Genomic DNA, 141,231 nt, shown 5'->3' on the forward strand with positions numbered 1-141,231 from the left:
ATGCCATTTTCTTTAGTAAGCAAATAAAAATCTTTAATTTCCTGCTTATTATTGTCATTTGACAATCAACATTATTCCATAATATCATGCAATTGTTGCACCGAGTTAATAGGAAACTCAATAACGTGCATTTAGGGCAAGAAAATAGTCCAAAAAGTTATACAATTATTGCACTTTAGTCAATTCAGTCATAAACCTTTCAATTCTATCAATTGAGTCATAAATCTTATGATTCAATTGACAACTAAGTTCACCATACCAGTTTTAACCAGAAATCATTGACATGAACCTCGGACATCCTACGTAATATGGCCGGCGCCGACATGGATAATTTTATATTTTTTTCAAAATTTTTTTATTTTTTTTATTTTTTGTCTTCTTTGTTCTTTTATTTTTGGTATTTCTTTCTTTTCCCTTTTTCTTGCCAAGCCTGACAAGGGCCAGCCAAGCCTTGCCGAACTTGATAGGAAATAAAAAGGAAACGGACGAAAGAAAACGGAAAAAGAAAAATATTCAAATTTTTTCTAAATATATCGTCCACATTAGCGTGGACAGTCCTACGTGACACCATTGCCGTCCAAGCTAGCAATTTTCAATTTAAATTAGCTAGATGGACTCAATTGATAAAGTATCAAAAGTCTTAGGACTTAATTAGCAAAATTAAAAAGTTTATGACTGAATTAATCAAAATGTAATAAGTTTAGAATTTTTTGGAAAATTTTCCCGTGTAGGGTCACAAGGCCCACAACACAACATTAGTAAAATATTCATGAACAGCAATAAAATTTACCATAAGAATTAGCAAATGATTTTCTAACCAATAAGAATGACCAATTTATGAAAAATATTATAGTATTGACTACAAATCTCGTTACTATGGTTTTAACAGAAGATGGCATTTTCTTTCGACCAACAAGAAGATGACATCAATCGCCATAACTTACTGGCACTGAATAAGTATGTCGATCCAAAAAAAAAAAAGAGAAAAAAAAAGGTATTTCGATCTGATACTCACACATGCAAGTAAATCCTAACTCCAGAGGTTTGAAAACCCTTACCAATTATGCATCTCTTATGAGGTTACCAATGTGTTCCCTGTCTTAAATTAAGTTGTCTATCTGACCAAAAAAAAAATTAAGTTGTCTATAATTGCATACTATACTAACTAATAACATATGGGAGGCGAAGCTTTCGACCAAAAAAAAAAAAAAACATATGGAAGGCGAAGCTGGAAAGTTTCAAAAAAGTTATAAACTTATCGTACAATAGCCAATTTAGTCTTAAATTTTTCAAGTTTGCCAATTTAGCCCTAAACCCTTTGATGATTTCCTAATGTAGTCATTCCGATCAATTTTAGCCAAAAATCGCAAATGCAGTTGCCGGTCGTCCTACATGATATGATCAACGTTAACATGGGCGATTTTTACAAAATTTACAAATTTCTTTTTTTATTTTCTTTTTTCTTATTTGTTGCATTGGATTTTGGCCAGCAAGGTTGGCAGGAAATAGAAGAAAAGAAAAAGGAAAGGAAAAAAAGAAATATATATATATATATATATATATATATATAGAATAGAAAAACATTGTAAAAATCGTATACGTCAATGATTTTTTCCAGCTAAAATTGTTCGGAAAGACTATTGGCATCCACCCAATAGATTTAGAACTTTTTGATAATTAATTAAGTAAGAAGTGTACTTCATTTTTAGTTTATCATGTTTGTTAGGAATGAGCGGTTCTAGGTTCCGTACATGTTCCATTTGAAATCTAGAATTTACCCATCTATACGGGTTTCACATATTTTGGAACCCGAAACTTACCCCGCGTACCTTAGAATCTAGAACCTATCCTATCATAGGTTCTAACGTCGATTCTAGGTTCCACCCAGGTTCCACGTGTATTCTTAGTTGAACGATTACAGTGAATAATCACATTTAATGACCACCACCTGTTGCTAAAATCTATCGATCATGACTCATATTTAGATGCACGAAAAATATGAAACGTTAACAAAATAAAAGTCTTAATGATAAAGTGATTCGAATATCCCATTCCTTTTTCTTTCCTTTACAATGAACGGAGTTGAAAAGTTGATCACACACTCATCATCGGACATCATACTGTGGGATAACGTAAAAACAAATACCAAGAAAAAAATATAAAATCTTGCTCCAGATTCCAGGTTCCGGCTTCCGGTTCCACCAATATGGAACCTGGAGCTTATCCGCGAGAACATATTATCTAATTTTTGGAACCCGAAACCTATCATTCATACCTCGAAACCTGGAACCGATTATTCTCTAGGTTCCAGATTCTACTTTGGAATTATGCACACCTCTAAATTGTTTGTTTGTTGTGCTTTTCATTCTTGAGTTCTTGGGTGCATCCGGGAGATACTTTCCTTTGCTTTATTACCCCAACCATTCTGATGCATCTAATCATGTGATTTTGTCAAGTTTTTACGATAATGCTTTCGCGCAAGGCGCGGGTACATGTCTTCAGTTACTGATATATATAAAAAAAAAAGGAAAAATTATACGAAGACAGTCTGAAGAAGAAGGAGAGATGATGACGAGTGCTAGACCGGTTTGATAGGAAAGCCATTTGAGGTTGCACTTAGGTTTCAGGGTAAGATCGTGGGCCGAGTTCTACGGGCTTAAAGCCCAAATGATGGAGCTAATTTCCTTAAAAAACCCGTAATTTCAGGTCCAACTTTAATTTTACCATGAAATTTTTATTTTGTCTCCTGAAAGATCATCAACTATTACTCTAGTTTCAAATCTGCTCGCAGGTTTAAAAATCACTGCTAGTGTTTTCAATACTATCAATATCAGGAGTTTGCTATTTGTTTCGTACAAGGTGAGAGCGTTGATGAAAACGCATCTTCTAATAATGAACTTCTATTTGATTCTGATGTCAATAATTTTGAGTAAAATAGTGGTGATTTTTAGACATGTGTGAATATTAGAGACATATTTGGGACTATAAAGAAGGTTGAGAACTCTTTATAAGACAAAAAAAGTTCGGGGAAGAGCTGAGATTGGACATAAAGTTTGGGATTTCTTAGGGAATTAAGCCCAAATGATGAGGCCAAAGAACCTATACTCCTCGAACTTCAAATTGATAGCATCATTTAGAGCAAATGTAAAATTGCCATTTCTTAGCACATGTCAAGTGTAAAGGGTGGCAACCCCCGACAACAACGACGTGAATTTACCGACGATTGTTCGATCTTTCACGACGCGACGAGGCCTAATTCGAAATTGACATGTTACTACCACCATTTTCGATAAGGAAGCGGATTACAATCCCGTGAAAATTAATTTAGGCGTCGACACGAATAGTTTGACACGAACCGTGAACGCCTTGTCTAGAAGTGCCGTGTGTGATTGCGGGGCGGCCTGAAAGGTGATGCAGGCAAGATAATCCAATTCAAGCTTTACTCATTCGCCCTACCGGCCTAGACACTGGATAGGCCCGGCCCGAACGGGCTGTTGGTGATGACCGACCCGGGAATATTGACCGACCCGAAAACAACGTCCTTGGGGGAAGAAAAACAAAAAACCCAGTTAAAACCAACACGCATGAAGTTTTGGGCGTTCGTATGTTGGTTCCGAACGGTGGTCACCTGATTTTGGTGTGATGCTCCGACGTCCGATCCCGTCCTCTACTCAGATCTGAGACTCTGTGCTGACAACCAGAAGATTTCTCCGAAGGAGGAGGAGGAGGAGGAGGAGCTCTGGCGAAAACGGTGATCGGTAAAAAATGGTGCTGGTCTCGGCCGTGCGAGATTACGTCAACAGGATGCTGCAGGATATATCTGGCATGAAGGTTCTCGTCCTCGATTCTCAAACCGTAAGCTCCTCTTTCACTCGATAACTTCCCCCGCGGGAAATCTCACGATTTCACCAGCTTCGTTTCGCGCGTTGTCTCTTGGATCGTTGCTGTTTGCTGCGGAATTGCTTGATCGAGCAATTGGTAAGGGATGCGATGTTGATGGAGTTTGCGCTTTTGTGTTGCGGTGATTATTGTGATTCGCAGGTCAGTGTCGTTAGTGTTGCGTATTCACAGTCCGAGCTTCTTAAGAAGGAGGTGTTCTTGGTGGAGATGGTGGACTCCATTTCCAAGTCTAGAGAATCGATGTCGCATCTCAAGGCAGTTTGCTTTCTCCGCCCTACGTCGGAGAATGTTCAGCATTTGCGGCGGCAGCTCGCCAGCCCTAGATTCGGAGAGTATCACCTCTGTGAGTTTCTCTAATCTCTCTGTTGAAGGTGAAATTGGATGTTAGCTTGAGATGATTGTGGATGGGGACGAGTGATGATGATAATTGATGCCGAATTTTTTTGTAGTTTTTTCAAACATACTGAAGGATACGCAGATACATGTTTTGGCTGATTCGGATGAGCAGGAGATCGTTCAGCAAGTTCAGGTACTAGCCTTTTTTTGGAAAACGTGAATTGCAAATCGCACTTGACTAGTTTTACAATTCACTTCTATGACAAAATATGCACATGAAGACCCATTTTCACTCACTTTTCTTATTTATTTGTTATTAATATTAGCTCAAAGTTCAGTTGGTCATGGCTGTGTGGTATCAGCTTGTAGTGCCATAATCTTATCTGTTGTTAGATCCAACCACCAATTTGATATTGCAGGAGTTTTATGCAGATTTTGTAGCTACAGACCCTTTCCATTTCACATTGAATATTCCGACAAATCACATGTATATGCTGCCAGCAGTTGTTGACCCCCCTAGATTGCAGCAATTCTGTGATCGAGTCGTTGATGGTGTTACTGCAGTATTCTTGGCCATGAAGCGGAGACCTGTGATCCGTTACCAAAGGACCTCCGACATTGCAAAAAGGATAGCACAAGAAGCATCGGTAAGCAGGATTTGATTGCAATAGATTTTTGGAAATATTTTCTAGGACATGTATTTTGATGTTTTTCTTAGTTTGGGCTGGGGAGTTCTACTCAAATACATTAGACTATAGACATAGATCTATATTCAATATGCAATCAAAGGATTTCCAGGGGATGTGGCGGCGGGAGAAGGAAAACGCTTTTGGAGATTGAGATTGTTTTTTTTTCATTTTTTTCATTGAAAACCTGAGAAGTAGTGTAGGCGGCGGTGGTGATAGGGATTTCTCTTTCTTTCCCAACGATTTTGGAATGAGGAAGCAATGTGCTTTTGTAAGATATTGACCTTGGGATGCATAGAATTCTACCTTTTTTCTCCTCTAGACCTGTAGATGTCTTCCCAAGGGCCAAGCTTTTCTCCATCATTGTACTTAGCTTCTGCTGAGTTGATTTTTCTCCTGTGTTCAGTGGAGTTATCGGGCTTTCTCTTCTGGGAGTAAATTTGGCAACTCCACTAAATGTTGAAGTTTGCCTTTCGCTTTTGTGTTCATCTTATATGCTTCCATGCCTGGCCTCATTGATAGTAAAATTCTTCCTTTTTCATCTAACATGTCAAATTGCATGTTCCTAATTTGCATCCAGTAATAGTATGGTTTACTTCATTTTCTCAGTACATCCGTCTTAAAGCACTCAAACCACTTGCCTGTTAACATAGATGGGTAAATATCACTTCAAAGATCTGTTTTGATGAGGCAACTAATAAATTGCCTTCCAAAATAGTGTGTACTTTTGACTTTTGTCCGCGTTAGTGGGTTACATGTTTAATTTCTTTTGCTTGGCGGGTTACTGTGCTTTAGATGAAATATAGAGAAGGGAGAATCTGATCTTCGTTGTTTTTGCTTTAATGGTAAATGTTGGCAGAAGTTGATGTACCAACAGGAAAGTGGGCTTTTTGATTTCAGACGAACAGAAGTTGCTCCATTGTTGCTGATAATTGATAGGAGGGACGATCCTGTGACTCCATTGCTGAATCAATGGACTTATCAGGTATGCAATTACTATCAATATGACTAAACTAGTACCTTGTTCTTGCATAAAAATGCCTTATTATTTACTTTAAGAGCAACTCATTGGTTTCATGAATTGTTTCTAGGCAATGGTGCACGAGCTGATTGGCATTGAAGACAACAAAGTTGACTTAAGAAGCATAGATAAGCTGCCTAAAGATCAGCAGGTTGTTTTCTTTCTTCCTTTCTCTATCTTGATTTCCATACTGAAGTATGCATGTTTCTGATTTTATAGTTGTTTTTCTGCCATGTTCTCTTCACAGGAGGTTGTACTTTCATCTGAACAAGATGCTTTTTTCAAAGCTAACATGTATGAGAATTTTGGTGACATTGGAATGAATATCAAACGGATGGTTGACGAATTTCAGCAACTTGCCAAAAGTAACCAAAACATCCAGACAATAGGTTTGTATAGAGCAGCATGAAAGCTTTGTATATTGTGACTTTGCATTATCATGATCTCTTAGTACAGCCACTCTGTGGAAGCATAATACGTACAGATATTTACACAATGGTCTGATGTTCTGCAGAGGATATGGCCAAATTCGTTGATAACTACCCTGAGTATAGGAAAATGCATGGGAATGTTTCAAAGCATGTGACATTGGTTACAGAGATGAGCAAGATAGTTGAAGAGCGAAAGCTAATGGTAGTTTCGGAGACAGAGCAGGAATTGGCTTGCAATGGTGGCCAGGTGGCAGCTTTTGAGGTACTGTCAGCAGTTATTCTATACAACATGGAGGGTTCATCTGCTGTGCTTAATTTGATGTGTTACTCTGTGGGTGTTTGGTTGCTTTGAGGACTCAAGAGTCTGCAATCATATAACTGAGAAAGATAGTTCTAGATATGTTACCACATGTTTCTTTGTATTGGAAATGAATGACAGATGTCCAATTAATAATGCTTACAATTTAGAGGAAGGGATTGTTCATGGACAAGAGTTGTGTTTGTTTCAGAGGCTGTTATTTTAGAAGTTCTACTTGCAAATGTAAATGGCTTGATAGGCAATGCCCTTGGTCATGCCCACTGATTAAAGGGGTGCTGCAGCTTCTGCAAGGTATTTGTTGAACACATCAAGTTGCAGCTCCTTCGCAGCTGCGGCATCTTAACCTGCTTTTAAAAAACTCCACTTAACAACCTGGTGGTTCAGAAAGCTCAACTCATTCAAATGTTCCTGGGGTGAAATTCTCCTGGTTTTGACCTCTATAAGCTTCTGCATGTTCTTTAATATTCTTTGTAATTGTCTCTAGCTTTTTATATGTATATGGAATTCTCTGACTGGTGAGTGTAATTTTTTTTTCTCCTTAGTCAATTGAGAATGTTGGCATTTGGTTGTAATAACCACTTTTAAATGTTTGATTTAGGCAGTGACGAATCTTCTGAAGAATGAAAATGTGTCCGATATCGACCGTCTGCGCTTAGTGATGTTGTATGCTCTTCGATATGAAAAGGAGAGCCCTGTTCAGTTGATGCAACTTTTTAACAAGCTAGCTGGTCGATCTGCCAAGTACAAGCCCGGGGTAAGAGAGAGACTATCCTCTTGGCATACTTCGAATAATGTTTAGACCCAAAAGGGTAGCTGATACTAATAGTATTATCCTCCTTTTGAAGAATGATTATACTGTCTACCTTTATTTTCTCTTCCTCGTGATGCACTTTTTTTAATAGATGGATGTTTAGGGCAGTTGCGCTGTTATCAGATACCAATGTGCTGTGTCATGTGATGACCACTTATTGAGAAAAAAGAAAAAGGGAAAGAGAACACATGTTGATCAAGGATATTTTCCTTGTGCTCTATATTGTTTGAGGAAACACATAAACCTACACATTCAATATGATGGGCTTTTTCTCTTATGATTTCTGTCAAAAACATTAATTTCAGGTGTCCATCTTCGTGAGTTCATATTGTGGTACAAATGACTTTGAGTAGTCTTATACATGTAACCCTTTCTAGTCAATTAATATGGAAATAACTGCTTAAATCATGAATTCCAGCTAGTTCAATTCTTACTGAAGCAAGCTGGTGTGGATAAACGGACTGGAGATCTTTACGGGAATCGAGATTTTCTCAATATTGCTCGCAACATGGCACGTGGATTGAAGGTCTGTTAAGTAAAGTGGGGTTCTCGTGACACGGATATGCTGTCGAAACTGATAGTGTCTTTGTGTTTCAGGGGGTGGAGAATGTATATACGCAGCACCAACCTCTTTTGTTCCAAACCATGGAGAGCATCATAAAGGGCCGCCTGCGAGATGTGGATTATCCATTTGTTGGAAACCACTTCCAGCAGGGCAGGTGTGTTTGTGCTTCTCTCTGTAATGATGCCGCGTTGCACCTCTGTTTTTGATCTCAAAGTTTGTCATTTCTTGAAATCAATCACTTTGTGTGTGTTTTGAGTGAAGGCTTCTGCTTGGATCGTTGTGGAAATTTTCTGATTCTTATCTCAAGTTTGATCTCTTCTTAGAATTTATCGCACTTGTTGTCATGAAGTAAGTTATGTTGGTTTTACTATTGCAAATTTTAGCAGAAATGTGCTTTCTGGACATGAAATTAGATGCTCAATTTGATGGGATTTACTAAGACATAAATATATAAAAAACATAATGCATTCTTGCCTTTGGCAAAGATCGTAGTATATGTTTCAAACTGTCACCTAGTGGTCTTAGGTGATTACCAGTCTCTTGTGAAGCGGTATGGATGAATATCTGAACTGGTAAAGCTAGACTGTGGTTTGAATTGGTAATTACAGAGAATTTTACCTCTGTATGTGCGTGTGAAGGTTTTTTTTTTCTTCTTCTTTTATTATTATTATTATTATTATTATTATTATTATTATTATTATTATTATTATATTTTATTTTATTTTTTGGGGGGTGGGTGGAATTGGTTGTGATTCAGAAAGAGTGTTCCTGTGAATGTGTAAAGATAAATTTGTCAAGAAGGTTGCATTTGACTTTGAGATAACTGCTAAGCTGCTTTAAGCTCATGGACAACTGACGTACATGATGTGACATGCAGCTTTTTTTTTAAAACTCCCGGTTTTTGTTTGCAGGCCACAAGAGGTAGTTATTTTCATTGTCGGCGGGACAACTTATGAGGAATCACGGTCTGTTGCTCTTCAAAATGCTAGCAATGTGGGAGTTCGTTTTATACTTGGTGGTTCTGTAATACTCAACTCTAGAAGGTAATGTGCAGCTCCCGATAGTCATATATGGTAGGGCATATCTAGGAAGGAGTTCATTGATGCAGAGGTCACTACGCTGTAGTACGTCAGCTGTCCATGAGCTTAAAGTAGCTTAGCAGTTATCTTTTGCTTGATGCTCTGGCCTCGTCTTTCTTGAGGCTGTTGGCATCTTGAGTGGGGATTTTCACATTATCTTTCTGTCAAGTCCATCCCGAGGGGTGTTTTCTATAGCTTTCTTCCATAGCCTGGGATTTTAAAATCAGGGAAGGGCTTATGTGGGACTTGTCAATTTTCATCATATATCATCTTTTTTAGCAACAATACAGTTTCGCTATTCTTTTCTCATGGATAACCTCATCTCGAAAAGAATCTGCTCCGCAATGTAGGTTTTTAAAAGACCTGGAAGAAGCTCAGAGAATTGCTCGTTCCAGCACCACCATGGTGTGAAGATCAGATCCTTGTCTCGGCGATTGCCAATTATGCTGTTTATGTTCAATTCTCATCCACAGAATCTGCTATCTGGAGCAGCTTCTTAATATCATTAGAAGAAAGCTTGCTCCTTTGGTGTCAAGCCATGCAGGAGAACATCCACCCAGTTCTCCACGACTAACTGGGATATTTTCCGTCTCCGGTCATACAAATTTTGCTTCAGGATAGAGAAAAGAGATCGTATTAGCATGGTCCTATGGTGTTTTGTAAAAACCACAATTGAGGATACAAATTTTGTGCTCTTGGGGAAAATGATAGTGACGAGGGAGATCGGACTTTTCTATTTGACAGAATGCACTTAACGTGAAGTTGTATGGACTAGTAGCAAAGCTTTGATTATCTTTAGAGTGGTTTAGTTAAGAGGAACCTGTTATTGATTTTACAGGGCATTGTCTATAATCTTCGATGAACCGGGGTTCACCAATTGTTCTTTTGGCCTTTTGGGTTTTGTAATGGTTTTTTGCTATGAAAGACTTGTATCATATGATCGGAAACACCACGATGCCCCTTTTTGTCAACAGTTCATCTTGTTCGTCCTCACAATCCGAAGCACTTATCGCTTTCAATTTTCCTTTCAATGGACTCTGTCATGCTGCCCACCGAATATATTCTGCTTTTGTTCTCTTATACCGCAAATGAGGATGGCAAACTATGGAAGTGCACACCATCAATTTCGTCATGCACGTGGTAATTGTTCGCGCCCACTCACTGAGCCTACTTGATTATCCTCGAAACCGAGCCTATTTGTTTAAGACAATAGTCGCTCTAATCAGAGACCATGTAATGAGAAGAAATGTCACTAATGGTCAATGTTGGTGAGTGTTTGAGGAGGCATACGAAAATAGCAGAGACTGTTTTATGATTTTTTTTTTCTTTTTTTTGGTTGACAATTTTGAGATAACAAGCTCCCAATTAAGATTACTCTTACGCCTTTCGCATTTTAACTTACATTAATTTTTCAACAAGTGAAACGTTTCAAAATATGCAGAAATCGACCCCGATTGAGACCCAAATCTTCTTTTATTTGAATTTTGAAGGTTAATCCTTAACCGGAGATAAATTAAGTGGGATTTTTCTCCCTTCCAGGCTGGACAGTTATAATTGGAAAGTTGTAGCAGTGTAAGTTAAACTAGACCGACTAATGAAACTTGGGAGTTGCGGTAAACCCTCTTTCCCGCCACAAATGGACATGACTCGGTTCTTAATCAGAGTTAAATAGAATTAGGTTTTCCTCAGTTCTTCACACCTGCGCCTTGCCCTAAAATGATTTCGTCGATCGCCCAAATGTCAATTTCCCTTCTGAGAAACCAATGAAAGCAAAAGAATGGGCATGCCCCTCGGAGGAAGCGCACCACCGTCGAGGCGCGGACCAGAGAGCGTCAACTCCGTCGGCTCGTTGCTTTGAGCAACAACGTGAAGATTTGATTCCGGCACCGCCGAGACGTGTTCGTCGCGTTCCGCGAGACCTGCGGTATGTGCAAGGAGAAGGGTGAGAAGTGGGTTTTGGGGAAGCTATGCGACCGCTTTGCGGATCATCACGATTTGATTGTGGAGTACGCGGGACTTCGATCGGATGGCTCTGCTATGATCGGTGGCGGCGAAGGACGGTTGGGAGGCGAGCTCGCGGTCCTGAACACCTGCGAGAAGCCCGAATTAAATGAAGGAGAGCCGAGGATCTCCTTCTCAGTGCCGGTAAAGAACGCACACGAGCGCGTGCTGTTCGACTGCGAGGACGACATGTGCGACCTGGACGTGACGATCGGCCTTGTTCAGTTGGCGATGTCCCGCATCGGGAGCCATCTGGCGGCCGGGTGCTGCGTTGGCTGTCGCCTGACGGCCGGAGAGCTTAGGTGCATCAGGAGGATGTACGGCGACAAGGGGCCGACATGGAGGAGCTCTTGACGGATGACCCAGCGCGCATGCTCCCCGCTTGTGCTGAGCCGGTTGCAGCATGACCAGTGGATTGCCTACCGATCGGATGCTTGCGCTGTCTGGAAGAAGGCCTTCGCGGAGCACCACCAGCCTTCGCTGGGCCATGGAGACACCAGCACCAGCACCAGCACCAGCACCAGCACCATCACTGTCGAGGCTCCGGTGGACACCGGCGGAACCGAGGCTGGAAGCACCAGAAAAAGCCAGCACCAGCACCATCACTATATTTTTCGGTTTACAGCCAATTCGCATATTACAATAATAAAACCGAGTAAAATATATATGCCCAAAAACGGGCTAAAAAACCTAAATCTCTTAATTCCACCATACGGGCCAGCTTAAATAAAAGCCCAAACCAGTAGAGGTTTGGGGCGCCGCCCCCGAACCCCCGCCCGCTCACCGGCGAGCGGGGCAGCCGTCCGCTGACCGGCAAGCGAAACCCCCGTCGGGAGGCGCTGCCCCCGAACCCCCGCCCGCCGACCGGACAGCAGGACATCCGTGTCGGGGGCGCTGCCCTCGAACCCCCGCATCCCGCGCGTAGGGGTCATATGTCGTTGGGTAACACTTCGGTTTCCCTAAGCTCACGTGGGCGTACTCGGTGTGAGAAACAAGAGTCCCCGAAGTATTCGCCAACTCCAACAGAAACCACTGTCAGCAGGGCAGGTGCGTTGTTGCTTCTCTATGTAATGATGCTTCATTGCACCTCTGTTTTTTTTTTTTTTAAATCTTTTCAGTCATTCCTTAAAATCACTCACTTTATGTGTGTTTGGAGCAAAGGCCTCTGCTTGGATTGTTGTGGACATTTTCTGGTCCTTATTCTCAAGTTTGATCACTTCTTAGAATTCATCCCACTTGTTGTCATGAAGTAAGAGTCACCATAGGTTCTTTAGTATGGTAAAATCTAACATAAATGTATTCTTTTTGACAAGAAATTAGATGCTATAACGTAAATATACAGATTATAAATGGTCTCAGGTCATTGATACAGTCTCTTCCGAGCAATCAGGTTTTGTTGCTCTTCAAAATGCCAGCAGCATTTTCCTTTGTCGAGATCCAATACATGAATGAAAGAAGCATCTGGGGACTCCCCTTTCGAAATGGGAAGCATTAGCGGGAGTTCGTTTCGTACGTGGTGGTTCTGTAATAATCAACTCCAGAAGGTAATGCGCAGCTCGCAATAGTCATTTGGTTGGGGATATTTAGGGAGGAGATCATAGATGCACAGGTCATAATGCTATGCCGTCAACTGTCCAAGGAGCTTAAAGCAGCTTCGCAGTTAGCTCTGAGCACCTTTTGCTTGATGCTAGATTCATCTTTCTTGTGGCTGTTGGCAGCTTGAGTGGGGATTTTCACATCATCTTCTTGTCGACTCCATCGCTATGGGATCCCTCCACAGACTCTGGGATTTTATGATCAGGTTCTACATGATTAACTCGGACATTTTGCCTGCTCTGGCACTATATGGCGACCAGCGAGATCAAACTTTTCCTCATCTATACTTTGGCATGACACGGCACTTGCAGCGAAGCTGTATGGAATTTTTAGCAAAGCTGCGAATGTCTTAGAGCAGTTGAGTTTAGTTAGGAGGAAATCCGAGATTGATTTTGCAGGGCATCGTCTACAATCTGTGATGAACTTGCGTTTACTCACTATGGGATTTGCAATGGTTTTTGCAGTGAAAGACTTTGAATCATTCTCTGTCAATAGTCGATCTTGTTCTCATATGCCTACCATTGAATCATGTCGCGCCTTTCAAATTTTAACTTTTATTTAGTTTTTCAACGCACGAAACCCTTTACAATACCCGGGATTTGATATACAAAGAGATAAATTATTTTTTTTTCCTGAATTTCGAAGTGAAAAATATATCCTATTTTATTTTGAATTTTGTTCGAAAATTCGTGACCGGAGATATTTTAAGTAGATAAGAGTTATTATAGGGAAGTTTTAGCAGTTAAAATGTCGAACTTGGTCGCACCAAACCCTCTTCCCGCCACAAACCAACAAGACCAGTTCTGAATTTGGAGTTTTAAATCTAGACCTTTCCTAAATTGCCTGATTTCGATCCATCCTCAAATTTTGATCATTGCGTTCCCTTCTGAGAAACCCGAAATGAGCAGTCCTTCGCAGATCCCTCCGAGAAAGGGCACCGCCCTCAAGGAGTGGAGCCCGTCGCCGGCCTGAGAACCTCGACTACTTCGGCTCGTAGATTTCAGCGACAAAGTGAAACCCGATTCCCGCGCCGTGAAGATGTGTTCGCAGCGTTCTGCAGGACCTACAGTCTGTGCGAGGACGGCGGGGAGTGGGTCTTCGGGAAGCCGTGTGAACTTTTGATCGGAAGGCTTTGCTTTGGTCGACGGTGACAAATGCGGATTGGGGAACGAACTCGCTATTCTAAACACCCGTGAAAACTCTTTTAATGAAAGCCAATGTAGACCGATGCTCGTAATGTCGTGTCCCTAAATTTTGTTACTTTCGAATTTCGAAAGCTATATCTTTTCTAGGCATTGACATTGGTGGTTGAACTTTAGTTGTTTCGACGAACGATCGAAGAAAATAGGTTCTTATTGCGATCAAGATTTGCAGTCATCCCAACATGAAATTCCGATTGATTCAACAAACCATCATTGTTGATCAATTGCGACAGATATGTGATATGATTCGATTAGAATGGTTTTGATCTCAAATTGACTCTATATCTTTTAATTTTTACGTAGTAATCCTTTTTGCTGTATTCGTAAGGACTCTAATGTGTTATGGCTTTCATTTATTAAGAAGTATGTGAAAAATCTTTCAAACATATAAAATTTCAGAATACTTTCAAGTGTTGATTAGAAAAGGGTAAAGCCAGAGTATTACACTGTTACTCTCCTAATATTAAAAGTTGATCCAGCTCAATCTCCAAAGTAAGGCTCTGGGGAACCTATCTAATGCCAGAGCATCATCAACATCATGAGATTGGAAAACCTAATTCGCTAACCAATATGCACAGCATGTACAATTTCGACTCAAGAAGGAAAGTGTGACCAAAATTGAGAGAGAGAGAGAGTTGATTTCTGAAAAATTGAATGGTCACTTGCAAGAGCCTACCTTCCCTTCCCCAACAAGTTTGGGAATGCCCAAATATACTTCAAAGTTCTGATTCAAGCAAAGAACACACCCTTACGGTTTGCGGGAACCCCATGTTCATTGCCCGATGCATTACGAAAAAGCCCGCACAGGTGAAATTTAGACCCCGAGTTGCCTTTAGAAATTCGGTCGAATTTTTCTTTTTGGTGAAACGGTCAAAATTGACTTTGACCCAATAAGAAAAGGGACGGTCCAACGTATAAACGCATCGTGGATACTGTTCAAGAGAATGTTAGGAATACGGGCTACACATAACTCGTCGATTCTGTCCCATTTGCTCAACCACCGCCGGACTAACTAGGAATTAAGAGTGGGTTTGGTTCAGCATTTCCAAGGGACTTTCAAGCCCCAAAGCCCATTGGGAGAATGCCGAAGCATTTGGTTCGACTTTAAACCAGTATTTGACTAAATGCTGGCTTTGAGAAATCTAAAAGCCCAATCTTGGTAAGAACCAGTATTTGATTTTCAGCATTTGGTCAAATGCTAAGAGGTTTTTTCTTCCAAAACTAACCTCAGCAATCTTTTATATTTTCAATTTTGCTCCCCTTTTTTTGACTGTTTATCTTCTTCGTCGATTTGGAAATAGGTAATTTTTTAATTAAAAATTAAAAAATTACATTCAAAGCCCCTTATGAATGTTGTTTTTACCAAATATCATTCATCCCAAAATCCATTTTCAAATGAGATTTTACTAACCGTAAATTAACATTTTCATAGACTCTTTTGGATTGAACGCATTTGCATTTCCTTAAACCTAAATCTACCCTAATCCTGATCCAAAACGACTGACGTGGATTCCACCCATTGAGCAAACAGGACACGCTTGCGCTTGCATGTCTCAAATAGTCACATATATATATATTTTTTTATCGAATAGTCAAATCCAAAAACGAAAAATTCGAGTAACGAATCGGCCTGCTTACCGTCATCAACCGTCCATGTGATTTGTCATTGGGCCCCGCAAAATCGACGGTGATTGCCCCGCCTGTGATCCCATTCATACTTGACGCTGTCACTTTATCTAATATTGCGCCCCTGACATCTGATTAATAGGGTAAAGAAAAACTAAGTCCCCGCCGCCCCGGTGACAGTGTCTCTTTCCCAACCGCCGAAGCAAAATCAGTTTACTTTTCTTACGTATTTTTTTTTGTGTGTTTTTTTTTTCCCACTTTAGTATTCTTATTTTCATTATCTCCTCTTCGTTGCGTAATCTTCCACTGGAACTAGAGCTTCGATCGCTTCGATCGCCACTGCACCAGGTTCGATTTTCGGAATCTGAATCTCTGTTTTTGTTTTCCCGTTTCGTGTCGAATAGCTTTAGAACGAGTTTGGATTGCTGCTTGATCGGAGGTTTTCTGACTCTCGGATGCGATCATGCATTTGATTCGCGATTCCTAGGGTTTCGATTTCCGCTTTCTTCTTTTTTTTTGTTTTGTTATAATTTGGTTTGGGTCGATTTTGTTGCACTCCGATCGCGGTTCACGGTCTCGCTGGACGTGGCTCTGCAGCTTCTGCGACGCTTGATTATGACTTGAAACCGTTTTTTCGCTTGCAGGATTTGTGGTGTTCGATCTTTTACGTCGGAAGCTTTGATTCCTCAATTTGTGTTTCGTTGGTGGAAAAGTTTAGGAATTGGTTTTCAAGGGCTGTACAAGTTTAAGAACGAGTGATCCCTCCATGCGTGAATAAGGGCCGAGGGAATTGTCTCGCTAATAGCAATTTAGGGTTTCTTGGTTTTGGTGCTCTGATGGGGCAGAGTTATATAGTTTGATTTTGCCAATCTAGCGGTGCATTGGGTTTTGTCCTTGCCGCTCGATGGGACGGAGGGAGCTTTTCTATTGTTTAGTGCTTCTCCTCCCTTTAGCTGAATCCTCGAGCCGAATGGGTAATGGGTGGTTATTGAATCTTGGAGCCGAAACATCCTTCGAACTCAGCTGGACATCCTTCAGCGCGAGCATATTTGTGCTAGTGGCTCTCGTGCTGTCCACATATCTCATCTTTGAGCACCTTGCTGCTTATAACCAGCCAGAGGTACATATGACAATCCTTCCACTTTGGATTTTGGATTTATATGTCATGCTGCTACCTCCTCTTTCTTTTTCTCAGTCCAGTGTTTTGTAATAGTTCTGTTTTATATGAGAAATTCCAAAATTTTGAACTCCCACCCTTTCTTTCCTTTTTTGTTCTTCTAGTTTGTTTAGAGTGATATAGTCTACTGTTTTGGTAATTCTTTGGATGTTGAAGCAGCGACTCTTTATTTCATCTCAGGAGCAGAAATTTCTTATCGGACTCATTATGATGGTTCCTGTCTACGCAGTGGAATCGGTATCATTAAACTACTTACCTTTTTCCTTGCATTTGCTGCATTATTGTTATTTATCGTTCTTTCTCGGTTTTAACGATATATTCTTTCCTACATCTTGCTTACTTATGTTAATTAATTTCTTTCCTTTTGTTTTGCTTGAGTTAACTAATCTCTCTTTGGGATAGCCTTCTGAGGCTACTTGTCAGTTGTCGAATTATGTTTCTTCCTGTGGCTGTGGTATTAGCTTGAGCTTCATGCTGGTTCTTGTGTAGTTTTTATCACTGGTGGATTCAAGTTCTGCGTTCAACTGCGAAGTGATTCGGGACTGTTATGAAGCATTTGCCCTGTATTGCTTTGAGAGATATCTTATTGCTTGCTTAGGTAAGATTATAGAAGTTTGACATATATTCTCTTTCCTGATGTGGTAACAATGCTAATTTGTTAGCTCTGTTAGGAAGCATTTTATCCATACAATCACAAGTTACTCCTTGTATTTCCCTGGGGTTGTCCTCCTAGTGTGTTCTCCTGCTGTTCATCAACATGGGGTCAGCAATTCAGTATTTACTTTTTTATTTGAATTTTGAATAGTTATGTTTTTCTAATTAGGTGGTGAAGAAAATACCATCAAATATATGGAAAGTCGGAGTGTAATTGATGCTGGCACACCTCTTCTGGAAGAAGCCTATGCTTATGGAGTTGTAGAGCATCCTTTCCCACTAAATTGCTTTATACGGGAGTGGTATCTTGGTCCTGACTTCTACCATGCTGTGAAAATTGGCATTGTGCAATATGTTCGTATTCATTTTTATATTGCAAATAACTTGGGCTGTTTATGTCTTATGGATTTTTAACACGGAAGAATTTTGCACTTTGCAGATGATTGTAAAAATGATCTGTGCTTTGCTAGCTATGCTTCTTGAGACTTGTGGGGTATATGGAGAAGGGAAGTTTGAATGGAACTATGGGTAAGTACATGGTCATTTACATTTGAGTCTCCTTTGATCTTACATGCCCATGAATAGACACAATTCAACTGGAAAAATTTGCCATCTAGCTTGGGTTACTATTAATGTCTTAGGTGCATTGTGCCTTTCTTGCATTGACTGGATTTCTCTTACTCTTCCAGCTATCCTTACTTGGCAGTGGTTCTGAATTTTAGTCAGACATGGGCCTTGTATTGCTTGGTACAGTTTTATACTGTAACTAAAGAAAAACTTAAGCCAATCAAACCATTGCCAAAGTTCCTGGTTTTCAAGTCAATTGTTTTCCTGACGTGGTGGCAAGGCGTCGCTGTTGCATTTCTTTTCTCGGTTGGAGTCTTGAGAGGGTCTTTGGCTCAGGAGCTGAAAACACGTATACAAGACTATATCATCTGCATTGAGGTGGGTACAATAAGAAAATCGTGAATCGCTGGGTTCTTCTTTCTGTTATTAACCTTCAGTCCAACCTCTCGAGTAGAATTTTTAGGACAAGGAAATCATGCATATTGGGGTTTTTGTTTTTACTTATTAACTGTCAATCCAAACTCTTGAGCAGATGGGCGTCGCTGCTGTAGTGCATCTCTATGTCTTCCCAGCTGTCCCATACAAGCGTGGGGAGAGGTGTGTGCGTAATGTGGCCGTGATGACCAACTATGCATCTCTTGGATCACCTCCTGATCCCGAGGAGGTTCGAGATTGTGAAAGGACAACTAGAATACGCATTGCACGGCATGACGAGAGAGAAAAACGGATGAATTTTCCCCAGAGTGTTCGTGATGTGGTTGTTGGAAGCGGTGAAATAGTAAGAGAGACCATTTTCTATAATTCAAGTTAACTGGCTGTTATCCATCCAACGAAATTGGTGGTGACTCTCTGTTTGTGCTTGCAGATTGTTGATGACATGAAGTACACGGTTTCTCATGTGGTAGAACCAGTTGAAAGGGGTTTTGCAAAGATAAATAGAACCTTTCATCAAATATCAGAAAATGTGAAACGATTCGAAGAGATGAGGAAGGGCTCTAACTCTAAGGATGATAGTTATTTGATCCCCCTCAATTCTTGGTCTGGAGAGTTTTCTGAAGTTCATGAAAATCTTATTGACGGGAGCACCAGCGATAGTGGATTACCCAAGGGCAAGAGACAACATGGCCAGTCCAAACCCGTACCATCTCAGATGAAAGGCAGATAACATGTGCAGCTGCACTTGGGCATAGGAGGCAGTGTGGATGTTCACATGCTTTAAACTGCTGAAGTGACTGGGTAATCTCAGATTAGTGAGTGACTTTCTTGTTGATGATCGCATATTCTTTCGACAGTGAAAAACTGTATATAGGAGACTGGAAGACATCGCCGTTGCGGTGCAATCCATTAGGCAAACAAATTGCATCCTAGTGCTGGAGTTGTGTCACAGAATACCCTTTTCCGCCTAGTGCTGATGCTGAATGTTGATTTATGAAGTCAATTGAAGGAAGCGAGATCATTGTAAGGACTGTACATAATGAAATAGGTACCTCATTTTTGGTTAACATGCCAAAGCAAGACCGTCTTGCGTCTGTGACCCATGTATTGCTGAGAACAGCCTGAGATGACTACATAGAACTATGTGCACCTGTCCACCAACAGTAATAATTCAGTCCGGGATAGAGTGGATTTTTGGTTCCTAAAGCCAGATTTGTTAAGAAACGACCCGCCCAATCTATACTCGAAATTCGCCCCCCCCAAAAAAAAAAGAAAAGAAGAGAAAAATCTATCCTCGAACTATCGTTTTCACGCCCCTCTCTTTTCTATTGGTGGGTGTGCAGCCGGTGACTGACCAGAACGCCGGTGAAATCAAACCGAGTGATAGCTTTGTTGTTGACTAAAACTAAACCGTTGTCCTCTCATTTATGTTACGTGCGATAAGTAGTCCATAGTCCATAATCTCGCCGTCCGTTGGCACTGCCATTTACATCGTACGTCTCTCAGTGAATTAAAAGGTGGGACGGATTCGCTGCACGTCACCATATATACGAGTTCCATTAGCCAGGGTTGAAATATTCTGATTATACTAGTCCCCCATGACTGTTACTCAATGCGACCCAGCACGGCTACGAGCCAGAGCAAAGCCGAACCTCTATTGGACAAGAGCGAGGTTCCAAAGGACCGTTTGGTTCGGATTTGGAGAAATATCTTTAAAAGATGCAAAAAATTTTGGGTTAAAGGGATTTTTTGGGATGTGTTTTAAAAATACATTGTGATACAACTTTAGCGTGCGGCCCATGTAGACTCTGGTTAATGTTAATAAGTGTTTGAAAATATATTAATATTATTTGACAGCAAAGCAATAAATTTACAACTTTTTTTTGACACTTTTTCCCGTTAAAAAAAGTGTGTGCCCGGTTTCAGTTCAGCTCGCGTCGATACTCGGGGTATATTCGTAATTTGATGTTGCTGCTAGGGTTTTTGGAGATCTTTTCCCATAGCTTTATTATATAAAGGGGCTTACAGCATCCTCTCTCGTCACATCTTCTTCTTTAGCTTCAACGGAGCCCCCGCCATGAGCCTGCTCGCTAGGGTTTATTTCCTTCTTTAGTTTCATCATTTTGGGGGATGATAAGGTAGGTTGGGGGGAAACGTGGAGAGGCAGTGATGATCAACTTGAGAAAAGTCATGCACCACTCTGATCTTAATCTGTGCTGATAAGTTTCTCAACACCCATTTGTTTTCCATCTGAGCCTCTCCCCCTTCCCCCCGAAAAGACCCCATCTTTTCGCTCCTCTTGATTTGCTTTTTATTACCACTTCAAATTCTGTAGTAGATAAGATATGCTTTGCCCCCTTTTGCCTTTCGATTTGGCAGACTGTTTTGGTTGGATCGAAGAATTTTTGCCGATGGGGAAAGGAAGGAAGGAGGAGGAACCAAGTGATGCGGTCTTTCGATTGGGAAAGGCCGAACCATGATGCGGACCGTACAACAACTAGTGCTGTTGCTGGGGATTCACTTTGGTCGCTGATGGTTCCCTCCTCTTCCGTCCACCCCATTCCTTCCACTGATTTTTTCTCTCTTTTTTGACGGATTCCCTGGCTTCCTGCACTTGATTTCTGTTGAATGCATAATGGTTGAAATTTCCGAGAAAGAATAATAATATTAATAATAATAATAATAATAATAATAAGTGAAAGTAGAGACCGTAATTAGAAGAAAATTGTCTCGAAAATGGGCCGGAATTAGGTTTGAAATGGGCCTCGAAAGGAATTGCACTAAAGTCACTGGATCTCTGACTTTGAGGCAGTGGTGTTCATGGGCTGAAATAGGGGTGGCTAATGGGCCGGGCAAGGCGACCCATTTGTTAGAGAGTCAGGTCCTTGGGCTTGATGGGCCGGCTCATGAACTCAAATGTTTGGGTTCATGGTTTTGGGCCAGAAAACTAACCTGGTCCAAGAGGTAAGAGGGTAGGAGGATCGAAATCATGCAGTTGGGCTTGGACAGTTTGGTCCTTGCCTGATTTTGTAGGGTTTTGGTTTTTTTTTTTTGTTTGACCTATTCAAGAAAACATTAGATGTACAATATTTCTGATCATGGCATCCGCAGAAACATTGGTGAACTCCTATGAGTGTGAAAAATATAACCGATTAGTGATTCAATCAATTTAGTCGATAATCCGTGAATAAAAGATAGGTGGATGAAATCGACTCGGAGATATAGGTTAAAAAGACCAAATTGGAGAACTAATACCAGGAGAGGTGCTGCTGCTTGTGGGCGAATCCTGGGGTAAATTGCTGCACGTGGGATTTGCATTTGGACCACCAGGAGTGCTACAAAATCAAGAGATTAAGCCGTTTTTCCATGGAAGACGGCATGAGAATTGCGAGAACCGGTTGTCTATATGTATTGGGATCGCTTTCAATCGTCGATCTTGTGAGTTGTACATGAGGAGGCCCCCATGAGTCTCATAACAAACAGAATGCCTATGATTTGCTGTGGTTCCTTGAAGACTCGGAAACATTCAAAGAGCGAGGAACACAAAGTGCAATTGGCTTAGTGAAGAAGAAGACAGGGCATGTCGACAGCTCTATGCAAATGAGTCCAAACGCTAGCCTCCATAATAGCTGAATGGCAAATTGAAGTTTGCATCGAACAGCTCCAGGGCGACTAGTGGAATACTAGTCATCAGACATTTTCCATGAACAGGTAGGAGAAGAGAGAGACAGAGAGACAGAGGTTTTCGATTATGACAAGTAATGATGTTATGTTAGACCCGTCGAAAATTGTTGGGTGAAAAGTGATTGCTCACCGGTTCGCTTTCTTTATTTACATCTGACTCTGTCTTGCCTTGATCAACTATTAAGGGAAAATGAATATTCACCCAAGCGGTGACTTTGTCTCTCTGATGGCCACAGACAGTAATCTAAGTCTCTGAGATTACTTTTAAAGCATATGCATGTGAAACCTTAAAAAAATAAGTTTGACTTCAAGTCATTGGCAGGCCAAATTTCATTTGTATTCTCGACCTTTTTTTTTTTTTTTCCCTCTTTTTCCTTCTGTCGTCTGTCCTCAGGTACTTGTGTTTCCCATAAATAAGGAGGTCCATTTGCTAGCGATCTCCTTGTGAAACGGATTGGGATGGAGGGTTCGGGTTCCGGGGGAGACAAGTACCGGTCTTTCCTGACCGGCGAAGGAGAGAAGAACACCAGGTGGAAATTCGGCGGCCCCCCGAACTTCGACGTCGTCAACAAGCTGTTCGAAGAAGGCCGGACTAAGGTTTGTACCTGCACCTGCACGCACGTATCGCCTATCCTCATGTTAGGCAACCGGTTCCTATATATACAGCTCATTAGCATAAGAACCATTATGATTATGATGTGCAACTGATTTGGATTTGGCTCAATTTGAAAGCTTTGCGATTCCTTTTGTTTCGTTTTTGCTTGAAGATATGGCCACCAGGTTCCTTAGAAGAAAAAGTGCAGAACCTCGTGAAGACTTGGGAAATGGAGATGTTCCACAAAGCAAGCCCAGATGACTACAAAACAGTTGACCCCCAAAACCTCACTTTGAGCCTAAATGGTACCCAAAACATTCAAATTCAAGTTCCACGGAATTATCGAAGTCCACCAAATTCTTAAACATTCGAGTGTAGATATTCACAGCTTCAGTTGAAAGTTTCCAATTTGTCGATTTCAGGAAGGAAAGCCCAGAGCTTGGCAGATGTGGGCAAGATTGGAGGGGGCTACAACTTCTTCCTGCAGTCTGCTCTACCGAAGAACCTGCGGTTCTACAATCCGGAGGACGAGACCTCAAACTCGGCCCTTGCAGCCTTCACGACTACGTTCCCACGTGGCTTTGCAGTGGAAGTCCTCCAGGTTTATTCAGGACCGCCCGTGATCGTTTACAAGTTCAGGCACTGGGGTTACATGGAAGGCCCCTTCAAAGGCCATGCCCCAACGGGTGAAATGGTTGAATTTTTCGGGATCGGGATAATCGAGGTGAATTTTCGTTTTCTCATATAACGTTCTCTGTCATTGGTACAGATACACCAGCTCCGTGAAGACTAATACAAGTGCAGCATCCATATTGGATGATGCAGGATGAAGATTAGAGCCACTTTGAATCGAATAAACCTCGTTTCGGGGATTTCAAAGACTTTCTGTAGCGTTATATATATTCAGTTGTGATCTGCTCTGAGCTGAGATCGATTATGTCACCTTTTGTTTTAAATCGCAGCTCGACGAGAATGAGAAGATTGTGAAGGCGGAGTTCTTCTTCGACCGTGGCGAACTCCTCGGAGGTCTAATGAGAGGAGCCATATCGGGAAGTTCTGGTGAAGAAGCTTCAGCCACAAGCTGCCCTTTCATGAGGAACACTGGTTGACCAAAACATGAAAACAGGGGAAAATGTCATGTGTCGTCCCTGTCGTTGCTTCCTGAGAAGCACAGTCTGTTTCCTCCTCGATGTATTGTTCATCTATTTCGAACGTTTATCATCATCTATGTCTCTAATGTTCCAACAGAATACAATGTCTGAGTTTTTCTCACCACCTCTTATCATTCTCTGAGAAGTCATCTTGCCTATGTATACCAACAATCTGACCCTCTCCTGCTCAGACACCATTCTCTGACTTTTTTTCCTTTTTTATTTTTCCTAATTTTGTAGTAATGCGCTTTAACTTATTAAGCAATCGAAACTCGCACTATATATAACTATTGTCTTACAAATTCACATATAGCTTTCCATTGTTTTTGCAAAGTTCAAGCAAGAACGAAAATTCTAGCGGAGAAAAAGAAGCGGTTTCTCACGTACTTTGGAAAGTCGAAACAGAGGCGCCCTGTTCCAATTTTCTCGCCATCCTTAAACACTACAAGGCAAACGAGTAGCATCAGAGCTAAGCACCCCATCAATGACAGAGCTCCAATCATCACAGTCCAACTCGACTGCTCGGGTCTTCGAGAAGAAAGTCACGTAGGATGACGGATCGCCCGGAATTTGTCTCGTCCCCACGTGCCACTAGCAGATTATCTTTCTTAGTGGGAGTCCCATTCAGGCACGAAACCACCTTAGGAATTTCTTGTCCACTCGTGGTGGGACATAGAAATGAAAGGACAAAGGGGAAATTTTCCTTCTTCCTGGCGATTGTTTGTTTAAGGTTCACATGCAACTGCAACTGAGGGAACAAACTACGTAGGTGGGTCGAGATGTTTTTGAAGACTGTGTGGCTACTCGTTTGACTGGGTTTATGAATATCTAGATTGCCTACATCGGCTGCTGGGAAAAGTACATTAGAGGTGCCGTAACTTTTGTACGACGTTCACTTGAATGTCATAATTTTCAAAACGTTCACTTAAGTGTCATTGCTATATCGGAACAAAATCGTTTACTTGAATGCTACAGTAACTTTTCCGACGTGCCACGTCAACTTTCCGGCGTCTACAGTAACTTTTTCGACGTGCTACAATAACTTTTCCGACGTGCCAAGTCAGTGTGCCGACTGTCACATCAGCTTTTCCGATCGCCACGTCAATATGGCACTTAAGTCAACGATTTTTAAAAGTTATGGCACTTAAGTGAACGTTTTGAAAGTTATCGTACTTAAGTGAATGCCGTATAAAAGTTATGACACTTCTAGTGTACTTTTCCCTCGGATGATAGGAAGATAGACGATTTGAAGGCTTCTAAGAAAAGTCTCACCTTACGGCAGGGGCGGCCGAGTCATACTAAAAGACTGAAAAGATCATATGAAGATAAAGGTTAAGATCATATTCAAAGTTGTTGACTTGAGACTGTTGATCAAGTGATGAATTTTTGCCTATTTATATGTTCTCTCTCGTGCTTCAAAACGTGTACCCATGTACGAGCAGAGCGAAAGACGGCGAGCTCGGAAACTTGTGAGGACAAGTATCGTTCCTACTTGAGTGGAGAAGGAGAAGAGCACACTCACTGGAGATATGGTGCCCCTCCCAACTACGATGCTGTCAACACTCTCTTTGAACAAGGCCAGACCAAGGTCTGTTATCTTCGATAAAGAGCCGTCGTGATTCCATAAGAGCTAAACTCTCTCGATTTCGCCTCTTTTAACACAGTTAGTGTACTCATTCATGTAAAGGTGTGGCCACCGGGGTCTCTTGAGGAGAAAGTGCAGAACCTGGTGAAGACATGGGAGATGGAGATGTTCCATAAGACCAGATTTCTGGACTACAAGTCTGTCGATCCGCTTCATTACACCATCAGCCTCAATGGTGTGCTACTTTGTAATTGCATAAACAATTATCTTGCGATAAATGGACTAATTGAAACAAGTTGAAGGATTAACTCCAGAAAAACATTTGGTATTTTAGGAAGAAAGGCTCTGACTCTAGAAGAGAAGAGGAAGCTTGGGGGGAGCTACAACTCCCTCCTCCAGACCTCGCTGCCCGAGAAGTACAGGTGCTACAACCCGGCCGAGGAGACTGTGGACTCGGCCCACCACGCCTTCACGACGGCGTTCCCGCGTGGGTTCGCCCTGGAGGTCCTCCAGGTCTACTCAGGGCCGCCGGTGATCGTGTACAAGTTCCGGCACTGGGGCTTCATGGAGGGCCCCTTCAAGGGGCATGCCCCAACCGGGGACATGGTGGAGTTGTACGGAATGGCTGTTTTTCAGGTACCCCTAGATATTTGCATCTTTTACCAATTGCGTTGTTAATACTTCATGAGCCGAATTCTTCATTCACACACATATTTATTTTGCTATTTTTCTTTTCCATGTAAAACAGTTGGACGACCAGGAGAAAGTTGTGAAGGTGGAGTTCTTCTATGACCGTGGAGAGCTGCTCGGAGGTCTGCTGAAGGGCGGGGCAATAACAAATAGTAATGCTGTTGAAGAGGCTGGTTCAAGCTGCCCTTTCCTGACGAAAAACTAGTAGAATGATACAATTAAGCGGAAAGTTGTTGTTTCTGATGGTTTTGCTTTTAGTTTCAGACAATGTACTATTGTCTTTGTCATTGTCATCATATCAATAATGCTTGGAGTAAAACAATTCCCGTGCACTTCGTTACTTATACATAGGATCCAAAAACCAACCAATGGAAGGCTCATATGCACCAGATGCATGCATAAGTGATTAAAATTGGTGATCCAGTATTTAGGATAAGTGATTGATTTCTGACTCAATCCAAGAACTCTCTCAGCCAATTTGGTTCCAGGGTTTGGAGTTGAAGCTGGGACAGTTCCAAGGCCAGAGCTGGGAACTAACTGTGCCCAATGAATTCCATGTTCCTGAATATCGGCCAAACAGATTTATCAGAGGATCAACCTAGAGCAAGAACGGCTAGGCCTACTAGAAGCGGTCATAGGCCCAACCAGATGCTCATTCATTTGGAGTTAGCCAGGTTTTAGCAGAAAGATTCATACCGTTCCATTTTGAGTGACATCCAAAGTGACAAATCTTGGCATGGTATCTATCGCCCACAATCAAGGACCATAGTACCACTTCTAATTCCTATACTGTAGCCTGCTATTCAATGTCATTTCCCATGCATATTTTGTATGTATTCTTGTTTGCTTGCTTACAGCTGACAATTAACATCGATTTCCGATAGCCATGGATGGAAGTTCGAAAGGGACAGATCTAGTAGTTGCAACCAAAGGGAAGCTGTCTTCTTTCTGCAAGGCCGTTTGTGACAAGGCCGGCAGAGACAAAGTGTGCAATTTCCTTCCTTGGAGTCATCGATTCACTACTCCTGATTGGCTCTCTAAAGAGAATCATCTTGGAATATGTCCAAGTGACAAATTCCTCTTGAACGTTTGATCTGTTGTCTAGTTCTTTGGACCCTTCCACTTCACCTCTTGGCCGCAATACCATGCAAAATAAGCTTCCTCAGGATGCTGAAGAAACAAGAGCACAACAAATGCGTGATATGGAAGTATAGGTGATCACAAGAAAGAGATGTTTCACTCTTAACAAATCAGCCAGCAGGATTTTCATGCACAAAATCTGTAATTTGCTCTTTTTAAAAGAAATTCTCATCTTAAAGCACAGTCCTCTTCCTTCCTCATATCAAGAAGCATACTCTCAGACCTCGATCTTTTTAACTATGGCCAGGTCGGACCACTCCATTGGTTCGCCTTCACATAATTCTGCAGTGGATGCAGACGTTAGTTCTGTAAGGTTTGTTCACACATCGGCAGGGCGGATTCTGCCATCTGATAGCCGGTGGAATTCCATAGAACTCAGCTTCAACCTCTTTCCTCAGTCACAAACCAATGGTTATGAATCTATCCCCTCCAAATTCTCAAAGTCCTATGACTATGATCTCATTATCACCGATAAGAAACACTTTAAGCGTGTTCTCTACATCGCCACCTCAATAGTACTCGTTGTTCTTGCACTTGTTCTGCTGGTTCTCTTTCTCCCGCGGAAGCATAAGCATCATGGGCCCTCGAACAATCTCACTCTTGCAGTGAACCAGGCACTTGCATTCTTTGATGCTCAAAAGTGTAATGATTCTCATTGGGCCAGTTTACATATTGTTTCTCATCCTTTTTACATTTTTAATATAAACCGATGTGATTCTTTCTTCTTCCTGAATCACATTAAAGTTTCGTCTTTTGCAGCTGGGTATTACCCAAAGAACAGTCCGGTGAAATTTCGAGGAGATTCTGGATTGCAAGACGGGAACGCCACGCAGGCTGGCCTTTTAGGTGGTTTTTACGACTCCGGGAACAACATAAAGTTCAGCTTCCCAACTGCATACACCGTCACCTTATTGAGTTGGAGCGTGCTAGAATATCACGAAAAGTATGCTGGTATTGGCGAGCTAGATCATGCGAGAGACATTATCAGATGGGGCAGTAATTACTTGTTGAAGCTCTTTATTCCTCCAAATGTGACTTCGGATCCCATCTTGTATTCTCAGGCAAGATTTGACCACTTTCCCTCCATAATCCTTACTCTCATCTGTGGAACTCAGTCGAAATGCTGTTCATCTTTCTTTATAGGTTGGAGGTGCTCAGAATGATACCGAGGGTGGGGATAATGACACAAGTTGCTGGCAAAGACCCGAAGACATGAGCTATGTAAGACCCGTTTCATCTTGTGATATTGTGGCGTCGGACTTAGCAGGGGAAGTAGTTGCAGGATTATCAGCGGCATCTTTAGTGTTCAAGGATGAAAAAAACTATGCAATACAATTAACAGCAGCGGCAGAAACTTTGTTTGATCTTGCAATCAAAGAAGATCCAACAAAACAAGGGACCTACAGCGCGGTTGATGAGTGCAGAGGGGACGCCAGAGCGTTTTACAATTCAACAAGCTTCAAAGATGATTTGGTGTGGGGAGGGACTTGGTTGTTCCTTGCTACCGGGAATGCGTCCTATCTCGAATACGCTACTCGCAATTTCAGTTCGGCCCTGCAAGAGGAAAGGGCTGGCGAGAGAGGGGTGTTCTATTGGAACAACAAGCTCCTCGGCAGCGCGGTGAGTCTAGGAAAACAAACAACGCTTTTTTATGCAAAGATTGATTGGTGCTCATGTAATTGTGGATGAAAATTAGGAAGTAAGTTCCAGACGTGTTCTTATAGGTATTGCTTGCGCGAATTCTCTATTTCCGCGATCTTGGCTACCCTTACGAAGATTCTTTTGCATCATCAGCGAACGTGACCGAGTCAGCCCTCTGCTCATATCTATCGGATCAAAGCTTCAATAAGACACAGGGTAAAAGTTCTTGAGTTTGCTGTTAATGATGCTCTAGGCAAATTGTCATGTCTATCTGTCTATCTATTCACATTAAAGTGAGCGTACGTGGATAAAAAGTCCGCAAAGTTCTCCAGTTTATGGTCCTGAATTTTTCTAATTTCTCTCAGTCTCTTAAACAGGTGGATTGATACTCTTGAAACCTGATTCCAGGTCGCCACTGCAATATGCAGCGACTGCGGCATTTCTCAGTAAGCTGTATAGCGACTACCTCAATCTTCTCCGGAGGACGGGCGGGGTGTGCCGTGACCAGGTATTCTCAGTCCAGATGTTGCAGAGCTTCTCTTCTTCTCAGGTCAGCTTACCCATCAAATAAATTAAGAATGCACTGAGCCCACCATGCGAAGTGGAAAATTCACTAGCTGAAAAGTTAAAGGAAAACAACGGAGTCAGGGGAATCTTGATGCAATGGCTTCTCGCGCTCATGAATTCGTGCTTTCATCTAAATTGGCCACAATAATTTCCTCCTTGAAGGTTAAACAATCATCACCAAGCCTATTTCTGATAATATATTGTTATTTTTGCTAGATTGATTATATACTGGGAGATAATCCAATGAAAATGAGCTACATAGTTGGCTTCGGAGGCCAGTACCCGTTGCATGTTCATCACAGGAGCGCATCGATCCCGTGGGATGGTCGGAAGTACTCGTGCAGCGAGGGAGACAGGTGGCTGCACTCCCAGGACCCCAACCCGAATATTCTTTTGGGAGCCATGGTGGGTGGACCGGACCGGTTTGATCACTTCATAGATAAGAGGGACAAACCGTGGTTCACTGAGCCGAGCATTGCGAGCAACGCAGGTCTGGTCGCGGCACTTATTGCACATCACAATCCTCCTCGCCATCCCGCGGACTCAAGCGGCATCAACTTGGGAATAGATCAGACGGGGATTTTCGAAAAAATCCATCCGCCTAGTTGACTTCGTTGGGAATGATACAGAATAGCACTAACTTTCAAGAGAAGTCAAAGATGAAAGATGGGACTCATAAACTGGTTCTGACTGATTGCTGAGATCATGCGAATGTGGTTTGCATAAATAATGAGCTTCATGTAAGTTAGGTCTTTCAATCCACCATGTTAACTTTTGAACTTGGCCCCAAATGTTATGGAGAAATGCCTCTGGAAACTCTGCTGTGTTTCACCATTTTACAGTTGCCAAATGGAGCAAAAATGAAGCATCATCTATGAGGAGTGGAATAGTTCTAGCTTCAACTGGTTTGATACAGGTGGTCATGCGACGCATACACGAAACTTGTGCAGTAGATAGATAACATTATCATTCAGAGTCGATTAAATTGGACATGACAGTCGAAATATTGACGGAAAATGCACTCTGTATATCTGTAACTTTTGGAGCAAGTAACAGGACTGTACACAAAGTTTCTTGTTCCTTTCACAAGTTCAGCTCTCTCAGAGTCCAAGCGAACTCTGCTCAAGAAGCTACCGACCCATGGATGTAATTACAAGAGCAGGTGACGATGCCAGGAGGGGAAAATGAAAAGCACGAAAAAGAAAGTCCAAAACTTCATGACTAGCAACAACTGTACAAGTCTGGAGGTCCTTCGTCCGATCTCCTTAAATAGATTTTAACCTATCCAAGCCATAAAGTTTCTGCAATATGTCAAAGAGATTTAAAAAAAAATAAGTAATTTTTTTTAAAAGAGTTAAAATCAAGTTGGAAATATGATGAGATGAGATTACCAGGATACTGTGGATCTCTTCCAGGACAGGAGAGATTAACGAAATTAAGGTCTGTGCATCCTCTTTGAAGTTTTCGTAGCTTTCATCTTTTGTCTTGAGGAGGTTGATGAATGTTTTTGTTTCGGGCACCAGTTGAAGGGCAACCTGTAGATACTTTTATCAATACTGATAATCTGATAAGGATTTGGTAGAAATTACTTCATTAAGCACATAGCGTAAATCGCTAAAACATTTATTTAACAACGACCGACTTGATCAATCCTGTCCAAACGTACTATGTAACACGATCAAGATTCAAAGGCTGCACGAACTCAGGAACCATGACTGATTAACCAAGAATAATAAAAAAAGTGAAACAACAGATGATCAGGGGATCGATATTACTTTGAAGGCGGCCGAGGAAATCCATCCATGCCACGGTTTTAAGGTGACATTATAGGACTCCTCCACTGCTTGTTCCATCTTCTGTCCAGGATCCTTAGCTAACCTTTGTAATAAGGCCGCCATCAAGTCCATGGATCTAGTGGAAAACAACCCCGGGTTACTTGGAAGTTGAGAATCTTCAACACATCAAGGGATCAGTGCTTACCATGGCAATACCATTGCAAATCAATAGATATTGTGTAAATGAACAAATTTCAATAGGGAGTAACTGCTTCTTAGTTATAACAAAATCATCCTATCAAATGCGAGTTACGATATTGGGACTGCTACATGCTGTTAGTGTTGAGCATATCTACTGATACAGATCGAGTTGGAACATCACTTGGGCTATGTTCAGTCCTCTTGACGGCCTAAGTGATCTGAGTAACCAAAGAGTAGGGCAAGATCGGATTTACTTACCTAGTAAGCCAAACTATTGCTCTGCTGCAGCTGTCACTCTTTCTTGCATTGCCTTCACCTGCCTCTTTCTTTATCATCTCAACCAAATTCGAATACTTCAATGGGTCGGATTCTTTGAACAGTTCCACTCGCTACAAACCGAAATGGACAACCGAATTAGGTGAATCTTACGTTCATCTTCATTTGTTTGTGGAAGTGAACATAGAATAGTGAGAGATGGAGAAGTTTCCTGGCCTCACCCCCATGAAGGCATGAACCAAACCAGCGTTGAGATCAGAAAACTGATAAATATTCTCAGATAGACAATGTCACCCTTGTGTTTGAGTGGACAAAATGACAAAAGAGGACACATCATGGAGCCACAGACCATTTGAAATATGCACACGGGGGGGGTACTTTTGTCCATGGCGAAAAATCAAAAAGTCAAAGCATGAGGCCTCCACGTTCTGGACAGTACTTTGTCCAATAAGGAAGAGATTTACAAGGCACAACGAACAAGAAAGCCAAAAACAAGAAGGAAGACAAAAACAAAAAAAAAAAAAAACAAAACAAAACTTTCTATGCGTTCGCTGTTCATTTACCTGAACATTTTGATGGATGTCTAATCTCAGAACCGCCATTGTTGGGCCAACCTTATCTGCAAAATCACAGAGCAACCGGAAAAGACCGAGTTGACTGATGATTTGCCAAAAGCCTATCAAGGCAAAAGAAAATAAGAAATTCGGCTTACCAAGAACTTCAAGGACTAAGGAGCAGAGAGAAAGAAAGGGCCCTGTTGGTACATGGAAGGCATCATCACGCGGCTCGCCTTCTCCATCGCCATTTCTAGCTCTGGTCACGACTGGTTTGAGCTTGACCATCATAGAGACCTCTTCAATGGCGGACTTAATCTCTGACCATCTCTCCATCTTTCTCCTTCTCTTGATACCAACCTCTGCTTCCTCTTCTTCTTCTTCTTCTTCTCGTTCTTTTCTCACTTGCATCTCGAGACGGAGTATCTTCGGCTAGCGAGAGCGAGAGAGCTGAGAAAGATGTGTTTAGACTTTTATGCACATAATGACGGCCTGGGTTATCGAAGGCTTGCATTAGCAAAATAATTATCTGGGGTCCCGGCAAGTTTCCGTTTTTCTAATCCCATCATTGATAACGACGTTAAATCTGACCTTGGAGCAATCACCACTCTCTGACGTTTAGTTTCTGCGAGAGGAGAGAGCCTGCTATTATATATAGTTCGTGCCTATCCTCATCAAGTGATTGCTTGTTCCTGGCAAGAAAGAATCAACCCAGAGCAGAACTCTGTTTAGGGTATTGGATTCCGAAATCGAATGATATGAAGGAAGCTCAACCATAATAGTATCTGGGTAATTGTTGGATGTTGTAATCTCAATATGGGCCTTTTGTTTGCCACCATATAATATAGACTTGATGGAGTGAGAAATCAATTTGCCGAGTTCCAAAAAATTATTAAAAAAAAGTCTTTAATCTATTGTAATTGGACCGATTGAGCTATAAATTTCTTTTTCTGTCAACAAAGTCATGCACATTTTTATATTTGTGTCAATTCAATCAATTTTGATTGAAAATCGCCGAAATGGGGTGATCGGTACTGACGCGACCCGTCGCGGCTAGAAGAAGATGGGCCGGGTTGATGAGGGTGAAAAATAAAAGTAAATTCAGATGGGTCCAGATTGCATTCAAGAGTAATAATTGAGAAGGGAACAAATGATTATGATAATGTTGGATTCATGGTGCGAAGAAAGAAGAGAGGGGAAAAAAAAAAGGGGGCGTGGACAATCGCGCCTGTTGCAGATTTGAAAGCGTAATGATCTCCCTCTCTCTCTCCCGATCTCGAGATCGAGGGTCCTACTGAGGACTGCGATTCGGAACGAAGGATGAAGGATAAAAAGACTCTTTCAGAAAGGAAAAGAGAAAAGGTGTGGGCAAGGATTGATACTCTTTTTTTGAGCAAAGGCCTCCAATGGCTTGAACTTATCGAGAAAGGGTCAAATTATTTTCCATGGTGTTTTTTTTTGTTGTTGTTGTTGCTGCCTTCCTTTTTTTGGACGTGGACATGTATTTTTCAGACATTCACGAAAAGCAACGTCAATTCAGGGACGAAGAAAGAAGAATAATGTCGGAAAGCCTTAGTGGGCGTGTGGCAGCCTGGCGGGGAGAGGACCATCGAGTCCCCCATACGAGAGAGGATCATATCTTTTTGGCCCCCCGTTTTGAAGTGAAGACCTGATCATGGATCACATCAGGCTACATGATCAGGACTTGTCGAAAAGAACATGTCTTTGCTGGGTCGAACTTAGGTCCGTTGAGGTTCCATATCATTTGACACGAGCATATGCTCTCGATATCGTCATGCATTGAATTTTAGATCACGAGCCCGATCCGTTCCGAGCCCATCTAGTATTATCTTTGGTAAAGGTGAGCAAAAAGAATCGATCGTGCAGCGAACTGCCCGGATTAAGATCAAACTGGCCGGTTCAATCCAGTTCCCATGATGCCGGTCCGGATCCCGGTTCCATTAATATTGAAGCCGGTGATTTTTGAACATAAATTCGTGGCCGCAGCGGGATCTCTGTCTGTACATGAAGCACACCGAACAATGTTTATGTCTTTCATTGAGACGAACTTAGCATTAGCAACACGTGTTAACCAAAAGAGAAAGAGAGAGAAGAGTTTCTTTTAGGGGAATCACTAACAAGCTTCTGCTTCTTCTTCTGGAGTTTTTATTAGCCTAAACATATACAAAAAAGTTGTGTCTTTTAAAAGTTTGGGAAGAGACATAGAGCGCAAAAAGTTTTGTTTAATGAGCGTTGTTAGTTAAATAAAAATCGATGATTGGGGTTAAGTTTGTTTCGATGTCTCCCCTAAATCGCTGTTACATCACTTTCAAATTACTTATCAGCCTAAATATATTCTCCAAGTTATTGCTTTGAACTTTATAAAAAGGAAATTACTTTTTTCCCGTGCATAACACTAATCTCGATGCTAAAAAAAAAAAAAATAGAAGAATAGGGTTAAAAAAAGTTAATATTTATAATAAATTTATCCCAAATTATTTTTTTTTATAAAAAATCCCAGACCGATACACTTGCGATAAATTTACCTAAATCTATTTTTTTACTACCAAAAATCGTATATCGGTATACCTACGATAAATTTACCCCAAACTTGTACACTTGCAATAGATTTACACTCCGTTAGTTTTCTTTTGAAATTTTATCATCGGATTATTGAATTTGATGACACGTACCAATAGCTAGGTGTATCGATTTGGATTTTTACTTTGTCATAGATGTATCGGTTTGAGATTTTTTGTGATATTAACCCGATTTAACAGAAACTAACAAAGGGTAAATTTATCACATGTGTACCAATTTGAGATTTTTTATGGCAAAAAAATTTAGTTTGGGGTAAATTTTATCACGGGAGTACCGGTTTGGAGTTTTTAGTGGTTAAAAAAATAGTTTAGGGTAAATTTGTTATACGTGGACCGGTTTGCAATTTATTGTGGTCGAAAAAAATAATTTGGAGATAAATTTATCATAAGTGTACCGGTTTCGTTTTTTTTCTGTGATATTAATCCTTAAAAAACAATAAATGATTTTTTTTAACGTTATTCTTGACTATGTTACCTTCTTTGTTAAGTTTTATAAATGGATCTGAAGCTTAAATAATCGGTTTCACTTGCTTCAAATCCGTCACGCCAAAAATCAAAATCGAGTCTTGTGTCAAATTGAACCGAAATGGAGAAAAACAAAATTTCATATGTTTTTGTTTTTTTGGCCTTTCCCTAATTTTGCACTTCCGTCCTACGAAGTACGAAAATTATTTTCGGCGAGAAATTCCTAAATTCTAACTCCTAAATCCTTCTCTTCTTACCAAAACATACTGTAAGAAGAGGGACATTTCGTTTCATCGTCTTTCTGCCCTGTTCGATCGATTCCTTGCGTGTTGGAGAAAAGACAGAATTTTCCATGGCCACTGCAGCAACCGTCCCTTTAACAAGCGCGCGCCTTCCTCGTCTGCCTCGCGAATTATCATTGCCCACCGCGACTTCGTCAGCGTCTCTCTCCTCTCTCGCTCCTTCTGCTCCGTCCAAGATGGGTGTGTTCCAGAGCAGAAGCTCCGTGGCCGTGCCCCCAAGAAAGCTCGCTGTCAGGGCCGCGAGAACCGAGTCCGAGAGAGTCTCTCTCGGCTTCAGAGCTCCGCAATTCCAGGTTCTCCTCATCGCGCTGCTGCTGCTACTATCATCACCTACTCGCTTTTCCTCATAGTTGGCACATTCAATCGGGTTCGCTTGTTGTTGATTTTCTTGGGGGTGTGAAAACAGCTTCCCGAGCCGCTCACTGGGAGAATGTGGAGCCTTGAAGATTTCGAGTCTTACCCTGCTCTGCTGGTACTCTTTCATTTGCCTTATGAGCTCAAGGTTTTGGCTTTCGTTCTTGGGTCCTCGTGCTTGAATGGATTTTTGTCATTTTTATGGTGCGGCATCGTGTTGTTGTGTTTTTCTTGTGTTCCTCTTGCAGTGGGCTCTTGTTGTGTTTTTCTTGTGTTCTTCAGTCTTTTAGTTGCGCGACCGCCAAAGCAGAAAAACAGTCCCTCAAAGCCGCCTTTTTATTAGAAAAAATTTGTCATTGAAAGACATTTTGCAGCTAGCATAACCTCCTTATGTGATTTGTTTTTCCCTTTAGTAAATTATTGAGTGAATAAGGTTGCTCACAATAACTCTAATCGTCAATAGATGTGGCTGCATAATGGGGATTTACTGGTTCTAAGTTGTCTCATCTTTTTAGGAACTTTGTAAGGTGATAATTAAGAAGGTTCAACAATTGCATTTTCTTGGTAATCTTCTGTAGCTTATGCCTTGGTTTACTCTGCTTTGAAAATGAAAGAGCTTTATGGGAGGGAAAAAGTGGTTAAAAATGGATTAGTACATATGCAAAGTGTTGATTTGTAAAGCGTAGCATCAAATTCATTGTGGATTGTTGTTGTATGAATAAGATGAGGCTGCTCATCGAATTCATAGTTGCAGGGCTTTCATATTGGTATACAACAACACTCTAGGTTGTCTTAATGCATGTCTGGCTCTGAAGCACCTGGCACTGTAGAAAAGGCGTTTCCACACTTCTGAAAAGTGAAACTAAAAATTGGTCCCCCCCCAAAAAAAAAAAAACCAAGACCATGCTGCTTCTTGGACAAAATGGCGAAGCTCATCCCTTGATAATGAACAAGATGCAAGGATATGGCTTACTAACTCAGTAACTGACTTTGACAGTTATTTTTAGCTGCCTCTCTACCAAGGATGGGTAATGCTGACAATGCGCTTATTTTCTTTATATCTCTGTCGTTCAGGTTATGTTTATATGCAACCACTGCCCGTTTGTTAAACACTTGAAGAAAGATATTGTAAAGCTCACAAATTTCCACATGAAGGTATCTAGACACTACCAATTGACAAGAATGCTTCGTTTCCAGTTCTGAGAGGATATATTGAGTTGACCATATGTGCGCTATTTTTGCATGCTGCAGAAAGGACTGGCAGTCATTGCGATATCTTCGAACTCTGTAGCTACTCACCCACAGGTTTGTTGCATATTGTTATAGTCATTTTAGAGCTGCATGAGTGCTCTTTGTGATTTGACTACGATGCATTTTGTTTTCACAGGATGGCCCGGAGTTCATGGCAGAAGAAGCTAAAGCATTCAATTATCCCTTTCCTTATCTATATGATGAGGTACGCAACGTGGAACTATACCTTTTTTTTTACTCTACCTGTTTTCGGAAATTTGTCCATGCCTATTGCTCCATATGTCTAAGTAAATCATACGTAATTGTCCACTAATAGAAGCCTAGATGTTGTTGTGGATCTTTGATTCATTTGATGAGACTTTGATATATACATGCACATTAACGAAGTAGTTTATTTAGATGGTTAGGCATGCGCAGAGCCGTGTCAAATTTAATGTAAAATTTAAGTATTTGTAATCATGTGTTTCTTCTATGCTAATCTGTCCTGTTACTCTAGATACCAGCATCTTTTTGCAGTGGAGACTTTATATGATAAGCACTCTATAAAAATTTGGGAAAATTGTCCAAAAAGTCCTAATCTATTGCACTTTTGCCAATTCGGTCTTAGAGTTTTTAATTTTGTCAATTGCAGTCCTAAATCTTTTCATGTTTTGTCAATTGAGTCAATCCGGCTAATTTTGGCTAAAAAACAACGACGTGGATGCCGGTTGTCCTACGTGGTACGGCCAGCATCGACGTGGAAATTTTTAATAGTATTCTAATATTTATTTATTTTTCTTTCTAAATTAAAAAAATATTATAATACTATAAAAAAATTGTCCACGTTAGCACTAGCCGTGCCACGTAAGATGGCCGGCGTCCACGTTAGTATCTTTTGGGAAAAATTGGCCGGATAGACTTAATTGGCAAAACGTGATAAGATTTAGGACTCAATTGGCAAAATTAAAATATTTAGGACTGAATTGGCAAAAATTCAATAGGTTTAGGACTTTTTGGACAATTTTTCTATCAAAATTACTACCTGGGTGGGCTCGGGGATCGTTTCACATGAGTCGAACTTGTCTTTGTCTGTTTAGGCTTTTCTTCTATGGTACATGGATATCCACAAGGTGTACATGTTGGTTCCTCGTGTGCGTCCTTGGATAGGATGGACTCAAAGTTTGAGGGATCTTTTTAAGTGGCTAAATATAATCAATGCTTATTCAGCTTCTTTGTTTGTTATGATACTTTTGTTCCTCGTGCTTTGAGATACTTTAGCTGTTGAACTTCTGTTTCTGTGCTTTAACACAAATTTACGGTCATATAATCTTGACCTCAAATATTGTACAATCAGATTTTGCATATGACTAAAATTTTGCAAGCACTTACATCTGACTGATCAAATTGCAGAGCCAGGACGTGGCACGTGATTTTGGAGCTGTTTGCACACCAGATTTCTATTTATTCAAAAAGGTGACCTGTCCAGTGTGTCCTTCTAGTTGGGCATTATTTTGAGCAAAATTAAGCAAAAGTCTGCTATGTGACTTAGTTTTTATTGTCATGTAACAGGATGGGCGGAGGCCATTTGAGCTAGTATACCATGGCCAGTTTGATGACTCTCGACCAAGTAACAATGTGCCTGTTACTGGAAGGTGTGTTGCGGTTTGCTGGTTTCTTGATAAGCTAAACTTCTCACCACTCCTTTTCTATTCTGTCGGTTTAATATGTATTATCTTTCTCTGCCTAGGGATTTAAGCCTGGCCGTAGACTGCGTTCTCAGTGGACAACCTTTATCATTGGCACAAAAACCTAGGTAAAACCACAAGATCACATACCCCTGATCAGCATGCACACACACATTCCTAAATCCACTCACCATTTGATTTGACTTGCTTATTGCTATTTGTTCTGTCGAAAGTGTTGGATGCAGTATAAAGTGGCATCCAGAGGTGAAAGTGTAATCCACACTCGTTCACTTCCACTCAAGTTATTGTAGTGGACTGTGAAGTCACTATACCTGTAAGTATATTAACAGCGTATGATAGACATGAACTCCTAAAGTAGATGTTTATCTGTTGCAATTCCATCTTGTCTTGATTATATATTCTGACTTATTGCAGGTTCCTTAAGGTTCATTGAGAAATTGAAAACCAAAATTCAAGTTCGAGGTCTTACTGTGTTGGCATGTATATTTGGGCTCACGTGTATCCTGTTACTTGCCTTATATTATCTCTGTACAGATAGTGGAGAAACTGTTAAGAGTGGATTGTCACAATGTACGGTTCTTAGTTTCTCAGCAATAAATTGCCTGTTTCAACGTTTTTGTCCTAGGAAAATGGAATGATGCTATGTGAGGGGCATTGAGGGCATCAATATAGAAAAGTTTAGCTTTTAAAGTAAGTCACTTCCCTTGAAGTTATCTGAAAAGAGACTGTCATCCCATGACAAATGCCATTGCACTTGGGAAAAGAGACCTAGATAGGTTTCCTATTGCTGTCCAAGATAGCTTTACGCTGGCTTATGTCTTCTATGAAGCTGCTAGTCAGTTTGTGTACCTGTACTCTCAGAAAGAAGTCATTCCTGCGAGACTTCTGAGAGAGCTAAACATACTCGGAAAGAGTCAAGCTTCATTAGAAAGGCCATACATTGGTTCAGAGCGTTTTCAGGTATTGCTCGAGTAATCTAATGTTATCATTGGGGCGAAATATCAGGAAGCTGCTTAATATCAGGAAGTGAGCAGCATCGTTGCAAGGGATGTACTGGGTGAACTTAGACACCGATGATGATGGGCAAAAATCTTCTGTTGGAAAGCTGTGAAGCATGATGTGACTCTGTAGTGTGCTGGTTTCATGTCATTTATATATTTTGATATTAAAACTGTGGTGGATGTGCTTTGTGACCACAAGAAATATCTGATTGTGAGTAGTTCATGCTGCAAGTTGGCAAACATGGTCAAATCTCACAATTTCTTTTGCAGAACGATCACACTAGCGATAAGAATGGAAAGCTTAAGCAATTTGCCCTCCATGCTTCCGGAAGTTCGATGATGCTTCGTCTCTAGTCACATATCTCATTCACGGTTGTTTCCAATCATTCACTATTTCAATAAAATCTCTCCAACTTTATTGAAATAGACAGTGGTAAGCTTGTAAGGATGGGGTACCTTTTGGGTCTCCATTTTGTCATGCTTTTGGTTCTCTTCGTGCAACTAGCATCTTGTCATCTTGTAATTGTGGGACTGATTGAATTTTTTCTATGATGTTTGGCAATTTGCAAAATGAGCGTAATAAATTTCAAATATAATAATGAGTTGTATTATCTCACTTTTTTAATCATGAGATGCGATAGCTGCTTATACTTTGAGTGCTAAGGTGGAAAAGGAAAGAATTTTCAGCTTGATAGGATGGTTAGTTTCACAGTAGGGCTCCCAGAAAAATGGCATGTAATTAACTAACTAGACATCTGAATAGAAAGGATTTTCTACTTCTGACAGTAGATAAGCTTTGACAAGCAGATTTTCGGGTGAGAAACTTAGTTTCTGAAACTATGCATTTAGTAGATGAAAACGGAAGCATTTTGAATCCCGATTCATCTTTATTTCTACAGAGTTAACACCAAGTGCTCTTAGACAGAAAGTTTGGAATTCAGAGTTCTTGGCTTTAACAGTAGTGTGGTTAGAATTTCAAAGGTCTACTTACTAGTATTGCACTTCATTCTTCACATTTTCTTCGACTCTGCCCTCTGTATTATTTTCTTAATCTAATTTTATATGTGCGAGAAGATTCCTGAATAGAATCGGTCCATGATACCTTGTATCGATGAAGCTGACGTTTTGCAGGAACCAGAGCTCATTTCATATGATCGTTCCAGCATCGCTTCAACTGGTGTCATGATCATATAGTTTGGTGGAAAGCATACATATCCTGTCTCAGAAACCGTTTACTTTGATCACTTGGTATAACATAGATGGTCAATTCAGTTGCTCAACGTCAAATAACTCAAGTACAAGAAGCTACAGATGAGCACGTGCAGTGTGCTTACCTTAAGAGGAAGCCAAATGAATTTTGGTTTGTGTTATACACATCAATCTATACAATGAATAGGTCATTTTTTTTAAGGGAACAAGAACCTCAGATCTGAAACTTGAGGTCCTCCTATGCCTAGGAAGTTGATCCGATGAGAGGTTCAGATGATCTAGCGAAACTGGAACAGCGAACAGCTCCTTTCGGGTTGCTACCGAAAGCTTTGCTCGGCTTCTCATGATCCTCATTTTCGTGCTTGATCTCCTTGAGCATGGCCACTACATCTTTCATGGTGGGCCGATCCTCCGGATGCGGGTTCACGCACAGGAGCGATACCCCAAGAACCTGTGCCATCTCCTGAACTTGTGTACCTGAACTCAATACCAGTTGCGGGTCGAGGATGGACGTGAACTCGCTTTTCCTTTCTCGGAGTTCTCTGTTCACCCACGCAGCAATGTGCATATTTTCGGGTATCCCTTTGTCAATTGGTTGCTTCGCGGTCAGAATTTCTAGGAGAACTATGCCAAAGCTGTACACATCACTCTTCACTGTGATCTTCAAGCTGTAACCGTATTCTGCAATATGTCACCCACTACTATAAGCTACAAAGGCATAAGTGCAGTCTCTTGACTACAGTCAGCATTTCTAAAATATGCAACATTTGGAAGGATTTCTACATTGAAGTTGCTAATTGCTATAACCATGACCTTAACTAGTGGAAAACAATCACGACCGAAGTCAGACAGACTAGTGTAGAACGTGTGTGACATGGTCCAACTTACCAGGAGCCATGTACCCATACGAGCCAGCAATGGTGTTGGCGGTCATTGAACAATCTGAAGAACTAACTAGCTTTGCCAGGCCGAAATCCGAGAGATATGCTTCGAACTGCGGTCCCACCAGAATGTTGTTTGACTTGATGTCTCGATGAACTATGGGAGGGATGCAATCATGGTGAAGATAGGCCAAACCGTGCGCCGCTCCTAATATGATCTTGTATCTCGCGTCCCAGTCCAAGAACTGCCTCTTCTCGTGAAGCAGCTCGCCTAAGTTTCCGTTGCTGATGTAATCGAACAAGAGCAACCTAGTCTTCCCGTTGTCACAGCAACCCAAGAGCCTCAGTATGTTCTTGTGCCTTATTGATCCTAGGGCCCGTACTTCTGCGGAAAACAAGTCTCTTTCAGGAATCTCCTCATTTTTCAATGGCCAGAGCCTCTTTACAGCGATGACCTGGTCCGCTGGAGTTTCTACTCGGTAAACCATTCCCGAACAACCCTTCCCTATGATGTTAGAATCCGACAGTTGTGTGAGGATATCATTCACGGAGAAGTTGAGCTTCTGGAAGGGGGTAAAAGTCCATTGCAGATCGCTCTCGACATCATTTCCCCTGAACGTGCCGCCATAAATTTTGATGAATAGAATTGTCCCAACAGTGATGATTGCGACCGTCATTATGATGCTTAGAAGAACGCAAATGACGAGGTTTCTTGTGGATTTTGATGAATGAATGCTCCGGCGCAGGCGGCAGTTATCTTTGTAAACGCAGAGCTCTGGGTTGCCAGCATAAGCAGTTGGAGGCAGATCTCGAAATAACTTGGTATCGGGAAGAAGGCCGGAAAAATTGTTGTACGAGACGTCCAGAGACACCAGATTGTTAAGATTGCCGAGCACTCCTAGACTTCCTGTCAACGCATTGTGCGAGATATCCAAATTGGCAAGCTTGGATAGATTTGCAAAGCTTTCTGGGATTGGTCCTGATAGAGAATTCCAACTCAAGTTCAGCAAAATATCCAATCCTTGCAAATGACCAATCTCGGATGGAATTGACCCCGTTATCCTATTGCAGCTTAAATCGAATAGCTGAAGATCCATGCATTGTCCCAATGACCGTGGAATGAGACCTGTGATCTTGTTACTGCTCAATATTAGCTTATTCAGAGATTTGAGCTTGCCCAAGTTCTCAGGGATTGTCCCTTGTATGTTATTCACAGAAATATCTAGCACATTGAGGCCTGTGAGGGCCTCGAAAGTTGTTGGGATCATGCCTTCGAGCTTGTTTCCATGCAAATCAACCATTTCCAGCTGAGTGCAGTTGCCGATTTCTGGGGGGATCCACCCACTGAAATGATTCCCGGAGAGTTCAAGAAAGGTCAGATTGGAGAGGAGCCCAATCTCCAGGGGGATTTTACCACTGAGCCGATTTGATCCGAGACGCAAGCGAGCCAAGCTAGCACAGTCTCCTATGTTAGGCGGGATCTCACCATCCAAGGCATTCGAGATTAGCAACAATTGGAATAAGTTGTTGAGACTGAACAGAGACTCCGGGATTGACCCAGTGAGGAGATTATGGGAAAGGTCCAATGCTTGAAGTTTCTCGCAGTTGGCGAGCTCGCCTGGTATTCTGCCATGGAGATTATTCTGCCAAGCAAAAAAGAGAGTGAGCTTCTTCAGTTGCCCAACAGTAGCTGGAATCTCGCCAGAAAACCTGTTGTTATCCAATTCTAGTTGCTTCAGGTTCGACAATCTGCCAATGAGTGGCGATATTTCCCCCGAAATGTTATTTTGGGATAGTAGGAGTTCCTCGAGTGTGACTAAGTTCGCCATCGATGGAGGAATCTCGCCGCTAAGAGAATTCACTGAGAAATCGATGACGAGTAACTGAGAACAGTTCCCGAGAGTGTCGGGAATCCTGCCGCGTAAGTTGTTCTGCCACAGCATCACTCTCCTGAGGTTCTTGAGCCGGCCCAATTCATCAGGAATGGTGCCAGAAATCTGGTTTTGATAGAGAAACAGATTCTCCAAGGCCGAGCAGTTGCCGATGCTGGGCGGAATCTTGCCGGTGAGATTTGCCGTGTAGACTGAAAGCGTCTTCAGGTTCTTCAGCTTGCCTAAACTATCTGGAATCTGCCCTGAAATTCCTGTATCCGCGAGGCCCAGGAGTGCTAGCTCTTTGCAGCTTGATATCTGCATTGGGATCTCTCCACTAATGCCTGCATTCCCACCTGCCCGAAAAATTTCTAAATACTGCAATTCGCCTATTTCTGCTGGAATTCTTCCAGACAGCTGATTATCAACGAGTTCAATTTGCTGAAGCCTTGAACAGTTGCATATTTCTCTAGGAATCTCGCCACTCAAGGAATTCGAATTCAATGACAACAGCTGAAGATCAGACAATTTACCGACCTCGGTCGGGATTTTTCCTCTGAGGTGATTGAAACTGAGGTCCAAGGTGACTAGTCCTGTCAAGTTCCCTATGGAAAGAGGGAATTCACCGGTGAGGTTTGCGCCGGAGATGACAAGGGACGTGAGGCGGTTAAAGCTGAGAACTTGTGCGGGGAAGGGGGTTGGAATATAGACGGATGTGATAGTTATTTCTGAGACGAACCCGTCGTCGGAGCATTTGATGTAGTCCCATCTGCATGGATTCTGATGGTTGAAGTTCCATGAAGAGAAAAAAGCGGCGGAGGGCGATGAATTGAAGGTTGAGAGCCACGAGAGCAGGGAGAGACCTTCCTGATTCAAGGCTGAGGTGGATGGGAAGAGGGAGAGATTGATGAGCAAGAGAAAGATGGCGATTTCATTGGTTGACATGGATGAAACTTTTGCTACTTCTGCTGCTACTGTTCTATTTCCATCTGTTTTTAGCAAAAACCAGTTGCTTCTGAAGTTATGATCACCGAACATGAAAGTTTCTTTTTTCGATGACAGAGGATTCTCAAAATGCCCCTCATTTCCATCGATATTTACCGAAAAGGAAGTTCCATCTGAAATCGTGGTAACTAGTGATTAGTCATCCACCTTTTGCGAGTAACACGGCTCGATCGGATTGATTGACATCTTCTGTTGACAAGGGCAGATCATTTCGTGGTTTAAATGCAGTGATCCACATATTTTAAATACGAAAGTAACAGGCGAAACTATGGCGACCTTATTCAGCATCGAGTGATATAGCAGCTGATGTTAGCCGAAGCTTATATTCTTCAAGTACAACATTGGCCAAGTGAATGGTGGCACCAAGTTTCAGGTACTGATCTAAGACATTGCTTCTTACTTTTACATTTTGCACTTCTATGCTTGCATATTCTCTAGTATGAAGGAGCTGATCAAATTTTGCTAAAACAATTCCTGGTTCATCTCCATAATTTACTAGCAAACCCATCAGAAACTTCATCTATCAGAACAATGTTTCTTCATGACAAAAGAGTTTTCCATCTTCCCGGAGGCTGAGATGAAAAGGATGCATGAGGATTAAGTGAATGAAAAGGACAAAGCAGCTCAAAAAGGACGACATAGACACCACGAGCACATAGATTGATGTAAATGGTGGCGAGATCTCCAAATCAGCTTGTGTGTACAGATAAAGTTGCTCCAATCATGAAACAGAGCCTGTTTACTTCTAAAAGAAATAATATATAATTCTGTTCCATCCAACCCTCCCTCATCTAGTGTTGGATCTCCATGCATGAACCTTCATGAATTTCCCTTTTTCCCCATTTAATGACCCACCAACCCCCATTTTCTCCTAATTTTCCTCGGCGATTTTTAAATTTTTTATCTTATCTTTTTACTCTGACTCTCCCGGTTTATTCACGAATTTACCTTAATGTAATTCTCAATGCCTTAGTATCTCGCTATAGAGAGAGAGAGAGAGAGAGAGAGAGAGAGAAGAAGAGAAAAAAAACAAAAAGAAAACAGGACATAATAGTTTTTTTTTTTTTGGTCCAATAAACAGGACATAATAGTTAGGCCTTCAATTTATAGATAATTAAAGTGTGCTGGAGGCAGATCCCCAGCCGTAGGACCAGTTAAGCACTGGGTATCAAAGTGGATTGCCCTTAGCGGAAAAGGGTAAGATGCAAAGTGAGATCGTTTGACAAGACAAGAAAAAGCTAAAGTCTACAGAGAGAGAGAGAGAGAGAGAGAGAGAGAGATAGGGAGAGAGAGAGAGAGAGAGGGGGCAAAGTGAATAATTGGGTGGTACTTAGTTTGCTATCATTGATCTGGACAGCAATTAGGAAAGTACATTTATCTACTCCCTATCTTAGCATTCATAAGATTTTTAGTTGGGGTTGGGAATTCAAGACCTCTCGTTTCCATTCTCCTAATCCTTATCACGGTCGGTCTCGATCACCTTGCGCTTTTATATATATATATAGTTTACGATTTTATGCATCAATAATTCATTGTGATCGACAACCACACATCATATTAGAAAAAGAGTGTGACGCTTATTAAAGGCGTCTCTTACATCATGCTGCCGATCTCTTATGATACCCGCAATCCTAATATTTAGATGCTCAATAGGAGTTCAAATGTGGAATCGAACTCAAACCCTTTCATCATGATCAAAATATAGTACCGGTTGATTCAATAAAGTGCGCGGCACTAAAATCGAATTGGGAAAATCTTCGGCGCACCAAAAATCTGACGATCACTCTTTTCCCAAGGGCGGAAATTACTGAAAGAGTGACTTGATGCAAACATAAGGCTGTAAAAGATTTATTGAGATATCGAACGTGACGTAATGAAATATGTAGGGTAAATCTAGGCAGTAAATCCTAGAGACACTTTATGAGAAAAGTGGTGCACCAATGGGAACAAACGAGGGACAGACAGAGCACACTGCCAAAACAAATTTGGGGCCATCTCGGGCGATGGGTCGATGTCGTATCCAACAACAACAGCGCATGTTTGTCATGTGGTCTTTGTCGTGGATCTTCAGATCCATCAACCAATTGAATCCCCCGAAAATTCCTTCGTTACCAATCAATCTTTTTTCAGCTTTTCGGGGCCTTATCTCCTTTCTCTTGTTTGGCCACTGGACCTGGTCACTTCCGCGTTCGAGAGGATGGAGATGTTGCATCGACCTTGTTCCGTATACTCGCGTATATGATTATGAATATTGGGTTTGCGAAGAATCGACAATCATCCTATTTGTTTCTATGAACGAGTCTTCAACGTGAGGCACTTCCAGCGGCCAGCGAAGGCCGTGACCCTTGCTAGTACCACGTAGAACGGCCATGTTCATGTTATGAATTTCTAGCCAAAATTATCCGGATAGTCTTAATGAGCAAAATTTGAAAATGTTTATGACTTAATTGGTAAAAATATATATATATATATATATATATATATATTTACAACTAAATTAACACGATTGCAATAGATTTATGATATTTTTTAAAATAATTTTTCTCATTTTTTTTTACACACGAACGGTTGGCATTGATATGATAAAATAAGGTGAGGTTTACGACCGAATAGATAGAAGCGAGCCTATCGGTATGCCTCCATGGAGAGGACAATGAAGAGAAGGATGGCATGTAATGAATCCAAATTCGGGAGAAATTCTTTTTGGTAAGGAGAAAAACGATGGTCCACAAATGTAGGTCATGGGAACATCCGTCGTAGGGCAATTGATTTCCCAACCATTTGGTAGTTGCCTCAACCATACGGCTTTACCTTTCGCTAAGCTTTCATTTTGCGTTGTTGTTCCGATGTTGACCTATCATCCCTCGATAACATGGATCGAAAAAGGTGACAGAAGGGAAGAAAAGGAGGAGACAATACCCAACAAAGAAAATTGTCTAAAAAGTCTTAGATTTATTATATTTTTGTTAATTCAATCATAAATCTTTTAATTTTACCAATTGAGTCCATCCGACCAATCTTGATAGGAAATCGTTGACGTGGAGCCGACCGTCCTACATGGCATGGTCTGCACTGATGTGGATAATTTTTAATAGTATTTTATTTTTTTTCAATGTATTTATTGATATTTTTTCGTTTTATTCTTTTTCCTTCGTTGGGCACCTCCATTGATGGCGGGCGAGGAAAAAAAAATAAGAAAAAAAGGTAAAGAAGGAAAAATGAAAAATATTAATGAAGTCTTTAAAATAATATCAGAATATTATTAAAAGTTATCCAAGTCGGCGTTGGCCGTGCCACGGAGGACGGTTGGCTTCTACGTTAGCGGTTTCCTGCCAAAACGTGTCGGATGGATTTAGTTGGAAAAATATAAAAAGGTTTATGACTTAATTACTGAAAATGCAATACGTTTAGGATTTTTTAGACAATTTTCTCCGATATTTATGCAACTTCAGTTGGAGTTCTATTAGCCTTGAAGTCGGATATTCTTTTCTGGCTTTCTTTTACTAGGTGAATGTTTATAGCTCCATCTCGAGTTTTCGAATCAACATAAACTTAATGAAACTCGTTGTATTTTGGAAAATCATCTAAGAATAGTGAAAGATGAGAATCTCCACGGCTGTTTTTCTTTGTATATACATGCATGGTTATTCCATGGATCTCTTGACAAAAGTAACAATAAAATCTTCTTCTTCTTCTTCTTCTTTTACAAATTTGTGTGCTCTATCATAAGTGGCAAAAAGTAATTTTCTTTTCGCACGGAAAGAGTGAGTTACAAAAACCCACTAGAAGAAAATGTAAAATTCTGAAGCAGACAGAAAGTGAAGAAAACTTGGATGTAGGCCCAATAGTCATTACGTGGGCTTCTTATGCCCACATTTGTGTTCCTAGCAGCCCAAGAATGAATGTGCTAGCATTAGATTATACATGGCCGCGTTATTTGTCCATCTTTGTAATTCGACCATATACATCTCCTCCAATTCAACTACAGTGTTGACCTAACTTTCTCCAACTTCAACAGGAAAATTATTGAAAAAGATATAAATCTATTGCACTTGTGCCAATTAGGTCATAAACCTTTCAATTTAGCCAATTTACTCATAAATATTTTGACGATTTGCCAATTTTAGTCCTAAATCTCTTGATGATTTGTCAATTTAGTCATTCCCCCCAATTTTAGCCGAAAATCATTGGAGTGGCGGTCTAGTCGGTCGCGATCGTCCTATATGGCACAGTCGGTGCCAACGTACATAATTTTTTTTTTAAATTTAAAATTTTTATTAGAAAATGAAGGAATGAAAAAAAAAATAAAAGTTTAAGAGAATTTAAAAATTTTAAAAATTATCCATGTCAATATTGGCCATGGCTATCGTTTACTAGACAGCTATGTCGGTCTTTTCAGGCCAAAATCTGTCGGAAGGACTAAATTAGCAAATCATCAAAAGGTTCCGGACTAAATTAACACAATTAAAAGATTTATGACTAAATTAAGATAAATATAATATATTTATGATTTTTTTTTTTGGTAATTTTCCTTGAGTGTAACCCGTGTACTTCAACCGAGTCGCATGTGCTCTCTTCTTTGGGAAACCGTTGGCTAATCCCATATCAAGCATGTTTCATTTAGAGAAATTAGCAAATCCCCACTTCTTCTTCTTCTTTCTTTTTCCATTTTGACTTTTTCTCTTCTGTTTCTCAAAATACCAATTTGAAAACTCCATGGGGAACAAGATTACGTTGCCCTCCTCCTAGAAAACACCAAGCATATCTAAACTATTCACCCAACCCCAAACTCAGTAGTACCTCCTCCCACAGTCTTAACAGAAACATCCACAAAGCCTCAGCTCCTCCACGTATCGCCGTTCCGCTTTTTTCCGACCATGCCTCCTGCAGTTCATATCCGTCGTTCCCACTCCCGCCTCCTTTGCAAGAATACAATCCTTAAATTAGAACGGACTATATTGTAGTCGCGGTGTGAGCCAACCAAATAAATTTCACAGCCCCAATCTAATGAAGAGACAAAATAGGTTCCCTTTGGAATCTTTAGGCTATTCAGCCAAATAATTCAGAAAGCACGAGGCTTATTTGGCTAAGGACCCACCAAAGATATGAAGCCAAGCAAGAGGACACATGCGTGACTCGATGAGACCATGTGATGGGGGTTGACATCACACCAAAACCGGACTCGTTCCAACTTCCCCGAAATGAAAATCCACCCGAATCTCGACAGAGATGGGACGCAATACACGATCAGTCCACATCCGATCAGAATTTGGATCGCCCACATCCCTCGACACTCCTACGCCAAGCCCACGTGCAATGGCGCGTTTGGGACCGACCCATGTACTGTTCATTATAGTGACCAGTATTGTTCGTATGGTTTGTTCGTGAGCAGTTGGAGGAGTCCTATCGATAGAGAGACGATTTGGATTATTCGCATAGGCTATCGGTTGATTCCGAAGGGTGAATTGTTGTCTAGGCTCATTGCTTTTAGAACAAGTTGATCTTATATATAAAACAAATTGAAACGAGCTATTGAGAAAAACTCATAGTTGATTTTGAAGTTACCAAAAAAATCCATTATCTCCTATACCTGAATTAATACAATGAAATGCGGTTTTGCAGATTATCCAAAAGTATAAGTGACACGGGATTGAATCTGACAGAAAAAGCTCAGATGATGCTACGAGGGCCTCGGACACTGTAGGAGTTCGGATGTTGAAATGAAGCTCAAGATCCGAGAGAGCATTTCATGTGCAACGATCAAAATATCAAGAGATGTATATGAGATGATTTAGTTGGAATATTGTTTCATCACAATGGCTAGCAAACCAAGCTGGATCGTTCTTGAAGATTCTCTAACCTAAATATCAATCAAGGACGCGGATTAAAGGAGACAAAGATGACTCACCTAATGAAGAATTTTATCTATGAAAACCCAAGATCACGATTGTATGGGTGATTTGATCCAACGGGGGATTCTTTCCTTTGTCATCCTCAACGGCTACGAGATCCTTTTTTTATACAATTTCGACCAAACAGAAAAGTTTGGAGAGCGATCCTTGGACTCCTTGCAATGGGTAGTTGAAGGCGGCGGAGTATAAAAGGATTTCTCAAACTCGAAGAAAAGTGATGAAGTGAAAGAGAGCAGAATTCTAAATTTCAAGATCAAGAGAGTTTCACATTATTCATACATTTGATCTAAACATTGTAAATCTTAGATGAGAACATTCGAGTGTATGAATGTTAGGTGAGAAGTCTTTTGACTCAATATCTATCATTGAGTTGTAACCTCCGAGCCATTTACTAGTGGAATCATGCCGATTGGCTGCCGGCATGAAGAAATGGACTTATGGTTAAATAAAGATGAACCATTGTAAATTCTCTATGCACATTTCTCTTTCCCTTAATCTCTATGTTTATATTTTGTGATAATAGAATTGTGCATGACCGCCGCATCCGAGGGTATCTCGGATTTTCTAGATAGCATCATCTGAATGAAGATCCGAGCATATTTATTTATATTCCGCATTGATTTCATAAAATCATTTGAAATACCTATTCACCCCCTCTAGGTGATAACGCTAGGACTAACACGAGCTCCATATCGAGTTTTCACAATAAATCATGTAATAACAAGTATTCGATGCGCGGTCATTTGCTCATTGATTCGTCGCACATAGTCTGCACTGGACTTCCACTATTACAATTTCAAATGAAAACAAAAAGTATTCTTCTAAGGACCTAGGCCTAACTCAATGAGACCTTCCCAGATCTCTCTGACTTTCACACTTTTGATAAATTGATGGCGTATCCACTTATACATCTAATCAAGTCGATGAAGCATGATTTCGTGCTTGTCAATGTCATGGACACCTTCTCTGCCTCTATCCAAGATAATCTGATCATTCTTCAACCTGGAAAAATACCAAAAAAATTTTAAACCTATTGTATTCGTACCAATTCAGTCCTACACATTTGAATTGTGTTAATTTAGACTTAAACATTTTCACATTAGTATCAATTAAGCACATCCGGTTACCGACGTGGATGTTGGTCATGTCATTGGCACGGCTATATATATATATCTTGTTTCTTTGTTTTTTCTTTCCTTGTTCATTTTTCCAGTAGTCGGTGACACATGCCATGGCGGGTGGTGTTTGGCCTTGCCGACCGGTGCCTGGATGAGGACGAGCCCCAATGAGGCCCCCATTGCTAGATCTGGAGAGGCCGGCCCTTGTCTGTGGTCGGCGATCGGCTACTAGCAGAAAGAGAAGGGAAAGAAAAAGAAAAGAAAAAAAAAAGAAAAAGAGAAAAAATTCAAAAAAATTATTTGAAATATTTTAACAGTGCTGGACATTCCATGTAGGACCGCAGACATCCACTTTAGCGATTTACAGTTTAAATTTGCCGGATGGACTGAATCGGTACCATTGTGAAAGGATTTATGATTAAATTAGCAATTGAAAGGTTTATGATTGAATTTGTACAAATACAATAAATTTAGGACTTTTTTGACACTTTTTCCCTATTCAATCTCATCTGAAACGAGGATGAGTAGAGAAGTAAGGGTGGAAACATCACCGGAACTTGTGGTCCAAAGCGGACATGTTTTTTGTTTTAGGGTAAATTTGGTTGTGGATGGTAATTGGGTGGCGCATATGCACAAGCCAGGTGGTTTGACAAACGTCCTCTCTCATCGCCTTGATGACTGGGATACGCTTTATTTGGCTTCCTCAAAAGAACGTTATGGGTTATCAGATCTCGGATTGAGTATGAAATAAATTGGTATGACACATGATCCAAGAACTTATAATTTAATCTTCCATTCTTGTTTCTCGTCTTTGAACGTATTATACTAATTGGAAGCTATGCACGATTGTTAGTCCACGGAGCTTTGTCAAAGCAGTATCTTTAATTTACTTTCTTTTCTAGCCAAAAAAAAAAGAAGGGGGGGGGAACCCTAAAGATGCAAGCTCTACAAGCTGTGACATTCGATTGTAACCTGGCTAAACTCGGACAAATGAAGAAAATCAAACACGAATTATTTGAAAGCTCAAGCAGATCTTGCTGATTGAGCACTACTGATGAGCCATAGTCGACGTCACAAACGCTCAATAGAATTGATCACCCTACATCCATCCCCCAACGAAATAACCCACCATTCAAAATTTCTAAACTTTTCTGTCAGAAGCACGACAATCTTTGAGCCGGTCCCCAATTGATCGAAACTTTCTCCAGCCGGTCTTGTTTATTGGTGTTTATAAACATGGACATTGTTCACATTCACATTCGTTTAAGTTGGCATGTGAGTGAATGTTAAGTTCCCATTGAAATAGGATCCACACGAGGAACGATGACTTATAAACCACCTGATTGGAGGCATGATTAGAGAACAAGAACAAGTATCTAATAAGTTGATTAAAGAACTAGAGATGGTTGGAGGAAGATATAAACATCTTTATTGTGTCTCTAAACGAGAATGACTGCATAATAACTTGGTTAAAGAACCAACTATCAACCCTCTCTCTTTCATTAATTCCAGAAAGAAAAAAAAAAAAAGAATGCCTGGATTTTTTTTTCTTTTGGTCAAGAATGCCTGGATTGATTGACTGAAATTTCGCAAATTTGGAGTATGCCACACAAGTGATTGTCTTCAGTTCCCCTAGAAACGGAGGATGACTCTACCCAATTGATTGTTGAATCACCCGTGTTTAGGTGCGCCTATCATTTCGTAAACTATGCAATTCAATCAATCACGTAATTAGCCATGTCGTATCATCCCCAGCTCATTGTATTTAGTAGAGATCTTAAGAACCGATGCCCGCACTTCGTTGCATGCATCACTATTGGTTCCTCCCTGATCACCCAATTTTTGGTCCATGGTAGGACAAGATGAGTAGTTGATAATTGTTCATGTCATATGCTAGCTGACATTTCTCTACAGTTTGATATATTAGCCAAGTAGTTTTGTAATTTGGTGATCAATTACCTAAAAAAGTCTTAAATCAACTATAATTGTACCAATTTAGTCCGAGATTTGACACCAAAAAAAAAAAAAAAAACGCTCCGTTATTCAAGTTAGATCAATCAAACTAAATAAGGGAAGATAATATCAGGATCATTTGAATCTATTCTTATATCAATTTTCATATATCAATCGCTAGGGTGTGTTATATTCGCCATGGATCGTCATTGGCTCAGTGCATAGATCTCGCTTTCTGAAAAACGCCAAGGAATTACGGCCCTTACAAAAAAGAAGAAGATAGAAAACCGCAACCCCAGTTTCAAGGCCTCGAGGACAGCTCAAACCCCGAAAGATCGAATGAGCTCCAAAAGTTATCATTCGTCGGAAGCAATCTGAACTGGTCATCGGACGGCGACGTTCCGATATCCTGTAGCTGCACCATGGGCTGCCACCCGAAATTCGCCAAGCACGACGTCGTGTCAGTGTCACCCCATAATAAGTCGCCCGCTGATTCATGGTGATCGAAACCATTTGTTTCCATGAACAGCCCTTCAAGCTCAAAGTGAGGAGCTTCCAGAGGCGGCTCAGCCGGCTCCCCAACGAGATCAAGCGACGCTGCCGTCTGCACGCTCTCCGGCGTCACCGCACTTGAGGTCAAACCTGTCAAATCTTGAGAGCTGGACTTCGTCTGCTCATAATTCAAGAACTTGGCGAAAACCGCCGCCATGTCGATATCCGGCTCACCAGCTGCGGCGGCTGGCGAGCCACTCTGAGGAGACTCTACGCCCTGATCCCTGCCCACTGAGTCAGGCTGACCAACAGCAAGGGAAGCGTGCTCGGGCTGGCCAGAGGCTGGAGCCTGCGACCTGGAGGAAGGCTTCGCTGCGCCGCGTCGGTTCTTGCGGCAGCCGCCACCGACGGGGACATTGCGGATCGAGCCGCCCTTGGTCCAGTACCGGCGGCAGGACTTGCAGAAGTATCGGGGCTGAGAGAGGCTGTAGTTGTTGTAGTAGCAGAACTTGGTGTGGCCAGAGGCGCAGCGGGGGCAGCTCGGGGCCGCGGCGGGGATGCCACCATGGCCTGCGGCCCCCCACCGCTGGAACAGCGCCGCTTGGTCGCTCGAGGGCGCGAACATCGGGTTCTTTCACATCCAGCGGCCCAAGACAAACGAGACAGCTCTCGGTTCTCGGTTTAGCGTTAGTCTGCGACCCAAATGGGAGGTGGTGCTTCCTTAGTTCTCTTGGGTTTTGGCCTTTGGGACGAAAGAGATGATCAAGATTGAAGAAGAAGAGGAGAGATATATACGGATGAGCAGGAGGAGCGGTGCATTGAAGAAGGACACGTGTGGGCCCAGTCTGGATTTGCTGACACGGAACGTGTGGGCGGTTGCTGAGCCGTCACCACCAAGCAAGCGGATGCAGACGGAGAAGGTGGTGGCGATATGATTGATGGGTGATCATGTGTTTTGTGTTGTTGAATTTCATTTCATCGTGCAATTTCCCAAGTTAGGGTCCATCTTCTGTCTGATCTAAAACACTGGATATCATAAGAGCGCAAACAATGCCAAATTAGCATGGGTTGATAAATGTATAATTCAAATGCCCTAAACTTCACAAAGTATATCATCTTGTGTCCGACGTTCCAATTCGCTACGTCATAGATCGAATAACTTTTGTACCCGAGTTATTCTCTTCCGGGGGGCAATTTTGTCGCATGGCGATTAAGGGGTTGGCCAATCACTATTATGAGGGGCGATTCGTCACATGGCACTTACGGGACGGGCAACATCGGAGAGCGATTGAAGGGGACGAGGCAGAGCTCGTTGGTTGGCATAGTCGTCCTTGACTAGCGTTGGGTGTGGGGCGATGGATCCATAGATGACTATGGGGGGTCCACTTTGAGCTGGGATGGAGGGTATGGCTCTATTATGATAAATGGTAACTCTTGTTTGTTTCCTGCTGAAGATGCAGGAGAAGTGAAAAAAAGAAAAGGAAAGATAGAACAAGTCCTCCTTACCAAAAAAAAAAAAAAAAAAGATAGAACAAGTCCTTGGCCCATGCGAATCAAGGAAGTTATAAACTTATTGTAATAGTGCAAATTTAATCTTAAACTTTTTTTTTCGCCAATTCAATCCTAAATCTTTTTACGTTTTGTCAATTCAATCCACTTAGCCAATTTCGATCGAAAATCACTAACATGGATCCTAGCCATCTTACGTTGTATAGCTGGCATCCTAATCCTCGTCAACCCTAAGTTCAGGGAAAAAAGAAAAATATTATAATAATTTTAAATTATTATTAAAATTTATCTATGTCGACATTAGTTATATCACATAGGACGAATGATGTCCACATCCATGATTTTCGATCAAAATTAGCGTGATCGACTGAATCGGTAAAACGCGAAAAGATTTGTGATTGAATTAGCCCAAAAAAAATTTATAACTGAAATTGACACAATTACAATAAATTTATGATTTTTTTGATAATTTTTTCGTCTCACGGAGACGCGTTCTCTCGTCCGTGAGTTTTAGTGGCGCGTGTGAGGCTGAGCAAATTTACAATGTATTTCCAAGTTTCAAGACTTCGGAATTCGCGAAATGACAATGCAAGTCAAAGGAAGATTGCTCGTGAAATTTTGAGGAGCTAACGTCGCGGGAGGCGTTGTTGCGCCGCACGTGCTTCCGCTGCTACGTGGCGCGTCTTCCTTATTTCCCGATTCCCTAACTCAAACCTCCAAATAAGATTAGCTTCTTCTTCTTCTCCTCCTTTTAATCTTTGTTGTTTTTTTTTTTTTTTTGGATTTCGGGTGGAAACAAAGTCCAATTAACAAGACTTGCGCTCGCAGCGTGGCGGTAGTCAGCCCTCCTCGAAATCCGATGCCATCCTTTGACTTTTCTCGGTCAGCTCATTAATTCCGGTGGTTAATCTTTTGCTAGTACGATGATAATCGCTAGCCAGTCGTTTGGAAAGCTGGCGTGTGCCTGTCTTGTGCTTCTCAAGCTGCGGTTTAACTAATTGCACGAAGGGTGCGCGGAAACCGATGAGTTACTGCCTAAGGCGATCGCCAAAAGGGAGCACAAGTATAACTTCGTCAGCACATTCAATTGGATCCATCTTCACTCAATGGCTGAAATTAATGAGTTAAGAGATAATAATGATATATTAACTACTTCACATAACACTAATCCTTCGATAGGGAAATTTTATTACACAACTCACGCACACATCTTAACAACTTGTGTATTAGATTATCATATTGGTGGAGATTAGTCGAATTTTCAAATATCCCCTCTTTTTGTTTCGCTAAAAGAAGAGGAAAAAAAAATTAATGTTGGGAAATTAAAAAAGAAAGAAGTGATGATGCGAAAAAAAGAAAGAAAGCAAATTAGGATGAGAAGAGGAAAACGCTATCGTACTTTGAATGCTAGATCCTCTCGATGAAACTAACCAAGAAAACTAATTAGAAAGAAAAGCATATACTGAGTCGATAAATTCTTTGAGAGTACATTGCAGTGGCTTGAGATTGCTGGAACCAAAAAGGATATGGAAGCTTAGAAAGTTTTGGTGTATATGCAATATGATCTTCGGATCTAGAGAAATCAAGCTTGATCTCACCATTTTTTTATTAGCTCGCGTATATAGTGACACTTAATGTCAATGTATTTACTTTCGCCATGAAAAACAAGATTATTGACAAATGCAATTGCCGACTTCTTATCAACCATTACTTTAGTAGGACGTTTATGTTCGTGCATCGGTTTACAAAGCATCCTATGAAGCCATATCGCCGGGCATGCCGCCGAAGCTACTCCTATAAATTCTACTTTGGCCATTGAGAGTGCAAATAACATGTTGTTTTTCGAGGACCAAGAAATCACTCATGCTATTCGGAAGTAATCTTTCGCATCTCAATATTACTTGCCCAATCACAGTCTGTGTACCCCCACTAAAATGAAATTATCAGTATAGAAATATGAAATTTCATGATCACGAGTTCCATTAACATACCGCGTAATTGTTATTAATGCATGCAAATGTGATTGGTATGATTTCTCAATGAACTTACTAATAATTCCCATGCCATAATTAGAATCTAGCCTTGTACAAGCCAAATATTGGTAATAATACTTTCAAAGTAAGTGCGCTTTACTAGTTCACTTGTTCATTCTTTCTTCAGCTCCAACCATTACGCTACAGAAGTTCACATTGATTTGAGTGATTTTGTATTGATTCGCTTCGAGATGTTATTAGCATATTTTTGGTGTGAAATAAGTACGTCATCATTCTTCTACTTCACTTCAAGGCTTAGAAAATTTCACATCAATCCCAAATTTGTCATCTCAAACTGGCTAGTCATGGTCGTGACGGCCTAAATTTTTGCCCGATTGGATTAACGAGCGGAATAGTCATGTGGGGCTTAGATTATTAGAAATTGCATTGAATTTAAATCATGGTATAGTGAATGGTGAGCTATAGTTTAGTTATGGGCACAATAAAAAATTAGAATTGATGGACCGTTATTTGCGGGTAACCGTTTTGATCTTCAAAAGAGTAGTTCGCGTCGGAGTTGGTTCATGAATGGAGTGCGAAGCTTGCCCTTGAGCCCAATGACCTAGTGCGCTATATAAGGGGCCCCTTCTTCTCTTTCCTCATTTTTATGTGGCAAGTAGGGGTGTCAACGGGTCGAGTCTCGGCCGGGCCCAAGCCGGCCCGAAATAGAATAGTACCAAGCTCGACCCGACCCGGCCCGACCCTGGCCGGGCCGGCTTGGGTTGGGTCGGGCCGGATTCTAGTCCGATTCTTTATTTTCTTCTTTTTTTGAATCAAAATCAATAACAAACCCATCAAATAAAAAAATAAAAATAAATTAAAAATAAATTGAAAATAAAATATTGGTGTTAAAAAAAGTCGGGCGGCGGGCCAGCCCGGCCCGAGTACCAAACCCGGCCCGAAAAGGCCGGAAAATTATGTGAATTTTGTGGCTGAGCCGGGCTAGCCCGTCTGGCACGGGCTTTTTTTACACCCCTGGTGGCAAGAACCCCAAGACTCTCTTTCTCTCATTCTCTCCTCTCCCTCTTGCTCGGTACTTCCCCACTCGAGCTCTCAATCCTTCATCTTTGGCCGGTGATTCCTTGGCTCGACAACAACGAACCTCGAGCTCTCTAACCACGACCAGCTTGCCCTAGACATCGTTCATCCCTCTCTCTTGCACAGTGTGATCCGCGCGGCCAAGGAAGGAGGAAGGAGACCCATGGCTTTGTTGGCGACAATTCGACTTTGGTTTCACTTTTCTTAGGACCCGAGGCAAGTGTTACATCCGACCTATCTACTAGACTAGCTATTTGTTGATTGATTGGGTGTGAGGATGTCGTTTGGATTTCGGTATGAAAGAGGGAAGTTTGGGTTGCATGTCGAGGTAGATGGCTTTGCATGTTCCATCCGTCTTCATCTAGCATCTTTAGGTCTTGGGTGACTAGAAAATATGATATGATCGTCTTGAATGTTCCCGGATTGACGTGAATTGAAGTTGGATTTACATGGGCATTTGGTCGTGAGCCTTAAGGGTTGCTCTTGGAGATCTGTAGCTGGCACGTCATATGTAACCGACGGTTTCGTGTGTTGGGGGTGTTGGCCAGCTGGTTTATACTATTGGATAAACTTGCTTGTGAACTTTGTGGTTGGATTTGCCCTGTCCTTGTGCAAATCGGAAAGTCCATTAGCTGAAAGGCTTGGAGAAGTGTTAGTAGTTAACACTGGGGCTATATATGTGGAATTGGACAAGGAAATTGGTAACTTATTGATGGTGGATCGATGAGTTTTGGTTGTTGTCCTATCAACACCAAAATAATAACAAGTATCGAATGGGTGTCATCATCAATATGTCCTAAAGTCGGTAGATTAGGAGCGATGAATGATTTTTCGAAATTCGGTAAGTTGGTCGTAATATGCCAAAAGTTGCAAGGACCTTATATTCGGGAAGTGGGCAGCAAGGTCATTAAGTCCAAGATTCGGTAATTGGTTATGATTCGGGAACTTTCCAAAAATCGCAGAAAGTTAACGATGGAGGGGTGCAGGCATAAAGAGGGCCATGGAACAGCTAAGTTAGCCACGTCAATGGGAAGTTATAAGCAGGAAACGAAAGTAATGAGCACGAATAGATCATAGGAGGTTATTAAAAAAGATTCAAATTCAAAGTCATTATGGCAGTTGAAGATCAAGTTTTGGCGGACAAAAGCAATAAAGAACATGGGCAAAAAGAGGTAGTTATTGAAGGCATCAAGATTAAAGATTTGAAAATACAAAGATAATCGGCTGAGTAGTTACGGGACGAAAGGAGATACAAATATCCAGAAGAAAGGAGAGATCAACAAGATGAACACACATCCAAAAAATACTCAATTTCCTCCGTAATTTAACTTTTGTCGCACTTTAAGTTCTTGCACTTTCAATTCTAGTAGCCAAGTTTATTTCCTAGTCATGTCTTGCTTTCTTAGGAGTATCGTAACTTAACTCGGACTTTTGTTGATCTCAAGGCCACTTTCAATCCATCTATTTCAAACCAATTTCCACACCTTCTCTTTGTGATATGTTCTTTATCGGATATCTCCTCGACAATTGAACCAGAGAACCTTCTTAATAAAATCGAAAAACGAATTTCGGTGAAAGATTTTCCTTATTGCAAAACGAGCGAACACGTCCGGATGATCTTAGTTTCTTTTTACTTTACACATTTTTTGTGGTGGTTTCCATTGTGAACTTTGGTACTCGTTGCTTGTGAAGTACCATCCAATCGCAATAATATATAGATGGTTTAGTCAGTTAATTAGATGTCCATTTGCGGCTCAATCCCTCGTTGTTACCCTCTTTTCGGATGCCTAGTTACAGGTGGCCTCGGATGATAGTAATGGTGTTAGAGCATGCCAATGAAGATGTGGATAGTACTCTGGAGTAGATGTTACCTTTGAAGTCCTCCCAGTGTATTCGTTTGGTTTGTTTAGAGAAGATAATGTACAAAATGATCAATTACTTATATAAAATCAGTTGTTTTTGCTATGTGTGCTCTTATTGTTTATGGTATCAGTAGAGAACCCTGTAAGGCTATACCATATAGGCGACGTGATTGCCGTCTCTTTGCATGCACTTGTATTCTATATGGCCGTCTGATTGTTTTTAGTTTATTAAGCTTTTACATGTGTCATTATATTACGTAATATCATTTTAAATAAAGCGCGATTAGCAAGTAGGTGGCGAGACCGGGAACGCCACAATGGCATCCCCGAATTCATTTAAAACCTGTTCACAGCTTCCTTAAATATCAAATCATCAACATAAATGCATATAATTATGATATCACCTTTAGTATTTGACTTTATATAGTGTATGCTCATATGGGCACTTTTGAAGCTCGTGCTCTAACGGGTATATGTCAATCCTCGTGGATGATGTGCCTGTTTTAGCCTTATAATACTTTTTTTTTGTTTGTAAACTTGATTATCATGCACTTTGTTCTTATAACATCGTGGTTTCTTCACATATACTTCCTCATTAAGGAAACCATTGAGAAATGCTAATTTTATATCCGTTTAATAGATCTTCCGATAGTTTTAAGCCGACATTGCTAAGATCATTCGAATGGTATCCATTCGAGCCATTGGTACAAATATTTCAAAATGATCAATACAAGACTTTTGCTTATAGCCTTTTATAGCCAGTCTAGCTTTGTAATGATCCACCTTATCATCGGGTTTGTACTTCGTCTTATATGCCCACTTGACACAAATGGGCTTCTTACCATGTGGCGCAGAAGTTAGCATCCATGTGTCATTCCTTTTAATGGAGTAGATTTTTCCATCCATTACTTGGATCTACTTCTCATCTATACCTATATTATCATAGGATATGGGATTACATTCTGTAACTAATAACAAATTTACAGTTGTTTCGCCAATTTCCCCGTCACTGTCATTATCATCATCTCTTGTGACCACATAATCCTTGATTTTTACTGGCATTTGCCGTGATCACCGGAAATGATGAATTGATATTCTAGAAATTGTTGTTGGGGAAGAATATGAACTACCAGGTGAAGATGATGGATCTTCAGTTGAAGATTTTTTCATCTCTCCCACCAATGATTCATCTTCAAGAGGGATACTTTTCTGGTCGACATTTTGGTTCCAGTCCCATGGTTCATTTAAAAAAATTGGACATCCTTGATGATAATTACCTAATATGTAACTAGATTATACAACTTAGGACCCTTAGTCACATCACTATAGCTGATGAAAATGCATTTCTGACTATTGTCATCCAACTTTTTCCTCCATTCATCGGGTATATGGGGATATGGGAATATGCTGTGCACCCATGTACTCATAGGAACGAAGGATCTAGCTTGTTGTCATGCCAAGCCTCTTATAGGGTTCTTTTAAGAAACTCCTTGTCTGACGCTTGTTTATATAAATACAGCACAAGCAATGACTTCTGTCCAAAACTTCTTTTGTAAATCTTTGGCCTTTAGGATACTTTATTGCATTTAAAAAACAGTTCTATTCTTTATTTCTATTATACCATTTTGTTAAGGAGTATAGAAACTAGTCAACTAACATTTCACTCCATGAATCTTACATTTTTCAAATTTATTTGAAATAATTTCTCCACCTCTATCCATTCCCAATATCTTTAGACTAAAGCTTTTATGTTTCTCATCGTAGACTTTAAATTCTTTAAATTTGCCAAAAGCTTTGTATCTTTCTATCAAGAAATATATCCTCCTTTTTTTTTTTTTTGTAAAATCATCAACAAAAAAGTATTTGTACCTCTTTTATGTAACTGATTCCACCTCAACAAGGCCACAAATATCTATATGTACCAATTCCCAAGGTTGCTTGGCTCTTCTAACTTTTTCAAGTGGAAAGAATACCACAAGACATCCTTTACATGGGCAGTCTGGACTATCGATCAAAGGCATGCCGGTCGCCATCTTTTTATAGACCAGTAATTTTAGTCCATGAAAATTTAGATAATCGAATCGAAGATTTCACAATCACTTGCTATCTTTTGTCATCGCTTGCAAACTCAACGGATTCTTTGTCCGAGGAGATAAATGGAACATCTAATTCTTTGTCATATGCACCATCGTGATCAAATTTTCGAAAAGTTATCCAACACTCGGCAAATTCCAAAAAAGTCCCGACACAAAATAAACATCCGCAACAACATTAGCACAATATTTTGATTTCATATCAGTGGTACCTTTATTCATCATGAGAATTTTTTTATTTATTCTCAAAGTTGACTTCACCACGAATTGTCTCATTTAACTACGAGAATAGCTCATTACGGCCACACATGTGATTACTACACCTAGTATCAAGATACCGGATATTGGTGTCCATAGTGCTTGAGTCATTCGTTTTGCATGCTAACACCACGTATTCATCGGTATCGATGGTATGTACATGTTCTAGCTGCTCGTGTCCCATGTCGGCTTAGCATTCAGATTTGTAATGTCCGAATTTGTTACACATAAAACACTTGACTTTGATTTGTCACGTGTTTCATATATTTTGGTAGAATTCAAATTTTTTCCTCTACCTCGGACACCTCCACAACCTTGGGCAATATGATGGCTTCCTCGATTTGAGTGAGTGACTTGACTTTGTAGTGCTTTCTCGGGATATGAACCGATGGATATTTGATTCATTCTTTGCTCGTGCGAGGATAATGAACCCATCAACTGCTCCAATGTCATGGTCGATATATCTTGGCCTTCTTTGATTACGACTCAAACATCTTGGAGTTCTTCATCATTAACCCTTAATTGTTTAACAATGGTTTGTACACAGTCAAAGTACGCCAAGATAGATTTGAGTCATTCATGCACAAAGACTTGAAATCTCCTCAAAGTGTTTGAAGCCATACCCATCTAACCCGATCGTCGCCTTCGTTGAGCTGTTGCAAGATATCCCCTGCTTTTGCGGTCTGCACGCTCGATATTTCTCAAATATCATCTCCTCCATGCTCCGATTATTCATAGTGAGAGGTGAGAAAAAATGAGCAAAAGAAAAACAAAAATCAATTTCTGGTATGAGAGTCCATCAAAATTCCTCCTTGATGAGTCTAGAGACCAAGACATTGAATTCGTGTAATGGGAAGTTTCGCATCATTGTCACTGTTTTCTTTTGTTTTTTCTTCGCATGTGCGTATCCTTTGCAGAATCACATCTTTCTTGCCATATCTTCTGCTCCTTAAATTTCATGTTAAACGTGGGAATGGAGTGCTTGAGCTAGAAATTCAATCACCGGTCTGTTTACTATATATGTATACATATATAAATATATGAAAGAAATTGTGCCAATTTAGATCTGGGCTATAGGCTCGCCTTCGCCAACGGATGGTGGAGCGAGCTTCGCCGGAGGCCGACGAGGTCCTCGCCTTTGGCAGTCACCAGACCTCAACAACCGGCAGGGAGGAAGAAGAAAGGGCAGAAAAAAAGAAAGAGAAAAAAGAAAAAAAACAATAAAAAATTAAAAAATACGTGAAAAATATCAAAATTTTGTTAAAAATTGTCAGCTATTTACAGCAAAAATTAGCGGGATGGACTCAATTGGTATAAATGCAAAATTTTTAGGACTAAATTGAAAAAAAAAAAAAGACGGTTTAAGACTGAATTGGCACAATTACAATAGGTATAGGACATTTTTTATAATTCTCTAGGAAGAAATCTCTCCTAGACATAAATGACAAATTCCACTTTGATTTGAAGATGCTAATGCTCTATGATGTTGCACATAAATCGTGTTAAATATTGCACACAGGTTCTCAAAATTCCTACACATGATCAGCAGGCATCGATTGAGCCCAGCAAAGCTCTCTCTATCTTGTGCAATCTCGCCAAGGCCTCTCTCATGCTCGGACGATCCTTGGCGGATGGCGCCACACAAGACAGGCCTAACCTGATTGACGCGGCAACACATTCTTTGCACCTCATGAACCAACCGTTCCTTGGTTTCGTGCTGCTTCCTAAGCTAACGTTGTCCAAACGCGCGAAGTGGCTCGAGGAGACATTTCTCCCCATCAAATTGGAAGCCTTCTTGTTTGCGAAAAGCCTTGGATCAGCAATGTCGAGAACTTTATGATCCCCATCATTCAATGACGACGTGAAAATTCTCAGGTTCAGGATTTCCTCGAACATTTGGTCAGTCGGCTTCTTCAGGATGTCCGAGCAGGATGATGCCGAAACTGTAGACATATCCACTGGTTGATGCCCTGCTTCCCATTCCATACTCTAGGAGTCAGAAAAGAGGCACAAGACTGTCATTATAGTATGACAAGCTCGATCAAAACTTCAATAAATTTGCTACATAGTGAAAAAAAAAAAGAACTACAGTACCTGGATGAATGTAACCAATCGAACCTTTCAGTCCTACTGTGCTATGACCTTTTCCTGCTGAGTTTGACGAAGAAACAGAGCCAATCGGACGTCCTCCCCAACGTGTGCAACCATGTGGTCATCCAAAAGGACATTCCCCGGCTTCAGATAGCAGTAGACCACAAGAGGGTCACGGCCGGGATGCAAGCAATCCATTGCAGAAGCTACATAAAATAGCGACATTGAGCCTCTGCATTAGGCTCAAGCTCGAACCGTCGCGCTCCTTGTCCTCTGGGTACAGCCACTTCTCCAAGTTACTGTAAGGCATGTACTGCATCACCAGCGCTTTGAACTCATGCCCCGTGCGGTCGATGCTCGAGCAGGAAGTGAGGACTTACACGAGGTTCCTCAACCCAGGATGAATTTGAGAGCTTCGCCTTCTGCGTTGAAGCACTTGGAACCCTTGCTTTGCTCAAGATCTATCCCACTCATTTGTTCGGCTTCTTTATTTTATAACTTCATCCAAGATTTTGAATTGTCTGAAAGATTGAGGAAAACAACGAAGGGGGAGAGGTAATAGTCAACATAAGCGGCAATAAAAATTAAAGTTTTCTTTGGTATATGCAAAACTATTACAATTACATCTGGAAAATTAAGTGCCCGTTCGATCTGAGAATCCTACAGAAACTTCTGATGTCATTTTCAATCGAGAACGAAGACACTCATGTCGGCTCGAAGGAAAACTTATAAGGTAGTCCCGATCTTTGTCAGTACATTTCAATCATTAGATCAAGTGAATTGTGCCGTGAGATTTATGTATGATTCACATGATCTAATGGCTCCTGTAAAGTAGGTTAAAGTAAGTTGGAAGTATCCAAAAGAAGCACATGCTCGAGGGAGTAATGTGAGCATTCACGAAGTCGGAGGGACGAAGTGACATCCTCCGATCGCTCTCTCAAGTCGGTGAAATCTTGGCTTTACAAGTTGGAACAAGCTCTCTTCCTCTTGGTAAATGCAACCCTCTTCCCAGCAAGAGCTCACCAAGGCTTCATTTGAAAGAAGAACACCTCCTTATAAACCCTTCGAATTGTCAACTTGAAAAGGGTTAGGAAAAGAAAAACGTAAAGGAAATAGAGAGTCGAAAATTGGTCAACAAAAGTGATTTAAATGGACAAATATAATTCCATTGAAAGCTGAGAACATTTTCAATAGCCAAACAGGCCCAAAAGCACATTGAGAACGAGTCAACGTGATTTCTTAATCTCGAAATTTGAATGGTCAGAACTGATGTTCTCAAGGAAAGAAACTCATCCACAACGAAGAAAATTCTCAAGGGTGCTTCTCGGATACAAGATGGCATCATCCTCTACGGCCTCGAGAGACATATTGATGGGCATGTTCATCGCAGCGACATTGCTCATGTCCTCGCCTGAAGTGGTGTCTGCATCACCAGAAGCAGAAACTAAGCTTGGTGAGTCAATCATCATGATTGAAAGTCTGTTCCTTTGCCTTCTCAACCTTCTATAAACATTGAAGCTCTTGACAACATCTGATCTTCTCTTTCTGAAGTGAGCAAGAATTGCTCCTTATCCCTAGGGTTTTTAAGGATGGATATGGTCCATATGACTAGACAATTAAAGACGGGCATGGTATTGTAGAGAGAATTTCTGTAACTTCGTGGGACTAACTATGTCATGTCTGTGTTCGTGACATTCATCGTTGGTTCTTGTACTTAAATCAGATCTTTGGACATCTGTGCATAATTCAATAAAATGATCTACACTTCTCGACTTGGATAACCAGGTTCTTACTGAGCTGGAAGAAAGATAAGAGGGATACTGTTCAGACGCTTTAAATATTACGCCGGCTGATAAATGATAACGAGCCTAAAAAGGTTTGTAGAATAGTCAATATGATTTCCAGCCACATGGCTTTTTGTAAATGGAAGCAAATTAGTACTTGGGGGGTATCTATGATTGATTCAATAGGTGCAATAATTAAATTTCATGTGCAGGACGGAAATCTCGCACGGTATATTCCCTAGACTGCCATTTTGGATCAGAAGGAGGAAGCGGCTATGTTCCGCCATCACATTAGCCTCCTGTTATCTTCCTGTCCTTAATCTGGTTTTGGTTATATATTAGTAAGCAAATGAAAGCTGAAAGATGGTAGCCTAGCCACCACTGTCAGCAACTTGATGAATGTGCTCCAAAGGGGATTGTTTCAATGTCCTCTGAGAATATGTAAACGTCTGGACTGGGTTGCCAATAAGTCTGTTTGGCTTTTTTGAGGTATTTCTAAGTGTAATAGCTTATAGTTTGCACTGGAACTCATTGCCGAACTTCATTGCCGTCACTCGGGAAATTTACGACCACAGGAATGTACATGCCGTTGAAGCGTTTTACTCGCTAGTTTGATCAATTTCTGGGTCCGTGGTTATCACTGTGATGAGTCCAGTAATCACAGAGGTAAAGCAAAGTGCCGTGCGCCGGGTACATGGGCGAACATTCTCTCTAACTCCTGTTTTGTACATAATGGAATACATAAATAAGGAAGCCGTTGAGATGAAAATTAGCATCGCTGAGAAAGTGGATTTGATAAACAATAGACCCAATATGTACTCATAAAGAGCCCAAGATGTCTTGCTTTGTATGGGCGTAGGGCATTCCTTTATCTTTTCCTTTTCCTTTTTTCAAAATATCGTCCTTTAGATTTTGAGAGAGTATAAGGCAGATAGATACTAGAAATCATGAGATTTACTTGCTCCATTGCAAGACTAATACCAACTGACTTGGGCTGATTCCATAAGTCAGAAGGATTCAGCTGAAAGCACGTTGCTAGCTCAACTATAGCAGTTAGGAGTTTGGTTTTGACCCTTAAAAGAATGACACATGAGCCCAATAAGGATCAAAAGGGACTCGGTGCATCGGTCAATTCAACTCGTTAATAACATTTTATTACTCCAATGCCAATTAGGTTAGGACTTCATATAGAGCTCTAAGGATGAAGACGTTTAACTAATGATCGATTTAATTCAATTGAATGTGCCGAAATTTCATTTTCAGTGACCAAACTCTTTTTTGGTAGTACAAAGATTTCTATCTTATTTGTTGGGTCACTAGCTAAACGCTCTCGGGATGTTCCCGCAGTACAAAATTTGCATGTTCCAATAAGCATTGGAAAGCTTCGAATCAATCACCCTTCTAAAGAAAATGACATTGTCAATTTCAATCATTAAGTTTTATTTTTCAGGACGATGCCTTGCGATCTCATAGGAGTAGAATTCAGTTAATTTACCTCATAAATGGCTAAAAAATCTCAAGCCTTTCATTTTTATAACCTGCAATAGTTTGCATGGTACCAAAAAGGGTGGACAGAGATTGGCATCAAACGATTTCGGACATCATTATGGCTTTATAGCTCAATAATTACATGTACTGAATTTCAATTGAAAATCATGGCCAAAAGTACATTAGGAGTGTCAAATGTTTGTGTACGGTGGTCATTTTAGTGCCATTTTTTTTTATCACTTAAGTGTCAATTTTTTTTTTTTAAAGATGGTTATTTCAATGCCAACTTCGGTGAGTTTCGCCGGAGCATCCTAGTTAGCAAAAAAAAAATTAAAAATCAATAAAAAAAATCCACATAATATTAAAAAATTAAAAATAAACTAAAAAAGTAAAAAATATATATAAAGAAAAACACAAACTTGCCGTTGCAGCGGTGAGGGCCTGCCACCCGTGACGGGGGATGGGTGGGGGAGTACCTAGGGGGTCGCCGAGCCCTAGTGACTCCCACCGAGGCCTTGCTAGGGGTCGGCAAGGCCGGGCCGTGGTTGGCCAAGGCCCCGCAAACCCTCGACGACACCCTCTCCCCCCCTCCCCCCTCCCCCCTCCCCCCCTTGAGCACACCCCCACCCATCACCGCCCGATGATGGTGAGCGGTGGCGGCGAGGGCTCAAAGCCGTCGCCGTTGCAACCGCAAGTTTGTGTTTTTTTTTTATAGTTATTTTTATGTTTAATTTTAATTTTGTAAAAAAAATTAACTTAATTTTTAGTTTAAAAGTTCACGTGGACTGAATTTTAAAAGAAAAATTGCCACATGGACACCATGTGGATAGACTTTTTTAAAAAAATTCCACATAATATTAATAAATTAATAAAAAAAGAAGCCACGTGTACTTGTTTCGCCGAATTAGAACTTAAGTGATCATTTTTTTGTCAGAATTTGTACTTCGGTGATCGTTTTTTTTTTTCAATTTGATTTTTAAGTAATTCAAAAAAAATATTGACATTCCTATTATACTTTTACCGAAAATCACTTAAGATAATCATTTTGGGGGACCGAAGACTCATTCTGTCCCTTTGTCACTTCGTATTTATTGCGGGTTCACCATCCGATTGATTAATCATCATTGAAAAGTCATGGTTTCTCCCTGCTCTGCCTCGATTAGGTGGACCCATCTATTTCCTGGATTGGATATAAATGATATCCTTTTTTAGTGTAACGTAAATATATACCCACATACTGTCTGAATTTCACATGATTAGCACATAACTCGTGAGACTTGAGAACCAATCTTATAATCATGGAAGAATTATCAAAAAAGTCTTAAACTTATTGTATCGATGCCGGTTTAATCATTAACCTTTCAATTATGTCAATTTAGTCATGAACATTTTAACAAATTTTCTATTTTTTATTTTTTCAATTTTTTCAATTTTTTATTAATTTTTGCTCCTATTTTATTTTCTTTCTTTTCTTTTTATAGTCCCTCACCAGCCACTAGCTGAGGCCCAATGACCCTAGTCGGCCCATAAGAGGAAAATAAACAGAAAAGGAAAGAAAAAAAAAATAAAATAGAATATCAATAAAAATTCAGAAAATTAAAAAGATAAAAAAATTATAAATAATTATTCGCATCTGCGTCGACCGTGCTTTGTAGGATAGTCGGTATCCACGTTAGCGAATTTCGCCCAAAATTGGTCGGAAAAACTAAATAAGCAAATCGGCAAAAGTTATAGGACTAAATTGGCACCATTAAAAAATTTAAGACTAAATTGACCGACGTATAATAGATTTATGATTTTTCAGATAATTATTTCTGTAATTAGTGCACGGGACATTATCAAGCCACAATATTTCGACTGATGCAGAGGAAACGACTTAACATGATTATATCGCACAGTACACCCCTTGGGAATATGCTTTTGGAGCGAGATAAGGTGGAAATGAATTTGGTTGTGGGAGTGGAAGTTTGAAGAAATCCAAGCAACTTGAGTCAAACAAGTTCAGGTCCAACTAGGCCGGTGATATTTGGTAGCTCCTAATGCATTTGAACAGGTCCAAGAAAGCTTCACCCAAGCCCTCTCTTCTTCTTCGGGTTGGGTTGGATTGGCTCATCATCTTGTCCAATTTCTCTCATGTCTACTTCAAAAACCCTCTATTCAAATTTTTTTTCTAAGGTACTTAGAAATCTTCAAGCACCCGTTTATTTTTGCTGTGTTGGTCCAATCGCTCATCCCGTGTCTTTGGACAATGATGCCACGACAAAATTAAACAAGGAAAGGGAATACAAAGAAGGGTTTCCGTGCTTTGTTTCATGGGTCTACATTCCCGGGTAGAGATAGCTGAAAAATTGGCATGGATAATCCATTGTAAGAAAAGCAAAGCATAAAAATGAAAATCACGTCCGCGACATACAAAAGAACCTTAAATACCGTAACTAGTCGGCCCTCGACATTGAAACATAGGGAAACCGTCTTGATATGATCCTAATGGCATATCCAACGTGTCTGAGAATCGGGGTGGATTCCACTTGATTGCAAAAGCTTCATCCTTGCACCCCCATGAAAATACAAATGATAAATGCATTGGAAGTCTTAAACTTGTCATAAAAGTACAATGAAGTCCTAAAATTTTCAAAAAATGGCATTCAAATCCTAAAACTTATTTCGCAAGTGCAATCGAATCCTAAAATTTTCAGAAGGTGCAATCAAATTCTAAAATTTATCATGAAAATGCAACAGAGATCTAAAACTTTAAAAAACTATCTGCTACATAGAGGTTTCTCCATGCCTAGCATTTCCTTTTGGCCGCAACCAAAGATTTTGCGAAAAATTTTCCGCTAGCTTAAAGAGTTAGCCACCGCAAACTCATCTAGAAGAGTAAAAACAATAGATAGATAGGAACAAAATGTCTCCTAGTACATAGCTAACAAAACACCATTTGCGAAGTCATCTAGAAGAGCATCATGTCTCATCACTTCTCCCCGTTTTCTCTTCCCTGTATCGTCTATTTTGTCGATGGCGCGGGAGACCGGGAATCAGTCTTCCCAAGTAGTCCCAATGGTTAGCGCCGTCAGGCTCACAATTACAATGACAAGCTCCAGCATCTATTTGCTCGAACCGTGTAAATTTACTCCAACATGAAGCACGAGCACTATAGAAACACCAACCTCGTAAGATTTTCCTGACCTAATTCCTTGCGAACGTTTTGTCGTACATGGACATCTGACGTCACCATGGAAAGCTCGTGCGACTCCTTCTAACCCCTCCTCAAGGTTAGACAAGTTCAAACACCCATTAAACCACGAAACCGGCCGTAATTATATCCTTAAAATATTGTTAACTTTATAATAAGCCCATTTCACTTCATTAGTTTGATAAATATTAGTCCCCAAGAATATTTTATTCCCCACCCTTCATTGACTTGCTCGCTTTTAAATATGTCACGTAAAGCCCTCGCATTCGCTGGGTATCTAGTAGAATGATAATGCGCTTGACATCGCCATCAACATTTCCTCCTCCACCATCATATCTTTCCCATCCCCCGAATTCATCGTTTCATCTGCCAAACTGCAAATCCAATCATTCCCACCATGGACTCCGACTTCCCGGCCAGCAAATCACCGAGGCGAGAGCTCCAAGGCCCGCGCCCGGCGCCGCTCAAGGTCCGCAAGGACTCCTACAAGATCCGGAAGCCCCCCGTGGCTCCGCAGCAGCAGCAGCAACAATCGTCACAGCAGCTGCCGGCCCCGCCCCGCCCGCCCGTCATCATCTATGCCGTGTCCCCGAAGGTCATCCACACGAACCCTAGCGAGTTCATGTCGCTGGTCCAGCGCCTCACCGGGGCGTCGTCCACGTACTTGCCGTCCCCGGTGGCCTCCGGCGGGGTGTCGCCCGCGGCGCGGTTCGCGACGGTCGAGAAGGCGAAGCCGCCTGCAGGGAAGCAGATCAGGGGCGGTGGGGACATATTGGAGGAGATAGAATCGATGGGGCAACTTGGTCATGGTGGGGTGATGGAGAGGACCGGGTCAATACCGGGGATCTTGTCGCCCGGGCCGGCCTCGCTCCAGCCGATCCCCGCGACCTTCTTCTCGCCGCCGTCGGACCCGAACCCGCTGAGCTTCTTCCAAGACTTGAGCCCGGCTCTTTATAGCACCAAGAACCACTTCGGGGAGGGAAGTTTTTTGCTTCAGAGTCCATCCCCATTTTTCTCGCCTCGGATAACTTCGCCTGCCCCATCTTTAGATTTCTTCAGTAATTTCTTTGACTTGTAACACAACATACTAGAATAGGACAAACATTTTAGAAACATGGGTAGCTCAATCATGGAGATTGCTGCAATTTCTCAGCGTTTGTTACATCATAGACGGAGTTTTAATTGGAATCGCATTCGATTCGATTTTGTGGCCAGCAGGTTGGAAGCTTGTGGCTTGGATTTTGATGTTTGCTTTCTTTCAATTTAGTGTTGTAGGCCAATTGACAGATGATGCGGCAGTTCTGGCTGAATAAATTCATTGTAATGGCCACCGGTCCCTCTCTTTCCACCCAATTTTTTCTTTCCCTTTCTTATTTTGCAGGAGATATCATTGGCAAATGTTTGACGCTATGTGATCACACGTTTCTTCTCGTTGTAACATGCTTCCGGCAAACGGCCAAAAAGAGAAGAGAAGACTTTCTTGCGAAACATTCAAACCTTGTATTGACCACCTTAAAAAGGGTTGTATCATTGTGCTTGGCCCACCCCCATCTGATGATTTGTGCTTCTTTTTCCCCCTTGATGAAAGCTGGAAATGTGAATCTTCATCAGGTGAATGGCTTGCTTCCCTAGGCCTAACACTACCGTCGCGGATATTGTCCAAGGGATAAACGAAATCCCATGATTAATGCCTTGTCCCTAAGAGAATGTCCTTCTCAATCCATAAGTCGAAGGCCGAGCCTTAACATGTTTACTGTCCAAACCACCCCCCCCCCGACGACAAGTTTTAATGTCGACTCCAAGAAGTTGGTCGACTTTAAATGCAAATTTGTTTTATATAGCGGAGAGAGTCGATCTAGCAACACTATGTAGCTAAGGCCGGTGCTAGGATAGGAACTTTTGCTTTTAGAGAGAGGTGTTTTGGGTCTTTTTGAATTGTTTGGGAACATCTAAATTGGCTTTTGCAAGCACCTTGAAGTTGTAGCTAAAGAGCTTTTGCAACTTCTAGAAACAAAAATCTCTCGTTTCTCGAGGTTTTTTGGAATATATGCTACCAAAGAAAAAAACTTTAGATAGTCATGTAACCATAGTAAGCACAACTCAATTTTACGTCACAAAAGGCAATTAGAAAGAGGTTGAGTGACGCGGCCCGCTCATGATGAGCATTGTGAACTCTTGATCAAGCTTTGATTCAAGAGGTTGAGTCATGCGGCGCGCTCACGATGAGTGTCGTAAGTCCAGACGAGTCATCAAGGATAACCACTTTGTTATTAGCTGGCTAAAGTACCGTGAAAAAGCAAATAGCTAGCAATCAATATCCACAATACCTTTAGACTTCCTAGGTCAAAACACTAAAATTAAACCCTTGTTTCTAATGACTGGTCAAAACTTAAACAGTTACCATCTCTCGATTTATAAGCATAAAATAACTTTAATATATATCATCTTTGTGATCATGCGTTATCTTATTTCATATAAAACAATACGAATAAGTTCATAACAGATTATTAGATCAGCCAAAAAAAGCTGAGAAAAAGGTATAGGTTTAGAAGACATGCGATGTATGAAATTGCGCCATCTTTGCAATGTTATCCTCAATGGGACAGGGAATTTACAAAAGAAAAACAGTTGATCTTGGCAAGAAAACATATCTAGAAGGGCGACCAAAATCGATTTGGCTTCGAAACACATGCTTGACCGAGCAAAGGAACGCCGACACGAAAGGGGACAAGGTAGTTGAGCTTCTTTATTGCCGGTGGGCTCAAGCAAACAATAAATAAGCTTTAACTACAGACGTGTACAGTGCCGATCACGAAATCATCAAGACAAGACCATCCCGTACTTGGACACGAACCGCTCGACCCAAAGCTCGAGCCCTAAACACAAGGTGTTGACCTTGTCTTTTGAACTTCTTCTTCCTTCCGTATATGAGCATTGACTCCCAGGAAAAGAACAAGAAGAGATCTCGGACGATGTTGGGCAACTTCTCTAGAAGGCGATTTGAGTTGAGGTGGTCCTTTCACTTTGGGGGTGTGTCTTGTCAATAGATGCACATCGGTCCAAAAGACATTTTCACTTTCGTTGTGCTTTTCAATTCGGGTTTTGTCGCTTGTTTTGCGCTTGATTTGTTTTTACGCTGCAAAATGTCAAAATGTAAATGGGGGTGGTTGCGCAAAAAGCGATTCTTGAAGTGGAAAGTCTGGCCATGTATGAACGTAGTTTTATGTGCTGTCTATGTATTAACTATAAAGCAACCTGTTCCTTACCAAAAAAAAAAACTATAAAGCAACCTGTTCATTCATAGGCGATTGCTAATTTTTTATTTAGCGGGTCCCCATTGAAGATTATCACAGCCACAGCAACTTATAGCTTGAAAGGACGTCCTTGGGGTCAAATTCTATTGTCAATTAGTTAGCTCATAGGGCATTCTTGGGTTTAAAGTACGTTTCCATTTAACAAACTCGGCCCTTGGAGCATGTTTGTTTGAGTGAAAGAATTTCTTGCGAATTCGCATGTTCGATTTGTTCAAAATGACTGGTTAACAGAAAAGCATTTACGATTTAAGAAAATATACACGCTTAAAGTTAGAAAGATGAATTCATTAATCTAAAAAAAGAAAAATATTTTTTTGAAAATGATTTCTTAAAAAGCGTTTTTCTATATCATAAGATTTCTCCCGAAATAAACACACCCTTAGTATCGAAAGCATTGCAGCACACTGTCTTATTTTCCTCTTGTCTAGGGTAAAATTACGAGATAATCTTTTGCCACGATTTTAATTAAATCGCTCCGTCGGCACTCAAACCAACTTTTGAAATGTAACGAGATCGTCATCCACTTGGTGAAAGTCCAACTCAAGCTTTGATTTACTCGGTAAAAGTGAAACCCGTGTTAACGACTTGATTGAAAATAAATTCAACATTTAATGCTTTCGTTAAATTTATATCGTTTAATTTATAAGGGGCAAGATCCTCCATACAAGGCAAAAAGTACCAAATTATAACTAATGCATTATTATTAATTCAGTATGAAATCTTTTAATTATACCAATTTAGTCCGAAACATATTGTATTAGTACAAATTTAGTCAATTTAGCCAGTTTTGACCGAAAATCGCTAACGTAGTCACCGGCCATCCTACGTGGCAATGTCAGCAATGACGGGGATATTTCATGACAATATTTAATAATTGTTTGATTGTTATATATATATATATTGCTAAGGACTGCCTTGTGACCCTTGTCTGATCAAGGTGAGGGCCCCAAAGCCCTCGCCCAATCTGGGGGTCGCAGCCTCGCCCAAATTGGGCAAGGAGCCACGTGCCTTCGCTTTGGCCAACGAGGGTGTGGTGGTCCTCACCAGGCTTTCACCAGCCACAGTGAGGCGTTGCGGCCCTTGCCAAATTTGGGGGAGGGCTACAACGCCCTCGCGATGGTCCTCGAAGGCCGCCATGCCTTTGTCCAATGTCGGCAGCCCTTGCTGGCACTTAGCATAATAATAATAATAATAATAATAATAATAATAATAATAAACCAAGAAAATTATGAAAAATTTCAAACTATTATCAACATGTCATCCAAATGTCCAAATCAACACTAATGTCTACATCAACGATGCCAAAATTGACCGCATGGACTAAATCGGTATCAATTCAAAAAATTTTGGAACCAACTTGATCCAATTAAAAGGTTTAGGATGAAATTGATATCAATTCAATAGGTTTATGACTTGTTCGGTACTTTTCCCCCTATACAAGAGTAAAGTCATATTTGGATTCTTATGAACGTAGGTAATTTATTCTCTAGTTCCTAAAGTTAACGTGAGCAATTAAACTAATGATCCATAGCCAAAATAATGAAAGGCACCTTAAATAATATTAGCAAAAGAACCCTAAACTCGCCTCGAGCGGGGTGGGTTTGACCAGGTTCCTATTACTTTGGTTAGTTTTTATATATTTGTTTCACTTTTTGCTTTGTCCATCCCTAATAAAGAAGAAAAAGGACACGGCTGATGAATTAAATTTGTATAAAACTCTGAATTGACCACAAGTAGGGATTGAAAATAGTCTAGAAGATAAGAACAATGCCTACCTACTACGCTGAAACGTGCAAGAAACTATTGAGAGCATTAAGGGGGTTCCAGCTAGATCATCTGTGGATGGTAGCTACTTAGCTAGGGTTGATCTCCAATTCAGATGTCACTTAGCACATGCTTTTTACCTTGCAAATGGGTTCACACGGAACGGGATTAAGCTGTTAAAAGAGATTAATCGTTCGATCTTGTTTTTAACCACCTGTATGATTACCCAAACCGTAGTCACTTTCTTCAAGGACCCCATGTAGATTTTGACATCTTCATTAAATGACTGAAGGAAAGAGAATTTGCACTTGGCTCCGACCCACTTCCCCTTCATACACGAGCCCTTAAACAAGCTGGACATCATCACGCCCAGGCCAGTGACAATAATCCAAATCAAGGAAATCGAATAGGACGCTGATGGCGACTCCCATCTCGATGGACGTGCAGCCTTTTGGATATCCTCGCACGAGTACCCGAGTATTTGCGCGATCCGATCCGATCCGGGTAACTTCCTTCCAATTTCATCGCTCTCATCCCTGCTCTTTTCTCTTCTCTTTTGAGGTTCTTTCCTGATGCTCTGGCCAACCATGGTTAATCTTCCTAATCCGAGGGTTGTTGTTTGGATTAATGCTTCAAGGATCGGGATTGTCGAGCAGCAAGCATCAACATGCGTGCCCAAAACGAGCAGGCATTAGAATGCTTTGCATTGCGAGACATGAAGGTACTTGAGAAATATAAACCGCTGGGGGAGAATCATCATCAAGAATCATGTTCTGGAGTTCCTGAAGATGCTAAATGAGAGTCGGAAGGCAGTCAAAGGCCCCTCGAAAGTGACGTCACCGGCCGGCGAAGGTTCCAAGTTGGGATTTGCAGAGATCAAGCATTTGACCAAAAAAGACACAAAACTTGCTTCACAATGGAGAATATGTAGACGGCTCTAGGCTTTTGGACTTCCTGAAACGACGACTTTTCAAGCAACCATCTTGGATAGGGCTGGAAGTAGAAAATTACAATGGGAATGATCTTAATCGGGTAGCTCTTCTTTCATGATGAAACACTCAACAAAGGGCAAACACTAAAAGATATATCCAGTTAAAGTGTGTGAGAAGGTTTCATTGTCGTGTATGCCCAGATGAGGGTACAAAGAGCCAATGACTTCAGCGGCAAAGTTTTCCAGCAAAACGATGTACAAAACGAACCTGATCTAAACCCTAAACCCATCTAATCATCCTCCAATACGCACAGACTTTAGGGCATGACCACGAAATCCTGCTCTTTTGAAAAAAAATTATAGCATCCGGGTGAGAAGCAGTTTTCCTACTGCTAAACCTCCATCGGAGAGTGTTCGTCAACGTTGCAACTTTTGAAGGACGATGCACTTACAGTTTCATCCAGCACCTCTATGGGTGGCCGGTTCCGGTTCCTAAAAAAGGTGGAACCGCCGGTTCCGGTTTCTGAAAAAGGTGGAACCGCCAGTTCCGGTTCGGAACCGCCGGTTCCTAGGCCCAATGGTTATTTTTCCCCAAGCCTCCTCCCTTTTTTTTTTTAATCGGGTCGGAACCGGCGGTTCCGGGCGGGTTCCAACAATTATGGAACCGGAACCGGCCCTTGAGAGCCGGTTCCGATTCCGGGTTGGAACCGTGGGCCCGGTCAACGGGCCGGTTCCGGGCCCACGGTTCATTTTGGCCATCTCTAAGCACCTCCAATGCCTACAATGAGACATCCATTGGTTATTCCAAGTTTATTTCTAGGGATAGTATAATAAATAATCCCTAAGCCGTAGCTCAATATATAATGTTATTCATGAACTTTTAATTTATTCAAAATGGCCCATGAACTTTTGGTACATTTTCAATCTAGTCCATGGATTATATGAAAATTTCACTATTTTTTTTTTTTTATGAACTGAAAATTTCACTGTTTATCATTCCATTAATTCAAGTTAGCGAAATTTGCTAATTTGACTTCCAATCTGTTAAGTTTGAAAGGTTGTCGGAAAAAAAAAAGTTATGTGCGGATTATCCACGTAAAATATTCAACTCAAATTAAGATATACTCGTTATTCCAAATCGAACAAATTAAACAATTTTAAGAGATTATTATGTTATAATTTGATCCAAATATCTTATGTACATAATCCACATGTAATGCCTTTTATGTCAACAATCTAATTGTCCCAACATAGAAGCCAAATCAGCAAATTCTATTAACTTTAATTAATGAAAAGATTTTCATATAGTTCGGAGACTAGATTGAACAGTACCAAAAGTTCGGAGACAACATTGAATAAATTAGAAACTTCATTACAATATACATTGGGCCAAAGTTTATGAACCATTTATGTTGTTTTTCCTAAATTCTATTTGATGATCAATGCTGCAACACATTACATGAGTTGACCCCTTATGTAGAACATTGCTGAAAGATCTCTACAATAATTGCAAATAGGAGGCTTGGACAATATGCGGATTTCAGAGAAGAAAACTAGTTTCTTCTAAGTTATTGCTTATTATTCTTACGGCCAACATAACTTACAAATAGAATCTAGGATGGTTATATAATAGCAAAAAAAAAAAAAATAGAAAAGGAAATAATTTCCTACTTTCTGATTCTGATGGTCTACTTCCTAATTCTTATTATTTAGAAATACATGGAAATAAATAAATGAAAACAAAATAATATCATATCCCAATGTGTTCTCTCGATTTCCCGAGATTTCTCCTAATTCTTTGACACCACCCTCAAATTAATGCGTAAATATCTAATATGCCCAACTTGTTTATGAGAGACTCGAAGTTAGGTTTGAACAGTCCATAAGAATGTCGGTTATTTCTTGTGTTGTTGTGAAAATCCCCTATGATGTTTTGAAGATGGCAAAAACTATCAATGGTTACTAATGTATGTACTGGTCAAGTAATACCAGGTGATATATACACAAGCCGTAGTACATAGGTTGTCTTGATCGATATCTGGTGAGATGCTGAGTGCTCTGTCACAATCGACAAAAATGCTATGCTAATATGGAAAGGTCATTGTCAATATATCGGGTGAACAAGATACTTGGTGTGAAGATGTCTATAAGTTGAAAGGATCTCTACAAAGGTGAACAAGCTAAAAAGACCTTGATTAAGGGTGAACAAGCCGAGAAGAACGGGACTATTGATGATGGTTTGGAAGAACTAAAATAAGGTGGATAATTGGATGGACTTTATTGATAGTGAACAAGCCTAAAACGATATTATTCGTTGAAGCTTGGAATGACTACACTTGTGAAGGTGAACAACCTAGTAGAATCATGATCGCTAATATGCTTGAAAAGACCAAAAGATAGAAGAGCGAATATCTATTGAGACACTAGATTGTTGCCTGGAGCAGCTCTCTCAAATGAGGTGAAAAGACAGTGGCAATACCGATGGTCCAGTGAGCTTAGTGAAGACGAGGAATCGGTTATGATGTTGATGTCCTTGAAGGTCTATTGATGCCGACTCGGCGAGTTAGTGAAGATGAGGAGTTGTGTACGTATGTCCTTGGAAGTTTTTGTATATTGAAGAAGTCAAGAGGATCATTGGAAGGTTTATTGCAGCCCATTCCACACGGATTAGTCAATGGACAACATCAACAGACTACTTAGAGTGTCCACCCCAAATTATATAGGGGTAAGAGGCAGTGTAGATATTGAGTCCTGGAAAGTGATGGCCATCTTCTCACCGATGAGAACATTTATCAAGATGAATATAGTCATTATGAAGGCTTAGAGTTCGCATCTAGAGCACTAGAAATGTATCAAGACATTTATGGAAATTTTGACAAAATATATACGCTAACAACAATAATGAGACTGGTTAAGGAAATTGCTACCGTCAGAGGTATCCGTTATGAAGCTGGTGGGCAACAAGGAGCCATCCTACAACGAGCAACAAGAAAAACCAATTACTACTTCGAATAGTTGAGTTGCAAACAGTCATCTAAGGTTTAGATGGCTATATATACTCAATCCAAGAAAAGTAGTGAGGTTGGTTGTTGGTTAGAAATGAAGAAATCTAGTTTTAGCTCTTGAGTGTTCTTCATTTTTTTTTTTTTTTTGCTTATAACAGCTGTGATGCTTATTATGTTTTTGTATGGTGCTACTGAATTGTACTCATAGTAGACTCAAGTATACATGTGTAAGAGCAGTAATTGTGTCCCGATAGTGTGAATTATTGTGTGAAAGGAACAACACCGATCGGTTGTAACTTGCAATGCTAATTACTAGTGGATTCCAGCCTCATTATGGTTGTTAGTCTAGAGAGTAGACTTGAGGATTAAGTGAAACTAGTATAAATCTCAGTATGCTATCTTTTATCTCTTCATATCAGCATACCAAGTTGCATTATTTATTCATCAGCACCGCACTCGATTACATATTTTTTCATCAACAACACTCCGATTATGTTAAAATGTTTCTCCTATTGGTGAAGTTTTAACTTGTTATATTCCCCAAAAGTTATTTGTAGTTTTAATATATCTAGCTCATACTATTTGCATGCTAGCATCACACACATTGACTTGTAAATCAGATGGTTTGATGTTTCGCAAAAGATTATTATTATCTTCTCTCAACATATTCACCCGTTATAGCTTGATTGTTAGCCCCAATACAATTGGTATACAAATAGCTCATGCATCAATCTTTTCATTGATAAAGTGCACACCAATCACAACACGCTTAATTTTGTCATGTTGCACTGGATTATGTGCAATGTTGATTGCAGCCTTGCGGTTACAACACAACTTCTTAGGCATTTTCGCTGGTACTCGAAGTACTTGCAGTACTTGTGTTAGCCACACCATCTCACGGATCTCGTGGGCTATTGCTTGGTATCCCGCTTCCGTGCTATTTCGTGCCACCACATTCTTTCTTACTTTGCCAAGTAACCGAGTTCCCAAGGTATATACAATATCCCGAAATTAACCTACCTATTTTCAGTAATTGACCTTGCCTAGTCTTCATCAGTGCATGCTTCAATTTCATGTTGGGTAAACATTTTAAATAGCAAACCTTTTTCACGTGTGTTCTTTACGAGCGCGCATGACAACGCTTTTGGAATAGAAATCCATTTAGTTACGCAATTTTTTTCTACTTTTGGAGCATTTTTTTGCTCCAAAAGTAATTTCGAAACCACTTGAAGTAAAAAAAAAATTTACTTATGCTTAGAAGTAGAAGTTGATCTCTAGAGCAGAAGTGTTACCATGCACGCCTTAGGTATCTTAGGAACCCATACACGGACTCGAGATGTCTGCATAAGAAGAATGCATAAAGTGGCTTACCATACTCGCAACAAAGGCAATATCTAGTCGAGTATACGTAAATATATCGGTTTTCCTACTAGCTTATGGTATCTCGATTTATCAACGGGATCCTCATCTTTATCATATCCAAGTTTCGGATTGGGATATGTTTGAAGAGAGAATAATTTCTAATTATGATTAACGAGGGGATTACAATGATATATAGAAACTACCCCTCTAAACATTGGAATGAATATTCTACCCTTCTTTACATATTTCCCAATTCTCACCCTCAAGTTCGGAGATAGATATCAAACAATCCTAATTTGTTACACAAAAAATCTCACTTTACTCCCCCAAAGAAATTTAGTAAAGATATCTACAAATTTATTCTCCGTCCTTGCATGTTGAAGAATGATTTACCCTTTTTGAACTTTTTCTCGTATCCACGAGTGAATTAAGCACATTAAGCCTGCAATATGCTTGGTTCGCTCATGAAAGATAGGATTATTTGTAATATGAATAGCTAATTGATTATCAAAATATAATCCCAATGGATTTGATTTTGACACATCAATTTCTGATAATAACATCCTCTACCAAAGTAATTCACATGTCAAATGTGTCATACGTCTATATTCTGCGTCAACACTAGACGGGGAAATCACATGTTGTTTTTTGCTCTTCCAAACAACTAAATTACCTCCAAGAAACACATAATAACACGACATAGATCTCTCATCATTAGGACATCCAATCCAATCTACATAAGAGAAACTTGTATCATTCATATGACCATAATTCTTGAAAAGTAGTCCTTTACTCAATGCTCCCTTCAAGTACTTCATAATTTGAAGGACAACATCCCAATAAATAATATGAGAAGAACTCATGAACTGACTAATTATACCGACAACAAATGATATATGAGGTCTTGTCGGGGTAAGATAGTTCAACTTACACACCGATCTTTAATACTTCCCTGGATTAGGTAATAATTCTTCACATTCTACGTCACGTTTCACATTAGCTTCCATAGGAGTATATAGTGGCATGATGACATTGCTTGAGTCCATATAAAACCTTATATGTAAACGACATTCTAAATTTTCCCCCTAAGCGACAAACCCGGGTGGTTGCTCCATGTACACTTCCCCAGTCAAATCACCATGTAAAAAGACATTTTTTTTCATCCAATTGATGAAGAAGCTAGCTAAAATGTGTCGCCAGGGAAATAAATACATAAACAAATGAAATTTTGGCCACCGGTGAGAAAATTACATCACAATTAACACAATACGTCTAAGCACATCCCTTTGTAACTAACTGAGCCTTCAATCAATCAAGAGTGCCATTAGGATGAACCTTAACAATGAAAACCCAACAACCAATAGATTGTTTCGGCGCAAGTAATGGAGTGAATTACCAAGTATAGTTCTCGATAAGCACCTTCAGTTCATCCTCTATAGCATGCCACCATCAAAGATAAGTAAGAGCTTGACCAACACTACTAGGCACGTAAATAGAGGACAAGGACGAGATAAAGGTAAAAAAGTTAGGAGATAAACAATCATATGACAAGAAATTGAAATAGGATGACTAGTACAAACACAATCAGAAAGACCAAAATAAGGAGCATAACAATCCAAAAGATGGCCATCACAAGAATGTGTATCTTTTCGAGCACAGAGAGGCGGATCAAGATCGGTGGATGGTTGTTGATACTTAATTTTTAATTAGTTTTTCTATAAAAAAAATCTTTAAAAATCCATAAAATTACAAAATCAATTTTGAAAGCCTTGGCCAAGCTTAAAGAACCAATTTTGAATAAAAATAATAATTTTTGATATTTTCATTTTTTAAATTTTTTCGTATATTAGGAAAATACCCAAAAATTACAAAAAAAAAACAGCATTTATGGGGAAAAAAATGGAAAAATAGCCCATATTTTTTGTTTTTAAATCCCTTTTCATTTTAGCCTCTTAAAATTGAAAAAATTCGATTCGGGATCATATGTTTCTTCACAAACATAAACCCGATTTGAGCCAAAAAATTACACTTTGAGTGATTTTATTTTCTCTTTTGACAGTTTCCAAGTCATAAGATTTGCCTCTAATGCCTTACATTGAATTTCAATTCTTTTGTTTAAAGACTTGTTCAATTTTGGCCAAAAGGACCCAGTTGCACTTTTTTTTTTTTTAATTTAATCCCTCAATGTCATTGTAAGTGCAATTAGTCCTTTTTTAGGAATATTCATCCAAATCTAAACCAGTACCCATATGTTTTCCAACATTATGAACACATTGATGGGGTCAAATTGGTTCGAATTTGTCATTAGGGGTCCCGGTTAGTCAAATTTCTATTTCGGGTTGAACTTTGGATTTGGGCATTTTACACCAAATAAAATCAATTTGATTCAAGAAAGTCACTCCTAGATGAATTGCGTGTCTTAGGATTCAATTTTGGCATTACTTTCGTCAGGTTGGATCATTTTTGGGACCAATTGGGCTAAAAATAGGTGTACGCGTCAAAAGGTTCAACGGGGTCAACCAGGTCCTACCTAGTCAACCTGTTGACCCAGATACCCACAGACCATCTTCTCTGTTCGTCTCTTTTAGCACGCACAGGAACACACATGAGGATCAGAAGGAAATTGCTCAAAATTCATCACCATCTACGCACGCCGGAGCATCGATTGGGAATCCCATGCTGCCCATTCATGTTCGACCCCGACGGACCAAACAACACGCCTCGACCACGTGCAAGCTGAACTAACAGAAGACCCTCTTACACGCCAAAAATTTTCAGTTGGGGGGTATGACCGATTTGGACGTTAGAGAGAAATAAGAGGGATTTTTGGTTGGAGGAGACTCCACAACAAACTGGAATGAAGAATAGGTGAGAGAGAGAGAAGTAGAGAGAGAGAGAGGAAGCGGTGGAAGGGCCACGTTCGGCTGCCATAGCCATAGTCGATGGAGGGAATCCCAGAGCTTCGTCAAGCTCTCCGGCGCAAAACCGAGGCCGACGACCGATCCTCCAAGCTTTGTGACACCACGAGGAAGCCCCAGAACTAGACGGCATGCCATTTCGTCGCCAAACCAGGTAACCGTCGTTCTCGAGCTTCAAGCTCGGCTCCCATGGCACACGTTGATCCAGTGGGTTATTCTTTGAAATTTTTAATCCATACTACTCCTAAGCTCTCACTAATCTCGAATATGTCCTCTTTTTACACTTTCGCTGCATAAAACTTATCGAGTCAATCCCGAATCTTCGAACCAAGCTTGAGCTCCATAGCTCATTCTGGATATCCTCAAGCTCGCACGATTATCAGGTAAGTTTCTTCATCCTCCTGTGATGACGACTAACGGATTAAATGGCATGTCTAGACGTAGGATTAGCACGAACTGACTTTCGTCGGACATAGGTGCTCGGCCGGAGCTTGTTAGGGTAGTTTTAGACCGTATTTTAATTTGAAATTGACACATAGTGCATGATAGGTTGTTTAGAATTGTTTAAGATTAAAAATGGTGCGAAATAATGAAGTTTCAAGCATTGTTCGTGCTCGCCGGCGGGTTTTCTAGGCTGTTTAGCAAGAAAACCAATGCGCCGATCATCCTTCACGATCACGGGTTGATCAAGTCAATGCTGACGTAGCGCCACGTGGCCAGTGAAAGGTTTGTTAAAACCTGTTTTTTTAAATAACAGAAATAAAAAATGATATGACGGTGGGATGAGTGCCACATGTCACAATCTTGCTTTTTGCTAAATAAAAAAATCATTTTACTAATTAAAATATGAATTTCCAAAAAAAAAAAATACTTTTGCGATCGCGTGGCCCAGGTTTGGCCACGCATTGTGATCTTGATCATCCATAAATTTTTTGAAAATTAAATTCAACTTCCCATTGGACAGTCGAGATCACACCACGTGGGTAAATCCAGGGTGTCGGTTTAAAAATCGATGGGAAAATTGAAAATGAATAAAAAAATCCATTTTTCTACTTCATAATTAATTATCTATTTTCTAATTCTAATAATTCAGAAATAAAAGGATATAAAATAAATAAAAATAAAAAATAACATATCTCAAGATTTTTTCTTAATGTCCCTGGATTTTCTCTTATGCTCCGTTTGTTTCGCGGAAAATATGACCTTTCCGGAAAATATTTTCCAGGAAATCATTTTCTAGGAAAATGATTTCCTTTTCCGATGTTTGGCAAAAACTTGAAAAAGTTCCGGAAAATATTTTTCGCCGTTTGGTAAGGAAAATTCGTTTTATTTTAAGTTCGGAGACTTGATTATATTAATTTTTTAATTAATGCCCTTTCGGTACCAATTTCATGAAAAAATTCAATTTGGCAATTTCGATGAATTCTGACTTGAAGTTCAAATGTGCAATTTTTCGGATTTTCTTTTTATGATTTTTTTTTATATTTTGAAATTAAAAAATAAAGGAAAATTAAAGTGAATTGGTTCAAGGTTACCTTTCCGAATTTGAAACAATATCAAATCGATTCGATCCTACTTGTAGATAGGGTCGGCGATGGTGCGAATGGCGGTGTCTCAAGCGAAGGAGCCTCATGGTTCATAGTGAGTTCTGGGGATGCTTTGGCAAATCTCAAATCAAAATCAATTCCGTATGTCAACTTATTGCACCCATGGAAATTGCCACCTTGCAAGGCGGGGGACTCGCAACCGTGCTCTCTATTGTGGCCATGAAGTCTTCAATGAATTTCCGTGGCCTCAAAAGTCTCCCGTGATCATAATCTGCGGGAAGAGTCGTCCGGTTGTCGTCACCGCTTGGTAAGGGAGCTCATGGGTGACTACTATGAATCGTTTTCTCGACGAATGTTCACCATCGGGCAAACTTGTGAAAATAGAGAGAATGGAGCTTCGCACGGCCGTTAGTAAAAGCGCGAGAACAGAGGGAGAGAGATGTGCCTCTAATTTTTGTGGAAACAAATAAAGGTGGTCCCCGTCGACTACGCCGTGGAGGTCTCGCAACGCCTCCCGGGAGGCCACCCTTGGCGCGACTTGGAATCGACCTTTGAATGGCTCGTCGACCCACTCGTCGACGTCAACTACATCGGGGGGGGTGAGCCTCAAGACCGGAAGGCCGACGTCATCCTACGTGGCGAGTCCGCCGCCAAGCTCTACGTGGAGCACGAGAAGTTCGGGACGGACGTCACGACTTTGTTCCTCGCTATAGCTTTCCTTGCTCGAGGCCGGAGCCACCGGGCCGGCCGTGGCAGGCAACCCGCCGAGGGAGAAGAAGGAATACTATAAAATAAAATAAAAAAGATAAAAATAATAATAATAAAGAAAGTAATTAAAAAATAGATTTTGTCCGAAAATAAAAAAAATGAAAATTTTGAATTTTGAAAAAATAAATAAATAACGAAAAGAAAGCAAAAAAATAATTAAAAAGAAAAAAATAATTGAAAGAGAGGAGGAATGAAAAGTGTGGAAAATGTTTTCCTCTTCTTAAAATGAGGAAATCATTTTCCTTACTTTTAGAAGGTTTTTTTTGTTGACCGGAAAATATTTTCCGTTGACCGCTCATTTTCCGCCCCCAAACACCGGAAATTGGGGAAAATGTTTTCCAGAAAAATATTTTCCATAAAACAAACGGAGCCAAAATGAGGAAATCATTTTCCTTACTTTTAGAAGGTTTTTTTTGTTGACCGGAAAATATTTTCCATTGACCGCTCATTTTCCGCCCCCAAACACCGGAAATTGGGGAAAATGTTTTCCGGAAAAATATTTTCAAACCGGAAAATATTTTCCATTGACCGCTCATTTTCCGCCCCCAAACACTGGAAATTGGGGAAAATGTTTTCCGGAAAAATATTTTCCATGAAACAAACGGAGCCTTAATTTCTCTAGATTTTCTCCTAATTCTTTGACACAATCAAACACCTCGGAGAGACTCGAAGTTCATCTCATCAGTGAACAGGAAGTAAGAGTCCTTTCATAATTTTCAACTATATTCAGGCTTACTCATCCAGCCACACAAAAGATTAGTATTTCTTTTTTTTTTTTTTTTGGAGGTCAGACACAAAAGATTAATTTAGGCGACAGAACAAAAAGCCACCCTATCAAACAACAAACGAAAGACTCACTAAGGACGAGCGGGGCTTCAACTGTACATTTAACATAAGCCATTCCGAACCTGCACATCTAAATCTGAAGAACCAGGAAGAAAAGAATTTGTCAATACACAGAGCTTGAACCGTCGCTTCCACTGATGCTCAGAGGACTCCCAGGGCTGTGTGCGTTCAACGGATCTTTCTCTGATGCAGGCATGTTCGTGTCAACCTTGGACACGGGAGAAGATTGCTTACCCCTGAAAACCCCCCACAAATAAAATTTTGACTGGAATCCTGCAAAAAGAGTAGGAGAGAAGCAAATCGAATCATGAGGAGCTTTTCCTGAGAAACTTGACCTAAGTCTTGTTAAAAGACTAAGAAATGGTCCTTTACGACTATACTGTCAATTTTGTCCTCAAAACTTGCTTTTGCAAACCAAATGAAACGTCACTTTCAGTTTTATATCAGAACAGAAAGGTGTTTCTCGTATTGTGTCTCACTTAAGTCCTTACTGATGCAACTTTGATATCGTAAATTGCTAGATTACCATAATGACAAGCTCCACCACACTTCACATAGGGTCGACTACAGTTCTGACAAGAAGAAATAAATTAGAGAACACCACAAATCCACTTGCTTTCATAAATATTTCTCAACCGGAGCCTTGTGGAGAACAAAAAAATTGGGGAACACCACAAATCGGCTTTCTTTAAACAATGTCCATTCTCTTCTGTTGACTAAAAGTAAAAATAAACCAACGAAAAAAAGGTTCCAAAGAACACTTTAGGAGTTGAATTCAAAGGCATTTGAAATTTGTAAAATGAGAACGGCGGACTTACTCCAAAGGTGCAAGGGCAGCTTTGTGGAAGTAAAAACTAGGAGCTCTGCATTGGAAACCACAGCTCTCAGGGCAAGATCATTGACGATCATTTCAACGACAAGGCTATCAAAAAATTCTTGTTCACTGTACAAATAAGGAAATGAGTAAGAAATCCGGACTAAATGATCCTCACTGTACAAATTTTTAAAAGGATCTTTAAAAATTGAGCATAAGGAAATTACCGCTTGTTATCGGGGAATATATATATCGCAATACTATCATCACTGGGACCGCAATTCTTGAAGCCTTTTGGCCATACTTCAGGTCTGGAATGCAATTCAGTGCAAAGCAACGAAGGCAACAACTTTGCCTCCTCGCTCACTTTACGGCATGCTATGTTGGACACGTGTGCCACGACTTTCCCAAAATAATTGATCCCTTGTTTGTTGAATTTCAAACTTCCCCTGTAAATAAAAAAGTATGATAAAAATAAAAAAAGAAATCATAAGCGGGCGTTTGCTGCTAGAGAGCCAAGAAATTTAGAAGGAAAGAGAAGCCAATTTTACCTCCAGATTGGATCAATAATTGGCTGGGCACAAACATAAGTATCTTCCCCAAATAGCTCCAGATAATCAAGCTTTCGTAGTTTTGGCGCTGTCATGAATTCAGCCTCTTCATGAGAGTTCCACATGTCTCCCGAATTTTTTCTCAGATCTATTCCAATATTTTCAGCTTTGTCACAGTGGCCGCTGCTCCAATTTTCATTAACTTGACTAAGACGCACATTTTTGGTTTTCTCAACTTCTATCTGTGAAGTAAAGACCGTGCTGTTCTCAGACAACTGTCCTCCTTCCTCATCTTTTTCTGTTTGTAGCTTGAGCTTCTTCTTCTCCCTCCTCCACTTCTCAATCCCCTTCTTCTTCCTCAATCTTTCTAGAGGAATATTTGTCAATTCCTTTGTATGTTGAACCAATTCTGTGATCTCTAAGTCATCCTCTTCACACAGGGGAGAGCAACTTTCCTCATTAGTATCAGGCCTTCCAACCTTAGGTTCACAATCTTCGCAGTACCAAACAACATGTTCGTCGAAAGTTTTAGGCAAGGTTTTTAGGCAATAGCTGAAAAGCATAGAAGGCTGACCATCAAATTTCAAACAATGAAAATCTTTGCATGAAATAAACTTGGTGTAAAAATTTAGCATGTTCAGGTACATAAAACAACACAAAAAAAGTACATAAAACTCAGAGGAAAATTGCAGCTTGCTATATTAATTTCCACGTGGGCCACATTCGACAGAAAATATAGAAGTAGGTTCATACCATACCATAGAAAAAAATATCACCAACAGCAATTGAAGAAACAGGTGAGGAATGTTGATTTTTTGGACACTTTCGAATTTCCCCAATTCCTTTTGCTAAAGGACTCAAATGCCAAGTGGCATGCCCGAAATTCTTAGCTAGAAATCCGTATTTGCTATTGACACAATAGAGTTCATGGGAAACCTATGATACGCGACATGATATTACATATAAAGTCCTGAAAAGTATGTGTTATGCATGATAGACATGGTTAGACAGCGTGTGCAACTCTCACTCCGTCATTCCAAAGCAAAAGAAGAAGAAAAATCCCTCTCGCTCCAGTCTGAAGTGAACCAAGCACGAAAAGATCCAAAGAAATGGAATATCAAGAGATTCTTTCTGATTCAAAACTCTAGGTTCAATTCCTACACATCCATTAGAGCAATGTTAGATGTGCAACTTCTGCCTCACAAAGTAAATCAGTGAATCAAGCGAAGACCCTTGGGCGAACAATTACTAGGTTGGACGCCCCAAGAGACTCATACTTTACAACTCCATAATTTGCGTCATAACTTGAGTGGTCAACCACAGTCAAAGTTACCTCCAATTTAATGTGCAAAAGGAATACTGTAAGAAGTACATGAAAGGCTTGCAAATCACCATTATTTCCTCAACTAGCTGGAGCAAGATTTAGGAAAAACTAATAACTCGTATAAATCTCTACAAATGTCCATTCACGCGAATACACACGTGCGGGTGCGCACATGTATAAGGTAGTACTGTGTGCGCACCTCCGTGCACGGTTGCATAGGATTATGTTATATAATTGGAGAGGAAGTGAGGGCAAACTTACCGGTGAATGGCATATTTTTCACAGTCGTCACAATAGATCAAAGCAACATCCCAGCCTTTGTCCCCGCACTGTAGGCAGACAGTCTCCTGGAAGAACAAAAGGATTAAGTATATTGAAAACAAGGGAAACAAACTTGCATTTTTGTCTAATATTGGTAAGGTTCACATAATCTTCGGATGGCCGAGCTGAATACCAGTGAGAGATTTCACTATTTACCAGAACTGAGTCTCCAACTTGTTTATAAAGCTCCAAACTACCAAAATACAGCAACTTATTCCCAAATTTAAATTGTTAACTACTTAAGAGCTACATATACATAAATTACTCATAACTACTCCAGGGAACCCAGCCAAAACAAAGAAACCTGTACTTTGCCCAAATTTTCAAATTCGGCGCAGCTTTAAAAGCCTTTTGATTTCTCTTCAGATATGGCCTGCATGCAACAACTCATTACTTAATTTTACATGACTAACACTACGAGATAACTTCAAGTATCCTCCGCCACCCGGCAATTCATCGACGGAATCAAGCACGGAGGCTGTTGAAGGTGGCCCGGCATTGAGCCGAAATCAGAATGTGGCATGCCGCACCGACAAGGTCAGCAAAAAGACTCAAAATAAGGGCAAACATCGGACCATATTTGGGTTCTTTAGGTATCCAAGACGTACCGCATGCAACACCGGTCGCTCTAATTCTAACAGAAGGGGAAAACAGGACCACGGCTCTTGTGGGACAAACAGCGATAAACAATGAACCTCAACGAGAAATCAGATGAAAAAAAAAAAAAAAAACTCACTCAAGTACAGAGAGAGCGAAAAACGGAGGTAGAAAAAAGGGGACTTGGAGGTCGGCCAACCAAGGAGAAAGAAGAAGGAAGAGAGACCGCCGGAGATCGTGTACCGTTCCGTTCGCCGGAGTCGCTCCGAGAGAGGCAGGTTCTCCGTCCTGGTGGCGCCGGCCGAGGGAGTCGCCGCGTTCGGCGGAGGCTGTCATGTCGGTGGCGGATGGCGATAAAGAGGAAAACCCTGCTGTCATTCCTGTTTTGACGCGAGCAGGAGAAACTCCTCGAGAAAGCGAATCTCGCCACCTTCCACCGAAAATAGAGTGGGATTAAAGAAATTTACGGTTGCCTCGCCGCCTCTTATTGTTTCTTCAGGATGTTCTGGGCTTTAAACAAAGCCCAAATCTTCATTATCTTTCACGCACCTAAGCTAAAGCTATGGTCAAAGAATTTTTTTTCTTCTGACGAAATTATTTCCAAAAAAAAAAAAGAATTTTTTTCTTAGACCAAAAAAAATAATTCTTTCCGTTGGGAAAAAAAATATTTTTTTCTTTTGACCAAAAAAAAAAGAATTTCTTTCGAGGAGTCAAAAAAAAAAAAATTAAAAAAAACACCCACTTTAACGCAACGTCTTATTTTGATTATTATAGGAGTTTATACGAAAAAATTCATGTGAAAAATGAGTACTATGTAATAAGAAGGAGGAACTTTATTGTTGGATCGCGCGGTTGTTATAGATTATTTATAGTTTGACGACAAAAAAAATAAAGAGAGAAAAAGAAATATTCCTCGATCTGGATTTAATTTTTGAATGCGAGTATACCGGCTTTTATTTTGAGGAATGTGGTTCAAAATTTCGGAGATTTTCCGGCTTACATCAATTGCAGGAAAATAAGAGAAGGCTATTAATCATCTCGCAATTGATGGCGTCTTCAAGTACCCACCTGTATGACCAAAAAAAAAAAGTACCCACCTGAGTTTCTTGCATTTCAAAACGACACCGTTTATGGGAAGGAAAACGAGGATGATTTTCAATTAGAGATAAGATTTCAACTGGAGCTTTTCATAGGTTGTCCTGTTGTCCTTTCACCAAATCGTGGTTTCAAACCTGGGGGCAAGGTACGTAATGGTTTTGGATGCTTACGCAACCATGACATGTCTCGTCCTGTAAAATCATCTCTTTATTGCCGCTCCTTGCATTGACTAAACTTGTCTGCTGGACAAACCTTTTCAACACACGGTGCAAAGTCAACGAAACTTAAAACTTTTTTTTTTTTTTTTGGGTCGAGCAGTGAAACTTAATTAGTTGAATCAGTTATGTGGTGAAATAGAACAGAACTTGCCATTCAAATCTAAAGTGAGAAGAAAAAACTATGAGAAAAGTCAACAAGATTTTATAGGATGTTGAAAATTTACGTGATTCGATCCGAATGTCGAACCTATTTTATTGGGAGAGCCAACAGCCAAAAAATCTATTGACGAATTTGAGGAATAGAGGATGTACAATCACTCAAAGTGTTTCTCAGCCTTAAATTAAGCCTCAAACAAAACTCACGAGTGTTATCTCATAACATCTCATAGAGAACTCACTCGGAAAAATTATGGTGAGAAAAAAACCCCCCACACTTCTTTTGTTTGCTCTAATGTGTAATAACCAAGTAGAATTTCATTTTCATACCTTCTTGCGTGACTTGCTGACTCAAATTAGGAATCCAACTTCAATGTGGAAAGTATTTTAATAAGGTATTGCATGATCAGACATCAAATCACAGTCCTATTTGGGTTTGGAATTTTCATTTATATTGGATTTCCTTTAGAATTTCAAATTCAAGACATAAACTCAGCAAGTTATAATGGAATGTTGAGTAACATGACTAATAAAACAAAAGGGATAATATCACCAAAAATCCCCTACTGATACACTCGGGACATATTTATCACCAAATTAATTTCGTATCACAAAAAAAAAAAAATCAAGTTTGTACAATTGTGATAAATCTATCATATGTGTCAATTAAACCGCCAACGTGAAAATACATGTTTCGAGCAATTTGAAGTGAATCCTACGAGAAAATTCAGCTTAAGTGGCTCTTGAAACAATGTCATCTCCTAAAGATACTCTTTTTTTTTTAAGGAAGAATCTACGAAGCTTAGCAGATTCTCCCTCATCTTATCTCCATCGAACCCCCTTTTTATGGCTGTAAACCGAAACTCCTCCCCATTCTTCCCATCTCTAGCAGCTTCCCTTCCGTTTTGGTAATTTGCTGAATTCCCTAATTTTTTTCCTAATTTTGCCCTAAGATTTTGGTGATTATTATTTTATTTTTTTTAGGGTTGGGGGGGTTAGGTGGTGGGGTGGGGAGAGAGAAAGGAGAATATTCAATTCTGTTCTAACTCCTAATCTCAGTTTTATTCGGATCTAACTTTTCCACAAGGTCCTCAAAGAGCCATAATACCTAAAAAAAAAATTCCAACTTTAGCATCTGTCCAATTATATCTAAAACTTTTTCTGTCCCATAAAAAATCTTAAACTTTTACTTTTGTTCAAATTCTACCGTATGATATAAAAAAAAAACCCCAACTTTAGCATCTATCTCAATTATACCAAAACTTTTTTTGTGTCATAAAAAACCCCCCAACTTTTACTGTTATCATAATTCTACCATCTTTAGTCTTTCTTCCATAATCACTGCTAGTTAATCTTACGTTGCTCGAATTTTCTCGTTGAAATAAAAATTTTAAATTCGAAAACAACAGGTTTCATAGATGACGAGATTTGAGATCATTCGTCCAAATAATCGGATCTCCACGTCTAGTCGCTCTTTGGGCTGTTGAGTATTGGGGACAATCCGAAACACGCTGTCTTCGGTAGCTCTACATCTCCCAATAATGTATAAGAGACACAAACAACAAAATAGAAGTTACGGGTTTTTTTATGTCAACTTTGCTGAGGTATAATTCATTAACGACGTGAAAATACTACGTAGGATTAACTAATGGTGATTATGGATGGAAGACTAACGGCGCTAGAATTGTGATAAAAATAAAAGCTAGGTTTTTTTATGAGATAAAAAAATAGTTTTGGATATAATTGGGATACATGCTAAAATTGAAAATTTTTTAGGTATTAGGAAGGTAGGATTTGGACAAAAGTAAAAATTGAGAATTTTTTTTGGGTATTAAGCCGGTAAAATCGAGACAAAAGTAAAATTTGAAAAATTATTATGAGACAAAGAAATTTGGATATAATTAAGAAATAAGCTAAAATCGGAGGTTATTTTGGGCATCGGGCCCTTCAAAGAGCCATCGATTCCGGATTTCCATGTCGGTTCACGTTCACATAAGACGAGTCAGCTTTGCCACTGTCAACAATTTAATGGAGCCATTAGACAGGAAGATAACAAAGGGTGCCTTGTCGTTGTCACAAGTATACCAAATATTTTTTTTTTTCACACGAAAATTAGTATGAGATAAATATGTCTCGAGCACACCAAGTTAAAATTTCTGTTAACATGGAAATTAGCTTAGGATAAATGTTTCACATATGTACCGATTTAAAATCTTTAGTGCTATCATATCTAGAATGGAATGAATGGCCGGTTTGTTAGGTTTGCCGTTTGTAATCTCTGTTCGTGTGACCTGTTAGTCCTCCTACTTCATCGGAGGAAGCTTTTCTATTCGTATTTCACCTATTAGCATAAAGAGAATACCAAGTCAATCCCTTCGTTGCCCATCCCAAACTAATTTTGATGAAGCAAGTAACTTCGACAATAAGGATGTCTAGGACTAACCTGTGGATACACATAGTGAGGCCCATATGTAGGTACCGCAAGTAAAGAAAGCAATCGAATCACTTCGGAAGATATAGACACATCAAGGTATTACATCAACAGGAAAACTTTTCCCGGAAAATTATTTGTTGAAGATGGCTGACCGGATCAACCGATACGCCATCCTTCATATTGCAAGTGGCCAGTGTCACGACCTAAAAAATAAACAAGTTAATTTTCGGGCTAATGGATTATCAGGTTAATTAATTAACTAACCTAACTCGGACTCTCCCAAGTCCATACCAAATCGCAACTTAAGGTTCAAATGATTAACATGCAATATATTTTGAATTTGGAGTCGCCACTAATCATTTTCGGTAGGTTGATTAGAAACCTAAATAAAATAGCGGGAGAAAACTATCTTATTTCCGCGAACCGGAGATTTTGAATTCGGGGATTTGGTTACGCTAGATTACTCTAACGCCCTTTCGGTACCATTTTCATGAAAAAATATTTGATTTGGCAATTTTGATGGATTTTACTTGAAATTCAAAGATGCAATTTTTTTGGTTTTTTCTTCTTTTTTATGGGGATGTAAAACATTGAACTTTGTACGATATACACCATGGGTGATTTAGAAAGAAAGAAAACGCAGCCAATCACGAGTATTTATAAAAATAAATTAACATGTAATGATGCTAAATTTTGAGACACGTAACATGTCTAAAATAAACAAACAAATGTTCACACCAAACGATTACATTTTTGTAGATCGAGATGGAAAGAGTTACCTTCTATTACACAAAATCTTACTCACGTACACGTTATGGCTTCCTTCAAGATCTCGGAGTTGGAAGAACGTGGCTATCGTCGAAAAAGGCAAGCAGCGGCGTTGTTGGATGGCGAGAGGCGAAGTACGTGTCGGGACTCGTCAAAGATGATGCTCGACTAAAACTCTTTTCTTCACTCTCAAATTTTCTCTTCCAACTTTTCTCAAGAACTCTATTTTTCCTCTCTAAAGAATTTCTCTCACAAATTCTCTCAATTCTCTTCCACTCTAAAACTCTCTCAATTCTCTTTCACTCTAAAACTCTCTCAATTCTCCTTTTCTCCCCCAAAAAACTCTCTCCCCTTTTATAGCCAAATTTCTCCATCATCTTCCCTTCTTCATCTTCTCTTCATCATCTTCTCTTCATCACCTTCCCTTCATCATATTCATCTTCTCTTCTTTATCTTCCCTTCACCATCTTCCTTTCATTATCTTCTCTTCTTTATCTTCTCTTCATCACCTTCCCTTCATCATCTTCCCTTCATCATCTTCCCTTCTTCATCTTCTCTTGGTATTTGCAATGCAGTCCCCGAAGTTTCAAGTATTTGCAATACGGTCCTCGAAGTTTTAAGTATTTGCAATACAGTCCCTGAAGTTTCAAATCTTCTCGGTATATTTTTCCATCCCGTGCCTAGTCTAGACGCATGCTAAATTAAGTGTTCTGCTTGCCCAATTATATGCCAATGCAATGTACGCTAAAAATAAATATATGAGATGATTTTTTATAATTTTTATGCAAAAAATAGATTAGTCAAAATTTAGGCGTCAACAGCTGCCCCTCTTTGAGTGGAGGCTCGTAGAGGTTCCGCTCAAAGACAAAATTGAATCCGAAATTTTGACGGTGCAAATTATGGATGAACTTTTTGGCGGGAGTTTTAATCCCATTTTTTATGTAATGAAGTGATGCATGATATGCAAGACTGTAAATAACATGTGTCAAAACTTCTCATTTTTCATGTTAGAGAAACCTGCACATGGATCACATACAAGAATACCTGTTTTACCAAATTTCTCGTAAGCTAATGGTTCTCTTAATTTCCAAGCTTCTTTTTGCAGATGCAAGGATTTTAAGGTATCGGTGCCTTATCCGTTATCAGAGACTTCTCCCTAATGCAAGACAGCGCAAGATATGTGTGTCGTTTGAGATCACAAGAGCTACGTCGTTGTGAGTCGAAAGAAGTGAAATCAAGTTCACAAGAGCTACGTCGTTGTGAGTTGATTAAATGTCGAAATCGCCAGTGCATATGTCTTCACGATTCGACAAAAAGGAATCAAAATCATAAGAGCTACGTCATTATGATTTGGTTTGGATCAAAACCATGGGTGCTTATGTCTTCATGATTTGATAAAGGAGCCGAAAATCATAAGAGCTATGTCATTATGAGCCGACTAAAGGTCAAGATCACCGGTGCATACGTCTTCGTGATTCGAGACCGAAATCATAAGAGCTACGTCGTTATGATTTGATAAGATGTCAAGATCGCCAATGCATATGTCTTCACGACTTGACAGAAGAGGCATACTGCCTGAATTGAACAATGTTTGATAGGAGCACCATTGAATGGAATCGATAAGTACAAAAGGGGCATATTGCCTGAATTGAATCATAACAACTATCATCGAAGAGTTGTTAATTTGAAAAGGGGTTCGGAAAACTTACCCGGGTTCTCCAAACGATTAATCAAGGAACGAAACAGATTGCTGTATCGTACCTGGTAGGCATTTGCCAGCAAAACTTGCTCATTCAATAATCCTTGGATGAATTTCGAGACCTTGGGAGGGAACTCGAACATCGGGAATGTATTACGTATCATAGAATGTCAGAGGTAACACACACAAACATATTCAACAATGAGTATAATGCAATCACTCATACTATGGTTCATGCGTAACCATTCTGTCAAGTTTGCATTACCAATTTTGTCCAGGGAGGTTCTCACATGACGAATACCTCGAATGTGAGCTGAATGGGGGGACTTCAGTCCGAAAGGGCTTTCTCTCACTCTCGAGAAAAGCTATTTATCCTGTCTGCAGGATTCAAGAGAAATCACTCAATCTTTCCATCATCGCATTCGATAAGGATCCAAGTAATCTCGCAATTGATACGACCGAGCCGATCCGGAGGTCTTGATTAGGACCGTAATGAGGGCTATGTCAAAGGTTTACAAAGGGGACTCTAGTTGAGTCAAGGTCGCTTGAAATGAATTTCTTTATCATCTCGCTCCGGATTTACAAGTCAAGAATCCTGCAAAAATGAGAGAGAAATAATCTTGCTCGAACTTCTTCGAGTGATGCTTAAAATCATTTAACTCTACGTTAACTCAAGTGCCCTAATCGAAGAGACTTTGGATGGTTATAACGTAGGCTAGGATTGGGGACCGAGGAACGAAAAGGCTCGTTTTGGCTCATAAATTAAATGAGAAGGGGCTTGACGTTGGTGATCGTCGCCGACTAGTCACCGATCATGGTCTTCCGGAAATGTCTTCGTAAAGAATTCCATCATTGAATGAGGGATGGTAATTTTCTATTGAAAATTGCACTTTACAAACCGATTTCTTGGGGAGTCTTCTTCACAACAAGTGCTCCGTCAAGGATTTGCAAGAGACACAATGCAAACATATACATGGAATTTACAACTTAACATGCAAAAATGTACATTCAAAATTCAGAAGTACTTTACAAATGAATGTGCATTGGCCTTACTTTTGGTAGGCACTTTGCTTTTCCTATGCTCGAAATTTTCATATGAGATCGGCCTTTGCTTTTCTTACTCCCGACTCTCATTTTTCTCTTTTTTCTTCTTTTTTTCGAGAAGAGATTTCTTTTCCTTTTTCTTTGAGAGCTCTTCGACATCTCTTTATTTTGCTTTTTTTTTTTTTTTTTTTTTTTTTTTTTTTTTTTTTTTTACAATCCAATGATTTTTAACCAGGAATTACAACAAACATAAACATTTACAAAGAAAAATTATGTAAACATAAAAAATCTAGCATACAAGAAATGAGTCCATTCGGGAATTCTCTGTTGACCCGACCATCTCCAATTCTAATCCTTGGGAAAATGCTATCTTCGTCTTTGGAATGAGCAAATGATCACCAACAGGGGTTTAAGAAATGAATTTGCAGGCTCAAGTGGGCTATGCAAAGAATGAAGTGTATAGATAGAGAAGTGAATGCTCTTCATCATCCTAAGGCACTTGAACTAAAATTCGAGTATAAATGCAAAGAAACACCCGAAGATTAATGTTAGTCCGAGCAAGAAAATTTCTAACCATTTACCTCGTGTTGCTGCTAGAATTAACCCGTCCGGACCCCGATGTGGAGTGGTTCTTGACGGGGGTAAAGAAATGAAACCATCGCTCAAAAGGGGTAATCAATGGATCACCTATAGTGTTTAGATAGAGAAATGAACGCCTCCGTCACTTCGGTTATCGTACCTTTCGCGAGAAAACTCTTTACCTCGGGAATGCGGAATTTTGCCACCGTTCATCTCGCCTGAAAAAATTGGACGTGTTTGGGAAATGATTGCCTTTCATCATCCCTGTCATGCCCCATTCCATACATTTGATGTATCTTATGTAGTTCATGTTCCTTATTCGGAGTTGGTAAATTAAATACGAGGAACAGTCATGCACAAACTATGCAATGTATGAGTGTTTTCGAGCATATAAAATGTAGCAACTTTTTATCTTGGTGCAAGCACGTAAGAAAATTCTTAAGGGCGTGAATTGTGAGTTGCCCCTGCTCATGCAAATGAGTTGCAAAACTTCATTATCTAGTTTGAGACATGAGATTGTCAAAGGCTCCGGGGAATTTCTCATTTCATTAATTTTTCGGGAGAAGGGATACTTCCCTATCCTGGAAAGGCGGTGACCCTCGTAAAAATCAAAAGGGAAAGCGTCAATGTACGTTCTCACGTTCTAAACGAGTTGAAACGATACCGCTTTACCCTTGTACGTATTCCTTGCAAACTTTGAATTGAAAAGATCAATTCATCCGGATCAGACCGTGTGTCGGGGATGTTATCTCTCCAGGTTGTGTAACCATCTTGGCTGAGTTTCAATCGGCACCGAATCGCGAAGCAAAAAAGTTTTTATTAATCTTTGTACATTGATGCCAAATCCCAGGATCGAACCCGGGATGCCTCGGACTGTCATTCCCCCAACCACTAGGCCGTGGTGATGTTGGCGTCCATGGTTGGTTCGTTTTTTGCTATATTGTTCTCAAAACAGTTGGCAATCCCCCGTCGAGAATAAAATAAGCATAATTTAGAGTTTGAAATGACTAAGAGCCAATTGGGACGATACGGAGTTACCCATCTTTGAGCCCGCTTGGCCTTTTACTCGTATTCTCCCAAGTAAGGCTATTCGGAATTTCTCTTTATGGGCGTTCGGAGGCGTCGTCCACAAATTGATTTGCTATAGGCCTAGCTTAGTAAGGAACTTACGCATTTGACAAGAGAGGAGAAAATTCGTCCTTTAACTCTAGGCAAATTCTAGACAGTTAGAAAGTAAAAAATATCCCACGTAGGGGAACTATACATGGAATTAAAGGAATATTCATGCGAGATTAGTTCCACCTCTCTTGCTGGCCACTTCAACGATCAACTCGATTCTCGTCTTGGACTAAACACCAACAATCGTTGTTTGAAGACCCATAATAACTTGCTTCGGATCACGGCTCCGGAGGTCCTTCATTTCCAAACAGGCTCATCAAGGTAGCAAGCTCATCATCAAAGTAATCTTCTGATTTTTCGAGCAATTGATACTCGAATTGGGCATTGTTACTTGCTAACACTGGTGACAGATTGCTTGTGAGCGCCCGACTCCTTAAGCTTGAGCCTCCGTCGTTGCTCGGGAACTTGTAGGGATGATCAACGTGTGCGCTACTAGAACCACCAGCGGAAGGTTGGTATGACCTGTATTCTTGATTGGGAAGTGGCCGGGTACCTTTTGCTCTGTAGATTTTCCCGGAATTGATCTTCCAACCAACTCGGGTCCGGTCGCCTTGGTCCCAAGCTGCATCGTGCTTCCTCGCCTTATCTCTAACCCTTTGAAGGTGATTTGTGACACTTTGCATGGTGAGTCCGTCTATATTCATCATTTTATGTACAGCCGGTGGTCGTCTTGAATTGATTCCTAGCTGTCGAACCGCCTCAATGAATATAGAATGAAGCTTGGCGGACCAAAGGGGCCTTTTCTTTTGGACAAAATCGTCGTCGTCGTAAGCTTGGTCGTGGTTTTTTTGTACAAGTAATTGCTTCCTTACAAGCATGCTGCCAAATGTTTTGGAGCACTTGAACGCAGACCGGCTTCGCGGGACGTCTCGAGCACCATGCGATATGGCCCTCGTTATGAACTGGCCGATCATTACTTGCCGATACTACGATGACCTGTATGTCCAACTCGGAATCAATGATCTTTAAGAGACTGAAACCGTCCATGTCGATCCCTACGACGGCCGTGACGACGATGTCAAAATCATATTTGTACTGCCTCGGTACTTGTAAGGCATCCGTTGCTTTCGCATTAGCAAAAACCCCGTACATGCAACTTCTCAAAGATAGCAACGAGGATTGAGAGGGAAACGGGGTTGCCATCAATGACCATGACTCGTGAGATCTTCGGGATAGGAAGGTTCCCATACTTCCGCCTTGGAATGAACGTGTTTTTCTTTTAAAACCTTCCATATGTAGATCAAAAATGGTCTGTTTCGACCGGAGACCGAGCTTTAGATGTTCTCGGACTTGCAAAACAATCTGTCCGAAAATCACAAAAGTGATGGTGGTCTTTCGTGACGAGTTCCGGTGGTCATTTATAAACTTTTTCTGATCTGTTAGTCTCGCATATAGGTTCTCGCTTTTTCTACGAAAGAGGACAACTTTTTCTCTCCTTTCCGGTCTTAGTGTCTTGGATCCATTTCGTAATAACTCTTGCCTCTCACTCAATCTGTCATCTTTTTCCTTTTTCGATATGTAGGAGCCCTCAAATCTTTTCGCTTTCTCTATGAACGAGGCGCTTATTTCCTTCCTCGGATCTTTTCGGTTCCCCCTACGAATGAGGCAGTTATTTCCCTCCTCAAATCTTTTCACTTCCTCCCGAGGCGGTTATTTCCTCGAATCTTTTTGCTTTCTCTAATAACGAGGCAGCTATTTTTTTCTCAAATCTTTTTGCATCTATCTATGTGAAGGCTTTTAATGCTTTTCCTTTCGGCGTTCAATCAAATCGACAAAGAATTCACGCATTTAAGCATGAAGATATTTGCGGATAGTACTTGTTCTTTGCCCCTTGATTAACTCTAGGCGTAAAAGGAAGAATGTCTCACATGGGGACTTTGTAACAAACAAGACATTCATTCACGCATGTCTCTACTTCTCTTGAGAATTCATAAGGGCTAGCTAGTAATGCTCGAAAGAGTGATATTTTGAAAGCCCATAATAAAAACTCAAGCTTCATGTAGGGCTACGATTCGGAGTTTCATCGGTGTTGAATTGGCCGATCGTGACATCGTGGAAACTCCAATTGTAGTGATGCATGTCACTTCCCTCGAAGGGCATCGGTTTCGCCTCCGCAAGACCGACTTTTCGGGATGTATCCCCAACGAAATCCGATTGTGCGAGAACTTGCTCGGGAGGATGAATCGATAAATGAGCATTTTCAATGCTCGGATGTGGCTCATCAAGGAACATGCCACCAAAGGTGATGGGGTTCTTTGCAGACATGGCAAATAGCGATGTTAAGAGCATCTCTATACCTCTTGATCTCTCGCTCGAAGCTCTTCATTTTCTTCCTTTAGAGACGCAAGTTCATGACTTTCACTTCGAACCTTCACTCGGGCCCGCTTATTTTGAAACCAAAACCTGACCTTCAAGGGCTCCATTCCTAGCTTCCGGCTCAACTCATTTTTTCGTTTCCCGTTCACGTAAGGGCACTCCTTGAAGGCAGCTTCGAGCTCTTTGATTTGATGTTTTCTTTTCTCGGGGTTGACTACGGCTGCTACTTTGCTGCTATTGTTGTTGCTTGTTATCGAGATATTGAACTTCACCGCCAAGGGAGTTGGGTTTTACGGCCTTCATTTGGATCCGGCCTCGAAATTCAGCAGTTCATTCTCGGGGATGTCTAGGTTGGTTGCCTCCAGTAAGTGCTGGTAGCCTCCAAACATGTTGGATTGAAATACTTCTTACTGCTTTTTGTTCACTCTACTCTCCGCTGTATGCTTACTCTCTCCAAATTCTTTTGAGTAAACATGCATGTTCCGTAGCCTCCCCTTTTAACGTGGATGAAAACCACTAAGCCAGTGCTTCTCCCAAGATTTTGTGTTTCCCGCTCTGTCTTCTTCATTTCCTTCTGACACGGTGGGACCCTTAAATCTTTTCTGCAGTATGCTTGTCCCTCTTTTAATATGGCGGAACCTTTAAGTCATTTCGCAACTTTTTCGAATTCGTGAGCCTCGAGATGGTAGATCCGTGATTCACGGACGAAACGTCCGTAGTTTCACCCGGATAATTAACTCGGCCCCCACAATAATTATTGCTATGACTTTTCCTGCCCTTTAAATTAGGATTTAACGCCGAGATGATCATCGCTTTCATATCTTCATCTCCAACCTTCTAAGCACTCTTTCGCATCCATTCTTTTTCGGTTGCTTCAACAACAATGGCCTCCCTCCCCGCACACGTCTTCTCGGCTGAGGTTTTGGCCAAATGGGAGAAACTTTATAATCTCCTAGGCCAGGGCTACTCTTATATAGCCAATCATCCGGAGGTCGAAACCGAAATTCGTCTTATGTTTAGGGATATGGATGCTACTTCTATTCAAGGTACCAAGTTAGAAGAGGAATATAGGATCTTCCCTACCCTCTTCACTAACTTCCCGGAGGCTTACAATCACGCTCATCAAGATGTTACTTTGGCCTATCTTGTGAGGGCACGCTATCAGGACCGGACAGATAACTTGGTGTTGGCCGGTCTTGTAGCCGACAATTATAAGAAGGCCCTTGACTACGGTAATGATCAAGTTTCCTTGCTGGTTCGTGAGAGGGGAAACTTGGTGGAACGTTTGGCCATGTCTCGGACCATCTTTGAGCGTGATCCGCTCAATATTGTTTTGAAATTCCAATGCACATGGCTGGAAGAAAGGATGGACGATCCGACCCTGGATATAGCCCGCGGGAGAATGCCGATCCATGACTTGGAATCTGCTGTCGAGTATCACGAGGACAAGGTAGCCGAGCTTAAAGAGAAATGTGAGCTCCTCCTCTTTAAGCTGGCGGATCTTGATTCTCGAAGCGATCGGTGTAGGCGGAGCATCAATTGTATGGAGGACCGGTTAAGCTCCTTTGTGATGCTCATTAGGGCTCGGTTTGGCTTTACGTTCCCACCCCGATGATCTATTTGTAAGGCTTTCTGATGGATGAAACGAATGCAAGTTTTCACCGATTTCATCTTGGTCGTCATATTTTTTCGCAAGATAACCCCTTTTACTCTGTGAATATGTAAATCTCACGCTACCGATGGCTAATTCAATTGGGCCGGAGAGACCCCCCATTCGAAACGATCTCTCGCAAAGAAAATTGGTAGCGATGAAACAAACGAATGCCCAAATGTGAACAACTTGTGAATCAGTATTAATATTATAACTCGATTATGAAAACATCGAGTAAATCAAGTATAATATTTCTTTACGAGTCGAATTCACTGGGTTGGTAAATACACGACCATCCATCTCGGCCGTAATCAAAGCACCACCAGGGAGCACCTTCTTTACTATATATGGACCACCATAGTTTGGAGCAAACTTCCCTTCCGGGAGTGGGACTATTGGCAACAATTTTCGCAAGACCAGGTCATTGATCCGAAAATATCGAGGCCGAACTTTTTTGTTGAATGAATTAGCAACCCTTTGCTGATAACACCGGCCATGACATATAGCCTTAATTCTCTTTTCATCGATCGATTCAATTGGCTTGCCCTCTCGTTGGATCCATTCAGCTTCCGTCAAGATAGCTTGAGACAGTATACGTAAGGAAGGAATTTCCACTTCAACCGGTAGAACAGCCTCCATTCCATATACAAGAGAATACGGGGTTGCCCCCGTAGATGTCCGGATCGAGGTCCGATACGCCATAAGTGCAAATGGCAACCTCTCATGCCAATCGCGATAATTCTCGGCCGTCTTCGCTAAGATTTTCTTAATATTCTTATTGGCGGCTTCTCTTGCTCCATTCATCCGAGGACGATATGGGGAAGAGTTCGGATGCTTGATCTTGAATTCCTTGAACAATTCGTCCATTAGCTTGTTGTTCAAATTTGAGCCATTGTCGGTGATTATGGCTTCGAGTGAACCATATCGAGCGATGATATCTCGACGGATAAATTTCACGATATTTCGTGGCTCGTGACCGCTAAATAGGATGCGGCTTCGATCCATTTAGAGAAATAGTCAATTGCTACCAAGATGAATCGATGCCCATTGGATGCTTTAGGATTGATAGGGCCAATAACATCAATGCCCCACATAGAAAACGGCCATGGTTCGGATAACCGATGCAACTCATTCGGAGGGACATTAATCTTGTCACCATGAATCCGACATTTGTGACAACTCCGGACATGCCGAATACAATCTCTTTCGAGCGTGAGCCAATAATAACCCAACCTCATAACCTTCTTAGCTAACATGTGGCCATTCATGTGTGGACCACGAGATCCCTTCATGCACTTCCATCATCGACGAACCGCTTCGGTTGAATCAACGCATCTTAGCGTGACGTAATCGAATGATCGCTTGTATAAATTTTCTCCATTTAAGAAGAACTTGAAGCCATCTTCCTTATGTACTTTTGGTCGATACGGTACTTTCTTCAGTGGAACCGTCGCTTTTCGAATATAAGTTTTGATGTCATGGTACCACGGCTTACTATCGGGTTCATCGATCACGGCCATACAATATGCCGGCTTTTTTAATACCTCGATTTTCAGTGGGTCAACCTCAAGTCCATTGGCGATTTGTAACATTGAAGACAAGGTAGCCAATGCATCGCCGAATCGATTATGAGTCCCGGACGAGATACTCAAATGAGATATCCTCAAATTCCTCCACCGGTTTATCCAGATACTCATGGTAGGGTAGCAATTTAGCATCTCTCGTCTTCCACTTTCCAACAATCCTCAAGGATAATCGAGAGCGGAATCTCCGAACACCTTGAGTCGGGCTATCCCCATTTCAATCGCAGCTCGCAGACCGAGGATGCATGCCTCATATTCCGCTATATTATTTGTGCAAGGGAATACCAATTTTGCGGCCACAGGATAATGCCGACCACCGGGAGATATCGTAACCGCGCCCGTGCCCGATCCCGATAAATTGACAGCTCCGTCAAAATACATAGTCCCGGATGTAATCTTCCACCGACATGATCCGATCCTCGAATAATAGGCATCATCATCTCGTCCCGGATTTTCAGCTAGGACATCCGCTATAGCCCGTCCCTTGATTGACTTTTGGGACAAATATTGAACATCAAATTCGGAGATGAGGATCTCGCCATTTGGCAAGTCTACCAATCAAGGCGGGTTGATTAAGCAAGTATTTGATAGGATCGCACTCTGTCACCGTAAGTACCTGGTAATGCAAGGTATATTGCCGAAGCCTGTGCAGTACCCTGCACTAACGCCGCACATGTTTTCTTCGCTTCGGTGTACTTCATTTTCAAGCAGTGAATTTCTTGCTCGGATAATAAATGGCTCGTTCTTTTCCATCCTCCCGCCTCTCTTGTGCTAACATAGCACCCAAAGACTCACTAAGGATTGTGAGGTAGAGGATTAAAGGTTGCCCGGTGTTGGAGGAATAAGCACGGGTGGACTCATGAGATCGTTGCTTCAGTTTCCCAAAAGCTTCTTCACATTCGCTATCCCATTGGATTAGCGCATTCTTCTTTAACAGCTTGAGGAATGGCTTAGCGGTTTCTGATAACCGAGAGATGAATCGAGCAATATAGTTTAGCCTGCCCATCGGACTTCGAACTTCTTTAACCGTCGTCGGCGGCTTAAGCTCACGAATAGCCTTGACTTTAGAAGGGTCGACTTCAATACCCTTATTGCTTACCACGAATCCGAGCGGCTTGCCCGAGCTGGTCCCAAAGACACACTTGGCGGGGTTGAGGCGTAACTTGTACTTTCGGAGTCTATCGAACAATTTATTGAGCGTTTCGACATGATCTTCTCCATGCCTTGTTTTTGCTATCATGTCATCAACGTAAACCTCAATCTCATTATGCATCATGTCGTGGAAAAGGGCAACCATGGCTCGTTGGTAAGTAGCTCCAGCATTTACGAGACCGAACGGCATCACCCGGTAATGAAACATTCCCCATGGTGTGGTGAAAGTGGTTTTCAACTTGTCATTGACATTCATCGAATCTCGATTGTACCCGGAGAAACCATCCATGAATGAAAACAATTCAAATCCTGCATGATCTGTCAACAAGTACGTCGATATGCGGGAGGGGAAAATCATCTTTAGGATTCGGCCTTATTCAAATCTCGATAATCGACACAGACCCGAATACGCCCATCCTTCTTCATGATCGGGACTATATTGGCAACCCAATCGAATATTCTCGTAGTCTCAAGGAATCCGACGTCAAGCGCCTTCATGACCTCCTCTTTGATCTTCCGGACCACTCCGGTCCGGCCCTCCTTGACTTTTGCACCACCGGCTTAGCCGAAGGATCTATCGGCAAACAATGTTCGACAATGGAACGGTCAAGACCGGGCATATCTCGCATAGGACCAGGCGAAAATATCCCCGGTAATCCTTCGGGGAGCTTAGTCAAGCGCTCAGTCATCTCTTTGGAAAGGTTTGCCCCGATCTTAACTTCTTTAGGGTTTTCTGCATCGCCTAGGTTGACCGAGACAGTTTGTTCACCGGTCAAGGGCTTGATCTCCTCATGTCGTTCGAAATCCCGACGAATTTCCTCATAATCTGACTCGCACTCATCTAGGTCGTATACTTCTGAATCCACTAGATTTCCCTCCTCATGTATCCCCCTGAAACATAAAGTAACAAAATCAGAAAAACAAACAAGGTTTAATTGCGGTGTTTTTTTTTTTTTTTTTTTTTGAAGAACTTTATTTATTTATTTTTTGTTATTATTTTTTTTTTCAAAACCGTGGGACATGAATTCTTGAAGAAGCCCAACCCTCGGTTCTTACCATGATGACAAACTTGTTGGTCGTTGGTTATCGTCATCGGGTTGGTTTGGGATACTTCAACAAGATTCGAAAAATAGTGCAATTTTATTGATATGAAATTACATCTTCTAGGAAAAAATTCAAGAGTGCAACACGTAATAGAAATCCCAATGTGATCCAAAACCTAAAGGAAAATGAAAAGGTCCCACGCAGGGGATTGCATAAACATAAAGATGTTACTTCGAATCTAAACCCTCCAGTGGATCATCACATATGGCATTGACGAATGATTTGGAAGGTTTAGGTGCTGGGTAAGGTTCCTCTTCATGCGCTCCGTCTTCGGATATAGCAGCAATGGTTACATCGTCAAAACAACCAGCGATATCGAAGACCCCTTCATCCTCTTCGGACCCTATTGGCTCAACTGGAATATCTCGGTCCTTCGGTGTGTCGGGGAACACAATCCCCAAGTCTTCTTCGAATTGGGTCAAATTATCGTAACCTCCAACCACTCCAGGTGATCGGAAAGTGGTATATAGAGGTGGGGGTAAAGGATCGCATGCCCGCTTACCGCGACCCATTACGCCTCTTTTATGTCCACGTCCTCGACATCCCAGTCCGGCTGTATGAGATTGGCCTTTGGGTTCAATTGGGGTGCGAATCCCTTGGCCATGTCGACCTAAACCCATACCGGGTTTGAAGTCATTGCCAACCATTATCTTAGCCACCATAAGAGAAGTGGCCGATATTTCGGGAACCGGCAAAGGACTTTACGGTGATGCATGGATAGTGTGTACTATCTCAAAAGCGTGGTAGGAATCTTCTTCAACATGAGTCGGCTCGATGTAAGGGATGGCCGTCTCATTGAAAATCTGGTGATCTTCCTCCCCATGGACAAATACTCAACTTCCGTTCGACCACGAACTTAATTTTCTCGATGAAGGCTTGATGGGACAGCCCGGCATTATGAATCCAAGGTCGGCCTAAGAGAAGGTTAAAGGCCGAAGGAATATCTAATACCCGGAAGAGAATGTCAAACAAAGAAGGCCCGATCTGAATCTCCAAGTTGATCCGCCCAAAGACATCTTTCTTTACGCCATCGAATGAGCGGACGGAAGTCTTGGCCGCCCGCAACCCGGCCAGTCGATTCCAAGACGATTCAATGTGGCTAATGGGCAAATATTTAGTGCCGACCCGTTGTCAATAAGTACCCGAGCTACGTGAGTTTGCTTATGTTTGATCATTATGTGCAAAGCTTTGTTATGACCTCGCCCTTCAAGAGGAATCTCATCGTCGCCGAATGCAACCCTGATCCTTTAGAAGGATCGTCCCCACAAAGTTCTCTAGTTTGTCATGTTCAACATTCTCGGGTACGTGAATTTCGCCGAGTACCTTCATCAAGGACTCCCGATGCTTCTCGGATGATTCGTAGAAGTTCGAGTAGGGATACCCGAGCCGGTGACTTCCGCAATCGGTCGACAACGCTGTACTCACTCGCCTTGATTACAGCCAAGAATTCCTTAGCATCTTTCTCGGTGACTTGTTTAGTCGGTTGGTCATCACTATAAGCGCGTCCCGATCTTGTTATCGGGGCAAGATCGTAGGACCAAGGAACCGCCTTGTCATTAGCGTACGGAAAAGGCCGAGGCGAGGCAATGACTATTCCAAGTTCGTCATCCGCTACATCTTCCAAGGCGGGCATGTCTCGCTACCTCCGGGTCATTTTTGATCAAGTTAGTCATATTAGCATCTTCCACCCGAGACTCTTGAAAAGTCCCGGGTTGGGTCAAAGCCGCAAGCTCCCGATCCCGGGCCAATGACAATCTGGGATATAGTGGCCACCGTCCCGGTTTGACTTGCCCGGACTATGAATCCATTCTTCATGAGAGCGGAGACCTTTTCCTTCAAGCGATCGAGTGATATCGGTTCACCGACCTCATAATATCCCGCCCGATCGGAGCATTGAGAACATCGGCTACTTCAACTTTAACAAAGACCAACCTGTCTAATCCCCGGCCCGAATATAGCATTAACTTTACTTGAATGATCGGCAAAGGATTATTCTGGACATTCGGCGGTTTGTTGCCTTGAAACGAGAATGCCTTAGAATCAAGAAGATCTTGAATCCGATGCTTCAACACGAAACATTTGTCGGTGTCATGTCCGGGCTCCCCGCAAGTGGTAATCACATTTCTTTGATGGATCATATCTTGGCGAGCTCGTGTTACCGGATCGTAGAGGCTCAGAAGTCGGTAAACCTCTCTTACGTAGAACCGCGAGTACCTGTGACGGGGTTCCTGGTAGAGGAGTAAACCGCCGAGGGGGCCGTTGATTCCCTCTTTGTCGTTGCACGCCGAAATTAGCCTCGCTGATTAGGAATCTGCACAACCGGCGTCCGGGTCATGGGTTTTCGGGCTGTAGGTCATGTTAACCTGTGGAGCCGGTTCCTTATCTTTCCTTACCGCAAACCTCTTAGTCATCGTGGTGACATCATCGTACCAACCTTTCTTCATACCGTTTTCAATTTCTTCAGCCATTGCGATGAGATGGCTGAATGACGTAGCAACGGATCCTGAATTCGGGTTTTCATAATTCGCGGCAGAGTGGAAACAAACAACTTCATGAGCTCCCTTTCCGGAGGGACCGGTTTCAATTTGAGATGCCACGTTCCTCCACCCGGTGGCATCTTGCTTGATTGTTTCTCCTTTCTTCATCTCAAGCCGTTCAAGATCTTCTCCGGTGGTGAGTACGTCCAAGTTAAAGCTAAAATGTTTGATGAAAGCATTAGCTGCCTTCTCCCAATCATCCATCCGATAGATCTCGTAGTCCGTATACCACCTCATGGCAGCTTCTTTTAAACTAGCCTGGAAAGTCCGGACCATTAGGGGGCCATTGGTCGCATGCTTGTTCATTCTTGCCTGGTACATCCGAACGTGCTGAACCGGGTTGGAAGTTCCATCATACTTCTCAAAGTCGGGCATCTTGAACTTCTCTCGCACCGTGACCTTTGAAAAGACAGACAAGTCAATCTGGGGTATGTTGTGAGTCCCCTCAACCTCTCGGATCCTCTGTTCCATTTGGGCCAACTGCTTGGCCGTATCACCATTCAACCCGGGGGCCACAGGGCTGGCTTGGGGGATTGGGACTACGGGCGGCGTGCTCGTGCTCGCGCTCACACTTGTGAAGATCACATCTTCTAGCGGCATTGTCTGATAGGGAGCAGTTTCCGGGGCTTTACCGGAGTTGTCCATAGGAGGAAATGGAGCAGGAATGGTTAGCGGTGGGCTGGTGGTGGATGATTGAAGTTTGGCGGCGAAGGCAGCCATCATTTCTTCCATCTTTCGGGACATCATCCCTTCGAAGCGCTCGGTCAAGGAGCCAAGTTTCTCGTCTAGGGCAGCACCGACGGTGGCGTTGATGTCGGCCATCTTCCTCGCGATCGATCGAGTAATATGTGGAGGATCCGTGATAAATTACCTGTACGTAGTAACAAACGCAAAATGAGTACAGAGAGCGAGAATATCGAGCCGGTCCATGGCATCCCTCTAGACTCAAACGAACAAAGTGATTATAACCAAAGGATTGAAACATGTAATTTTCAGTTTGTCCGCTTTTACGAAAAAATCCGTATCAATTTGCACGTTGATCAAAACATGTCCAAATTTTACGAGCTCATAGTTGAGAAGATGATGAACAACTTTTATGTTGGCCAATCGGACTAGAAATGCACGGATCAAAGCAGTTTAATGTGTCTTTCCAAAAAATCACGTTCAGAAAACTGTTATAACCGCATGTTGTTGAAAAAACGAAGGGCCATCTTAAATTATGAATTTAATTCTGAAATTTTGTAAGACATTAGTTGAAACATTGGTCTACAACTTTCGTGTTTGGCACTTACTCAAAACTCGATCATAGAATTTAGTAAAAATCGTACAACAGGAACAAGCCAAATCGGAATTGAGGACAACCGATGAAATTGTAAAAACTACATAAGCAAAGTGTGAAATTGGAAATAGGATGATGAGATTCCTAAACAATCAACCTATGAAAGTAAATACATGACTCAATTTAAGCAAACCAAGAAATCAAACGGTTTTTTTTTTTTTAGAGGCCACGTGATCTATAGACGAATGGGCCTTCAAGGCGCGCCGCAATCGTGCATTCTCCTTTGCCAAAGCATCCGCCTTTTCTTGGGCCTTCATCGCCTTCTCTTCGCTGGCTTTGAGTTGAGCTTGACGGGTATGCTGCATTGTCACGATCGGGATCTTCGGGAGTATCTCAGCAGGGATGGCATGAAACCGAATATACCGAGTTGTGGCAAAGTGACTCCTCATTTTTCCGGTGAGCTCCTCTATGGGCCAAATCAGCCTTCGATTAAAACACTCCCGCCAAGCCTCGAATGACGTCTCGGTTACGCTCCGTAGTTCTCGTCCTTCTCAAATTGAACTTGGAATTCGTTGGGCCCAAGTGAAGGCGGGATATCTTGCGTAACCCGAAATTGTCGTGTAACCCGAAGAGGCCGATAGCTGGTTGCTCCATAAATGCCCATCAAAGGCACGGGTTTCGGGTCGCCATGGCACAATCGAGCTTCTACCACTCGAAACCATACAGCTTGCCAAAGGAAAATCTTAGGATTTGGATTCTCGAATAAATGGACCCACTGCGTATAGTGCAAGTTCTTAGTTCGATCCCGTATTTGTTTAAATCTTAAAATAGGGTTGTTAGTCATACCCATTTCAAATACGATCATGTTTTCCCCGAATTGAGAAAGGTGTGAGAAAAACCAGATTTGTAAAAGCTCAATTGGGGCTCGAAAAATCTTATCTTTTTCTTTCTCGTTTTCTTTTTGGAATGAGCGAAACATGTTAGTGAAATGAAAGTTTCAGCAAGGATGGTGTTTACGAAATTGACCCCACCACAAACTTGTTTTACCGTCCATGCTATCACGGGATCTATAGCGTTCTGACGGAATGGAAAAATGATAAGTCCGAAAAAGGTTAAGATAAAAATCTTAGATCTCATGAGGTCGGAGTTATTTTCAAAACATTCAATGAGGAAAGATAAAGGGCATGCCCGTAGATTACCCTTCAAGCACTTTTTCAATTTCTTTTTAGTCGAACCCAAAAATTCAGCAAGCACTACCACCGGATCTACCCGAATAGGTGGTTCAACCACATCCAACTCAATTGATTTTCCAATGGCAATACTGTATTCTTCCGGAGTAGGTGTGAGCTCAAACTTACCTCCGAACACAAACGTGGTCGTCTCGGGGCACCAAAAATGAGCAAGTGCTTGCATGATCCCGCTTTGAACATCAATCTCAAGAATTGGCAACATGAACCCGATACGCTTGAGCACGTACTGCTGGCCATCCGACTTCAACTTACCCCATAGCTTCTTGAGCTCTAGCTTCGGAGTAGGCACGAAACGGATATCGTTGCGACCCATTCGTATATAGATCACGTGCCAATTAAATCAACCTAAACCATGGACCAGCCCGAATAAAAATGAGATAACAAGGCATAAGAGACAAGAAATTACCGCTCGTAGGAAGAAAATGTCAATCACAAAGACATGCACATGAAGTGTGGATTCAGATTTTAGTTCTTTTAGCAAAATGAAATGAAAGACAGAACGACATGTCGCAGCCTCGCGTACGTTCATCATGACTAGTTGCTGCCTCGCATACATAGTCACGACTAGTCGGGTCCAATCATCTCGGCTTGGTTCGGTCGACAAGAGCAACTCTCATGCATCATAGCCTTACGTGCATGAGAATAACTCTCGAGCCATTTTTTTGAAGAATTCGGGATCCAAGCGGGATAACCTTTAGCGAAGCCTTACCGCCAAGGTTAAAGAACCACATAAATACCATCCCTGAAACTATCGGGTGACCCGGGTTCGGTCACAAGTCAAGGTGGTGTAGTGCAATTATATAGAGGCATGCACGACATTTTAAAAGCAATCAGCACTCCGATAGTTCAAAAATTAAAATTCTCATCACCAAGCCTGCAAAACAAAGATTAGCCACGAGACTCCTCCCCTTATAACTCCCTTTCCCGCAAAACCATTTAACACCTAAGGATTAAAATTCAAAAAAGATTGCCGGATCAAGTGATTTTATTTTTCATGAAATTATTCTGGCCTAAGTCCTCTTTAGTCCCCAGCGGAGTCGCTAAGCTGTCACGACCTAAAAAATAAACAAGTTAATTTTCGGGCTAATGGATTATCAGGTTAATTAATTAACTAACCTAACTCGGACTCTCCCAAGTCCATACCAAATCGCAACTTAAGGTTCAAATGATTAACATGCAATATATTTTGAATTTGGAGTCGCCACTAATCATTTTCGGTAGGTTGATTAGAAACCTAAATAAAATAGCGGGAGAAAACTATCTTATTTCCGCGAACCGGAGATTTTGAATTCGGGGATTTGGTTACGCTAGATTACTCTAACGCCCTTTCGGTACCATTTTCATGAAAAAATATTTGATTTGGCAATTTTGATGGATTTTACTTGAAATTCAAAGATGCAATTTTTTTGGTTTTTTCTTCTTTTTTATGGGGATGTAAAACATTGAACTTTGTACGATATACACCATGGGTGATTTAGAAAGAAAGAAAACGCAGCCAATCACGAGTATTTATAAAAATAAATTAACATGTAATGATGCTAAATTTTGAGACACGTAACATGTCTAAAATAAACAAACAAATGTTCACACCAAACGATTACATTTTTGTAGATCGAGATGGAAAGAGTTACCTTCTATTACACAAAATCTTACTCACGTACACGTTATGGCTTCCTTCAAGATCTCGGAGTTGGAAGAACGTGGCTATCGTCGAAAAAGGCAAGCAGCGGCGTTGTTGGATGGCGAGAGGCGAAGTACGTGTCGGGACTCGTCAAAGATGATGCTCGACTAAAACTCTTTTCTTCACTCTCAAATTTTCTCTTCCAACTTTTCTCAAGAACTCTATTTTTCCTCTCTAAAGAATTTCTCTCACAAATTCTCTCAATTCTCTTCCACTCTAAAACTCTCTCAATTCTCTTTCACTCTAAAACTCTCTCAATTCTCCTTTTCTCCCCCAAAAAACTCTCTCCCCTTTTATAGCCAAATTTCTCCATCATCTTCCCTTCTTCATCTTCTCTTCATCATCTTCTCTTCATCACCTTCCCTTCATCATATTCATCTTCTCTTCTTTATCTTCCCTTCACCATCTTCCTTTCATTATCTTCTCTTCTTTATCTTCTCTTCATCACCTTCCCTTCATCATCTTCCCTTCATCATCTTCCCTTCTTCATCTTCTCTTGGTATTTGCAATGCAGTCCCTGAAGTTTCAAGTATTTGCAATACAGTCCCTGAAGTTTTAAGTATTTGCAATACAGTCCCTGAAGTTTCAAATCTTCTCGGTATATTTTTCCATCCCGTGCCTAGTCTAGACGCATGCTAAATTAAGTGTTCTGCTTGCCCAATTATATGCCAATGCAATGTACGCTAAAAATAAATATATGAGATGATTTTTTATAATTTTTATGCAAAAAATAGATTAGTCAAAATTTAGGCGTCAACAGCCGGTGAATGAATTTGATAATCTTAACTACGAGCAAAGCTTCCGATCAAAATAGGGGAGATGACCAAAAAGGATGACGCTCCATCTGACTTTCCATTTTGCACGTGATCAACAAATTTACTCTCCTGAAATCCAGTTCTGAATTGTATGCTAATTGCTGCATCTCTTGAAATCCAGATTGCGCAGCAGCACAAGCATCCAATTCTAACTGGCACTACTAACAGTAACTTCCTTGCAGGAAATCACATGACTTTGGACTTACACATGAGGAGGGTAGACATATCCTGGCTGATAACCATAAGAACTTGGATGGCGATAGACACCGCTCCCGACGTAACTCCCCCTGGGAGCCGGCGCACTGCCAATCAGAGGTATTACAGGTCTCAACTGCCCTAGGACAACAAAACAAGCATCCATTAGATCAAGAAACATAGACTGGAAATTCCAACAGCGACCAAAAGGAAACTAACTTCCCTCATTCCTTTGTCATACTAGATCAAGTGCCACACAGCACTGCCGGTTGGAGCATGCAATGTTCACATCGAGGTAGTACTGTGGATCAAAACAGAAAGTACCATAAGGAAGAAGTGGCCGAGGCCGGCCGAGAGAAGCCAAATTGCAATTAGCCCTTCTGCCATCTAACTGGGCTGGGATTTTCACAAGCTCTTCTCATAGATTCTAGATCGCAGAATGTCACCTAACCTCCGTATAAATCCAATCCACAAATGAGAACAACATGGCTACAAACCCATCACCATCACATTGAACCAGAAAAAAACTGAACACACCCACTGAGAACGAATAATTAAAACCAGCATGTCCAAAAAGTAACAGCTAAATGGTCACAGTTATAGAAAAGAACATCTATACTTAAAAATCCATATCCTTTGGATCAGAAAGTGTTCTTGTCAATCATGACAAAAGCCACAAGAATGTCCCCAAACTGGTCAAAGTACTGCATCAAAGTGTCACTCTGAGCCTCTAAATGCCAATTTTCCCACAAACACCTTCATATAAGTTGTGCACCCACAACCAGGGGCGAACTAGGCCAATGAGTGGGGCGTTTGCTGCTAAAAAGTCGAGAAACTTAGATTTTAGAAGGAAGAGCAGTCAAATTAAGGTCCTGATTGAATCAATAATTGGCTGTGCATGCACATAAGAATCTTTTCCAGGTAGCTCTGGGCAATCAAGCTTTGGTAATTGTGGGGCATTCATGGATACCGCCTCTTCATAAGAGTTCCGCATGTCTGCCGTAATAGCTCTCAAACCACTTCCGCTATTTCCAACTTCGTCATAGTTTCCGCTGCACCGAGTTTCATAAACTTGACTAAAAGGTATATCTTTGGCTTTTTCGACTTCTGCCCTTAAAGTAAAGACCATGCCCTTCTCGCCAACTGTCCTCCTTCCTCATATTTTTCCATGTGGGGCTTGAGCTTATTCTTCTTCTTCCCAATCTTTCCGTGCCCTTACAATACTAGATAATAGTCCCAGCTTGCTTACATTGTTATGCCAGTCTGTTTATATTTGTTTTCAGTATATACTCAATCCTTCTGTCCCTGCAGGCAACTGTTTGCCTACACCGTGGAGATAGTGGTAGATTATAAGTACTATCAAAGTTATGTTGTTCACCAGTAAGTTCGCCCTCCCTTCCTCTCCAACTATATATTGTATAATTCTTAACAACCGCGCACGCAGATGCTCACACAGTTATCCGATACACTTGTGCATTTGTATGGAGGCATGCACGTGAATGCACGTTTGTGCAGATTTTTATGTAGTTATTAGTTCTTCTAGAATCTTGCTCCACCAAGTTGAGCTAATCATGGTGATTTAAAAGCCTTTTAAATTCTTAAAATCACAATATTCCTTTTGTACCTAAGATTTGACATTTGTTTGACTGTTTTGACCACTAGAGTTGCGATACATATATGGAGTTATAGTGTATGAGTCTGTTGGGGCATCAAAACTAGTAATCGTTCATTGAAGTGGAGATTATAACAGTAGAGTCTGGATTAAAAGAAAAAAACGAAAACCCTCAAGATTCTATTTCTTTAGATCTTTATGATACTGGTTTCACTTCAAAGTATAGTGAAAGGGAAAGATTTTCTTTATTTCGAATGATGGGGTTACAAATGCACATACTGTCCTATCTAACCGTGTCTATGATGCATAATAAATCATTGGCAAGACTTTATGTTACTCATCATGCCAAGTATCATAAGCTTCCCTATAAACTTTGTTGTGTCACTAGCAAATAGCAACTACGGATATCATGCTAAGGAATTTCAGGCAAGCCACTTGTCATTTGAGTCCTTTAGCAAATGAAATTGGGAAATGTGTTAGTCTTTAGGAAATCAGCATTTGGTTATGTACTTATTGAGTTTTGGACATAAATCGATATTATGCGTCAAATGTGGCCACGTGACAGTTAAAACAGCGGACCGCAATTCGTCGAGTTTGTTAGTAAGGTACAAAATATTTGCATTATTTATGCAAATTCTGTTCATGCAAAAGATGCTCACTATTTGAAATTTGACCATCTTCGTTTCATGCATTTCAGCTATTGCCTAAAAACCGTGCCTTAAACTTCAATGAATGTGTTGATTGGTTCTAAGGTGATTGTCAATATAAGCTTAGAAAGGCCGATAACAACGATTGACAATCTTTCTAGGGGAATATACTCTTTCGAATTTTTTGTACATTGGACCGATTCTACAATCTTTTGAATCTAGCAAGTCATCCACTTCAAATAGGGGAGAGCAACTTTCCTCATTGGTATTGAGCTTTCCAAAGCTTGGATCGGCAATTATCTCAGAACCAATTAACACGTTCGTTGAAAATTTTAGGCAAAGTTTCTCGACAATAGCTGAAAAGCATGAAAGGAGCACAGTCAAATTTTAGATAGTGAGCATCCTTTGCATGAACCGAACTTGCATAAATAGTGCAAATATTTAGTACATTAAAGTAATAAACTAGGCGGATTGTGGCTCGCTATTTTAACTTCCATGTGGCCACATTTGACAAAAAAAAAAAACCAATTCTAAAACTCAATAAGTATTTCACCAATTGCACTAGAACCAACATGTAGGGAACATTGAATTCCCAAAGACTATCAAATTTCCCAATTTCATTTGCTAAAGGTTTCAAATGAAAAGTGGCATGCTTGAAATTCTTTAGCATGATATCCGTAGTTGCCATTTCCTATTGACACAACAGAGTTCATGAGGAAGCCTATGATGCTTGGAATGATATGTAATATAAAGTTCGGAAAATTACGTATTAAGCATGATAGATACGGTGAAATAGAGTCTAGGTTCTAAATGCAATAAGTACAATAGTGCCACGCTCAATGTGCAACTTTCACCGGAAATATCTCACAAATGAATCGAATACAGATCATCGAGTGAACAATTATTAGGCTTGTTACCCCATCAGACTCATACACTACAACTCCAAAATTAGGATCATAACCTCAATGGTCGACACAGTCAAGTTATTCAAATCTTAGGTACGACAGGAATACTGTGATTTTTAAGAATCTAATCAGCTTTTAAACCACCATGATTAACTCAACTAATAGGAGCAAGATTGCAGAAGAACTACTACCTACATAAAAATCTGCGCACGTGGTGCACACGTGTATCGGATAGTCCTATGCGTGTGCACATGCGGTTGTCGAATTACGCCGTATAGTTGGAGAAGACTTGAAGGCAAACTTACCGTGAACAGCATAACTTGGACCACAAAGCAACTCAAAGCCATTGTCCCACATTGCAGGCAAGCAGTTGCCTGCAGGAATACAAGCATTAAGTATACCGAAACCAATGTAAACAAATTGGCATTTTTATCTAGCTAGTATTTGTAAGGTGCACCTGAAAAATCGAAAAACCGAACCGAATAGAAGTGCGAGGAGTCCACATTCAATTATAAAGCTCCAAATTACCACAATTGAGCGACTGATGCAAAATAAAATTGTTATCTACTTAAAAACGACATACGCATAAATTTTTTTTAACTACTTCCGCCAAAACAACACGTATTTTGCCCAAATTTTCAATTTCAGCCCAGCTTTAAAACTTAATAGGGAAATACTGCACCTTTTGATTTTGCTTCGGTCGTGGCCTACGTTCATCAACCAAAAAAAAAAGTTAATTTTACACAATCCTTCGCCATCCGGCCCTTCATCGATGGAATCGAGTGCTGAAAAGGTGACCGAGCATTGAGCCAAAATCAGAATGTCGCAAGTCGTGCCGACAAGCTCGAAAGTTTCGGGCGAAAACAACTAAAAATTGGGGTAAACTTCGGACATTATTTGAGTTCTTTGGATACAAAGTGTAATGTCTGTAACGCTGATCATATTAATTCTAACAGAAGGGAAACAAAATCCATGGCTCTTGTGAAAACCAGCGAGAAACGACGAACCTTTACGAGAAATTAACGGCAAAAAGTCAAGGACAGAAAAATAAAAAAAAATAAAAAAGAAGCTAAAGATTGGAGCTTGGCCAACCAAGGAGAAAGAAGCAAAAAGAGAGATTGCCGGAGCTTATGTACCATTCCTTTCGCCGGAATTGCTCCCACAGAGGCAGGCAGTCCATCGTCACCACGCCGGCGGAGGTGGTCTCCGCGTTCATGGTTGTCTCCCCCACCTCTGGTTTTGTTTTTCACGAATAGTAGAAACTGTGGAAAGAGAGAATTTGGTCGATTGATTTGAAAAAAAATAACTTTTTTATCACAAAATAAAGATATGGAGTGAATAATTCTTTCAAAATAAGCTTGGTGAATCTTATTTTTAAATATTTCGACCAAAAAAAGATTTTATTTTAAATAAGGATCGAAAGAGTTACAACTTACTATCGAATAAAGCTCCAACTAACAAATCGACCAAATCTTCGTTGGCCAACTTATTAGGGCAGATAAAATAGGCATCTTTATCGAACGTATCTAGTTTGAATTGCCAAAACCATTAAAAAAAAAAAAACACCAAATTGAATTCTGATGGAAGCTAGGGCTCTAAGCAATACTTCTCCTAATTTCAAGGACGTCCCTTCTCGATCATCAGACGGCATATCTTCCGATCGTGTCTCTCATTCTTTGTTCCGTCATCCGACCAAGGCGAGTTACGTACTTGTTTTTTGCTATCAATTTGTCATTATCCAACCGGGCGAGTTTCATTCGTACCCGAAACGTTATGAACATAAGCAAACTGGCCATAGTTGTTTAGTTGAAGATGAATCGTTTAGTAAATTGCATTGGGCAAAGGCTACCGTTACTAAATATGTAGTGAATGCTTGCGAGAACAGGAATAATTACAAAAAAAAGTCCTAATACTATTGCAATTGTGTGAATTTAGCTATAAACTTTTTTTGTCAATTGAGTCATAAATCTTTTTGCAATTATGTCAATTTAGTCAGATGGCGCTATTGTGAATAATTTTTAATAATAATTTTTAATTTTAAATATTTTTAATTTTTTTAGTAATTTCTTTGTTTTTTTTTTTTTTTTGTTTAGGACCAACTGGACCACTAGGCGAGAGCTTGTAAGCCCTCGCACAATCATCATCGAGGGATGTGACCCTAGTTGCGGCCGGCAAGGACTCATAGCCCTCGTTCGGTGGGCGACGGCCTCCCGCCGACCCTAAGCCAAAAAAAAAAAAAAAGGAGAATGAGTCGATATGAGTTTAAAAAATGGGCGATACAAGTTTTCATACCCCACCATTTCTCCAAGCATATTGACTTCTAGCTTTTCCTGTTCTTCCTTCAAAATCGATAAATCGTCAAAAAATTTAGGGTTAAATTGACATAATTGAAAATTTTAAGATTGAATTAGTCATTGTACAATAAGTTTCGAATTTTTTGGGCAAGTATCCTTACTTGTATGTCAATGACACATATGATTACTACCTGCACTCGAGAAGTTACTTATTTTAGTTGGAAATATATATTTGCTTGCTACCATTCTACAAAAGAAGTTGCCATTCGAATAAAATGCAAAATTCACCCATGCGTCGACAGGGATAATGAGAAAAAAACTTTTCTAGTGCTTTACAGGTGTTTTAATCTTTAGGGTTTTTTTACGTCTTTTATATTATTTACTAACATATTTTATTTTGTTAGTTCATTCATTTAATTTTAGATAAAATTATTATCAAAGTAACATATCAATATCTAGAGGTGTCAAATGGGAAAGTCGAGTCGAATATAGTCCGATCCATATTGATCCGTCTAACCCATTTCGACACATACTGACTCGACCCGCACCCGACTCATACTCGGCCCGACCCATTTTGACCCATTTATCAAAACACACTAATATTCTAGGAAAATCTATACAACTCATTTAACCTACTTTAAATTCTTTACATGTATATGTTACATGGATAAAAACTTCACATCAAATAAAAAATTATTTTTAAAAAAAAATGTTAATAAATAAAATATAAAAATATAAAAAATCTATAAATTGAAATACTTAGAAAATTCCGACCAAAAAAAATACTTATAAAAAAACTGACAAATGGGCTGTGACCCATATATGTAAAAAAAAAGGTTTGACAAAAATCTAGTAATATTTCGGTGGAGATAATCAACGGGAAAACGACTCTCTCCCTATCTCTCTGGTCTTCGAACCAACTTTCTTCCAAATGGCATTTCGGACGCGACAAAGATCTCTTCCTTTGAGCGTCCTCCCGACGCCCTCGTGGACAAGAGCGAGGAGCCTCTCCTCCTTGCCAAGAACTCGTGCGACGGGACTCTATCCCCACTGTCATCTTCTTCGTTGCCGTTGCTGCCGCCGTCCTCAACGGCCTCTCTCCCCGGTGGTGCTCTCTATAGCTCCCTTGCAGGATCTTCATGCTCACTGACAACGACGCCGCCGCAGGCGAAGCTGCCTCCGCCGCAGACGACTGCCTCTGCAGCTTCTTCAGGGCTTGAGGCTAAGGTTTCCTCAGGTCCAAGGACACGTCATCGTTGGAAGACCAGAGGAGGTTGGATTCGTCGAACTCGGAGACGGCTTTGTCGGGAGCATTGTGGCGGTGGTGGTGGTGGGAGCTGCGAGGGACTTGGGCCAAGTCCAACTGATTACTTAACTTTTTGGATGGGTCAAAAATGGGTCACACATAATTTATGTGTGACCCATTTTTTATCCATCTAATTTAGCTTCAATTTTTTAAATCCATTTTTAGTAGGCCCTCTAAAAACTACAACTTATATACAATCCATTTTATACAAAATATGGGTCAGGAACGGATTATACACCCATATTGACAGCTCTATCCATATCCAAATGGATTAGATGGGTGGGTACAAATTTTTTATAGATTCGGTTAAAAAATGGAAGTGTACAGTAATATGGCTTGGGTTTAGTATGAGTCATTTAAATTAGGACGGTCAACTACCGACCACAAATTTCGTTTCTTTAAGATTTTGACTACCCAATTCTTTTTTTTCTTTTTACTTTTATGTAATTTTATCGTACCTTAAAATTAGAAGACAAAATTATAAGAGAACTCGGACAATCAAAGCTCTAATGAAACATATCCAATTGATAATATTCAAATAATAAGTTACAACTTGCAAAATAGTAGATATTATTTTCCAGCCAAATAAAACGATTACGGTGGATATTGTTCCTATAATTACGAAAAATTCTTAAGGACTTTGCTTGAATGATAGTACCGTCACTCAACAGTACAACTTGAACCGAACATATCGGACGTAAACTTTTGGGCGACAAGTATATCACACGAATGTATGGTGCGTGCACGTCGGATGTGAACTTTTGGCTGACAAGCATATCAAGCGAATATGTAATACATACTTGTGTGGGCTCTCTTAAAATTTTGTCCTCTAATTTTAAGTTACAATGAAAGTACATATATTTAAAAAAAAAATTGTGCAGTCAAAATCTTGAAACCGGATCGGTAAGTAATCCGATTTCAAGCAACGAAATTTGTGGTCGGTAGTTGACCGTCCCACCGTCTTGGTGGGATGGTCAGCTTAGTTGTTTCCTTTAAATTATGTTGCATAAAAATGGATCAATATCGATTCAACGAGTTAATTTGGATCGGATCGTTTTCAACCCGACAAAATCTGTCCCCACCCATCCTTTTTTTTTTTTTGGGTCAAATCACCCATCCATTTGACGAGCCAAATTTGATAGCTAACCCTAACAAAAGATAACTATGACACTACGGTTCAAAGGTTGTGGCATAATGTCTTATGCACATACATTCACATACACACATTTTCAATTAATTCAGGCCATTAATGGTAGATACGAGCAAATCTCTGCCTACCCAAAAAAAAAAAAAATTGTAACTTGATAACACCAGGCAATAGGCCATCAACGACGTAAATTAAAAACCTGCCATAATATCGAAAATCAATAAATTCTTGAAATCAATTTATTCCCCATAAAGAAAATGCTGGGATTTCCCTTCTCGATCCTCCAAATTAAGTGCAATTGCCTATAAAAACTCGAGCAAAGTTAGGGTTATTGCATAACAAAGAGCTCACTAATCACCACAAGTTTGGCTTTAGTAGAGACGAAAGAAAGCAGATGGCAAAATCGTCGACCTCGTTTGCTTTGCCTTTTCTTTTTCTACTAATTTCAGGTGCTCCTCATGTCATATTTCCATTTTTTGTGTGAACTATATGTTATATTTGAATGACTTTAGAGCTGCATTTCGATACATCCTATACTAGAAAGCTTGTTTATTCCATCCCCCGTGATAACTTTCAAGTACACATTAGGGCGCGATTTTTTCACGAAAAACTCGAGATTTCAAAAATATTTCTCAAAACATGACTGGTTGTATCGCTTAAATAACAAATAAATGAAAAATATTTCCATTATTCATGAAATTATTTAAGCATAAAATGTTGTCGATAATAAAAATATTTTCTGTTGGTTAATTTTTTATGAGCGATATGATCAATCATTTTTTGGGAAATCTTTTTTAAATCTTGAGTTTTTAGTGAAACAATCGCACCATAAGATATTATACTCACCATCATTGGAGTTCAAAATGCTTCCTTCCATAATGGGAAATCAACCATGCTCACCCTGTGTGTCATGACGGCCGTTGGCAGGGGCATCGATCGTGCTGAGGGTGGAGGCTTGCTCAATTTCGGTGATTGGCGGTGGGTGTCCCGACCACGAGAAATGCCGACAAACGTGCGTCCCCTGTTGGAGAGGGGTCGGTAAGATCGTGTCCTATTGCCGACCCGCTGGCGGAGGAATACCCTACGATCAATGCATCTGCGACTTCAAGGACGGTGCACCTTGCCCCCCACCGGGTCTGCCCAAATGTCCACCTTCGAATTTTTATCTGGATACCCAATTGAATTGATGCGTGTAAAGTAGTCTCGTAGTTAATCTCCATAGAAGAATAATTGGGGCTGGATGTCAAAGAAATGTGGCCAAAGTTGGATGAATAAAATAAAGCATATTTGGTAATTTTCATCCCCAGATACCATAATGACTAGAGAATGACCGATTGAGATAGAAACACCAAATCGATCTCGGCACATGAATCAATCAAAATTGCTTCTAATTTAAGAACTAATCTCAAATTCATAAAGCGAAAATTGTTTCAACCTTAAACCTTTACCCAGAAATTTGAGATCAAAGCCCGTTGCCAAGATGATCTTTCATAGTTCATTATCGGAGAAAGGAAAAATCCATGATTTGAAGCTAGCAGAGATAATTACGAGATAATTCCTTAAGCATCCCTAATTTCATAATAGTGACTTTGAATCTTTCCCGTTTTACAAAGCGCAAGCCCTAACACATCTTTACTAAGAAAAGTTGTGTTACATACTTGAACAGTAAATGAAGATGTTTTCTTTTTTTTCTTTTTTGGTTAAAGGAGACAAACATCACCTCAAGATAAAAATAAAAATCTTACAAAGTAAGTAAATCTGAAAAGTGAGTCAACTTGGTACAAACTGTAGAAACTTGCTCATTCCTCAAGGAAGGATCTGTCATAGATCTATATCTAGATCGGGATAGAAGAGCACATAAATTTAGTTTTAACTCTAGATTAGGAGAGAAAAACCGCAAAATCACTTTCAAATAATTCGATTGACAGGGAAAAAAGCTTTCAAAGCTTGTGGAGCGCTCGACAATATGGAGTAAGCACTCGGCGTCGGAGCGAACGAGCAGATACAGAGAGAGCGGGTCCTTCCTAGGTACTCGTGCTTCGATCTTTAGAGCTCACTTTGGTAAAGGATGTCAATTGCTCATCCACAAAATTAACGAAGAGAGGGATGGAAAGATCTAAAACAATATAGGGAGCAGAGGGAGAGGGAGAGGGAAAGGGAAAGGGGGACAGGACCCTCTCTCTCACTCGGCAACAAAGAGGGGAAAAAAAACTTTGCGTGGGGAGGCGGCGGCGGCTGGGAGGAAATCCTAGGGGAGGAAAAGTTTCTGCGGGTAGATGACAAAATGAAGAAGTTCATGCAAACGACACAAAAAAAAAAAAAAATTCCAACAACGTTTGCGACTCTGAATTAGATATGATTTTGCGAATACAATGTCTTCAAATTGCACAATCACTCGATTTCCAGATAAATAATTAGAGGAAAAATCCAATAAATGAGGGATAGACGAAAGTCATCATTCAAATTCGGACCAAACCTGTTGGACTGAAACCTTACTCTATAAACCAAACTTTAATGTTCACACTAAAAAATGACCAATTCTTTGGTTAGGGTGGACAATTAATAAAATTTGGCCTATAGAAGCAGAGTTTGGTGAACAGCAAAAGTCATGGACATTGATATCGACATATAACCGGTGAATATCAATTTTTTTGAGCTCAAGTGTTGCTAGACATCATTTTTCTGCCATCTGGGATGAAGTCATCAATATTTATATTGACGTACAACTTATGAACAACAATATTTTCGGGCTCTAAGTGTTGCTAGAAAATAACAGAGTGGGAAGCTATTTATTTATGTAACCTCCATTTGTACCCGTCAATTATAAGCTTTAAATAGCTACATGATGCTAATGATATCTCCAATCAATCAAAGAAAATATATCTTTATCTTTATCTTTTTCCGCGGCTTTCAATTCCCGTGCTTTAGTTGTAGTTTTGTTAACATGAAAATTAGTTTAGGATAAATGTGTCACGTATGTACCGATTTAAAATCTTTGGTGTTGTTATATCTAGAATGAAATGAAGGGTCGGTTTGTTAGGTTTGCCATTTGTAATCTCTGTTCGTGACCTGTTAGTCCTCCTACTTCGTCGAAGGAAGCTTTTCTATTCGCATTTCACCTATTAGCATAAAGAGAATACCAAGTCAATCCCTTCGTTGCCCATCCCAAACTAATTTTGATGAAGCAAGTAATTTCGACAACAAGGATGTCTAGGATTAACCTGTGGATACACATAGTGAGGCCCATATGTGGGGTACCTGCAGTAAAGAAAGCAATTGAATCACTTCAGAAGACAAAGACGCATCGACAGGAAAACTTTTCGTGTAAAATTACTTCCCAAAGATAGCATCGATTTGACGAGTGAATGACACGGCGAAAACTTTGCTCGCGCTATATTTCCTTTGGATAAACAAAGGGGAGTCGCTCCATCTGATTTTCCATTTTTCACGCAATCAACAAATGTACTCTCCTGAAATCCAGTTCTGTTTGCTGCATCTCTTAAATCCAGATTGCGCAGCAGCACAAGCATCCAATTCTAATTGGCACTACTGACTGTAAGTTCCTTGCAGGAAATTACATGACTTTGGACTTACACGTGAGGAGGATAGAGACATATCCTGGCTGATAACCGTAAGAACTTGGATGGCGGTAGATAGGGCTGCCGACGTAACTCCCCCTGGTACCCTGCACACTTCCAATCAGAGGTATTACAGGTCTCAACTGCCAAAGTTATGTTGTTCACTGGTAAGTTCGCCCTCACTTCCTCTCCAACTATATATTGTAATTCTTAACAACCGCGCACGCAAATGCTCACGCAGTTATTCGATACACTTGGGCACTTGTATGGAGGCATGTACGCGAATGCACGTTTGTGGAGATTTTTATGCAGTTATTAGTTCTTCTAGAATCTTGCTCCATCTAGTTGAGCTAATCATGGTGATTTACAAGCCTTTTAAATTCTTAAAATCATAGTAGTCCTTTTGTACCTAAGATTTGAGATTTCTTTGACTGTTTCGACCACTAGAGTTACGATGCATATGGAGGTGTAGTGTATGAGTCCGTTGGGGCATCAAACCTAGTAATTGTTCATTGAAGTAGAGATTATAACAGTAAAGTCTGGATTTAAAATATAAAAAAAAACCCTCAAGATTCTATTTCTTTAGATCTTGATGGTACTGGTTTCACTTCAAAGCATAGTGAAAGGGAAAGATTTTCTTTATTTATGCGTTCTATCTAACCGTGTCTATGATGCATAATGCATAATTGGCAAGACTTTATGTTATACATCATGCCAAGGGTGCGCATGAAAACAGTTATGTTTCTCTATTTTTCAATTTTTTTTGTTCCGAAGAATAGCTTTAGAATAGAAATCCATTTAGTAACGTAATTTTATTTTTCCATTATGAGGACAAATTTTTTACTCAAAAATAGATTTGAAAGAGAAATTCGAAGTAGAAAAAAGTTAATTTTTTTTTTATTTCTGGAACAAAAAAAAAAAGAAATAAGTTTTGGCCATCCAAAATTTAGGGCATCACTCGTTAGGACTGCTTCTTCTAAAGTGCAACGTAGATGCTTTTTTCTCCTTGCCTAGCAAAAATACCATGCAGACCTCCATCTCCAAATCCCGTCGCCACCAACCGACGGCTCACTCTCGGTCTCTCTCTTTCGTTCTTCCCATCGCCACCAACGACGGCTCGCTCTCGATCTCCCTCTTTCATTCTTCCCGTCGAGTCACTATGGGTCTCTCTCTTTCAAAGGTGAACGACCTCTTCAGTCCTCTGTGTTTTGTACGCCTGCAGAAACCGTTAATTTCGCTTTGAGTTGTTGGAGTTTTAATTGGAATTTAGTGTCTTTGAGGATCAAGCGGTGGATCACATCCTAGGTCTATGATCTTGGTTTCTTGCTAAGTGCTATTAAGCTAGAAAAGCTGGAATTGGAGCATTATTTTCAATTAAAATATCGGATACTCTGCTATTGATTCCCCATAAAACAATAAATTAAGAGCTTTTTATGCCAAATGATTCTCCAAAGTTGTTGCATTTGGTGGATCCTGAAATCTTGGAAAGCCCGAGAGCTTAGAAAAGCTGAAGAATATTGTTAGCGGCGATGAGAATTTTGGATTTGGAGATGAAATGGATAGTATCGCCTTCTTGGTAGTTGAGTCTCTTCTTGCCACCGCGATGGGTGGTGCAGAGAGTTTAGAAGAGGATGAAGACAACAAATCCCCAGGTGTGATGTTACACTCGCGTGTGGCCATTGTGGCAGTTGAGCTTATTCCTTGGCTTCCTTGTGTGGGGCATAGTGATAAGCTTATGTTTCCCAAGACAAGGATGGTCAGAGGACTACTTGCTATATTATGGGCATGTACTAGAAACAGAGCAATGTGCTACATGGCCGGTTTGTTGGGTGTTCTATTGATATCTGCCGAGAGGGTTTTTCTCCGAGAAGATAATTCAATTGAGGCAACAACATGGGATGGAACTCCTCTATGCTACTGCATACAATACTTGGTTGGGCATCCACTCAGTGTTGTTGAAATGGTTTCTTGGCCCAAAAGAACTATCGATCTGTGAATGCAGATTTGGGGGACTTGCCTCAACATTGCTATAGAGAAGAAATATTGCAAATTCCTTCTGTATCTTTACAGCAGTTTCTACCTCAAGGTTCCGATGATAGGGCAGGGCATGGCGATACGACAATATAGGAATAATTTTTTTTGTGATTGTATTATTTTCAACTCGAATTCTTGAGATTGTAATCCGTTTCTTCAATTTACTTGTATTTGTATTTAAGGAGAGCATAACGTGGAAACAAAGTCCATGTCAATTTACTCGAATTTGTCGCAATTGTAATTCGTTGTGATTGTAATCCGTTTTTTTGTGATTGTACTATTTGTAATCCGTTTCTTCAATTTACTAGATTTGGTACCCCATCAGATTCAAACACTACAACTCCATAATTTGGAACATAACTTCAATGGTCGACACAGTCAAGTTATTCAAATTTTAGGTACGACAAGAATACTGTGATTTTAAGAATCTAATTAGCTTTTAAACCACCATGATTAACTCAATTAACAAGAGCAAGATTGCAGAAGAACTACCACTGTCCCCCAATGCAGGCAAGCAGTTGCCTGCAGGAATGCAGCCATTAAGTATACCGAAAATAATGTAAACGAACTGGCATTTTTATCTAGCATTCGTAAGATGCACATGAAAAATCATAAAACCAAAAATAATGTAAATGAACTGATTCAAAATAAAATTGCTATCTACTTAAAAACTACATACGCATAAATTATTTTAAACTACTTCGGCCAAAAGAACACGTATTTTGCCCAAATTTTCAATTTCACCCTAGCTTTAAAACTTGTTAGGGCAATACTGCCCCTTTTGATTTTGCTTCACTCCTGGCCTACGTTCATCAACAGAAAAGTTAATTTTACACGATCCTCCACAATCCGGCCCTTCATCGATGGAATCAAGTGCTGAAGCGGTTGAAGGTGACCAACAAGGTCGAAAGTTTCGGGCAAAAACAACAAAAAATTGGGGTAAACTTCAGACATTATTTAAGTTCTTTGAATACAAAGTGTAATGTCTGTAACGCTGATCATATTAATTCTAACAGAAGGGAAACAAAATCCATGGCTCTTGTGAAAACCAGCGAGAAACGACGAACCTTTACGAGAAATTAGCGGCAAAAAGTGAAGGACAGAAAAATAAAAAAATGAAAAATAAGCTAAAGATTGGAGCTTGGCCAACCAAGGAGAAAGAAGCAAGAAGAGAGATTGCCGGAGCTTATGCACCATTCCTTTCGCCGGAATTGCTCCCACAGAGGCAGGTAGTCCATCGTCGCCGCACCGGCGGAGGCAGTCTCCGCGTTCGTGGTTGTCTCCCCACCTCTGGTTCTGTTTTTCACGAATAGTAGAAACTGTAGAAAGAGAGAATTTGGTCGATTGATTTGAAATGGGGAAAAAATTAGATAAAAATAACTTTTTTATCACAAAATAAAGATATTGAGTGAATAATTCTTTGAAAATAAGCTTGGTGAATCTTATTTTTAAATATTTCAACCAAAGAAAGATCTTATCTTAAATAAGGATAGAAAGTGTTACAACTTATTATCAAATAAGGCTCCAACTAACAAATCGACCAAATCCTCGCTGGCCAACTTATTAGGGCAGATAAAAGAGGCATCTTTATCGAACGTAACTTGTTTGAATTGCCAAAACCATTAAAAAAAAAAAAACACCAAATTGAATTCTGAAGGAAGCTAGGGCTCTAAGCAATACTTCTCCTAATTTCAAGGACGTAGCTTCTCGATCACCGGACGGCATATCTTCCGATCGTGTCTTTCGTTCTTTGTTCCGTCATCTGACCAAGGCGAGTTACGCACTTGTTTTTTGCTATCAATTTGTCGCGTTGTTTATCCAGCCGGGCGAGTTTCATTCGTACCCGAAACGTTATGGACATAGGCAAATTGACCATAGTTGTTTAGTTGAAGATGGATTGTTTAGTAGATTGCACAACAAAATAATTTGGGCAACGGCTACTTTACTAAATCTGTAGTGAATACTCGCGAGAATAGGGATAATTACCCAAAAGTCCTAACACTATTGCAATTGTGCCGTTTTTGTGCCAATTGACTCATAAATCTTTTACAATTGTGTCAATTTAGTCCATTTGATCTGCCCACGCTAATGTAGATAATTTTTAATAATGTTTTTGAATTTTAAATAACTTTTTTATTTATTTTTTTAACAATTTCTTGGCTTTTTTTTTTTTGTTTAGGGGCAACAGGACCATTGGGCAAGAGCTTGCGAGCCCTCGCATAGTCACCGTCAAGGGTCATGACCCTCGTCGGGGCTGGCAAGGACTCATAGCCCTCGTTCGGTGATCGACAGCCTTCTACAGGCCCTAACCCCCCACCCCCCTTCGCAAAAAAAAAAAAGGAGGATGTGTCAATATGGGTTAAAAAATGGGTGGTGCAAGTTTTCATACGACACTGTTTCTCCAAAGCATATTGACTTCTAGCTTTTTCTGTTCTTCCTTCGAAATCCATAAATCGTTAACAAGTTTAGGACTAAATTGGTATAATTAAAAAATTTATAATTGAATTAGTCACCGTACAATAGGTTTCGGATTTTTTGGCCAAGTATCCTCACTTGCATGTCAATGACACATATGATTACTACCTGCCCTCGAGAAGTCACTTACTTAGTTGGAAATATATATTTGCTTGCTATCATTGGACAAAAGAAGTTACTTGCTATACGAATAAAATGCTAAATTCACCCATGTGTCGACAGGGATAATGAGAAAAAATTTTCTAGTGCTTTACAGGTGTTTCAATCTTTAGGGTTTTTTTACGTCTTTTATATTATTTACTAACATATTTTATTTTTTTAGTTTATTCATTTAAAGTGGATTAGAGGGTGGGTACAAGTTTTTTTTTTTTATTTTATAGATTTGGTTAAAAAATGGAAATGAACGGTAGTATGAGTCATTTAAATTAGGATGAATCTAAGCTGACCATCACACCAAGTCAAAAGGGTAGGTCGGTCAACTACTAACCACAAATTTCATTTCTTGAAACCGGATCACTTGCTGATCCGATTTCAAGATTTTGACTGCCCAATTCTTTCTTCTTCTTTTTTTACTTTTATGTACTTTTATTGTAACTCAAAATTAGAAGACAAAATTATAAGAGAGCCCACACAATCAAAGTTCTAATTAAACATATTTAATTATTAATATTCAAACAATAAGTTGCAACTTGTAAAATAGTAGATATTATTCTCCGACCAAATAAAAAGAATATAGTTGATATTGTTCCCACAATTACGAAAAAATTATTAAGGACTTTGCTTGGGTGACAATACCGTCACTCAACAATGCAACTTGAACCGTATATGTCAAACGTGGATTTTTTGTTGACAAGCATGTCACGTAGATATGTAGTGCGTACATGTCGGATGTGGACGTTTTGGTGACAAGCATATCACGCGGATATATTGTGCTTACATGTGTGGGCTCTCTTAAAATTTTGTCTTCTAATTTTAGGTTACAATGAAAATACAAAAAAGTAAAAACATAAAAACATAAAAAAAAAAAAAAGAAGAAAAGAAATGGACTGCTAAAAATCTTGAAATCAGATCAGCAAGTGATCTAATTTCAAGAAAAGAAATTTGTGGTTACTAATTGACCGTTCCACGGTCCGACTTGGTGGAACGGTCAACTTAACTTTTTCCTCGAAATTATGTTGCATAAAAATAGATCAATATGGGTTAATTGAGTTAATTGGTCAGATCATTTTCAACCCGACAAAATCTGTCCCCACCCATCCATTTGACTAGCCTAATTTGATAGCTAACCCCAACAAAAGACATCTCTGACGCCACGGTTCAAAGGTTGTGGCATAATGTCTTATGCACATACACACATTTTCATTTAATTCAGGCCATTAATGGTAGATACGAGAAAATCTCCGCCTACCCCAAAAAAAAAAATTTGTAACTTGATAACACCAGGCAATAGGCCATCAACGATGTAAATAAAAAACCTGCCATAATATCGCAAATCAATAAATTCTTGAAATCCATTTATTCCCCATAAAGAAAATGCTGGGATTCCCCTTCTCGATCCTCCAAATTAAGTGCAATTGCCTATAAAAACTCGAGCAAAGTTAGGCTTATTGCATAACAAAGAGCTCACTAATCACCACAAGTTTGGCTTTAGTAGAGACGAAAGAAAGCAGATGGCAAAATCGTCGACCTCATTTGCTTTGCCTTTTCTTTTTCTACTAATTTCAGGTGCTCCTCATGTCATATTTCCATTTTTTGTATGAACTATATGTTATATTTGAATGACTTTAGAGCTGCATTTCGATACATCCTATACTAGAAAGCTTGTTTTATTCCATCCCCCGTGATAACTTTCCAGTACACATTAGGGCACGATTTTTTCACGAAAAACTGGAGATTTCAAAAATATTTCTCAAAACATGACTGGTTGCATCGCTTAAATAACAAATAAATGAAAAATATTTCCATTATTCATGAAATTATTTAAGCATAAAATGTTGTCGATAATAAAAATATTTTCTGTTGGCTAATTTTTCTGAGCGATATGATCAATCATTTTTTTGGAAATCTTTTCTAAATCTTGAGTTTTTAGTGAAACAATCGCACCATAAGATATTATACTCACCACCGTTGGAGTTCAAAATGCTTCCTTCCATAATGGGAAATCAACCATGCTCACGCCGCGTGTCATGACGGTCGTTGGCAGGGGCATCGGTCGTGCTGAGGGTGGAGGCTTGCTCAATTTCGGTGATTGGCGGCGGGTGTCCCGACCACGAGAAATGCCGACAGACGTGCATCCCCTGCTGGAGAGGGGTTGGTAAGATCGTGTCCTATTGCCGACCTGCCGGCGGAGGAATACCCTACGATCAATGCATCTGCGACTTCAAGGACGGTGCACCTTGCCCCCCACCGGGTCTGCCCAAATGTCCACCTTCGAATTTTTATCTGGATACCCAATTGAATTGATGCGTGTAAAGCAGTCTCGTAGTTAATTCTCAGTCTCGTAGTTAATCTCCATAGAAGAATAATTGGGGCTGGATGTCAAAGAAATGTGGCCAAGTTGGATGAATAAAGTAAAGCATATTTGCTAATTTTCATCCCCAGATACCATAATGACTAGAGAATGACCGGTTGAGATAGAAACACCAAATCGATCTCGGCACATGAATCAATCATAATTGCTTCTAATTTAAGGACTAATCTCAAATTCATAAAGTGAAAATTGTTTCAACCTTAAACCTTTACCTGGAAATTTGAGAACAAAGCCCGTTGTCAAGATGATCTTCCGTAGTCTTTTTTTTTTTTTTTTGGATAACCGAGGTGTTCGGGCTAGCTTCCATAAAGGATAAATCTATGATTTGAAGCTAGTAGAGATAATTACGAGATAATTCCTTAAACATCCCTAATTTCATAATAGTGACTTTGAATCTTTCCCGTTTTACAAAGCGCAAGCCCTAACACATCTTTACTAAGAAAAGTTGTGTTACATACTTGAACAGTAAATGAAGAATTTTTTTTTTCTGAAAAAAAATATCTTCATTTCATATCAAAGAGACATACGTCACTTCAAAATAAAAATGAAAATCTCACAAAGCAAGTAAATCTGAAAAGTGAGTCAACTTGATATAGACTCGAAAAACTCGTTCATTCCTCAAGGAAGGATCTGTCATAGCATCCAAGCACACCGCTGTCATCGAATCTCACATCATCAGTGGTGAGCACGCACACCGAGAAACTCCTTTTCAATAGCTACGGTTTTGCCAAAAAGCAGTGTGCGCCTAGGTTATGCATCCTCAGCACCGTCACCGTACATAGACAAGAATAACACAAGTAGGCTGAAAAAATATAAAAAAAAATGCTTTATAAATCCCAAATCTATATATAAATCGGGATAGAAGAGCACTCAAATCTATCTCTAACTCTAGGTTACGTGAGAATAACTGCAAAAAAATACTCATTGATCACAAAATCATTTTCAGATAATCTAATTGACAGGGAAAAAAGCTTCCAAACCTTGTGGAGCGTTCGACAATCTGAAACAAGCATCCGAAACTGGAGCGAGCGAGCAGATCCGAAGGGACCAAATCCTTCCGAGGCACTCATGCTTCAATCTTTATACCTCGCTTTCATAAATGATTTGGGTTGCTCGTCCACAAAATTAACGAAGTGAGGGATGGAAAGATAAACAAAAAACAAAAAACATATGGAGGAGAGGGAGAAGGCAACAAAGAGAAAAAAAAATCCTTGGTAAGCAAGCAACCATTGATGTAGGCGCCAACTTGGGGGAAGTTTCTGCTGTTAGCTAACAAAATTAAGAAGTTTATGCAAACGAACAGCTTGATGCACTATTTCCCTTCAACCTTTTGAGCGAAGAAATTACCCTGACCCTGTATATCTATAACAAAGTACACATATTGTGATTCCCAATACAAACAGAATCCAACAACGTTTGCAACACTGAATTAGATATGATGTCTTTAAATTGCACAACCACTCGATTTCTAGATAAATAATTAGAGGAAAAATCCAATAAATGGGGGATAGAAGAAAGTCATCATTCAAATTCGGACCAAACCTGTTGGATGGAAACCTTACTCTATCAACCAAACCTTAATGTCCACACTAAAAAATGACCAATTCTTTGGTTATGATGGACAAGTAATAAACTTAGTATATAGAAGCAGAGTTTGGTGAACAGAAAAAGTCATGGACATTGATATCGACGTATAAATGGTGAGTATCAATTTTTTTGGGCTCAAGTGTTGCTAGACATAAGTTATCTGCCATATGGGATGAAGTCATTGACATTTATATTGACGTACAACTTATGAGCAACAATATTTTCGGGCTCTAAGTGTTGCTAGAAAATAATAGAGTGGGAAGCTATTTATTTATGTAACCTCTGTTTGTACCAGTCAATTGTAAGCTTTAAATAGCTACATCATGCTAATGATACCTCCAATCAATCAATATATATATATATATATATATATATATATATATATATATCTTTATCTTTATTTTTTTCCGCAGCTTTCAATTCCCCTACTCTAGTTATAGTTTTCAGATATTTGTTGTCACTAAATTTCGATGTTGTATCATTCTACCATCTCACTTTGCCGTCAATCAACTTCTAGCAAAGTGTTTTGTGCTTGATCGTCGATTAAATTCAGAAGAAGCATATATGTTCCCTTATGATTCATTGAGACTCACGTTCGGAATCGTCACGGAACCCGTTTCTTCTTAATAAAAATTGAATAACGAATTTCAGTGAAAGGTATTTCGCCGATTGAGACAATTTTCGGCTAAAAAAAAATAAAGAAAAAAATTAGGCAAATTTCTTTCTATGCATCTTTAGTAATTTTCTTTGAAAGAAAGGGGGTTAGTTGACCCAAAAATAGGCCCTTGAATTTTTATTTTTATTTGTTTTTTGGTCAGAACAACTTGCTTCCATTCACTTAAAAGGCTGCAGTGAACACAAATCAAAAACTTCGTAACAAAGTAAATGAAAGAAGGGGGGTGGGTTAGTTGACCCAATAACTAGGTAGGCAATTTGTCCGGTGAGCTTTTGCCACCCAATCCACGACTTTGCTAGTAAGGCCCAAAAACTTTTTCGACATTGTTCGGGCCCATCGAACAAGTGTTTGTACTTCCCTTTGTGACTGAATAGGGCCTTTAAAGTTGGAAGCTATGCAAAATTACCCATCTTATCTGTGATGCTACGTATCGATCTGCTCCCATTATGGATTCAGTCTCTGCTTAGACATGCCCATTTCCGGATTTCTGCCAGTTAATTTTCATTGGAATATTATCCAGTCCGTCATAATCCTGTTGCACGGATGGTAATTCAATTCTTTAACTTTTTCATTTTGTCAATTTAGCCCTAAACTTTTGCACCAAATTCCAAATGTAGCCATACAATAATTTTCACCGGAAGCCACCGACGTGACGGTTTAGTCATTGTCGGTCATCCTACGTGGCACATCGTTATTTTCAACGGATTTAATTGAAAAATTGGCCAGAAGGATTACATTGGAGTTTCGTGCAAAGAATTCAAACTAAACTGACAAAATTGGAAAGCTCATAATTAAATTGGCAAGCGGTACAATAAGTTTAAAACCGATCGGGTGATTTTCTCCTATTTTCATTGGCTCTAAAAGACCGGCAAAATATTGGGTTGAGCAAAAAAATCAACTCCTATCATGTGTCATCGCTTTATCCAGAGTCCACTTTTGTTTGCTGACGGATTTCCAACCAAGCGCCCCAAGCCACCTTCACCCAACTCCATGATTCATATTGTCAAATCTTGTTAAAATAAGGGGGCAAGCAAGAACTTTGTGCCAATTAGTTTATGGAGACTTCGGTTTGAGTCAAGTGTTGCTGGGTAAATTCATTGCAGTCGGACCTTGTGCTCTTGAATTATGTGGACGCCCATTTCGCTGGAAGCCTAAACAATTTGGGGAGCGTCTCACAATCACTATCTTATCCTTGCACGAATCAATTTAAACTCGTATGTTTGCGGGCTATGGAATCGTCAAAATTTGTCCGTACCCTGCGAGGAAGTGTCAGGTATTCGAGGGTATTCCAACCATTTTCAATCCCTTACTGATCCGAAACCGGAGCGAAGGCGAGGGTCCAGTCGTGGTAGCGGAAGTGGACATTCACTTCTTCACAGTGATATGGATCATCCTGACAAGCGTTGTCTGCCTAGTGCATGAAATAGCTAGCAGACAATCCACATTCTAGAGATTTTAAACTTGAAGAAGATGAAAATGACAGCACGGGCAAATGAAATTTCAGACATCCATAGCGAAGCATCGATTGTAAGAAAGTATGAACAAGACCCCCTTTTTTCCCTTTAATCCAATCTGTCAAGGTGTCTCTGTAACATCAAATTTCAAAGAATTCCATCTAGATTCTTCTCCTCTTGTACGTGTTTAAGCCCCGTGTGTCTGAACAATCACTTTTCAGTTTATCACCTAAAAAAACTAACAAAAATTTGTGCAACTGTGAGAAATGTCATCATCAATCGTCGTCGTCGTCGTCGTCGTCGTCGGCGAGAATTCAGCAATGCCTGATGTGGGTAGTTCTGGTCTCATAGCTCACCAACCCAGATTCAACGGTGTTACCCCCAGATCTCAAAACCTTCACCAGATCGCGGCACATCCTCCTCACGCCGGCATCTTCCTCGCTCTGCATCACCAGCAACACCTTGGTCATGCCATTGCTCCTCGACACTCTCTCCTTCGCCCTCGAATCTCCGTACACGCAGCACATGCTCCACAGCACCGCGACCGCGTCCTCCGTCCCCGCCTTCGACAACTTCATCAGCCTCCCCACCAGCGAGCTCGTCAGCTCCGCGTCCTCGCTCATCGCCTGTCTCCCTTCCGCGACCGTCGAGACCATCTGCGTCAATCTCAAAGACCTCTCGACGGTTGGACCGGTGGAGTCTTGATTGGAGATGAAACTGGCGAGGATCGGGACGAGCCCGAGCTGGACCAGCTGGTTCTTCATTGACCGAGCCACGGTCAAATTGATGAGGAACGACAAGACGGCATCCCGCAGGCTCTCGTCGGTCTCGGCGGCGAGGAGCCGGATTGATTCGGCGAGGACGTCCTCCATTTCGGCGATTGAGCGTTTGGACTCATTGTCGACCGCGATCGAGTCCAAAATCCTGACAGCCGCAATCTTCGACGCTAATCTTCCGCTTCGAAGGACCGAAACAATCGGAGACAAGCAGTTCTCACGGTCGCTCCGGAGCAGCCGCCTGGTCAACCGCTCTTTAACTCCATTCTCCATCAAAATCGACTCCAAAACCGTCACCGCCAACTCCAAAACCTCGATTTCCGATTCCGAACCTCCTCCTCTCGTCATAACCTGAACAATCGCCTCCACAAAACCGTCGGAACCAGCCAAGAACCTCCTGTTCTCCTCGCGATAGCTCGCGAACTCGGCGACCTTCTTCAACGCACCGCAGCAACTATCCCGGGCCGTCTCCGACACGATTTGTTCGATGAGAGCTCGAATCTCGGAGGGAGAGGACCTCGCCGCCGGCGGAGGCGCCAGGGAGCCCGGGAGGCGGGCGGAGGAGGACTGGACCCAGAGGTGGATGAGGCGGTGGAGAGTGAGGTTGGGGACGAAGTCGGTGGAAGGGAGGGGCTGGTTGGTGGCGGGGCAGGTCTGGTGGCCGGACTCGAGCCAGCGCTGGATGGAGGAGCGGTCGTAGGTGACGCCGGTGCAAAGGCTCACCGGCGACTTCATGACGTCGAGCGAGATCGGGCACCGGAAGAGGCTCGGCACGGTGATGTGGAGCTGCTCTTCGCGCCCCATCGGATCACTCACTATTCCCGGCGAAACTGCTGCTTCGATGGATTTTAGAGAGAGAACAGAGAGACAGAGACAGAATTTGGAGAGGGAAGGAAGAGGACTCCGAGGGCTTTTGAAGTGGGGAAGAGGTCAAAGGTCACTGTGACGTCGTTTTTGTGGCGGTGAATAAATTGGTCGTTGGTCAACTTAATGTTTTTCTTTTTCTTTTTTCTTGGGACTTGAATTTTTTTATTTTTTTATTGATTGATTAGTTAATGTGGGCATTGATTGAGTGTGGACCGTGCGCAAGCTGTTTTCTCCCTATTTTGTTTGTCTGAGATTAATTTTTATTTTTCATTAAGAGTTTGACCCGTGTGGATCGGTCCGGTCTGAGAGTGGTTGTTGACCGTAGAGTTGGAATTTTGATTGAAAAGTTAAAAATATTCACAATTTTCCATATTGAATTCAGTTTTTTTTTTTTTTTGGTAAAAAATATTGAATTCAATTGAACGACTGAAATTTGTTGTATTTCAATTCAACGATGAATGATTGTGAAAGCACGATACATCACGAGGACTTTGTGAGAGTCGCGGACCAAATACTAAGCAACCTTTATCGGTAATTTTGGATCGATTATTGATAGTAGCTTTTCGAATATGTTGACAAAATATAACAACGGAATTAAACAATCAGCAACGCGTGGCCTAATTTGCAGCCTTAAATCGAACACTCTCTTGTATTGTTGCCAATGATGATTGTAGTGATATGTTTAAATGAACCACTAGGAAATTTACAATCCATTTTTATCGTTGAAAAATGCAAAATCAAATCAACGAAAGAAATTTAAATGCCATCGAAGTTATTGGACATCGATGAATAATATTTCCATTTCACTAAAATAGATAATTTAAAAAGGT

The 141,231-nt window shown here is 40.5% G+C and overlaps 13 protein-coding genes, 1 long non-coding RNA gene and 1 other non-coding gene across 18 annotated transcripts; 9 read left to right on the forward strand and 6 right to left on the reverse strand.

Moving 5' to 3' along the window:
* Positions 1–3,574: 3,574 nt before the first annotated feature.
* On the forward strand, positions 3,575–13,044 carry LOC115736816 (vacuolar protein sorting-associated protein 45 homolog). Of its 2 annotated transcripts, XR_004014937.2 has the most exons (14): positions 3,575–3,855; positions 4,042–4,243; positions 4,350–4,429; positions 4,656–4,883; positions 5,782–5,907; positions 6,014–6,094; positions 6,191–6,332; positions 6,458–6,636; positions 7,292–7,447; positions 7,923–8,030; positions 8,102–8,223; positions 8,981–9,112; positions 9,499–9,707; positions 12,951–13,044. XR_004014937.2 is itself a non-coding variant. In XM_030668687.2 (13 exons), the coding sequence occupies exons 1-13, from the start codon at positions 3,766–3,768 to the stop codon at positions 9,557–9,559; spliced, it is 1,707 nt and encodes a 568-aa protein (XP_030524547.1). In that variant the 5' UTR covers positions 3,575–3,765; the 3' UTR covers positions 9,560–10,141. The 2 variants fall into 2 exon arrangements, 1 of the variants encoding a protein (XP_030524547.1); XM_030668687.2 differs by lacking the exon at positions 12,951–13,044 and having other exon boundaries at positions 9,499–10,141.
* A 2,729-nt stretch (positions 13,045–15,773) lies between these two features.
* On the forward strand, positions 15,774–19,500 carry LOC115736835 (protein LAZ1 homolog 1). Of its 2 annotated transcripts, XR_004014952.2 has the most exons (10): positions 15,774–15,921; positions 16,218–16,693; positions 16,931–16,987; positions 17,240–17,348; positions 17,574–17,758; positions 17,844–17,932; positions 18,094–18,349; positions 18,504–18,749; positions 18,837–19,207; positions 19,281–19,500. XR_004014952.2 is itself a non-coding variant. In XM_030668688.2 (9 exons), exons 2-9 carry the CDS (start codon positions 16,478–16,480, stop codon positions 19,134–19,136), a joined length of 1,458 nt encoding a protein of 485 aa, XP_030524548.1. In that variant the 5' UTR covers positions 15,774–15,921; positions 16,218–16,477; the 3' UTR covers positions 19,137–19,500. The 2 variants fall into 2 exon arrangements, 1 of the variants encoding a protein (XP_030524548.1); XM_030668688.2 differs by having other exon boundaries at positions 18,837–19,500.
* A 1,067-nt stretch (positions 19,501–20,567) lies between these two features.
* On the forward strand, positions 20,568–20,664 carry LOC115740231. The gene has a single exon (XR_004015361.1). It is a non-coding gene; the product is annotated as a small nucleolar RNA Z221/R21b (small nucleolar RNA).
* A 1,853-nt stretch (positions 20,665–22,517) lies between these two features.
* LOC115736880 (pathogen-related protein-like) lies at positions 22,518–23,912 on the forward strand. The gene is made up of 4 exons (XM_030668751.2): positions 22,518–22,687; positions 22,858–22,990; positions 23,108–23,409; positions 23,648–23,912. Exons 1-4 carry the CDS (start codon positions 22,550–22,552, stop codon positions 23,792–23,794), a joined length of 720 nt encoding a protein of 239 aa, XP_030524611.2. The 5' UTR covers positions 22,518–22,549; the 3' UTR covers positions 23,795–23,912.
* Positions 23,913–25,198: 1,286 nt separating this feature from the next.
* LOC115736859 (pathogen-related protein-like) lies at positions 25,199–26,455 on the forward strand. The gene is made up of 4 exons (XM_030668712.2): positions 25,199–25,424; positions 25,524–25,656; positions 25,756–26,057; positions 26,170–26,455. The coding sequence occupies exons 1-4, from the start codon at positions 25,215–25,217 to the stop codon at positions 26,314–26,316; spliced, it is 792 nt and encodes a 263-aa protein (XP_030524572.1). The 5' UTR covers positions 25,199–25,214; the 3' UTR covers positions 26,317–26,455.
* A 70-nt stretch (positions 26,456–26,525) lies between these two features.
* Positions 26,526–30,342, forward strand: LOC115736799 (endoglucanase 25-like). Its single transcript, XM_030668669.2, has 6 exons — positions 26,526–27,893; positions 28,011–28,312; positions 28,395–28,871; positions 28,976–29,108; positions 29,270–29,442; positions 29,676–30,342. The coding sequence occupies exons 1-6, from the start codon at positions 27,380–27,382 to the stop codon at positions 30,066–30,068; spliced, it is 1,992 nt and encodes a 663-aa protein (XP_030524529.1). The 5' UTR covers positions 26,526–27,379; the 3' UTR covers positions 30,069–30,342.
* A 50-nt stretch (positions 30,343–30,392) lies between these two features.
* On the reverse strand, positions 30,393–46,170 carry LOC115736873 (glycolipid transfer protein 3-like). 2 transcript variants are annotated; one of them, XM_030668739.2, is made up of 7 exons: positions 46,139–46,170; positions 32,424–32,715; positions 32,275–32,330; positions 31,694–31,824; positions 31,235–31,370; positions 30,851–30,994; positions 30,393–30,760 (listed from the first exon to the last, which is right to left on the reverse strand). In XM_030668739.2, the coding sequence occupies exons 2-7, from the start codon at positions 32,674–32,676 to the stop codon at positions 30,725–30,727; spliced, it is 756 nt and encodes a 251-aa protein (XP_030524599.1). In that variant the 5' UTR covers positions 32,677–32,715; positions 46,139–46,170; the 3' UTR covers positions 30,393–30,724. The 2 variants fall into 2 exon arrangements, with proteins under 2 accessions (XP_030524599.1, XP_048130635.1); XM_048274678.1 differs by lacking the exon at positions 46,139–46,170 and having other exon boundaries at positions 32,424–32,763.
* LOC115736866 lies at positions 35,603–39,537 on the forward strand. The gene is made up of 10 exons (XM_030668725.2): positions 35,603–35,925; positions 36,039–36,104; positions 37,061–37,141; positions 37,238–37,291; positions 37,374–37,442; positions 38,627–38,689; positions 38,786–38,868; positions 38,964–39,029; positions 39,135–39,235; positions 39,337–39,537. The coding sequence occupies exons 1-9, from the start codon at positions 35,683–35,685 to the stop codon at positions 39,175–39,177; spliced, it is 768 nt and encodes a 255-aa protein (XP_030524585.1). The 5' UTR covers positions 35,603–35,682; the 3' UTR covers positions 39,178–39,235; positions 39,337–39,537.
* LOC115736792 (LRR receptor-like serine/threonine-protein kinase RGI2) lies at positions 41,159–45,027 on the reverse strand. The gene is made up of 2 exons (XM_030668658.2): positions 42,021–45,027; positions 41,159–41,813 (listed from the first exon to the last, which is right to left on the reverse strand). Exons 1-2 carry the CDS (start codon positions 44,920–44,922, stop codon positions 41,377–41,379), a joined length of 3,339 nt encoding a protein of 1,112 aa, XP_030524518.1. The 5' UTR covers positions 44,923–45,027; the 3' UTR covers positions 41,159–41,376.
* A 7,837-nt stretch (positions 46,171–54,007) lies between the features above and the next one.
* Positions 54,008–55,140, reverse strand: LOC115736850 (dof zinc finger protein DOF3.1-like). Its single transcript, XM_030668702.2, has one exon. It carries the CDS (start codon positions 54,987–54,989, stop codon positions 54,174–54,176), a length of 816 nt encoding a protein of 271 aa, XP_030524562.1. The 5' UTR covers positions 54,990–55,140; the 3' UTR covers positions 54,008–54,173.
* Positions 55,141–64,699: 9,559 nt separating this feature from the next.
* LOC125313704 (receptor kinase-like protein Xa21) lies at positions 64,700–65,567 on the reverse strand. The gene is made up of 3 exons (XM_048273542.1): positions 65,504–65,567; positions 65,300–65,454; positions 64,700–65,146 (listed from the first exon to the last, which is right to left on the reverse strand). Exons 1-3 carry the CDS (start codon positions 65,565–65,567, stop codon positions 64,700–64,702), a joined length of 666 nt encoding a protein of 221 aa, XP_048129499.1.
* A 916-nt stretch (positions 65,568–66,483) lies between these two features.
* On the forward strand, positions 66,484–67,641 carry LOC115736261. Its single transcript, XR_004014877.2, has 2 exons — positions 66,484–66,701; positions 67,245–67,641. It is a non-coding gene; the product is annotated as an uncharacterized LOC115736261 (long non-coding RNA).
* Positions 67,642–71,889: 4,248 nt separating this feature from the next.
* LOC115737001 (protein MKS1) lies at positions 71,890–72,901 on the forward strand. The gene has a single exon (XM_030668948.2). The coding sequence runs from the start codon at positions 72,111–72,113 to the stop codon at positions 72,789–72,791; it is 681 nt and encodes a 226-aa protein (XP_030524808.2). The 5' UTR covers positions 71,890–72,110; the 3' UTR covers positions 72,792–72,901.
* A 15,166-nt stretch (positions 72,902–88,067) lies between these two features.
* LOC115729392 lies at positions 88,068–92,217 on the reverse strand. The gene is made up of 6 exons (XM_030659962.2): positions 92,019–92,217; positions 91,119–91,204; positions 89,534–90,085; positions 89,210–89,431; positions 88,987–89,111; positions 88,068–88,441 (listed from the first exon to the last, which is right to left on the reverse strand). Exons 1-6 carry the CDS (start codon positions 92,151–92,153, stop codon positions 88,272–88,274), a joined length of 1,290 nt encoding a protein of 429 aa, XP_030515822.1. The 5' UTR covers positions 92,154–92,217; the 3' UTR covers positions 88,068–88,271.
* Positions 92,218–138,877: 46,660 nt separating this feature from the next.
* LOC115739874 (U-box domain-containing protein 29-like) lies at positions 138,878–140,431 on the reverse strand. Its single transcript, XM_030673169.2, has one exon. It carries the CDS (start codon positions 140,336–140,338, stop codon positions 139,073–139,075), a length of 1,266 nt encoding a protein of 421 aa, XP_030529029.1. The 5' UTR covers positions 140,339–140,431; the 3' UTR covers positions 138,878–139,072.
* Positions 140,432–141,231: the final 800 nt, after the last annotated feature.

Source organism: Rhodamnia argentea, chromosome 2 (assembly GCF_020921035.1).
Source record: "Rhodamnia argentea isolate NSW1041297 chromosome 2, ASM2092103v1, whole genome shotgun sequence".
NCBI lineage: Eukaryota > Viridiplantae > Streptophyta > Magnoliopsida > Myrtales > Myrtaceae > Rhodamnia > Rhodamnia argentea.

Coding starts and splice junctions, on each gene's coding strand:
- LOC115737001 (XM_030668948.2), top strand. CDS start 72,111: ATGGACTCCGACTTCCCGGCCAGCAAATCACCGAGGCGAGAGCTCCAA.
- LOC125313704 (XM_048273542.1), bottom strand. CDS start 65,567: ATGCAGTACATGCCTTACAGTAACTTGGAGAAGTGGCTGTACCCAGAG. Junction 65,455..65,503: donor AGAGGACAAGGAGCGCGACG/GTTCGAGCTTGA, acceptor TATTTTATGTAG/CTTCTGCAATGGATTGCTTG. Junction 65,147..65,299: donor GTCAAACTCAGCAGGAAAAG/GTCATAGCACAG, acceptor TCTGACTCCTAG/AGTATGGAATGGGAAGCAGG.
- LOC115736859 (XM_030668712.2), top strand. CDS start 25,215: ATGAATTTTTGCCTATTTATATGTTCTCTCTCGTGCTTCAAAACGTGT. Junction 25,425..25,523: donor TTGAACAAGGCCAGACCAAG/GTCTGTTATCTT, acceptor ATTCATGTAAAG/GTGTGGCCACCGGGGTCTCT. Junction 25,657..25,755: donor TTACACCATCAGCCTCAATG/GTGTGCTACTTT, acceptor TTGGTATTTTAG/GAAGAAAGGCTCTGACTCTA.
- LOC115736816 (XM_030668687.2), top strand. CDS start 3,766: ATGGTGCTGGTCTCGGCCGTGCGAGATTACGTCAACAGGATGCTGCAG. Junction 6,333..6,457: donor CCAAAACATCCAGACAATAG/GTTTGTATAGAG, acceptor GATGTTCTGCAG/AGGATATGGCCAAATTCGTT. Junction 8,031..8,101: donor ACATGGCACGTGGATTGAAG/GTCTGTTAAGTA, acceptor TTTGTGTTTCAG/GGGGTGGAGAATGTATATAC.
- LOC115736792 (XM_030668658.2), bottom strand. CDS start 44,922: ATGTTCGGTGATCATAACTTCAGAAGCAACTGGTTTTTGCTAAAAACA. Junction 41,814..42,020: donor GTATGGGTACATGGCTCCTG/GTAAGTTGGACC, acceptor GACATATTGCAG/AATACGGTTACAGCTTGAAG.
- LOC115729392 (XM_030659962.2), bottom strand. CDS start 92,153: ATGACAGCAGGGTTTTCCTCTTTATCGCCATCCGCCACCGACATGACA. Junction 91,205..92,018: donor CGACTCCGGCGAACGGAACG/GTACACGATCTC, acceptor TTGTTCTTCCAG/GAGACTGTCTGCCTACAGTG. Junction 88,442..88,986: donor GCTGCCCTTGCACCTTTGGA/GTAAGTCCGCCG, acceptor CTCTTTTTGCAG/GATTCCAGTCAAAATTTTAT.
- LOC115736835 (XM_030668688.2), top strand. CDS start 16,478: ATGGGACGGAGGGAGCTTTTCTATTGTTTAGTGCTTCTCCTCCCTTTA. Junction 16,694..16,930: donor CTGCTTATAACCAGCCAGAG/GTACATATGACA, acceptor ATTTCATCTCAG/GAGCAGAAATTTCTTATCGG. Junction 18,750..18,836: donor TTGTTGGAAGCGGTGAAATA/GTAAGAGAGACC, acceptor TTGTGCTTGCAG/ATTGTTGATGACATGAAGTA.
- LOC115736873 (XM_030668739.2), bottom strand. CDS start 32,676: ATGCAAGTGAGAAAAGAACGAGAAGAAGAAGAAGAAGAAGAGGAAGCA. Junction 32,331..32,423: donor CTTAGTCCTTGAAGTTCTTG/GTAAGCCGAATT, acceptor GTGATTTTGCAG/ATAAGGTTGGCCCAACAATG. Junction 31,825..32,274: donor ACATCCATCAAAATGTTCAG/GTAAATGAACAG, acceptor TTCGGTTTGTAG/CGAGTGGAACTGTTCAAAGA.
- LOC115736880 (XM_030668751.2), top strand. CDS start 22,550: ATGGAGGGTTCGGGTTCCGGGGGAGACAAGTACCGGTCTTTCCTGACC. Junction 22,688..22,857: donor TCGAAGAAGGCCGGACTAAG/GTTTGTACCTGC, acceptor TTTTGCTTGAAG/ATATGGCCACCAGGTTCCTT. Junction 22,991..23,107: donor CCTCACTTTGAGCCTAAATG/GTACCCAAAACA, acceptor TGTCGATTTCAG/GAAGGAAAGCCCAGAGCTTG.
- LOC115736850 (XM_030668702.2), bottom strand. CDS start 54,989: ATGTTCGCGCCCTCGAGCGACCAAGCGGCGCTGTTCCAGCGGTGGGGG.
- LOC115739874 (XM_030673169.2), bottom strand. CDS start 140,338: ATGGGGCGCGAAGAGCAGCTCCACATCACCGTGCCGAGCCTCTTCCGG.
- LOC115736866 (XM_030668725.2), top strand. CDS start 35,683: ATGGCCACTGCAGCAACCGTCCCTTTAACAAGCGCGCGCCTTCCTCGT. Junction 38,690..38,785: donor ATTTCTATTTATTCAAAAAG/GTGACCTGTCCA, acceptor GTCATGTAACAG/GATGGGCGGAGGCCATTTGA. Junction 39,030..39,134: donor TCATTGGCACAAAAACCTAG/GTAAAACCACAA, acceptor TTCTGTCGAAAG/TGTTGGATGCAGTATAAAGT.
- LOC115736799 (XM_030668669.2), top strand. CDS start 27,380: ATGCACAAAATCTGTAATTTGCTCTTTTTAAAAGAAATTCTCATCTTA. Junction 28,313..28,394: donor ATCCCATCTTGTATTCTCAG/GCAAGATTTGAC, acceptor CTTTCTTTATAG/GTTGGAGGTGCTCAGAATGA. Junction 29,443..29,675: donor AGAGCTTCTCTTCTTCTCAG/GTCAGCTTACCC, acceptor TATTTTTGCTAG/ATTGATTATATACTGGGAGA.